Source organism: Phyllostomus discolor, chromosome 2, assembly GCF_004126475.2.
Source record: "Phyllostomus discolor isolate MPI-MPIP mPhyDis1 chromosome 2, mPhyDis1.pri.v3, whole genome shotgun sequence".
Taxonomy (NCBI): Eukaryota; Metazoa; Chordata; class Mammalia; order Chiroptera; family Phyllostomidae; genus Phyllostomus; species Phyllostomus discolor.
In genome coordinates, this window is record NC_040904.2 from 22405147 (window position 1) to 22530750 (window position 125604).

The 125604-nt window shown below is 40.1% G+C and overlaps 1 protein-coding gene across 6 annotated transcripts; it reads left to right on the forward strand.

Moving 5' to 3' along the window:
- The first annotated feature begins 20486 nt into the window (after window positions 1-20486).
- MME (membrane metalloendopeptidase) lies at window positions 20487-112692 on the forward strand. 6 transcript variants are annotated; one of them, XM_028504614.2, is made up of 23 exons: window positions 20487-20720; window positions 25235-25404; window positions 26157-26192; window positions 54094-54255; window positions 55212-55292; window positions 55379-55474; window positions 55599-55717; window positions 57787-57852; window positions 68551-68685; window positions 70635-70736; window positions 72023-72159; window positions 72269-72362; window positions 73531-73659; window positions 74462-74560; window positions 77097-77177; window positions 78547-78650; window positions 90285-90343; window positions 97359-97478; window positions 99701-99834; window positions 99945-100010; window positions 103006-103101; window positions 103446-103522; window positions 111455-112692. In XM_028504614.2, exons 2-23 carry the CDS (start codon window positions 25245-25247, stop codon window positions 111552-111554), a joined length of 2253 nt encoding a protein of 750 aa, XP_028360415.1. In that variant the 5' UTR covers window positions 20487-20720; window positions 25235-25244; the 3' UTR covers window positions 111555-112692. The 6 variants fall into 6 exon arrangements, with proteins under 6 accessions (XP_028360415.1, XP_035873477.1, XP_035873474.1 ...); XM_036017584.1 differs by having other exon boundaries at window positions 20582-20720; window positions 55379-55477; window positions 55605-55717; window positions 111455-112691; XM_036017581.1 differs by lacking the exon at window positions 20487-20720 and adding an exon at window positions 21181-21314 and having other exon boundaries at window positions 111455-112691.
- Window positions 112693-125604: the final 12912 nt, after the last annotated feature.

Here is a 125604-nt window from a genome sequence, read left to right on the forward strand (position 1 = left end):
AGGCACAAGCTGTAGTGCAGGGACAGTCCTGATGTCCTGATGGCATTAAGAAGGAGCAAAATGGGGGTGGGATGGGAGGGGACTTGATGCAGTGAGACAGGGGGCTAAAAGCAACCTCCAAATCTTTCAGGACTGGGTCTAGGATATGCCTTATAAACAATATTTTGGTGTGTAAATATGTAAAACAGGTGTCCTAAGTTAAAAACATCTGTACAAATAAAAGTACCAGGCATTCTTCATTCAGCTTTGTTCTGGGGTATGAAGCCATGAAGGGGAGTCACTTACTATAACAACCATTTATTGCTAAGATTCTGACACCAATTCTGATGTGTGGGTTTTCCCCCCACACCAAACAATTCTATACTTCGACTCAATTCTGACACTACCTATCTGGAGGTTGCATCAGATTCCACAAGCTAAGGGCTCAGGCCCGTAAGTCCACCCTCAGTGCAGATGCCAATAACAAGCCCAGGTTATGTGTGCTTATAACTAACTGACTATACATCTGAGGACTGGGATAAAGAAAAGATGATATAGTGTTTTTGTAAAGATAGTCATTAAAATGTTAGTATAATGATCCAGGAAAAATAGGAAAATAAGGCTCATTCTGGCTAATGTTTGCTTTGGGAATGTGGGGGAAGGATTCTGGAGATCCTGTGGTGATAAAACCTTTAGGACTTGGAAACTTACTGCTGTATGGGAAGCAAGAAAGAAATCATTAAAGACCACTTCACCAGGTAACTCAGTTGGTTAGAGCGTCATCCCCAATACTCCAAGGTTGTGGGTTCAACCCCCCAGTCAGGACACACACCAGAATCAACCAATGAATGTATCAGTGAGTGGGACGGCAGATCAATTTCTCTCTCTCTCTCTTTTCCTCTCTCTAAAATCAATAAATACTAATTTAAAAATAAACAAATAAAGAGGACTTGGATGTGTCCATCCTAGATGAACTAAGACAGTGCTGATTTCATAAAGTTTATGGGTTTACAGGAGCACAAGTATGTGAAGTGTCCTGCAAATGGGAGGAAAAGTAGATCTATTGTCCAGAAAATCCATTGGACTCAATACAGGTCTGGTAGCTGTCAGCCCTGAGACCATAGCTGAAATAATGAGATTGGATAAAAACAATCAAGGAAGAAATGGTAGATGAAAGAAGAAAGGATGCTTTATTTATATTGACATAAGAAGGTCCAAACCTGTAGAGAATTTTTATAAAATTTTATTTGAGTCAAACAGAGGGTATGTCTGGAAGCAAAATCTCAACAAACTGAAAAAAATGCTTTAAAGAATATCAGTTTGCAGTTTCTTTTATGTATTTGATATTAAAGAGGGAAGGTAAGGGGGATTACACGAAAGTGGGAGAAAGCAAGGCAGGAAGGGGATTACAGGATAGTTAAGATTATGTGCTCCCTAGAGGGTGGTCACACTTGAGAAGGAGGGGTCTGAGAGGAGCATTCCTTAGGTATGTTAACCCAGATGCACAGAAACAACAGACAAGGCTTGCTTAAGGCAAAGATAAGCCTTTCGTTTAAAAAAAAAAGTATACGCCTGGGGCATGACTAGGCACAATTCTGAGCTGCCCAGTAAGTTATTTTTATCAGATCACCCTGTGAGGTTACTTTTCATGGAAACGCTTTTTGCCTACATTTAGTAGGCATGTGATGGAAACAGAGGACAACAGAGGCCAGTGTTAGCACAGTGATAACAGTGTTCTGCAGCTGAGAACTGAAAGTGCAAGAAATATATATATTAAAACTTTTAAAAGATCACAGGGCTAGAAATGAAACGAGATGTTGGCGTTCATGCTGTCTGTAACTACCAGAACCAATGAGTAGAGACAAGGATTGAATCTTTGTGGAAGCTTTATTCAGATGCTGGCAATATAAGAAGACAGCAGGTTATGTATCCCCCCAAACTGTCTTAACATTTCATCTCAAGCCAGCCTTTTTATGAGGAGGAGGAAGAATAGATAACAGGTTTGGAAAAAAGGTTTATTTGGGTAAGAATTGCAGTCTGGGGGTGATTTTTCTAGTACTTCTTTATCTGTTGATCGGCAACTCAGATACCACCTCCATTGCTTGCAGACCCCCTGGGATACAAAGATTGAATTGCTTGTCAACCTTCTGGAGTCAGATAGGTCATGCACTCCAGTTGTTGGAATAGCTGCTTTCTGCCTGCATTAATCACTTAAGCCTATCAAATAGGGCTTAAAATCTTTAATTCTAGAGTTTCCCTATTAGAAATAATAGAAAAAGTTAAAAAACATTTTGAGTAAGAGGGGTGAAAGGATTAGACAGAGTGGGACCACTCACAGTTAAGAGAGGTTTGTCCAGGGTCAAGATAATCTGAGCCCAAAAGTGGCTAATATGGAGGGAAGATGAGCATCTTTATAATTGAAGAATACTAACCTGACACTTTTTCTTTTGAGATACCTTCAAATGATAGTAATCATTCTCTGCCTTAGTGACTTATTGAGGATATTAGAGGAGGAGGAGAATTATACTTTGTAGAAGAATCTTCTTTATACCTGCTTCAAAGAGTTACTGAAGAAATTAATCTGACCCTAAATTTCTTAGCAGAAAGAAACTCAGTGAGTTTTATATGAGCAAAATCTCAGGGTGCCAAACTAGATGAGCTCAAAGAATCCTACACCAAAACACATCATAATTAAAATGGCAAAATTTAAAGACAAAGAATCTTAAAAACAGCAAAAGAATTACAATTATCCAAAAGGGAGTTCCCATAAGACTGTCAACACATTTCTCAAAAGAAAGTTTTCAGGCCAGAAGGGACTGGCATGCAATATTCAAAGTGATGAAAAGCAAGGGCCTACTACCAAAATGACTGTACCCAGAAAAGCAATTATTTAAAAGTGAAGAAGAAATAAAGAGTTTCACAGACAAGAAAAAGCTAAAGGAGTCCATTACCAACAAACCACTATTATAAGAAATGTTATAGGGATATTTAAAGAGGAAGAGAGAAGTAAAAAGAAGAGGAACATAATTACAAAGAAAAATTGCAAGAACTGATATATACATTCAGTAAAGTAGTAAAAGTCAAAATTAATATTCAGAAATTGCTTGCATTTTTATACATGAATAAAAACTATCAGAAAGAGAAGCTAAGAAAAGAACTCCATGTATAATTGCATGAAAAAAATACCAGGGAATAAATCTAACCCAAGAGGTAAAAGACCTGTCCTTGAAAAATAATAAGACTTTGGAGAAAGAAATACAAAAAGATACAAATAAACAGAAGTATACACTATGCTCATAGACTGGAAGAATTAACATTATTAACATGTTCACATTACACAAAGCAATCAACAGATTCAATGCAATTCCCACAAAATGTCAATAGCGTTTTTCACAGAACTAGAACAAATAATCCCAAAGTTTGTATGAAATCACAAAAGACCATGAATTGCTATAGCAACCTTGAGAAAAACAGAACAAAGTTAAAGATATTATGCTAACTGGTATCAAACAACACTGCAAAGCTAGTTATCAATACAGCAGGACAGTGGCACAAAAGCAGACACATAGATCAATAGAACGGACTAGAGAGCCCAGAAATAAGACCATGTTTATATGGTTAATTAATATATGACAAAAGTGTCAAGAATATACAATGGGGTAAAGACAGTATATTCAATAAATAGTGTTGGAAAATTGAGTAGATACATGCAAAAAATAAACCTAGAACACCGTCTTACACTAGATATAATACATACTATACTTAAGTCAAAATGTATTAAAGAACTAAAGATAAGACTTTACCATAAAACTCCTAGAAAAAAAACATAGGCAGTACACTCTCTGACATTTCCCTTAGCAATATTTTTTTTCTGATATATCTCCTTGAACAAGGGAAACAAAAGAAAAAATGAACATATGGGACTACCTCAAACTAAAATGATTTTGCACAGCAAAGAAAATCAGCAACAAAACAAAAAGAAAACCTACTGAATGGAAAAATATTTTCACCAACGATACCTCTGATAAGAGGTTAATATTAAAAATTTATGAAGAACTCCTAGAAGCCAACACCCCCGCCCCAAGAAAAAACACAGTCCAATTAAAAAATAGGCAGAGAACCTGAATAGACATTTCTCCAAAGAAGACATATAGGTGGCCAAAAGACATATGAAAAAATGTACAGCCTCACGAATCATCAGAGAAAAGCAAATTAAAACCATAATAAGATATCACCTCACACTGGTCAAGATGGCCGTCATCAGTAAATCAACAAAGAACAAGTGCTGGCGAGGATGTGGAGAAAGGGAGCGCGTGTACACTGTCAGTGGGAGTGCAGACTGGTGCTGCCACCATGGAAAACTGTGGACGTTCCTCAGAAAATTAAAAATGGAATGGCCTTATAACCCAGCAATTCCACTTCTGAGTGTATATTCAAAGAAACTCAAGACACTAATTCAGAAAAATATATACATCCCTGTGTTTATTGTAGTGTTATTTACTACACCCAAGATTTGGAAGCAATCCAAGTGCCCTTCAATAAACAAGTGGATAAAAAATTGGTGGTTCAAATAGACAATGAAATATTACTTGGGTATAAAAAAGAGAAAAAAAATCTTACCATTTGCCACAGAATGAATGGACCTAGAGGGAATTATACTAAGAGAAATAAGTTATACAGAGAAAGACAAATATCATATGATTTCGTTTATATGTGGAATATAAAGAACAAAATGAATGAAGAGACAGAACAGAAACAGACTTCAAGATACAAAAAAAAAAACCTGATGGATGCCAGAGGGGAGGGAGGTTGGAAAGCTGGGTAAAAAGCATGAAGGCTTTAATAAGTACTAATGGGTAGCTGTAAAATAGTCAGGGGATTGTAAAGTAAAGCATAGGACATATAGCTAACAATATTGCAATAGTTATGTATGCTGCCAGCTAGGATTTAAAATATCAGGGGAAACACCATCTAAAGAACATGCTTGTCTAACTGCTATGCTGTACACCTGGAACTAATACAAACTAATGTTGAATGTGTACTGTAATTGAAAAATAAAATTAAAAGAAGAATGATAGGTTAATGATAAGCTTTATCATTGTAAGTTAATTACAGTATAAAACAAAAAAAAGAGTCTCAAGTCAAAATACTTCTATTTACTTGGCACTTTTCCTGGATATACTCTAAGAGGAGCTAGGAATCAATTACACCTAGATTATGGTTAATATCAAGGTAAGATGCAAACTTTCTTACTCAGAGGTTGCTTAGAAGCCACATTTCTTTATCTTGCTTTGCTAGTTTTGGTTATTTGTAAGGAGCACCCCCCTCAAGGTCAGAGTCAGAAAAAAAAAGAAATTTAAAGGCAAATTGTGCCAAGGCTGAGCAGCTGTCCCCGGTCTAGAGTCCCCTGTGGCTGCTGTTGTGTAGTGCTCAAAGCCCTACTCTTCCCCAGAGTCAGGGTCACAGATGTACACAGGAAATGCATCAGGAAGACGTGATGGAAGTGAATCAGAGGCACATGTTCCTTGGTATGTAGTGATGGGCATCTTCAAAGTACCTGCCGCTGGCAGCTCTCCCTCCAGGCCAGAATTGGTTCCAGGCTTGTGAATGCTACGTGTCCTAAAGTCATGCTGTAAAACCACGTCTCCTTCCCCTTTCTCTGTATATTGCCAATAAAGGAATCTGAGTACTGCTGGGATGAAACATGCAGTGTTCTTGGGGGTGGGAGAGGATGTGCTCTTCTCTGTAACTGATGCCTGTCTTCATGGGGTGGGGGGAATGCAGCCGGTCTCCCAGGGACTTGCCTGCCCTGCACCACCAGAGCACATGGCACAGTTTAAGCAGAGAATAGGCTCCATTCCATGTGCTGAAATTTAATTTTCAGTCAGTCCATCAGTTATAATCAATTAAAAAACTCCTTGGTGAGTGAAACTTGAACTCACATTTCTGAGTCTCATTTGTCCCATCATCACAGGTAATTATTGCACTTGGCACATAACAAATATTTAGATGTTTTGCCAGGTTGTCAGAAGCAACAAGCCCCTCATTGTTGTGTTTTATTATAGACAGAAATGTTACAATTTCAACAAGATGTCCAACATCCTGTCCACAACTTACCACCACCACCACCACCACCACCATTAAGTATTTCCTACCTCAGAGAAGAGACACACACCTTGCTGCCCTGAACTAGAGGAGTCATTCTCAAGTCCTTCTTTTCCTTTAGCTTCAAAATTTTAAAACAATCACTAAGTCCTGAAGATTGTACCTCAAAAAATTTTACTTTAATGGCCTTAGATTATTTATTTATTTTGAAAATATCTTTTTGTAACAGTTTATAATTTTTTTAATTACCCCAAAAAAAGCCAAAACAAAAATATTTGGTTGGCCAAAGATTCATTTGTTTTTTAAGTAAAAATAAAAGACACACGTTTCATAGTTTGCTCATGTGCTAAACACATGGTAGACAAATGGTCCTTTTTAGGTCAGCTATTTAATTTGTTATAAAATTAAACTGAATATAAATTATTGCTGACAATTGTTAAAGGGGAAAGAAAAATTCAGTGGGTAATTTATTTTCAAATTGTTCTGATCATTAGAAAATTCTTCCTCTTAGCCATAAAAAGTAATCACAATAGAGAAGAGTGATGGGTAGCGTGTCACAGCTTAAAACACCCATTTCATATTTTTAAGATCATCCCCCTTTTAATATCGGACAGGTTGGCAGCGTTTATCATTGGCCCCAGCCCTTGTTGACTGTCACCATCAAGAGCACTGTGATGAGAGGATTCTGATGCCACCTTAAGACTCAAACAATAGTTTGATTTTTTTAACAGATTTCTGCATCTGCATTTTTGCCTTCTCTGTACAAGCTTCCCATTACCATCAAGGCAGCACAGGCATCCTCAGGTAAACCTCTGACTTTCTTGTTCCCTCGCCCAAGTTCCAGCATGACCTTCTGTTGCGTGCAACAAAATGTGATCATATAAATTTCTTTATCACCTGGTCCCTATCTTTTCTGTCTCAAGAAACAACCCCTCATTGCTTCTCTGTCCCCATGCTATTTGCACTTCAGCAATTCCAAACTACTTGAAGTCATAAAAATATTGCAATGTATCTCACACAAAATTTAACGTTCTGTATGTTTTTGCTTTCTTGAATGCTTTTAGCCTCTCTTTTATTTTCTAAATTTTTGAAATCAAATAAAAAATGAATTAGAAATGAAGTTAGCAGATACACCCAATTATAAAGTTTTGCCTTGTCATGCAGATCATATGATACTACAGAAAGAACCCTGAAGAGTTCACCAAAAAAACTAGTAGAACCAATAATTAAATTCAGTAAAGTGGCAAGGAAGAAAATTAGTATTCAGAAATTGGTAGCATTTTTATATAGCAACAGTGAACTAATGGAAAGAGAAACTAAGAAAACAATCCCATTTACAATTGTATTAAAATATTCCTATAAATAAGCATAACTAAGGAGGTAAAAGACCTGTATTTGGAAAATTATAAGACCCTGAAGAAAGAAATTGAAGAAGATACAAACAAATGGAAGTGTATACTGTACTCATGGACAGGAAGAATTAAGATATGTTAAATATCCATACTACCCAAAGCTATCTATAGGTTCAAGGCAGTCCTCCCTTCAATCAAAATACCAGTGGCATTTCTCACAGAATAAGAACAAATAATCCTAAAATATATGTAGAACCACACAAGACTCTGAACAGCCACAGCAATCTTCAAAGAGAAGAACAAATTCAGAGGAATCATGCTACTGGATATCGAACTATACTACAGCTCTATAGTAATCAGAACAGCATGGTACTGGCTTAAAAGCAGACACAGAGATGAATGAAACAATAAAGAGACAGAAATAAACCCATACTTATACGGTCAATTAATCTACAAAAAAAGCAAGAATATATATAATGAGATACAGTTTCTTCCATAAATGGTGTGGGGAAAACAGGACAGATATATCTGAAAAATAAAAACAGACCACCTTCTTACACTATAAAAAGAATAAACTCAAAATCCATTGAAAACCTAAATGTGAGACTTTAGACCATAAAACTCCTAGAAAAAAAAACATAGGCAGTAAACACTTTGACATTACTCTCAGTAATATTTTTTGACATATCTTCTTGGGCAAGAGAAACAAAAGAAAAATTAATAAATAGGACCACATCAAACTAAAATGTTTTTGCACACAAAAGGAAACCATCAACAAAACAAAGAAAACCTGTAGACTGGGAGGAGATATCCACCAATGATGCATCCAACAAGTGGTTACTATCCAAAATTTATAAAGAACTCATGCAACTAAACACCAAAAATAAATAAAATCTAGTTAAAAGCAGAGAACCTGAATAAACATTTCTCCAGAGGACATACAGGTAGCCAATAGACATATGAAAAAATGTGCAACATCACAAATCATCAGAGAAAAGCAAATTAAAACCATAACAAGATACCAATGCACACTTGCCAGAATGGCTCTCATCAATAAATCAACAAACAAGTGTTAGTTGGAATATGGAGTAAAGAGATCACTCGTGCATTGTTGGTGGGAATGCAAACTGGCGCAGCCACTATGGAAAACAGTGTGGAGGTTCCTCAAAAAATTAAAAATGAAATAACCTTATGATCCAGCTAATCATTTATGGAGGAAACCCAAGTGCCCATCTATAGATGAATGGATAAAAAAGTGGTGGTACATATATAAAAAGGAATACTACTCACCACAAAAAAAGAATGAAATCTTACCATTTGTGACAACATGCATGGACCTAGAGGTTATTATGCAAAATGAAGTAACTTGGACAAGAAAAATAATTATTATATGATTTCACTTATTATGGCAATCTAAAGAACAAAATAAATGAATAAATAGAAACTCATTCACAGATACAGAAAACAAATTGACGGTTGCCAGTTGGAAGGGTGATGGTGTCTGAATGAAAAAGGTGAAAGGAGTAAGTACAATTAGTAGTTACAAAATAGTCATGAGGATGGAAAGTACAACAGAGGGGAATATAGTCAATAGTTGTGATAACCATATACAGTGCCAGGTGCGTACTAGACTCACAAGGGGTGCGATCGCTTTGTAAATTACATAAACGTCTAAGCACTATAGTTCATGCCTGAAACTAATATAAAGTACTATTAAATGACCCTAACCAGTGTGGGTCTGCTGGTTGGGCATCATTCCATAAACCAAAAGGTTGCAGGTTTGATTCTGGGTCAGAGAGCATGCTTGGGTTGTGAGCTCAGTTCCCAGTTGGGGCACAAACAAGAGGCAACTGATAATGTTTCTCCCTCACATTGATGTTTCTCTCCCTCTCTTCCTCTCTCCCTTACCCTCTCTCTAAAGTCAATAAGTATGTCCTCAGGTGTGGATAAAAATAATAATAATTAAAAAATTGCCCTAGTGGGTATGGCTTAGTGGATTGAGTGCTGGCCTGTGAACCAAAGGGCTACTGGTTCTATTCCCAATCAGGGCACATGCCTGGGTTGCCAGCCAGATCCCCAGTGGGGGGAGCATGAGAGGCAACCACACATTGATGTTTCTTTCCTCTCTTTCTCCCTCCCTTCCCCTCTGTCTAAAAAAAATAAATAAATTTTAAAAAATAGAATAATATTAAATGTCAACTGTAATTGAAAAAAAAAGAGTTGCCCTGTCACTTTTCAGATGAACTTTGGATATAACTCTATGAAAATTACCATGTTCTATTGTAAATGCTCATTTGCCTTTCCATTACCCACTAAACTAAATCTTCCCTGAATCCATAATCATTTTATCTTTTGTTTTCTTTGTGTCTATTCAGTTCTGCACAGGATTTGCTTGCTTTTTCATTCAACATTATTTTTGAATGACCCATACTGATTTGTTAAGCTGCAGTTATTTATTTTATGTTATGTGTAGTATTCTAATATTCCATTCTATAAATGTGTGACAATATTTTATCCATTGTTTTATCAATGAACTTTTTGTGTTGTTTACAGCTTTTTAATTATTATTAGAGACAACGCTGCCATGAAGTCTTGCACGTATCTCCTGGTATGCATATGTGGGCTTTTTTCTAGAGTACTTACCTGAAGGTCGAATTGCTGGGTTGCATTTTATGTGCTTCTTCAACTTTCCTAGATAATTCAAATGTTTTGCAAAACCTTTGACTCAAGGATAGCCGGCCTGTCAAAACTGGTATTGGCCTAGAACAATAAAATATAATGTATGGGCTTATCTTTTCAATGGTATTACTGCCAGCAAAATTTCTGCCTTTCAGTTTAAAACAGCACAGGCAATAGAAAGTCAGCCCAAGATGAACACCCTAGCAAATGACTGCCGGCTGGCCAAACCCAATAGTGGTCTGTAGCCTGTTTCGGTAGAGCCCTTAAGCCAAGGTGTTCTCCCTCCCTCTCTCTCTCTCTCTCTCTCTCTCTCTCTCTCTCCATTTTTTCGGGGGTGGTTGTAAAAAAGAAAAAAAATCAACAGAAACATGTGGATAAATACTAAAACATTAAATACCTGACCCTTTACTGAGCAAGTTTTTCTACCTTTGTGCTAGCAAATGCCCAAAATTTCATTGAACAGATAGCCAATAATCTCTTTTGCCTCATATAAGGACATTTTTTTCCACCTGACAGATTGTACAATTTAATACTCTTACCAATAATGCATAAGAAGTCTAGTGACTAAAACTTGATTATATCTTGGAGTTTTAATTGGCACTTACCTATTAATTAATGAGATTGTGTATCTTCTCATATGCTATGGTCATTCCTATTCAGTCTTCATTGTAATGTCTGTTTATGTGTTTTCCATTTGGGGGAATTGTTTGGCTTTTATTTGCAGGTTTTTATATAGTCATTTTCCACTTTTATGTGTTGGCAGTATCTTTCCCTAGTGAACTGATTGTCTTCTTTTCTTTTTTTTTAGACAAATAGAAATACAATTGAATTTGTAATTAAATTTATCAATCTCTTTATGTTTTAACTTTTGGGGTTTTGAAATCATTCCTTATCACAAAGTCATAAAACTATTCACTTCTATATACTTCTAACATTTTTAACACTGTAAAAACTGTTCTGCCTATTACATTTAAATCCTTAATTCATGTAGAACTAAATTTCTTGGTATCGTGTAGTTATGCCTGTTTTTCATCTCACATTCTCATCATTATTTTAAAAATTGTTCATTCTTTCCCTATCTACCTGCAATGTCAATTCTGCATATACCAAGTTTTCTTTTATGCATGAGTCTGTTTTTCGTATTCTTATTATATTCCATTGATCTATTTTCTTTGAATCAATAAAAAATTACTAATTAGTAAATTACTATTAAAATTACTTTATGTCTTCTTATCTAGTAGGTTAAATCCATACTACTTTTTTTTAGGATTATTCTGCTCATAATTTTCCCTTTGCTCTTCCATAAACATGTCATAATCAACTTATCATATTTCTAAAAAAGTATTTGGGGCATTGGATTGACATTAAACTTAATTTATAGATTAAAAAGAACTGATATTTTTATTATGTTGAATATTCAGCCTCAGTTACCTGATTTAATCCTCATTTTACCTGGTCTTCCTCAGTAACCTTCAGTTAAGATTTACAACTTCTACATTTCTTACATGATTTCTTTCTAAGGAATATCTTTCTACATGTATATTTTTATTTATACCATTATCAATACATATATATATTTGTAATTATATACAGGTCTTATTAAGATTACGTCTTCTAACTTTTTGTTTGCACTCTATAAATATGCAATTAACTTTTTAAAATTATCTTATATCCAATGAATAGTACTCTCTTATAAATACTAGTAAGTTGTTAATAGATTGCTTGGGTTTTCCAGTATTGGTGTTCACACTGTTTTGAAGCGATGATAGTTTTTCCATTATTTTCTTAGTTCTTCACTTTGCTTTGCTTTGCTTTCCCCTGACTATCTCCCTGTTGTCCCTCCTCCCTTTCTCTATTTCTTTCTTTCTTTGTTTCTTTTCTAAACGTATCATCTAGGCCTTCCAAATATAATACTTAATGTTTAACCAAACTTGTATTCCTAGTTTTTTTGAGCATTTTTTGTACATTGCCTGCATTCAGTTAGCAAACACATTGTTTTAGCATTTTTACTTCAAAATTCATGAGTGAGTTTGATCTTAATTTTCCATTCATATATGATTCTGTTATTAGTGTGGTTATATTAACCTCATAAAATGAATTAGGAAATATTCCTCCTTATTTTATAGAAAGTTATATGAGAATAAAATTGTCCATTCCTTTGATTTAAGGTAGAATGAATTAAAAAATGTCTAGCCCTGTTTCTTTTTTCTCCCTTTATGAGAAGATTTGTATTGTTAGCTAGATTTATTTAATGATTATAAGATTATTTAGGGTCTCTGTTTCTTCTTGAGCCAGTTTTTGTGATTTATATGGTTCTAGGAATCCATTTCATCTCATTTTTAATATACATTGGATCCAGCAGCCTATAACATTCTCATCATCTAATTTCTGTTTTATCTGTGGTTTCTTCTTTTACAAATGCCTCATTGCATGTGATTGCAACCTCCTACTCACCCATCTTAATTAGTCTTACTACTTTTATTCATCTCTTCAAAAATCCAACTTTGGATTTATCGATCTTTCTTATTAGGTAGTTCTTCATGTTACTGTTTTGAGGTAATTATTTCTTTCCTGTTACTTTCTTAGGATTTATTGTATTGTTCTTTTGTATTTTAACTTCATAGCTTAAATGAAGCTATGCACCCCTCCATCCAGCACCCCTCACTCCCTCAAGCAATCCCCACACTAATGTTCATGTCCATGTGTCATGCTTATAAGTTCTTTGGCTTCTCCATTTCCTATACTGTACTTTACATCCCCATGGCTACTCTGTAACTACCTATTTGTACTTCTTAATCCTCTTACCTCTTCACCCGTTCCCCCACAACCCCTCTCCCATTTGGCAATCATGAAAACACTATGAGTATCCATGATTCTGTCTCTGTTTGCTTAGTTTGTTTTTTAGATTCAATTGTTGATAGATACATATATTTTTACATTTTATTGTTCATAGTTCTGATCTTCTTATTTTTCTTAAGTAAACCCCTTTAACATCTCATATAATAACGGTTTGATGATGATGAATTTCTTTAGATCTTTCTTGTCTGGGAAGCTCTTTATCTGCCCTTCAATTCTAAATGATAGCTTTACTAGGTAGAGCAATCTTGGCTGTAAGTTCCTGCTTTTCATGACTTTGAACATTTCTTGCCAATCCCTTTTAGTACGCAAAGTTTCTTTTCAAGAAACAGCTGACAGTTTTATGGCAACTCCCCTTTAGGTAACTAACTGCTTTTCTCTTGCTGCTTTACCTTTAAACTTTGGCATTTTAATTATGATGTGTCTTGGAGTGGGTCACTGTGCATCAACCTTGTTTGGGACTCTCTGTGCTTCCTGGATTTGCATGTCTATTTCCTTCACCAAATTAGGGAAGTTTTCTTTCATTATTATTTTGAGTAGATTTTCAATCCCTTGCTCTTTCTCTTCTCCTTCTGGCACCCCTATGATGCAAATGTTGGACCTCTTGAAGTTGTCCCAAAGACTGGTTATACTATCCTCATTCTTTTTTTTTTGGATTCTTTATTCTTCTGGTTGCTCTGATTGTTTGTTTTTTGTTTTCTTATGTCCCAACTCATTGATTTGATTCTCAGCTTCATCCATTCTACTGTTGTTTCCTGTATATTGTCTTTATTTCAATTAATGTATCCTTCATTTCCAACTGGATCTTTTTTATGCTGTTGAGATACTCGCTATAGTTCTTGGAGCACCCTTATAACCAGTGTTTTGTTCTGCATCTGACAGATTGCTTATCTACATTTTGTTTAGCTCTTTTCCTGGAGTTTCCTGTTCACTCATTTCGACCATATTTCTTTGTCTTCTCATTTTGGCAGCCTCCTTGTTTGTTTCTACATATTAGGTAGAGCTACTTTGAATCTGTGTCTTGGTAGTATGGCATAATACAGTAGGTGTCCTATAAGTTCCAGGAACACAGCCTCTCCTATCATCCAAGCTTAGTGCTTGAAGTGTACCCTTCATGTGAGCTCAGTACACCCTCCTCTTGTAGTTGAGGCTTGGTTGCTATTTGCAGATCAATGGGAGGGATTTACCAAGACTAGTCAGCTGCAAGGATTGACTATGACCACTGACCACCAACCTCTGCCCTCTGTGGAAGATCAGCTGTGCAGGGGCAGGATGGTGGTGCTCTAATGTGGTCTGTAGCTGTCCACTTGGTGCACTGGCCCTGGGATTCCCCAGGTGGCACCCCGGAAGGTAGGCCAAAGTCAGCCCCCACCTATGTTTAGCCTATGGCCACCCTTCCTGAGCTATACAGCAATCTGAGATGGCTGCCACTTGTGCTAGTCTTGGAGCTTCCCAGGCAAAACCATGTTGTGAATCTAGGCTGGCTGCTGTTAGTGCTAGGGCTGGGGCTCACTGGCCAGCTGTTGCTTGTTTGAGAGGATTTAGGAACTTGTGAAGCATGAGCCAAGACCAGCCAGTCATATGGAAAACAGTTTGGATAAGCCTGTAAGTTGGGTGGGGCAAAGCCTCTGGGGATCTCAAAGGCAGGTCAAACAGTGCTAGCAAGGTTGATGGAGTCTCAGGTATGGCCCCAGCTTGTCAGCTCAGTCTAGATGGATGTGGTTCCTTTAACTCTGTAATTGTCAGACTTCCATTCAACTTGATTTCCGATAGTTCTGAATGATGGTTCTTCTATATTTTAATTGTAATTTTGATGTGATTTTGCAGAGGTGAACCATGTTTACTTATGCTGCCATCTTGATCAGAAGTCCTCTCAACTTTTTATTCTAAAGAAAGGATATAAAGTTTTAAATTTCCCTCTAGACACTTCAATTGATATTGGTATGCATATTTTTATTGCTATTCAGTTATTAAGTTCTTTTTTAACTTTTATTATGGTTTCATGTCTGATTCATGGGTTATTTGTTGAAAAACAAAATTCAAGTAGTAAATTTTAAAGATCTTATCTGAGATTTTGCTTTTCATGGTTTCAGTTGCCCACAGTCAACTTGGGTCTGATAAAATTAAATGGAAAACTCCATAAAAAATTTCACTTTTAATTTAAATCATGCTGCTGAATGGATTATTCTCTCCATAGGTAAAATTTAAGTCAATTTTGTCCAAATCCAATATTTTTGCACCAGTTCTCTATTGGTTAATATTTGTTTGATATATCTTTTTCTATCATTTTGCTTTTAACTAGTTTATAGTCTTATCCTTTAGATATGTCTCTTAAACAGAAGACAATAGCTGAATTTTACTTATGCATTGTATTACAAATCTTTATTTCCTAACTGGAGAATTAGGTTCAATTATATTTATTATAATTAATATACTTGGGTTTATTTCTACCACCTTACTTTGTACTTTATATCCTTTTCCAGTATTTTACTTTTTCTCTTTCCTTATCTTTCATTAGATTACCTTTTATTTTTTTAAGATTTTATTTATTTATTTTTAGAGAGGGAAGGGAGGGAGAGAGAGAGAGAGAGAGAAACATCAATGTGCTATTGCTGGGGGTCATGGCCTGCAACCCAGGTATGTGGCCTGGCTGGGAATCGAGCCTGCAACACTTTGGTTCTTAGCCTGCGCTCAATCCACTGAGCTATGCCAGCCAGGGCTAGATTACCTTTTATTTAATTTAGTTTTTTTCCGTCCGCAATGTTTGACCTTATGCACTCTGCTTCTATTCTTTAAGTGAGCACACTAGTAAGTTTTGCATGGATAAGTAACAAAGTCTAAAATTGATCAGTATCATTATCCTCCTTTCCAATGTAGAGGACAAAGAAACTTGCCTCTACCCTCCTATGTTCTTCCAACTGGTTTAATAGTCATATCAACATGAGTCCTATTCACAAAAAAATAAGCCAAATTTACTTATATACAAATGTATGGGATCCCCACATATATGACAGAGTAAGAAGCCCCACATACATGAGACAGCAAGGGAAAGTGAGGTATTGATAAGGAAACAAACATATGAACTGCCTCTTCGAGCTGCAGGCATTAAAGAATTATAAGAAGCAGGGCAGGGTGGTTAGTGGTTCTGAAGGATGACCTGTCCCGGATAAGGGAAAAATGCCTTACATACCTGCCTGGGACAGGACAACTGCCTTTTCCAAGAACTGGAACGTCATGAGCTATAGGTGAAGGGTTGATCAGATAACCTTAAGGGGATTTATGGGAAGCAATCTCTGGGGTCTGGCTCCAATTTAGCTGGAGGGTATGGCAGCAGTTACGTCACAGAATAGTTTCTCCTGCACAGGTATACATGACATTCTGAGTTAAGGATGAAGCAAGACACCTTGGGGCTTCAGAGGGAAGGAAGGTCATTGCTGGGGCAAAAGGAAGAACAGATGTTCAGTAATTAGATGTTTGCCCTGCCCTATAAATAGGTCATAAAAAGTTATCTCTGGTAATAAGTCTTATTATGAGCAAGGCCCCAAAGTTAAATTCTTTAAGGGAGATGTATGAGCCTGCAGGGTTTCAATTGCCTTCAGCTCAAACTAATTTGCATGCCAAAGTGGCACATCTTGGGGAGGCCTGTTCAGAATCCCTTTACCCACAAAACAGAAGTAAGTATGTCAGAGTGTCTTAAATCTAACTAATACTATCTTAAGTTACACACTACCATTATCCAGTATTTGTTACCTTCATATATTTTTTAGTCAATGTTTATTTAGCTTTACCTGTGTTGTTACCATATTCTTGGCTTATCATTTATTCTTTTATACCAGATATTCTATCTACTATCAATTTGGTTTATAAATTCATTCTCAAGAAGTTCCTTTACTGAGAATTAGGTGGTAATAACTCTCTCAGTTTTTGTTTGGCGTGGTCCAGCTAGGACTGCTTAACTATAAATCTTTAAATTGGGGATTTTCAGGCCACACAATTAGTATAAATTCTAACTTTACATCCTACCACAAATGATCTGATTTCTGGCTTGACCATGAATTTGTACCTTTTGGACGTAAATTTAACCTCCTAAATCAGTAGAAAAGCAAATATGTTTATGGCTGGGGAAGGAGGGAGGAGTGGGAATGGGGTTTCAGTTTTATTCTTTTTTCTAGTTCACCTTTTCACTGCAGATGTTTCTTTTCAGTGGTCTCTCAGCTTTAGGCAGAAATCTCTGATCTGACTTTTCTTCTCTGTCTGTGCTAGGCTTTGAGTGAAGTCCCGGGCCTTTACAAAGCCTGTGAAAGCTGAAGGTCTAGGTTTGGTGAGGCGTCCTCAGACAGATGCCCACCGGCAGCACCGTTCTCAGCATTAGATTTCTGTTTTGGATTCCTGGCTCCCCAGACTTTTGGCTTCTGAAGTTTTCCTTCGCTTTCTCGTTGGCTCAATGGTGCATTTAGAGAACCTTTAAAAAATGCTTTATCAAGTGTTTGTAAGTGTTGCAGACAAAGACAGCTTTTAAGAACCTACTCTACATCTTGCCAGAACCAATGCATTCCATACTCAATAACTTATGCACGACAGCCAAGAGGACTATTTTCTCCTCCGTTCCTGTAACTCAAAAAACTGCATGGCCTTGGACAGCTCTGTAAATCTCAGCTTTCTGAGTTTCCTTACTGGAGACTCTCTACTTGATACCTTTAAAAAAATATTTTCAAACTTCCATTAGCATTCTTGATAAAAACCTGAAATTTCTGGTAAATGTTAGTGAGATTAAGACTTCAGCTGAAAACCAGAGTTGGAAAATAACTTTATGCATTTTTTTGCTATATACTCTATTTGTTTCTCTCTAAAATACCGCTACCAAGAGTGAATCTTTAAATTGACTTCCTGCAGGGGTTTTTTTTTCCCCCCTCTTGCAACAAGTTAAAACTGTAAACTAAAATTAATTTTAGGCTGCAGTAAGGAAGGAAAGCATTTATTGGAACAAAAGAAAAAAAAAGCTGCAGACTGGGAGTCACAGATTCATGCAGTAACCTAAATTGTGCTCCCAAGACAATGTAACCTTTTAGAGGGAGTTTTCCTGCTCACAGTTCCCATTTTAGTGAGTTTCGGGTAAATGAGGTTTCCAATTGTACAATTCTAATTGGTCTCAATTGTGCAGGTCTGATTGGTCAATCGATTGGTCTAGATGCAAATGAGGCTATAATTTGTGTAATCTGATTGGACGGAGCAGGTATCAGTCCATTGGTCAAAAGACAAACCAGGGCTTCTTTGCAGAAGTTGACTTGGGATAACCAAGCAGGACATAGTAGGGGAAAGTTCAGTCCCGGGTTCTTCCTGGTATACAGAGTATGTGAGGAGCCTCTCTCAGCAAATAGCCACTAGGCTCTTATTTTTCATAAAATGGGCCCTCAATTGACCATGAGGAATCCATGTCAACAAATAACTTCTCTTTCAGGGTTTACATCAAATGATTATTTTCTTCTCTGAGATCCACAGAACTCATAGCTACATAGTCCACAAAGTTTTCATTAGCAAATCTTTAGTTTAAAACAACTGAATTATCTTTGTTTTCCATTTTCAGCTCTAAGTTTAGAGGTACTATAAACAAATCAAACCATCTCATTTTCTACCGGTAATAAGGTATTCCAGAACCACAAGGATATATTATTATGTTCCAAAGGAACTTTTCTTGTTTAAAACTTTTGTGCAAATTATAAAACAGAAACTAGATTGAAAAGTTTAAATTGAAGTGTTAAGACTAGGCACATGAGTTTATGGAATTTCCTGTTCATATGCAAATTTAGGGGTTATTCCCAAGACATTTCTCTCTCCACCAACATTCATTATTATGTTAATTTGAAGAAATATATTTAATTTTTAATGCACATGGCTCCTTATGAAGAAACTGAGGACTCGATACATGAAAAAAAAGACTTTTGTAACTCATTCTAATTCCTTCTTGATTATATACGGTTGAAATAACATTTTGGTAATTTAGTTGAAGTGTAATAAAAATTAAGCACTGGAGTGTTAGAAGATCTAGCTTTCTCACAGAATATATTTTATTTAGTAAATCACCTTTCTATGCTTCAAACATTTCTGTAAAATGAGGATAACAGTAACTAAACATTTGAGTGAAAATGAATTTGGTTCAAATTCCTGTTGAGACACTTCTCAATGGTTTCAACTTAGCCAAGCTCCTTATCATAATCATTCATGGGGTAATTACACCCATATTTTCAGATTGCTGTGAGGAGTAAGTATTGTCTGGAAACATACACCAAGACAAAGTGAAACATAGAAAATACTTTTGACATCTATACATTATCTCTCTATATTAATCTAATTTAATGACTGTTACAACTCCTTTAATGCCTGTTCACCATCTTCCATTTACTATATCATGAGCAAGTATCCCTTTTTCTTCTTGCTTTTCAGCTTTCTCTACTATGAAAAGTATGTAAAATTTATCAGTGCAGAGAGTCTCTCAAGCAGTGTTATTTTGATGTTAAAAACAGATATGGCTGCTGCTTTGGGGTGAAATGTTCTGAAAATATCAATAAAAAAACAGATATCGCCAAGTTTAGGAAAATCCACTTGTATTTCAGTACAAATTTCCCAAGAGGTGTGTGGGTGAGTGTGTGTGTTTGCAATTATATGTGATTCAAACGAGGAAACGAATCAATGTTCAAGTTGCTTATACACATGAATAATTGAATAATTGAACTAAAAATTAAGGAAGCAAAAAATAAAAAAAAATTAGAGGATGTTCAGTTTTTCTTGTTCCTTGATATTTATAGCTGACAGAGGCAGCTTTTATAAAGAAACAGCTCTCTTGGAAAAAGTATTTTGTTAGTTTATTTTTTACCCCCTAGAGAAGGAACCACAGGTCTTAAATGATGTGCTGTTTGGCTGCATTTAACTGACAAGGGTCCCCAGACACATTACATTTAATTTTAGAACATAGTACAGACACACTTCAGCTTATTTTTCTCTGACTCTCTCACTCTCCATCTCCCAGCCCTCAGGTACACTCATTACAAGATTCCTGAGTCAGGAAGCAGGCGCGGAGTTTCAGTGCAGAATGCAGTTCGTAACATCATGTTGGTCTGACCAAGAAAAAGAAAGAGGGGGAAGAAAGACGAAAAACAAAGGGGGGAAAAAAAGAAGGAGAGAAGGAAAACGGGAGACTGAGGCAAAGAAAAGAAAGAAACAAGAAGGAAGGAGGGAGAGAAACAAAGGAAAACGAGAAAGGAAGTAAACCTGGATGAAGAGAGGAAAAGGATCAATAAGAATGTGAGAAAGGATCTAATGAGAATGTGAGAAAAGGAGAAGAGCTCCAGGAGGGAGGAAGATAGAATCTTTATCAGCACTTAACAGAATCTCAAAAAGGCAATGCATTGTTTTCTAGAAAGCCCCAAGCTAAGCAATTCCAAGAATGTTTGACATAGCCCTTTTGGGAAGGGTGAGGTGGGGCATGGGTTGGGGGTGGGGGTTTCTTACACGCACACACAGACAGGCACACCCGGCCCCCACGCATGATGTGACAGGATTGGGGAGACCTAGCGGAAACCTTCAGGTCACCCAGGGAACTGCTCCTCTCGCTGGTCCTGCAGCGGCGAGGAGGGGGGGTGGTGAGAGCGCCGAGACGTGCGGGGCGCAGAGATGAGCAAGTGGCGAAGCTGGACCGAGCGCAGGCGGGAGCAGCCGCCCAACTCCCGGTGCGGGATCTGCTGAGAGGCCACGGTGAGTCCTTCCGGGTGCGGGTCCGAGGGATGCCCGGGGTCCCCGTCGCCTCGGGCCCGGGCCGAGGCGGGCTGGTAACCTCCCCGGAGTCCGGCCTCGGCCCGGCGCAGCCCCGCGCCGCTCGAGTCGCTCCTGGGCAGACTTGTGGTCCGACCGGCGCTCCGCGGGGCGCCTGGCCCCGTGCGCTCATTGGTCGGGATGTGTCTGCTCAGCAGCCTTCAACTTCTCCCGAATCCCACTGGCGAGTCCCGGGAGAGCGAGCTGGCACCTGGGAGCGGGAGAAGAGTCCGAAGGGCGCGAGAGCCCGGGGTGGTGGGAGCTGGTGGGATGGGCGCCGGGAGGTCAGAGCCCGCAGGAGGGAGCGGCTGCCCTCGAGGCGCGCGGAGCGGGGTCCACGGGTCAGGTCCGGCGCGATCTCAGCGCCTGGGACCCCGCGGACGCGGACCAGGGAGGCGTGTCCGGGGAAGGAGCCACACTGGGACCTGAAGAGTGAGGGCATGGGGCCCGAGGTGACCTGGAGGAGGGCTCTGAAGTGCAGTCAGGTCGACTCTTCGGGTTCATTTCCACAGCTCCCTGCAGCCGCTGACACCAGGAGTTAAGTGCGGTTACCGAGATCACGCTGCCTGTTTGCAGCGGGGCTGGTTTGGGGGCTGGGAATTTGCCGTTCCGCTGTACAGACACTGGTTTTATTATTATTTTTTTTAAGCAAGGTTTGTTTTCATTTTGATTTCTGTCGGATTTTCTCCTCCTTTGCAACTCACTTTTCTATTCTTACTTTTCCTAACATGAAGATCTTTTCATTTTCTTCTCCTCTTCGTTTTGCTTAGAACCTTAGTTTCCTATTATGTAATTTGTGCAGTATAGCGTACTTAAATCACACAAAGGTTGGTTGGCAGGGGTGGGGGCCAGTTCTTTTGTAGACGAAAGTTTCCATACTTAATCAGTCTGTCTTTTTGTGATTTGAAAATAAGGATATTGCAACCTAACATTCATCTTTAGCCACGCGGTCAAGTCCATTCCTCTCCCATATATGATGCAAATGGTAATTTAAACTGAAAAGTGGTACCTGGTTTACAGCGTCAGCGTTTGGGAGCTCCTCATCGGCAAATCAGTTACGAAGGCGCGTACATCTCTCTGCTGCATTATTGCTGGGTTCCAGCACTCTACAACTGTCCAACAGTTTCTTGGACTCAGTGCAGTGACTCCCGTTGAACAGCTTATGGGAGTAATGTGGATGGCACTTTGTGTCCAGAGCTCCATACTCCTGGCCCTGCAAACATCTACAGTTTAACGTCCATGGCAAACAAGATGATTTCTCTTGAGTACCTGCCTCCGGTGCTTCTGAAGCTACAGTTAACTCTGGAACTTGTTTCTCCAGCTTCCTGTGCCTCAGTTTCCATAACACAAACTTTAATTGCATAGTGTGCCTTCAGGCGCTTGCTGAAATATTAATGTAGTAATGTGCTGTGAAGATGAAAATTGCTTAGGTTTATAGACTTCCTTTTAACAAACCAATTATGCTGTGAGTTTTTTGATTTGACTATGTGACTATTCGCAACTGGTATAAGCATTTCTGCTTTATATGGCTTTGAAATTCAGCTTTCACTTAAGCAAAATGATCATTTATGTGGATGATGTTGTCAAGTTGGTAAGATTCCTTTGGGTTAGATCTCTTAATTCTCTATTCTTTCCTGTCAAAGCATCTCCTTTTCTGTTTACACTTTCTAGCATATTTCCAGTTAAGGTGAACTATGTTTTGGCATATCTTGTTTTATTCAGGGACTGCAAGTATCAACGTTTATATATGTGTATTTCTTTTGTGTAATTGCTGTCCTTTCCAAGCCCTCTTTCAAGTGGTGTTGGGTGTGACAGAGTTGAGTATGCAAGTACCTGGGACTTCCTGAGGTCCAAGATTCTGACCTCTATTTCTTTAAAAGAAAGTACTGATTCCACTGGAACTACCTGGAAATGAATAACAAAGTTAACTAGGAGGTTAAACTTGGATCATTTCTGCTTTGCTCAGTGCTGTTATCAAACAGTGCTACTCAGGAACAAAAAGACTGAAATTTGCAGAGGATTTCCAAAAAGGGCAGATGGAGAGCTTGCAGGTGATTCAAAGCTGCTGTTCTTTGACGTAGGTAAAAGGGCTCAAGGGCTTCAGTCCCTGCCTTGGGTTCCCTGTAATGATTTCTGCTGCCTTAGGTGCAGAACCACTAGGAGCCCAGAAGTTTTCCTGCAGAAGCCTGGTGGCGCTAAAGAGCACCTTTCATTTAACCCCGTAGCTGCCCTGATTCTTGGCCATAAGTTTTTCTGGGGAAACTGATTGTTGTTTCAGAGAAAAAACTAAAAACAGAAGTGGGTCATATTATGTTTCTTTAGATTGTCTTTTGAGATATTAGAGCAGGGGAGAAATACTCAAGAAAGGGAAATACTTCTGCAAATGTGATGCATATGTTCTTTAGGTCAGTCTCGGTTTATTCTGAGGGAAGTTTTGATTGTTCATCCCTCTGTGTGGTGTAAGTGTTAAATTTGTTTTCATCTTTTCTTTCCCCAACCACCCCTATTAAAACTACAAGGACTACAATCAAAGTAATCCCATATCATAACCCCAGGGGCTGAGACCAAGACAACATGAGTTACATAACCATTAAGAAAGACATTTTAACATTCAGGTACATTACATTCCACTTTTATTGAGCAGACACGGTTTTCATGGTCTAATAAAATATTTTTATTTGAAAGTCTGTCCTTGGTTATAGCCTCATGTAATCAAGGGGAGAGCATGCTTAAGATTCTGTATCCAGAACTTTAAAGTTTAGTTGCTGTGGTTCACTTATTAATAATTCACCAGGGAGATTAAATGTCTATTTATCGGCTGGATCTGCCAAACCACACTTCAAATGTAGACTTTGTCTTTTCTTTATCCTGTGCCTCAGTTTCCACAAAACATACCCTCAGGGAATTGTGAATGTTCAACAAAGATCTTTACCTAAAAGAGCAATTCTGAGCAGTTGCTTCATCTGGGAACTAAATTATATGCTTAATTTTTATCAAGCCATAAAAAGCTAATCTGTTAGTTTGCAATGCTCTTTTCTACATTACAGCTCTACAGAAAAACTAAAGTTATCGGGGCATTCGTAGATGGCCCAGAGAGAATCAATAGGCCTCTAAAAGAAACATAATGAAATCTGATATTTAAGTTTAATATCCCTTAAATTTCCCCCTGAAACTAAGACAGTATGATCTACGGCAGGTTTTATTATATGATGACACAATTTTATGTCCAACAGTGACCAAATGTGTTCTTTATGGAGAACATGTACTAATTGTGTCGCCTTGGGCAAATTACCTGACCTTTCTGCGCCTCCGCTTCCTGCTGTGCAGGGTTAGAATATCAATATCCCCCTTGCAAAGATCAGATGCACTAGTACATGGAAAGCCTGAAGAGCTATGACTGACACATGGGGAGTGCTCAATAAGTGTCCACTGTTACTAGAAGTATTAATATCGAAATACATATGAGTTAAGCAAACAGTTTGACCATTGTTACCCTTACCTACAAGGTAGGATTTTTTAAGTCATATTTTTTTTCTTCTTCAGTTGCACAAAGAAATTATGGTTAACATCTTTCATCCCTGGAGGTAAACCACTGACTTTTGGTCCAGTGAGTGACCATTTTCAGAATGCTGTCTAACCAGTTCATAGCTACCCTTATCGGCAGTTGTCATAATTTTGAGCTGTACAATCAAAAGTTGTTTTTAAGACTAAAAAGAAACTATCATGTATTTGTTTTTAATCTGCACTCCTATTTCAAATTATTGCCTAGTCAAAACCGCAAAGTGTTAGTTATTGATTTCCAAGCGTCTAAAGGGAACCCCTGGAACATGATATGAAAGTCACCTTTGACATCGTCCAAAGTTCAGAACGGTGGTTTAAAAGTTTCCTTAATGATAGTACAGCAATTATTTGCTTAGGAACTGCTGAAGGAATCCTGTGTGAGTATTTAACCGAATCTTTTGTCTAGTTTTGCTTGGATCTCCTGTGAGCATATATAAAAGAAAAAACAAAAACGAAAGGTTGGGACAGTGACCTGTCAAATTCACTGGGCTCTGTATTCTTCTCTGTTGGAATCAAATTCTTGACTTTTTAATTTTAATTTACTTATTTTTAGAGAGAAGGGAAGGGAGGGAGAGAGAAAAGGAGAGAAACATCAGTGTGTGGTTGCTTCCCACGCACCCCCCTACTGGGGACCCAGCCAACCCAGGCATGTGCCCTGACTGGGAATCCAACTGGTGACCCCTGGCCCTCAATCCACTGAGCCACACCAGCCAGGGCAAAAAGGAAATTTTCACTTTCAACTAAAAACTTTTACTTCTTTCTTAAAATAAGTTAACCTTTACTTTATTCATCTACATTACGCATTTGGAATATTGTATACATATATGTCCTCTTGTTTTTATCTGTTTATTAGTTTATTAGAAACATTGTTTAAAAAAATTTTAAACTTTTTGCAGATTTTAGGTGATGGGCAGATCAGAAAGTCAGATGGATATAACTGATAACAACACTCCAAAGCCAAAGAAGAAACAGCGATGGACCCCACTGGAGATCAGTCTCTCAGTCCTGGTCCTGCTCCTCGCGGTCGTCGCTGTGACGATGATAGCGCTCTACGCCAACTACGACGGTGAGTGCTCCGGCGCCTCTGCACGTGTGAATGCCGAAGAGAGTGGCGTCTGCAGCTGACGCTTTTCCCATCTGTTGATGCGTTAAGGAGAAAGACAATTAAATTAAAGGTAGTTCTATAAAGGTGCATTTGTAAAATGTAACATCAATATGTCAAGACAATTAACTTTGACTAAAGTACAATGTCTTGAACGTTTGAGCTAAATGATTCCTTGCCAAGTATATTTAATGCACTCCTGCTGATTTTATGAGGATTCTAATGTATAATTTCATTTGATTAAAATATACACAATTTTGCAGCCAACTTCAATTAGTCAGTTTTGTTGTGTCGTTGAAATTCGAAAGGGCTGCACAGGAATGTGAGAGGTCGAAATCGAGTCTTAGAAGTGTTTCACAATAAGGATTAGAAAAGATTGGTTCCCTAATGACCAAAAAACAAACAAACCATGATTACCAGACTAAAACAACTGATTATTTCAATTTAAAAGACCTAGAGCAGAGTGGGTAGAGATGATGTAATAACCACATTTTTCTTCATAATGAAAATTTTAAATTTAGGATTTTCCCACTTTATTCCTCCATATATTTAAACTAGTTCTCTATTTACTACTAACAATGATATGTGATATTCAGGTTTAGTTCTTGCTTTACAGAATTGGTTATATAATTGGTGGTTTTTAGAAGAACAAAAGATAGGGTGGAATTAGAAAACTTGTATTGCAAATATTTATGTGTATACCCTTCTTTTTCTAGATGGTATTTGCAAGTCAGCAGAATGCATAAAATCAGGTAAGAAGATGGCTTTTAAATATAGTAGTTATAGTAGTTATAATTAATGTATAACATTTAAAAATCAAATGCTAATAGATATATCTCTAAATTTGCTTTGTTTACTATTTTATTCATTATGGATCATTTATAGGCAAGAAAAATTAAAATGTATTTAAATAGTAGATTACTTGACATGTTTATTCCAAAAAAAGAACTTAAGAAGGGAGTGACACGTAGTCATTTAAGTTACATGGAGAGGTTGAGATTTGGGAGGAGCCCTGAAGCAGGGCTAGGATTGGAAGCGGAGATACAGTAGAGGGAATTCCCAACAAGGAGAAAGAATGGCAGGAATAAATCACGTTGCTGAGAAGCAGTGAAAACGTAGACATAATAGGTAGGGGCACATTATTGAGAGCTTTGAAAATCTGTGTTTAGCCTTGATGTTGTAATAACTGAGAAATGGATATTTTCCTGAACAGGTCACTTGATAAGGCAAAAACTGAAAGGTGATTCTGGGAATGCTAGTCTAGATGGATTACGTGAGAAGTAATAAGCCAGGATGGGTGGGCAGATAGGGGTTGTTGCTCTAAGTCAGGTGTGAGTTGGAGAGGTCGGCCTGTGATGGGATGAGACAGCTTTGGGGCAAAGTGAAGGGAAAATGGGATGGCTGGATAGAACTGACTTGCTCAATGAAGGATTTGAATAATTTGGAAATGATGCCCAGTTTTAAAATCTAAAGGACTCGGGAGAATGGTATGAGTGCACATAGAAGTAGAAAAGTTAGGAGGTAAGTCTGTTTTAGGGAGGGGTGTGATTAATATGAATTCGTGTGTGTTGAGTCTAAGCCAGGGGTAATATCCCAGTGGGGACAGACAGCAGGCAGGTAGAGATGGGGGGTTAGAGAATCTCCCGTGGGGTAGATGCAGGGTCTGACAGCCCAGGGGTGACAGCTGGGCCTTGGGAGTATTGTAGTTCCCAAAAGGAGAAGAGAAGAGGTATAACAGTAGAACTTAAGAGGACATCAAACATTAGAGTAGAAGGAAAGGTCAGAGAGGTGTAAGGGACTGCAGAAGTCACATCCATCAGAGTGGTGAAAAAGAAGAACATTTTGACAAGGAGAAGAAAGGTGTAGCTGGACACAGCACCCTGGATATAAACACAATATTAATGCCCTTTGACAAGAGATTCTAAACTTCCTTCCAAGAAATAATCTGCCTCAAAAGATTGGTAACCATTTGCTCTTGCATATTCTTAATCCAGGTTTTTGTTATTCACTGACCTTTGCAAAATAATGATGGGAAGATATTTTAGGATTAAAGGTTATAGTCTAATATTTTGAATATGTGCTCCTTTGCATTTCTTTGATTTATCGTTATTATTATTGTTGTTGTTGTTATTATTTCTTTTGCTCTGGATCTTAACTGCACTTGCTGTATACTCACTTGAGACAGGATGTGGGTAGCTTGAGAAAGACTTGACTGGGGTAACAGCCATTTGCTGCTCAACATAACAGGCACTTTCCCATCCAACCATTCTGGTTTCCCAGAGACCAGAGAAGTTCCTTTTATCCCCAGGGAAATGGCTGTACAGGTGCCTTGGCTGGGAGATAGCCAGGGTCCCTGTGCCAGAGTTAATAATGTGCCCAAGTTGTCAAAGTTACCATTTGCTCTCTCCCCACTCCTCCTCCTCCCTTCCCTCCACCAGCTGCCCTATTATATGTTCATGCCATCCTGCTTTGAGAAACTGCCACTTGTGTGTTGCCCTCTAATTATCTCTAAATTTCTCAGTCCTTAGAACACTTCATGTGTCTCTTAAGTCTCTTTCACACAGTCTCTTCTCTTCTCCCTCACACTTTTATTTCCCTCTTTCTTTTTTCTTACATTTTGTTTTTGAAGAAACTGGATCCCTTTACTAGTAGTAGGCCAGGAGATCTCGGCCATTTTCTCTCTCGGTACCCACCCCGAGAGAAATGCGATTTTTGAAATCTGGAATCTTAGATGGGACTTATTGTTTAGATGTATGGATTTGGCTTTTTAAATAGTATTTGACAAGCCTCAACTCATTAAAAGGTGTTTAACCTGTATCCTTTATTGTAGCTTAGAAATCACACCAAATGTAGAGTACCTCGTAGAACCGTATCTTGGCAGAGAAATGTATACAATAGAAATAGCTTCAGTGGTAAACAAGGTTACTGAATAGCATCGTGTTTTTCTTCATTCTGCTCTGTTGGTTCACAATCTGTTAGAATACTTTCATATCCATAGTTATTACTCTTCCTGGGTGAAAAAAAATGAAATTCAAATTAACCCTTATGGATACAATTTCACACCCATGCACACACACAGTCCTCTGCTAGTTAAGAAATCTGTTCTGCCATAGATAATATAACTATTGCTTTTAGAAGTTGCTGCAAGTGAAGAAAATTCTAAAGGAAACTTTGAATAGGAAAAAAAGTACTAAAGGAAGGGAGAGAATGAGAAGAGTGGAGTGGATGGAAAGGAAAATGAAGGTGGAGAAAAAATGTTGAAAAACATACAAAGTCTCCTACTAGCAATTCTATAACTTACTTTTTAAAAGGCTAGGAAAATCCAAACCAGAGTACAGAAATTCTTGAGAAATGAAAAATTAAGTATTGATAGCCAAGGTGCTTACTTTGAGTGGAAGTTGATTCTAACTTAGATCTTCCTGCCAGTGGATGGGAAGTGCGCTTCTCTCTGTGACCCTGCAAGGTCAAGGGGCCGTCTCAAGGCAAAAAAAAAAAAATATATATATATATATATTGCAGAAGGCTGTGGGTCACCTTGAAATCTGCTGCTTGTTAGATACTTAAATCTGAGCATCTATGAATTGAAATATTCATAATATACATAAAATGATGTTTATGGTAAACACTTTAAATTAACGTGTCTATGTATGAAATGCAGCAGTGTGAAAGATGACACCAGACCTAAAATAAAACAAACTACGTAACAAATAACCAGGTAAGGCCGTGCTTACAACCCTGCTGTTAAAGTATGAGTAATATTCTTCATCTCTTATTTACTGTATAAGATTGTCAAAGATATGGAGTTATAGGGTTTGTATGTGATATCTCAAACTTCTCTATATAAATCTAAATCCTGTAACTGCTTCCCACTACAGGGCAACCTTGCTAACTTAGAAGATTTCACAGAATCATGTGCTTTCAGTCAGGTGTTCTTAGCTTTCTCACTGATGACGTTTGGGGCTGGACAATTCTTTGTTGGGGGGAGGAGGCTGTCCTGTACATTATAGGATATTTCGCAGTGTCCCTGGATTCTACCCATGAGGTGCCTAGTAACACTCCACCCCCCAGTCGTGACAGCCAAAAACATCTCCAGACGTTGCTGAATGTCGCTGGAGGCAGCACAGTCACCTCTGGTTGGATTCCACTGGCTTAAGTGGTCTGAAGGGATCATCCAGTGCTTTTCCTTCGGTGGTAGGCAGAATGATGCCTCCCTCCCTAAAGGTGCCTGCATCCCAGCCCTGGATCCTGTGAACATGTTACTTTATATAGCAAAGGAGACTTCGCAGGTATGATTGAGTTAAGGATCTTGAAATGGGGAGATTATCCAGAATTAATTGGATGGTGTTATGTATCACGGGGTTCTTACAAGCGGTGAGGGAGCAGGAGGGTCAGAATCAGAGGTGCTGTGGCGCCAGAAGCAGAGTCTGCAGTGATGTGGCCACAAGCCAAGAAATGTATGCAGCCTCTAGAAGCTGGAAAGGGGAAGGAATGTTTCTTCCCCAGAGCATTCCGAAAGAATGTGGCCCTGCCAACCCTTTTCAGAATTCTGACCTTCAGAGCTATAAAATAATAAACTCGTGCTGTCTGAGGCCACTCAGTTTATGCTAATAAACTTTATAGCAGCCATAGAGAACTAATACTGCACCTTCCGTAGTTCCTTTATTTTAAAACTCTCTTTGAGGAATTAAAACACACACGTGTGTGTTTGTTTGTTTGTTTGTTTGTTCGCTTGTTTGTTTTACCAAACTGCTGTTTTATTTCTACATTGAGTAATGTAATATACATGTATAAGGAAGGAATGTTAAATAGATTGATAGAGGACTAGAACAACAGAATGCAGGAGAATAATAACAGAAAATAGAGTATAACAAAATAAAAATAGAAGATAATGAAACAGATTAATAAGAGCTAACACTTACTGGAGGTCTATGCATCTGGCACTGTTGTAAGCAGGTAACATGTATTAACACATTCGATCCTCATAATGACCCTGCGAGACAGGTACCATTATCTTTTCTTTTTGCGGATGACAAAACTTGCATTAGGATTCCAACCCGGGAGGTGGCCTGGCTCCAGAGGCTGTATTTACAGCCACTTCCAGGTTACCTCAAGAGAGACCCCTGGGAGTCGGTCACACTTGCAGTACCCTAGGCCCGTGCACACAGTACATGAGAGGCGCTGCCCGTCCTGCTGAAAGACATCAGGTGACGCTCAGAGGCTCACAATAGTTAAATCCAGACTGAGAAGGAGAATATCTCTTAGACCCAGAGGCCAACTACTTCACTGAAAACAGGGAGCAGCTTCGTCATCAAATTCAACATGGAGTAGGGGAGGTCTGAAGAGGCAAATGTTGGCAGTGCAGCCCTAAAACCTCTGGGGGATAGAGCAGGCCACAGGACGTGGGCAATACAGTCACGAGGGGGGCTGTACCCTGCACGGCCGTGGCAGCTGAGAGACAGGCTCCTGGGGCGTCAAGGCCTGGATGCCGCCGCTCAGAACCATCCGTTCCCTTTTGTTCTCTACTAACCGAGCAAACTTTCCATGACTACTCAGTTATTAATACAGAAAAAGAGGCATTGTGTTCACCTGAAAGATGCATTCAGCCTGATGAATATATGCACATTCTGATTTGTTATCGCTTTTGTGCGGCTGGAGCTATTATCTTTAAAGTAAATGGAACTTCCAATATCTGGTCATTTCTGCAAGGGCTGGATCCTGGTAATCCCCTAGGCGAAGTGTCCTAGCACCAGCTGGCCTTTTCTTGACAGCAGCAGGGTCTCTCTGCCTCTCTGTGGACCATGGTCTCCCCTTTCTTGCCTATTAACACGCAAAAAACCTTCGTAAAGAAAAATGGCACCAGATAAGTATGGCAGACTGATTCCTGAGGCCTGCGAGTTACAACCTTTCACAGTAGGAGATGAGGTTATTTTATTATGCAATTCACAATTAAGTTGGAAAAAACTTTTTTTCAGGCGATAGGAACTCAGCAGGTATCTTAGTGGAAAGACTGCTGAAGCACACCTCTGTTAATTCAAATGTGACATGTGGCAATTTGCTGTGGTTGGCTACCCGGGCACCATTCTCCTGGCAATTGCACAGCAGTATTTGCTTTAAAAATTCTCCAGTCAAAATTTACATTTGTCAATCAAATTCTTTCCAAGAAAGAGAGCCAGTTGTATGATAAATACACACATATATAACATGTAGTTGTTTTTACCTTCTGGGTAATTTTCAAGCAGTAGTACCCTATCATTTTTTTTCAAATTCGTGGTCAAGATGTTGAAAACAGAGATAAATTGAAATAATCAGTTAAAGGGAAAGAACATTAGCAATGCCGTAAGCTTATTTTGAATGCAAAGGTTTGTTTTACAAATGCAGAAATTACCTATATTTAAAAGGGAGTGGGTGTAAGATGGAGTGTGGGCCAGGATGAGGACCCCAACCAGTTAGTGTGAGAGAGATGGGAGGGCCCCTCTGTGGCCGGAGGACCCTTCTGTGGTGGAAGGGCCTTGCTTTGTCCTGGTGACCGCCAACTCCAAGGTGCTTTTCGGTAAGCCTTTGATACAACAGGAAACTCAAATGGATAGCATTTTTTAGATTATTTAAGGGAAATTGAAAATCATGAAATTAAAAAGATAATAGTGGGTAAGTTGAATAGCTTTAAAATCCTTTAAAAAATTATTTTCTGAGACTATTCAGAGGAGGAAGTACAGAGAGTATGGAGTGAATGGGGTGAAAGGAATTTTGATCCTATTTCTGACTAAAAATTGGAATAACTTGTTTCTATTTAAAATCCCCTAAACCCATACTAACTAAAAGGGCTACCCAGAAAAGATAGGCAACACTAAGTGCTAGTGAGGATGTGGGAAAACCAAAGCCCCTGCAAATTGTTAGTGGACTGTAGCAGACTTCACTGTATCTCAGCGGAAAGTGTAAAAACCACTTTGGGAAAGTTTGACAATGTTTATGAAAATTAAACATATGCTTTTCAGACAGCCCAGCAATTCCACTCACAAGTATGTACCTAAGGGAAATGAAAACGCATGTTCTTACAAGGACATGTATGTGGTTGTCCACCACAGCATTATTCATAATAGCCAAAACACAGGAACAGCTCTGGTGTCAGCCCGCAGCAGGTGAGTGAAGGAAGCGTGCGACAGCTGGAAAGAGGAGTACTACGCAACAATAAAAAAATCACTGCTGTGATCCACGCAACAATGTGGATGAACCGCCAAAATATGACGCTAAGTAAAATAAGCGAAATACAAAAGACTGCATATTATTTAATTCTGTTTATCTGAAATTTCCAGAAAAGGCAAACTTGGAGAGGCAGAAAGCAGAATGGCTATTGCTTGGGGCTGGGAGTGGAGACGGGATTGCCGTAAATGGGCACAAGCGAACTTTCTGGGATGATGGGAGTATTCTAAAATTGGGTTATGGTGATGATGGCACAACTGTATACGTTTATTTAAAATAATTTATGATATGCAAATTATAACTCAGTAAGAGTTAAAAAACCTCTCTCATCCTCTTTTTCCATCTCTAATATCCATTTACAAGTAATTATCTTATATTTTGATCGTATGCTTGCTATTAAATGTTGAGGGCATTGATTTCTATTTTGACAGATCAAAATGAGTGTGTGTAGTTTTCCATATGTACCAAATCTTTGCTAAATAACTTAACTCAAGCTTTGTGATTTGAGTACTTATTCATTGATTATATTCGGGTTATATTGATGAAAACTCTATGGAAAATAGCAAATCAACTAGCAAGTTAAAGTAGTTTTGAATTAGACACTGGGAGCATTGTTTGCATGCCCTGGGGTTTCCCGTTCAGAAGAAGTCAGAGTTGTGTGTAGGGTGGAAGGGCCCGATGGACCAGCCATCCCTGAGTCAAAGTCAGGCTGCTGGCTCTGCCAGAGAGCCATCCAGGGATAATCCTGCTCCTGGAAAAGTGTGTTTGTTTTTTTTCATACAAGTTCTGTGACATGTTTCCCTTTTCACCTTGACTGCTTAGTAAGTAAAGGGTCAAACTTGTTTGTAACTTGTCATTGCAGGACCTCTGCATACATGTGATTCACTAGCATTACTCCCCTTTACTTTCTTGTCCAACGCATATGAATTAACTTATTTTACGTTTTCCTGGAAGGCCACTTTGAGTTCTTTCCCAAGCAATGTAAGTTAATAATTAGATGACTAGAATATAAATAAATTCCAGCGATAGATATGTTCAGGAGAAAGGCTGTTAAATAGTAAACTTTGTTTCAAAGAGTTGCAAGCGTTATGAACGATTACAGCACAGTCTTTTGAAAGATGACTGTTTCTTTTTCCTCTAAGCCAGCTTGGCCTGGGAAAGCTAAGATGCCAGTTCTGGCCATATCCTGTGTTTGTTAGTATGTGATCTTAATTAGGTCAGTTTAGCTTTCTGCGTTTCGTTTTCCTAATCTGCAAAACTGGAATTAAAAGTGTCTCATTTTACAGAGGAACAGCAAAGACTAATGACAGCCCATTTCACGTTGCAAATCCTTCAGGGAGATGCGCCGTCAGTATAAGCACAGATGTATTCCATTTAATGTGCTCTTTCATGAATGTTACAAATGCTCTGTTTAAAACTATTCATTGAGAATCAAAAAACAATCAGGATATTTTTAAAGAGAATGATGTAGCTAAAAGAGTGACAGAGGAAGAGGAGGAGAGAGGGAGAGTAGTACATTTTAGATACTCTCAGGTAACATTTTCTTTGACCATCGTACTCCGACTGAGCAGAGGGGGTGACAAGTTAGCCTGTGATTCAGCCGAAAGGAGCGCAGTCAGAAATGGACACTTCAATCCATGTTTCCTGCAACGCAAAACCGACCAGCGGACACACCTGGATTTGAACATGTAGCTATCCTGTGTGCCCTTGCAGACCCTCTCTGTTAACCCTTTCCTCACCATGGATTAACCCCTTAAAAACAAAAAAAGCCAGAGGCCTGTAGCAAGAGGAGAGTAACTAGATCTTTGCTGTTCAAAGTGTGACCCGAGGCCAGCAGCATCAGCAAATACAGATTTCCAGGCCTCACCGGAGCCACACTGAGTCGGTAGCTGTCCTTTCTAAAGTGCCCGGGAGAGTCGTGTGCATTAGAAAGTTCGGGAAGCGCTGAAGAACAGTGATTCTCACCTATGGCTGCTTTCAGGGTAATTTGGGAGGCTTGGAAAATATACCCACGCCGGACCTTCCCTCCTCCCTGAGATACAAAGTTCCTGTTCATTCAGTGGGGTGGGCTTTGTTAGGTGTCAGGACAGAAAGCAATTCAGGTAAACAAATTGGCATTCATGTATGTAGGCATTACCCGGACACTTGCATTTTCCAAAGAAGGTATATGTTAGCCAACTGATTGCTTCAGTAGATGCAATTTCAGACTGCGCTGCTCAGGGAAAACTAACTCGGAAGGAGATACGGGGCCTGCCTTTCTGCTCACAATGAAACAGCCGGACCTGGAATGTCCTCCTGAGATGCTTCCCAGGACAAGGCGGGCATGAGTGTTTTCAAAGGGACTTCAGAACAATGTCTCTCCTCATCCACTCATTAATTTATTTATTCACCTATTTATTTATTCATTTATTTTGTTTTTACCAATAAATTGATTGGGCACCTTCTAAATGTTGAAGACTTTTCTAGAAACTGCGAATAAGGTACTCTTTCCCCTCAGGAAAGTGACAGTCTGGTCAGCATAACAGACCAATAAACAAATTGCCTTACGTTTTTGATACGTGCTATGACGGATACTCAGAGGGTGCTGCCGGCACTCTGGGAGGGGGACCCCTGAATTAGATCAGTCACAGGAGTGGGCGGGTAGTGGTGGTAAGGGGACTGGGTGGGTAGGGTGGGGTTCTCAAGAGCAAACGTTGCCCACTAGGTTCTGAAGGACAGTCAGAGATTGCCAGAGCAGGGGAGCAGAGGGCAGCCCAGGCATGCAGGCTGGCTGCTAGACGCAGGCAAAGGCGTGGCGAGCTCAGGACCTGCAGGTGGTTCCTGATGGCCGGAATGCACTGTGGAGCTGTGGAGTGTCCCAGGCTAGTGAGGCATGATGCCGGAAAAGAAAACGGAAGCTAGGTCATATGTCACCCGGGTTGTGAGAATTCTTCCTAACGTCTGTAGAAAATGAATAAATATGTTACAGGGATCATCTAAGGATTTTAAGCAGAGGCATAGCATTCTCACGCTCTCCTGCTATCTAGCTCAGACCTGGTGAAGTGGAGGCAAAGATTTACCCAGACAAATAGAACACTTCTGCATCCTGGGTGCCAGGAGAGCTCGGCAAGACTGAGGAACTGAAAGAACAGCGACAGGGCTAAGTCGTAGAGCATGTGTATGAGGATGTGAGCGTGGCAGTGAGAAGGGGAAGTGTGGAGCATTTGCACAGGTATGAGCAAGAGCCGGATCTGTTAGTCCCTGTGAGAGTGCATGGACCTTCTGGTAACAGAAGTGGAAGTTACAGAAGGAAAGGTTTTATTGTTTTACATTTTTAGATTGTTTATTTATTTTTAGAGAGAAGGGAAAGGAAGGAGAAAGAGAGACATTGATTGGTTGTCCCCTCAAATGAGCCACAGCTGGGGAGAGAACTGGCAGCCCAGGCATGTGCCGTGACCAGGAATCAAACCAGCGAACTTGCACCTTGCAGGACGACACCCAACCAATTGAGCCACACCAGTCAGGGCCAGAAGGAAGGGTTTTAAAGGAAGCATGACTTGCTCAGAATGACTGAGAAGGACCAGTGACTATAATGGAAAAAATGGCCGCAGGCAGGAAATTAGGCTGCTACCCATGGCAGCTCATGGTTGCCTGTATTTGAATGGTAACAAAACAAAGGCAAAGATGGATTTGAGAATATTCAGCAGGTATAATTCACAAGACATGACATTTATACAAATGTGTGAGGTAGTGAGAAGGGAGTCAAGTATAACTCCAAGTTTCTGGCTTGGGAAACTGGGTGATGTGTGGCCTTTCACTGAGCCAGGGAACACAGAGGAAGAGCTGTGTGGGTAATAGGCTGGGGCCAGTGCACGAAAAGGTCCCTTTGAGACAGTGTAGGTCTGAGATACCGGCAGGTCTTCCATGCGTTGAAGTTCAGGGGAGTCAGGGTTGGAGATAAGGACTCAGGAGTCACCAGCAAATGGATGATGTGGTTGGCATTCCCCAAAAAGAAAAAGGAGATCTCCAAAAGAGACTGAGAGGAGGGGTCGGGAAGGTGGAAGGAAAATCAGGAGAGTGCAGTAAAATGCAGCTGAGAGGTTAAGAAGTGAGAGCAGAGAGAGAGAGAGAGAAGTGGAAGACCGGACAATGCATACGTAGATCTTGTTCTTGGGGATGCAGGAGAGGATGTGTCCAGAGAAAAGATGACAGGACCGGGGAAAGAGGCAGTGGCACATTGGAGGCTGGGGAGGGTAGGAATCCACGTGACTCATCATTCAGTTGCTTCCGTTTTTTTCTGGAAGGTAAAAGGCAAAATCTGCCCCTGGGAAAGAGCGGACAGAGAGAGCAGGCAAGTGTTGAAGGCTAACGCGGGGCAGTGCGAGGCGTGGAAGGGAAGGGAGGGCTGTGTAGACAGGCTGTGCCCAGAACTGATAACCGTGTTGAAGTTGAAGGCCATCATCAGAAATGGCATTACACCACACAGTGAGGGGATTTTCCTGGCCCGGTGAGTAATACCTTCAACAGGTGTTCATCCAGCTCCGCTCTAGTTCCTGCAAGTGCAGAAATGAGGAGCACGGTGTCCCCATTCACATGGAGCTTCCAGTCAAAAATGAGAAAGACACTACACAAATTAATCACTACATATTTAAAATGCATGATTAAATGTCTTAGCCTGGAGTTGGGAAGGGAAAGGAAGGCAGACGGATAGGTTTGGGAGAGGGTCATTTTCAGGGGGCAGGGGAATGAAATACTTAAGTGAGATGATGACCTAAATGATGGCATCACAGGACATAGGGTAGAAGGTGCAAGAAAGGCAAAGGAAAAGCAGAGTGGGCACGGGGTGAGCATTCTCAGTGAAGTTGAAGCACAAGTGTAGAATAACTTCACTTGGATTAAAAGAAAAAACTTCTGCCCTGGCTGGTGTAGCTCAGTGGACTGAGCGCGGCCTGCAAACCAAAGTGTTGCAGGTTCCATTCCCAGGCAGGGTACATGCCTGGGTTGCAGGCCATGACCCCCAGCAACCGCACATTGATGTTTCTCTCTCTCTCTCTCTCTCTCTCCCTTCCTTCCCTCTCTAAAATTAAATAAATAAAATCTTTAAAAAAAAGAGAAAAATCTTCTAAGGATTGTGTAGGATCGGAGCATACGTTCCTCAAGTTGAAGATTTCAAGGGTAGAACTGCTCTGGGTGTTAACATCAGGAATTCCCGTGAAAATGCGCGTAAGGATGTGAAATGGAGGCAAAGGTCATGAGAGTTTAGAAAGTAAGAAGTTCTTCAGTGGGAGGGTAACAGATGTTTGGTGTGTGTGCCCACCTAGCCCCTGCTGTTCGCTGAGAAGATGGTAGAACTTTCAGGAAGGGTAGACCATGAGCGACATATCAGTCTTTAGCAAACAGAGATGAGTGTCTGGGCAGTTAGCAGATGGCAGAGAAGCGAGTTGAGGCTGAGATGGTCAGCTGGTGGAAGCCTCAAACCCACGTAGTGGAGAGTGATGGTCTGGATGCTGCAGAGGGATGAGAGCCGGCCAGTGTGGCCTCGCAGTGCTGCAGAGCAGAGCGCCAGAGGCAGAGAGAGCTGCAGGGGGAGGAGTTTCGGCTAAACCAGGGAGCGGGAAGGAGCCTTCTTTGAGTAGACTTAGAGCTAATTGCAGTCCTCTCCTCTTGCCCAAGGGAATTCCAGAAATGCTCTTCTAATTCTATTTCCTCTCACAACCCAAACGTTTTTCTTTCCTTCTCTAGAGAGGTGTTTGCAGGACATACTCTTCTGGGTGAAGGTCAATGTGTTCTGACAAAAGTAAGATTCTAGAGTCATACAGTGTGCCACCTGATCTAGAAATGAGCTCAGGCGGGTTAGGGGGTTTGCCCCGTGTGTTGTCCTGTGTAGTTATATCACTCAAGTGGGTAAAAGCAATCAGCAAGAGGAGACATTGGCCTTACATGTTACATAAGTGTCTAACCACTATGCTGTGCACCTGAAACTAATATAATACTGAATGTCAACTAACATTGAAAAATTTTTTAATTTTTCTTTAGAAAAAGGAGGTGTTAGAAGGCCACCTGTCTGGCATATTATTGTAGACCTCCATTTGGTAGAATTTGAATTACGAATGAATTCATTTTTTTTAATCTTTTCACTAGCCTAGATAAAAAACTCAAAAGTGGATCGGTGAGTTCTTTCCTTGAAACAAAATGTTTGTTAAGCATTTCTTAGAGGCAAGATCTTCCTTAAAAATTAAAAAATAAAAACCAGAGTTGTTACATTTCAGATATCAAAATGTCTTTACAAAGAACTCTTCAACCCAGAGGAATCGGACAGTAGCAGTGAAGCTCATAAAAACAGAGGGCTGGTTCGCAGCCCAGACTAGATGACTGGGGAGTGGAACTGAAATCAATTAGGAGCTAGCCAGTAGCAAGCAGCGGGTCATGAGGCTTCAGGCAAAAACAAGCAAACCAACTACAACATCGTTGATATGGCCCAGCCATAACTTTAATATAGTTTCTTTTGTTAATCGAGGTTTTCTGAACTGCAAAGAAATTCTTTTTTTTTAAGATTTATTTATTTATTTTTTAGAGAGGGAAGGTAGGGAGAGAGAGAGAGAGAGAGAAACATCAATGTGCAGTTGCTAGGGGTCATGGTCTGCAACCCAGGCATGTACCCTGCCTGGGAATCGAACCTGCGACACTTTGGTTCACAGTCCGTGCTCAATCCAGGGCAAGCCAGCCTTGGGCTACGCCAGCCAGGGCAAGAAATTCTTATTTAAAGAACTTCCAAGTCATTAAAGACTTGTGCTTTAAAATATGCTTCAGGATCCTGTACTGACTTGTAAACACTTCGAGAGAGACAGCTTTTGTTTAATCCATTGGCTTAATTTCCTGGCATAACTAAATTAGCTGAATAAAATTAGGATGGTTTTTGACACCTCTGCCAGGCTTAAACCAAAATGAATCCATTGTCCTGAAATACATGTACGTAGCAGGTAATGATGTCACTAACTTAGAGGCCAAGAAGCAAAATCTTAATAATAGTATTTATTCAGAGAAATGAGTTAATTATATTTGAGTGAGTTAAATAAAGGAAACTGTATAAAAAGGTCATTAACTGAACAGAAAATGTCTCAAAGCGCTGTGTATAATGTTCCGTAGCCCGGGTATGACGGTATGTTGAGAAGAAACGGCACAAGTGAGACCGCAAGTCCTCTCAAGCACACATCCATGCAAATAGGCGCCTTTTAAAAGAAACCATAAGACAGTAGCAATAAGTGTTACAAAGCTTTCCATGTTATATTTCAACTACAGTAATAAATTAAAACAAAGAAAAGAAGTGGGATGATTGGAGAAGCTGACCAAGTGGTTGAGTTCCATGCAAGGCCCCTTCTGTGGGATCAGCCCACCGCAGGCCCTGGCACTGGTGAAGGCCAAGGTCAGCGTCTCTGGCTCCACATCCCGTCAGTCACTTGCCTCTGACCTCAGCTCTAGTCAATGGTTTCTACCTTGCATCTTGGCATCTCACGTCTCACTCATGCCCCAGTTCTAGACACTGAGCTTCTGCTCTTCTTCCATATTCTGGGGTTGGAATTGAACTTAGTTCTTAACCTCATCACGTTTTGCCAGACCCTTGGACCCTGAAATTTCTTGGGTCACCATACATTGTTGGTTGGTTGCAGCTTCTTTATCACAGCTGCCTGCTGGTCCTCACCCTGTGCAGCTTCTTTCCGTGGCTCTTGATGGAAGTTTCCTCTCTTTCTGGTCCCTTGTAGTCTACCTAAATAAGATTCACTCTCATTGAACTGGCTCAGACTGCTTCTACCTGAGCCCAGTTTATGCGAATGACAAACATTTTGTATGGGAAAAATATGTGTCTTTATTTACGAAGGAAGGAACAGTATACTAATTTTGTACGCCAACAAAAAAGCCAAGGATCCTGCTTTTTCCTCAGCCATCAACCACCACACCTATTAATTTTAAAAACTTAGGAGGCAGGAATCAATTATCCTGTTTTATTTAATACAATAAAATTTAATTATGTGAGAAAATTCCAAACTTTTCAGATATTTCCTATCTAACTTTAAGGGAGCAATACAAGTCATTTTAAAATTCAAGTGTAGCAACAGGAAAAAGAAACCAGTATCAAAATATTTTAAGTCTGATATAGAACATGTGTGGTTTTTAAAGCTTTTAAGTAACAGATGGTGATCATTTACTATAAGAATACTTTTCTTGACTGAGAATAAAGGATTCTTTTGGAACGTCTATTATGGACTTGTCATTGTGCAAAGTGCTGGAATTAGAATCCTTGCTTTCGGTGAAGGGTTACAATTATCATTGCTTTTATAGTCTGTGGGTTACCTGGAAATATACTTGGAGTTATTTCTCAGAAATTGCACACCTCATACTGATCAGTCGTTGCATTTTGATGGTCTGAGGCTCCATCCCTCACCGAACCATATGGTCATACAAGTGATGCCGTGATGCATGACCCTTACAGAAAAGGTCGGCAGCAGCGTCCCATGTGCAATCCATAAGAACTCTGTCTGGGTTCATGGGAAGAATTAGTTCACGCTAGGGCTCGTGAAAACTCAAGTTGACTTGACGGGGCGTGTGTTAAAGGGGTGATTTACAACTTCGTGACCAGCCATAAAGATAGACTGGCAGCAAAGGAGACCTGTTCTCATGAAATGGCCATGATGAGGACTTCTAGGACATGCTGGCTGTTTCCTTCACCCTCAGCAAGAGTAAGTCCTCTTTCCCATGATCAGATCCCTCTACTTCAGTGGCTGGGGAGACAAAGCCAAACCCGGCTTGTTAGTTCCCACATACCTGCTGTCACCAATCAAAAACAGGCAGTGCTTGTCCTGGGGTGCGGAAGCCTGGAGAACATAGTTCTTCATCCTTTATCCACCCTGCATCCTTCCTTTAGAGGACGGCCTACTTCTCCACACCCAGCCATTCCACACTCTAGTCTTCTTTCGGTTGCGTCTCTTGTCAAGGCCATCACCCACCTTCTTGGCCTGGATCACAGCTTGGTATCTGACTCAAATTTTGTTGAATGAATGAGTGACTGAATGAATGAATGAGATGCTCTCTGTCTTCTCCACCTTTGCCTAGCTAATTTCCTCTTTGCTTCCAGCACACCCCGCCCACCATACACAGCACTCACATCTTACTCATTAGTTTCCAGTATCTAGGTTTGCCCACCATAATGTAAGTGCTGACCGTATCTTATTCACCATCCTGTTTCCAGCAACTAGCAAGGTGCATGGCACATAGCAAGTTGTCAGTGAATATTGGTTGAATGAATGAATATTTTATTCATTTTTTATATTTATTCCCAGGTTCCTTATCTTGAGGTCACAAAACCACTGTTATCAAAATGAATTTTGGTCAGGCCAGGTGCCCTGATTTGTCAGGGCACCTGGCCCACAAAGACAGCAGCAAAGAAGTGTTTTCAGTCTGGTTTCGTTCCATTTATGTAAGTCAGGTTTCTCAGTTCTGTATTTCTCTGTCAGGCTCCTAAGTTTAGCCCTTTTCCGTCTGATCTATCTATCTATCGCCTTTGCTAGAAGTCAATTGTTCCCTTCTCAGTTTAATTACCTCGAGAATTCTACCTTCTTAAGCTAGAAGTAGGTCAGCAAGGTAACAGTTTCTATACGTGTTTTCCTTTCCCACTATTTTCCTGTTTCAGGGATCATTTTCAACTGATCTCCTACTTAGGTGAGCATTTCCAGCTCTCTAGCGCTAATATGCCCACCAGTCTGACCTTTCTTTTCCACCCAGTTCTTTCAGAGCTTCTCCCTTCTCAGTGAGTCATTTCTGCTCTCCTTTAATGAAGCCCCCATGCTCTCCTTCTCTTGGGTGCGAGAAGGAGAGGCAACACTATTTAGTGAAGTGTTGCCGCCTTTCAACCATCAATGTCTAAGGCTCCTCCATCCCTGGTTGTTTCACGCGTAGCATGCTCATTCAAATTCCCGGTCAGCTCACACATATAAGCATAAGCTAGTTTGTAGAAGCCCGCTGCAAATGGCTCCTTACCGATGGCTCCAGGTGATATACAAGGTAGGAGTTTTACATGTCGGCTGAATACTGGGTGTGTTTGGGAGCTGCAATGTGAACTAACAGCCCCTCACATCTAGATACAGTTGCATTAGAGGAGCTCATGTGCATTATGAAAGGAACAGCCTTCTTTCCGAGGGAAACCTGCAAGCTCTGGGAGGGCAGCTATTACGTCTGTTCATCCGCCATGGTATATTCAGGTCTGAGTAATATTGCACATACAGGGGCACTCAAACACGTTGGTCACCAACATGCTCAGTCTTTTCGTGTTCCAAAGGGAAAAACTCTTTTTGGAGGAGGCAAATGATTTCGCATAATCCTTTGGGCTTTCTATGATAGAAAAGAGCTACTTATTCATTGGAAAACATAAACGTGTGGAGCCAGACATTTGTGTCGACTAAGTGCTTAGTTTATCAATAAGTGCTAGACTTCAAAACGCTCACCAGGAAAGAGCCCATTTCACAATGTGGACTTCATTTCAGGCAGCACGCGAAAAGCACCACGGGCCCAGCTTGTGCTCCTGCTGTGATCGTTTCCCACCACTCCCCAGCCACGCCAGATGCAAAGGCGAAGGAAGTTTTGAGCTACTCTCAATAACTACATATTATTGAAGTTGACATGATTAGTCTTGTTCAATAGCGTCACCCAAAATAACAAAATGTTTTAATGGGAGAAACGTGGACATGTCATCTCATTGCACCCTCTGCAGACGCGTCCCCCAGTATCCAGGGAGCTGGGGGGTCCGCCCGACAGGGTGGCTAAAGACGCAGTTGTAGCCTTTTCATAACCTTCCATATATTTCCTTCAAAAAACTAGATTATTCATTAACACTATAATCAACACCCAGCCTTGATAACTAATTTGAAGTGATACATTGCATTTAAATTGCAGTTTAACTTCTAATAGCTTTTTGCTAGCAAAGAATCTTTTAGGATTCAAAATGCAAATTGGACCTGAAAAAGAGAAATTATTTTTAGACTTATGGCACCTCAACTTAACTGTAACACAGTTTCAGGGCTTTCATTTACTCACAGAATATGTTTTTGGTTGTGAAAGTTGGAGGAACCCCTGCTGGAAAATTGTTGATCATCCTCTCTTAACTGTGAGTCATTCATTTAAATGGACTATGAGATAAGGCTGAAGAATTTCACTAGTTCGGGGAAAACCAACTAAGGATCATTATTGTGAGTCCATTAGACTCAGTATTTCTGTGATTATCTCAAGAAGGTCTAAAATCCAGAGATCAAATGAAGTAGAAAAAATTCAGGTAGCTATATTCATGTTATGGGGCAATTAAAATTTTAATTGGGCATCAAAAAATACAGTGGTTTTTGCATAATTTAATTTGGATTCTCGCCCTCTTGTTGTTCTTTGGACTTATGGCAGAATGACGTTGTAGAAAACACATCATCTTAAAATTAGACCTGGGCACAGTCTAAATTAATATCAGTGACCTGATAATATAAGTGATTATATGGTCAGTGACCTTGGGCATATAAGTACTCTGTGACTATGTATGTTTCCTTCAAGTAGAGGCAATGTGTCCTACATTACAGAGCAGTTACAAGGAGAAAACAGAATTAAAACCAACATCATAGTTAAGAGCTCAGATTCTGGCCACCAGGCTGCTTACGGTTAGACCTCAGCTTTGTTACTTAATAACTATGTGACCGTGGGTACAGATTCCTTACCTTCAATTTCTACATCTGTAAAACAGCCACAAAAATGTAGTTACCAGAAAGAGTTAAATGTTATAGAATTTAGAAAAGTGCCTCTCATTACTGACATATGTCAAACATTGACTTCATCATTATTACCATTATTACATAAGTTTCTGTGGCTGAACCCAAATGAAAAATTATCTAGTTAACATTCTATATGTAAATCTGATCGTTCATCTGTAAATCTGATAGTGAATGGATTCTTAATGAACTATTTATAGGCTTGTGTCTGTGTGTGTGTGTGTGCATATGCATTTAAGGTAAATTGGTCCCATGCATATAAGAAATTTAATTATAAACTGATTATTTCTCAAACTAGAGCGTACAAAAAAAAGCTCTCCTTTGTTGAGATTTGAAGCTCCGCAGAATAAATTCACTGTGTGCTTCAAAACTTCCCTCAGACTTACTTGTGTAAATCCACAGACAGTTTTTGAATGCTTGTATAGTGATGGCTTTTCTTGGTGCTGACAAATGAGAGAGGTCTAAGACTTGACCTTGCTCTAGCTGGAACTTAACCGGAGGTTGACAGAGAATGAATTACATCAACTCACTGTCCATTACAGTCAGTATCAGGTATTGCCCCACCCCGCCTCCAACCTTTCCTTCCACGAGATACCGCAGAAACAATCAGGGGAGGGAGATGTCATTTAAAAGTGAGGAGTGGCTTGTGGAAGAATCCAGAATGCTTGTAAGAAAACCATTTGGTTTTTATTAGCATTGGTCTGTGTGCTTGCTAATTTTCAGTCATTTTCTCTTTAGGAATGGTCCCCCAGATTCCAGTTCCCCACATCACTGCCTTTTGAATGCATTCCTTTGTGACCCGTTGTGATTACATTGCATTTTCTTTGTGTTCTTTCAGAATGTTCTGACTTTACCTTAATTTTGGTTGGGGGATGGAGGGAGGAGGGTGCAGCAGGGATATGAGGTCAGCGATATTTTCAGAATGTTGTCAAAGGAGGTTTTTGAATTATAAAAAATTGCCTAGTAAGAAATATCAGGCTTAGTGTCTACTAATAAAGCAAACATTTAGGACAGAAGATTGGATTGGAAATGGGTGTCCTAAGGTCCTCCCAAGAAGATTTGCTCCTAGCGCTTCAACATTTATCTGACCTCTCCTAGACACTTCCAGAACAGCCATAAGCCAGACTGATTAGAGCGATTTTAAGAGAGTGGAATGAAAATGTTGTGTGGTTGAGGTCAAAAAGCCAAGTGCTTCAGTCGAGTTGGAGAGAACAAGTTGAAAACAGTTTTGCTCCTACACCGTTCCCCAAAGCTTCCTCCTTCAACGCAGGATGAGAACAGTCCGTGAAGAAATTTTGCTGTGGATCCAGATACTGGGTGCAAGTGTTGTAAACAGAAGCCTACTCTGTGTAACGTGCTTGACACTAAAATACATCGTGGCCAGGAGTTTTTAAAACACAGCAGAAATTGAGAAATAAATTATTTGCATCCCATTTCCATTTAACTTCGTTGCCTGAATTGTACATTGTCTTGGATATTTCAAAAAGCCTCAAACCAAACATGGACAAAAGCATAAAAGATCCTGATGATTGGTGAATTTGCTAATTTGCCTCCTGGCTAAGAAGCTATGGGATCCCAAGTTCTGTCTTCGCGGTGCAGACACGATCAGATCGGTCAGAGACCTGAGTTGCCTTGCACACGTGTGAACCCGGCCAAGGTCCAGCATGAAGACTATAAACATGAGTCCTTCGCTGGGTCTATGTCGGGTCACATACCCGACATAGACCCAGCTTTCTTATGCTTTTCTTATGCTTTTTTGTTGTTGTTTCCCTGCTTAACATGTCCTCCAAGCATAGTGTTGAGTGATGTCCAGTGTTCTGAAGCACAGGAAGGCTGTGATGTGCCTTACGGAGAAAAGACAAGGGTTAGATGTAGATAAGTTTGCTTAGGTATCACGTGTGGTGCTATGTGTTGTAAGTTCAATGTCGATTAATTAGTGGCATGTATTAAATAAGATGTCTTTAAATTAAACAGAAACACATGAAACATAGTTGTGTTTTGATCGACTGATAAACGTGTGTGATCAGACGCTCATAGGAATCTAACCTTGTATTTCCCCAAAGATTCAGTATTTGCTAATTTAGTGTTAGTGGTGACTTTAGAACAAAATTCCAGCGAATAATGAGAATTGGCTGTCTGTGTTTCGTAATGCCCATGAATTACATTGCCTTCTCACTAGAAAACATCAGTGACCTATTAAGGAGGAACCAACATTAAAGCAAGTTAAACCCACAGGAAAAAAAAGTGCTACAGCACAAAGCTTTATGCTATCCAGGTGCTTTACCGACAATTTCCCCAGAAGCGCTGCGCACGTGCAGAACTTTCTTTAGAACATACATACACATGCAGGACCAGAGAACCAGCCTCCAGGGAACAAACACATATACAAACATTGAAATATTTGTTATATACCTGTGTGTGCACACAGGCCCTGGGAGAGGCCCTGAGACTGAAAAACTACCTCTGTAAGGAGAGGGCAGGAAAACACCTAAGAAAGAGGCTGACGACTCCAACATTCCATCAAGAGTGTAGTGCGGGGCCCAGGCTGGTGTGGCTCAGTGGATTCAGTGCTGGCTTGTAAACCAAAAGGGTCGTCAGTTCGATTCCCAATCAGGGCACCTGCCTAGGTTGTGGGGCCAGGTCCCCAGTTGGGGGTACATGGGAGGCAACCACACATTGCTGTTTCTCTCCCTCTCTTTCTCTCTTCCTTTCCCTCCAAAAAAGTAAAATCTTTTTTAAAAAAGTGTAGTAAGGGAACTTGCATATGAAGTGCACTTGGAGGTGGCAAGGCAAAGTGGATATCCTCTGTGCTCTGAGGTAGGCGCTAAAGAATTATACAGAACGGCAGAATGGATGGGGCACCAGTGTATGGTCTGCCTCCGATAAGGAGAAACTGCCTTATGTGCTTGCCCAGTACAGGGCAAGGGCCTGACCCGGGAACCAGCACACCGTGGGGCATAGGGAAAGGGTCCGTCAGACCATCTCCAAGGAGATTTATGGAAAGCAGTCTCTGTTCTGGACTGAATCTAGCTTTGGAGTTCAGCAGTGGTCATGTCATGGAACAGTCTCTCCTTCATGGTATAGTGCCTCGAATGCCATTTTCAGCTAGCATGCTATTGATGTGATGGGAAAGCCGTGCATGTAGATAGGAAAGGGGAGGAGCTTGCAGTATGAGAGCCATCGATCGGCAGGCTAAGGACTGTCTCCCCTTGCAGTAGACATGCAGCGGGTTCCGGAGCAGCTGGAATTCCAACCTATCTAATCAAGTTCTGGAAACTTGTAGAGGGGTCGTGTCTCAAGTTTGTTGCTCCTGAGCCTCTTGAGATAGAGCTCATCTTCAAGGAACAGAAAGTCAAGGTCCACAAAAATGTCCCTTGAACCAAGTCTTGACCAAGTCAGAATCCATCAGAGAAGTGATTCTGAATATAGTGCAATGTTGGCTGCAGTAATCTTGCCCCACCCCCAAACCAGATCCATGTTCCTTGTGTATTTGGGGAGAAAAAGGCAAGACCTCTTCACCTTTAGGTGCAAGGAGCCCTCCTCGGAACTCCTCTAAGACAATGGAAGATGGAAAAGAGGCATTCTCCAGGCACCAAACAGCTCCAGCACCCAAGGGAACCGGATGGTGGACGAGGTCTGGGGCGGGAGACTGTGGAGCAGTCAGTGCAGCGGAGTGGAGGCCTGAGGGAAGTGGGCCGGTGGGGGTCACAGGGCGGCTCCCGGTGACGCTGTGCTGGGGGGTCGTGAAGTGCACTTACACCTGAGGGCTGTCGTGACGTGAGCCCATTCACACTTACAGGCTGGAAAGGCAAGAATAAGTACACCTGATTCATCTAACTGGGACCATCTTTACTTTCTGATATTGGGTTTATTGTCCTTATTTTCCATGTTCCTGTCTTATCTCGGCTGATTGTTCTCCCCTAACTGCTCACTAGAGCCTGCTCAGGAGGCCTTAAAAAAATGCCGGGACCACTTCTAAGATTGTGATTTAATTGATCAGGGGTGGATCCTGGGTATCTGTTTATGTAAAAGACTTCTAAAATGATTCACAAGGTTAACTAGGGTTGAAGAAGCAGGCCTAATAACATCACTGAGATTTCTCACTCTCCCTAGTCTGGTGTATGCTACGCAAGGAGAGGGTAGGCAGAAACTGCTCACGTGTCCACCCCAGGAAGATGCACTTCTGCATGTGCCTTGGAGTCGGAACGGCTTCCCTACCACTTTCCTGTCTGCTTACCCGATGTGAAGAATGCATTGGCTCTTTTCCCTCTCCTTCCTCCTGGTCACTACAGCCCCTCCAGGTCCTGAAGCTTTCTCCTGCCTTCAACCCAGCCCTAGTGGCTGGTGGCAAGGTTGACATTGTGAAGGATGGGAGCCGTGGCTATGAGAGTGTGCAGGGAGAAGAGGGGGTAAAGAAGAGGGCAAGGCAGGGAGAGGAGGGACAATTGGGAAGGGGTGGAAAAGAAGAAAGCACCAGTTACTGCCTCTCATGTGTTCTCATCTGCTGTGTCCACAGTATGATGGGAAGAGGGTGAGCTCAGAGCCACCGATGCCCAAGTGCAAGTCCTGGTGCACCATCATTTACTAGCTGCTTAACTTTAGGGAAGTTACTGAATCTTGAATAGTTGTCCCCCACCCTGTACCTCCTTATCTGTGGGGAAGACATCCCAAGAACCCCAGTGAATACCTGAAACTGCAGATGACTGTCAGACCCTATAGATACCATGTTTTCCATTGTATATGTATATGTGTATGTGTATGTATACGTATATGTATACATACACACACAAACCTTTTTACCTAAAGGAAGAACTTGACGGCTTCTCTTTGGCATATCTGAATTGCCAGCATCACAATTCCTGCTTTGGGGCCATCGTTCCGTTAAATCAGGGTGACCTGAACGCAGCACTGCGATACCTGGGCGGTCGGTCTGATAACCGACGTGGCCACTGAGCGACTCACGGGTGGGGAGCGTATGCAGCATGGATACGGTGGACTAAGGGATGATCTGGGAGAGACGGAGCAGGATGATGCAAGACTTCATCGTGCTACTCAGAACAGTGTACAACTCCAAACTTACAATCTGTTTATTTCTGGAATTTTCCATTTAATATCTATGGACTATGGTTCACAGCAGACAACCTTAAGGAAAGCAAAACCGCAGGTGAGGGAGACCACTGTAGAGCTGAAAAGTGCTGATCCTCAGAGATTCAAAACAGGTCTGCCTGGTTGAAGCATCCCACACATTCCCCAGCTTATGCCGCATCCCCTAATCCATGCCCACACACGGACCCCTGGTAATGAATACAGTAATTAATAACTTCCCAGATGCAGGTTGAGCTTGTTTTTAAATCCTCATAGACAAATAAGTTGGGAGAATGTTACAAGAAGATTAGTTGGGAAAATAATGGTGTGTCATTTATTATCAGCCTAGAACATTCAGAATTGTCAATCACAAGAAATAAGCTCATTATTAATAGATTACTTGTCTTGTCTTTATGTGACTATTTTCCTAAGTTAAAAATAAACTGTTTCCTCAGTGCAAAAGCAGGACATGTTCATCTAATACAAATTGGAAAATAAAGATAAGCAAATAATACAAAATTGAACACACTCATAATCCCTCCACTCAGATATAACTGCTGCAAATGCCCTTTCAACTTTCTGGGCTTTCATACATACTTTTAAAAATCATGATATACTCTCTCTTTCACCCTACAAACATCTGGTCAACAGCACTCTTTTTTTTTTTTTTACCTTTACTACATCCATTTTTATATCTACTTATTGAGGTGAGTAATTTTGTTTTTAAACCACATTTATTTACTCAGAACCCACAGACTCACAGATAAGGAAACATCTGAAGAGCCAGGTGTGGCTAGTAGAGAGGTTGAGCAATTCAAAACAAAGTGCAAAATATAAAAACAATTACAACCAGTTTGACAGTTGTGCGTCTGTTTCCTACGGGCCCTTCTACCCACAAGTCTACCGCTGACTTCAAAGAAAAGTCAGCACAGAGGAGGTCCGGAGGATAAGGTGCAAAACCAGAATCAGACCCACGATAAGAGATTAAAGGAAGGTTGATCAAAGACCCGGCATAAAAGTGCTAGCCCATGACTCGCCTTGGCCCATGGCCCCAAAATATTCATCAGAACTGAGAACTCTCTTTGAAGTGATTGGAAGCGCCCCTGCCCAGATGAGCATGCTGGCCAAAGGGAAATTTAAAAAGGGGGCACAGGAAGGAGTTTGCAAAGTTGCTTCTTCCTATCTCTCGTCTGCATATCCCTCACAAATTGTTTGAATGCTGCCTCTTTGATTTGCTGTCCAGATGTAAGTAGTTTAACTGTGCTGGGTGTAGAGTGAGGGATTCAGCCTCAAAAGAGAAGGATCATCTTTTTTCCCTGTGGGAGACGCACGAATAACAGAAGATCTGCACCCACCACTCCTCCTTTGTGTTCAGAGTGTTCAAAAGGGCATGTGGTTTTTCCAAAGAGGCAGTAAGACCTGCTCATTCTACTAATTCATTGCTTGTTCACTGCTCTCCCAACTGGGAATTTATTGCTCTTTGAGGTGTTGGGACATAAACCATTCATTTCCCCAGAGAAGGGAAGAAAATAGAAGCACTTCCCAAGTGGCGGGAGCCTTTACAACAGATTCAGGTTAAATCTGTAAAAGTGTTTTGAAAGACAAAGTTACATAAAATTGCCTGAAATGTATGCTTAGAATATCTTCAGTTAGCACTTCTTTTGGGCTCCGATTTTCTGGGTTTTCACTTTACATGATCATCTGTGTATTCAGGATCTTTATTTTCACTTCCCCTGTTATCGTATCTTCATTTGCATACAAGTTCGAGGGAATTACTTTTTCTCTCCACTTTTTTTAGATCAATTTCCTAATCTTTTTTTAAAGATTTTATTTATTTATTTTTTTAGAGAGGGAAGGGAGGGAGAAAGAGAGACAGAGAGAAACATCAATGTGTAGTTGCTGGGGTCATGGCCTGCAACCCAGGCATGTATCCTGATTGGGAATCGAACCTGCGACACTTTGGTTTGCAGCCCGAGCTCAATCCACTGAGCTACACCAGCCAGGCAATTTCCTAATCTTTACCTGAGGTTTTGGGTTCGAGTTTTCACCGGTAGGGCTGAGTGGAGCACCGAGTTAGGCCCAGTGACACAGAACTGGGATGTGTGTTTCCTTCTTTACCAGAACCACAGTCCGGGGGAGGAGACGATGGATTTTCCAGCAGCAAATGGTGGACATGAAATTTCTAAATGTGAAAAACACAAAGAAAGGATATTGTAGTAGGAGTGGAGATGACATGGTCCAAGGTGCAGAAGTAGAAAACGAGAAGGTGTTTCACAGCAGAATCTCAGTACGTTCATTTAATTGGGGCAGTGGCCTCCCGTGAGAAAGGAATGATAGAGAAGCTTCACTAGATACATTAGGGTTAGAATATGTGGAATCTGGATTTTATTACGGGTGGAAACAGATTATATTAAAAACCTGGGAGTGGAAAATTGCATGCTGAATTGTTATGACAGTTCATCTGGCAGGTCACAGGATGGACCTGTGGGGTGGAGAGAGGCTGGGGGCTTCTCTGAACTGGAAGGAGGGAAGACCCTGGAGAGCCTGCAGTGAGCGCTGGTCTGATGTGCAGGAGTGGGGGAGGGCAGGGTGGGCGAGGAAGGAGTTACAGGACTCACAGATGACTGAGGAACGTCATCACACAAACATACTTGCCCACCTTCTACTGAGATGCTGGGTGATGGGAATACAACGAGGTCAGGTTAAGGTCACCATCAGAGTGGCTGTGAAGACAGAGTAGGTATCCACAACGAGAAACCCGAAGTAGCTTTGCCTGAGCATTAAAGACTGAGCGAGGCCATGGGGTCTCAGAGAAAGAAAAGTTCCCTGAAGTCTGGAGGAGTGGAAGCTTCAAGGAAGAGGCGAGACAGAACTGAACCTTGGATAATGAGTAGAATCTGGGGAGAGTGGGAGGAGGAGTTAAAAAGGTCAGGTGGGTGGGGGCGGGGGAGAAGCAAAGGCACAGGAGAGGGAAACACAGGTGTCTGAGGCACTTGGAGCAAGTCCATTGGGTTGGAACAGGAGTTTGTGTAGAATGCAGAGAGGGAAGAGAGGAAAGTGGAGACTTTTGATTGGTCTAGTACAGATTTAGAGGCCGAGCTAAGGAGCTGTAATTTAATGTAGGCCATGACAAGCCGCTGACATTTGAACAAGGGAGTGGCCAGTGCAAAAGGGTAGTTCGGGAAGTCTAACCTGTGAAGGATGTGTGGAACGTATAAATGCAGGGAGGTAGGACTAGCAAGGTGACTAGCTGGATGACTCTAGACAGAAGGGAATGAAAATGTAAACTAGCTTGGCGTTGATCATGGGAAAATTATAGAAGAGAGACAAAGTTGCTACCGGTAAACCCAAAGGCAAGGGAGTAATAGAGTTTCACCCAAGGTTTCTAACCTGGGAGGCCGTGAAAACAATTGTCCTGTACACCAACACAGAAAAGTCCAGGGAGAACTGGTCTGGAGGCAACCCGGCGAGATGGAGCCTGAGACAGCAGCCAAGCAAATGGATCCAGAAGGTGGTTGGAAGTGGGGGCTTGAGGCTCAGCTGGAAAACAGACTTACCACTCCAAGGGCAGCAATTCCACACAGCGCAGCGATTGTGTGAGGTTTTAATTAAATAATGTATTTAGTCAGGGAAGTATTCTCAAAATCTCATTTGAGAACCTACACGCTCTTGACACAGATGAATTCTCAATTGCTGTTTTGTTTTCCTTGCACAACAGTTCACCTTGTTGGGAGGAAGAACGTGGGGAGAGGAGGGGAAAGGTTTCTCTCACTGTTCCAGGTGTAGAAATTATGGGCATCGGGCCTCCTGTATGTCATATTCTTCCCTTCAGTGGCAATAATTCACATTTTATGTGTCTCTCCATCAATCGCAGCACCGAGCACAGTCAGTGTTTTGTATATTGTAAGCCCTCGGTGTTGGTTGATTTGCATTTTCACCGCAGTTCTCCAAGATAAAAGAGTGGACATAAGAAAAACTAACAAGAGTATAGCCAATTTCATAATGACAGAGTCTACATAAACATGCAAATTTGATGTCAAATTTAAATTGCAAAAACTTCGGAAGCAAGGTTCAAGAAGTAATAAAGGTAGCTTCAGATCTGTACTAAAATGACAAAACCCCATTAACGATCTTTCATCCCTTGGAGTTTGAAAGACATTCGAAAGTCACAACACCTTGAAGGGCAGAGTGGGCAGCTAAAATTGTCAGAGTGAAGAGTGACCCTGTGTTAATCCCAAGCCCAGCACATCCAAAACAGATGTGTGTGTGTGTGTGTGTGTGTGTGTGTGTGTGTGTAAAATCTGAAATGGGAACTACCAGGAACCTGAGTTACTTGGGGGAGAGAGGGAGACGGAGAATTCCAGCCCAGACCTTTCAGGAATAAAACCGATCCGCTGTAGTAAAGGGGGACTATACTTAGATAATATCCATCATCCTACCCTGAATTGACAGTTACAGGTAAGAAAAAGAAGCATCAGGCCAGATAACCTGCTCTTAAAGGGGAACTCAAGGGGAAGCAGCATGCTTTCCTCCCCCGCCTTCCAAACTACTCAAGAAATATACTTTGTTTCATCTCGTCCTTCGTCTGGTCTTGCAGCTGCTCGACTCATCCAGAACATGGACACCACCGTTGAGCCGTGTTCAAACTTTTTCAAATACGCCTGTGGGGGCTGGCTGAAACGCAACATCATTCCCGAGACCAGCTCCCGTTACAGTAACTTTGACATCTTAAGAGATGAACTAGAAGTCATTTTGAAAGGTTAGTGAAATTCGTGCCTGTGCATCAAAGATTTCTTTCTTAATCTATCCATTTTTTTGAGATGCAACCCTTGGCTATTGTGGGTAATGCTGTACAGGATTAGAGTCAGTAATCCCTCCAGATTTTGTGGACCACTATCTAGTCCCATCGAGCCTGGTAGGCACTGAATTGGAGATGTTGGCATCTCTTGGCATGCCTGCTTTCATGTGTGGGAACACAAACCATAAGCCCTATTATCCCTAAAGATGGCATTTTTATGCTGTTATACAGAAAAAAATGAAATGATTTTTACTAACCACTACCTCCCTGGTCTTTCCGCCGTGGCCCTGTGTTGAAGCCACTTGAAGACATTCCCAAGACTTGCCTCCCCAGAGGGGTGTGTTTGTTCTGGCCCCGCTAAGGCACTGTCCTGGGAAACTGAGACAGTCATGTCTAGTCCCCTCCTGTCCATCCTTTGTTCTTCTCCTCTGGCAGTTACTTTGAGAAAACAAGTGTTGCTATTTTCTAACATCCAAACAAGTAAAATAATTCATTTAATTTGGGGGCATGAACGGTACAATCACACAAAGAGAATTATTTTTCAGCCATCAAGAGGAGTATCATATTAAATTCCAAATTCCTCTGTATTCTTATTTGTTCTCTTTTTAATCTCAATTTGAAACCAAAGTAACTTATCTGTGGCAGGGCAGTACACCTCACTGTTCAAAAAAAAAAAAAAAAGATAATCTAGTCAAAAACACTTTCATGTAAGGTAGCTGATGAAAGTAACTCTCAGTTCCGCACTAGGAATGGTGATTAGGTGAGGGGTTTGGTTTCTCCTGTAGGGTTTTGGCAAGGGGAGGGAGTGAACATACATACAAAGAAGCAAGTTTGTTACTGAAGCTCTGTTGAAAATGTTAATTACTGCTGCGAATGAGCCATTATATTAATGCATTTTCTTAAATGCCCCATTTCAGATGTCCTTCAGGAACCCAAACCTGAAGATATCGTGGCCGTGCAGAAAGCAAAAACGTTGTACAGGTCTTGTATAAATGAATGTAAGTGTTCCTCATTGTGTTTCACTAAGAGTGTGCTAAAATATGCATAGACTTCTTAATACGTTTATTTTCGTTGCTTTCAAAAGCGGCTATCGATAACCGAGGTGGAGTGCCTCTACTCCAATTGTTACCGGACATATACGATTGGCCCGTAGCCACAGAAAACTGGGAGCAAACAAATGGTAAGGCAGTTTTCCTTCTTTTTTCAAAAAATAGTAATTTCCAGTAAGATCTATGTTATTATATTATGGTAGCATATTATGCACTAAAGCTTCTAAAGATGTACTTTACCTTTCATTGTTTTAGGTACTTCTTGGACAGCTGAGAGAGCTATTGCACAGCTGAATTCTAAATATGGGAAAAAAGTCATTATTAATTTTTTTGTTGGCACTGATGATAAGAACTCTGTGAACCATATAATTCATGTAAGTTTCTGTGGCTGTCAGCCAAAGTTACCTTTAAATTGTAATAAAACTTCCACACACATTGTTGTTATTGATATTGAGAAATAATGCACATGTTCATTTGAATTACGTGGGCAAGGTGGCAATAAATTAATGCTCTGTCCCTGACATCTAGATTCTCAATTTTGAAAATATGTTCTTAATGCTGTATTTTAGACATTCATCTCTCCTTTATGGTTCGTTTGTTTTAGATACTGCTCCTTTCATGAAACAAATATGAAATGAAAGACTTCAGGCCCCTCCTACTTAGAAAAAGTGCCTGATTTCTCTTTCTGTTCCTGAAAGGACAGTGGAGAGTAAAGCAGTCTGGAAACCAGAAATTCCTAATTGCTTCCAAAGAGAACATAGACGAGGGATTTTTGAACACAGTTTTGGTTCTTGCTAAAGAATGTCTGTACTTTTTTCTCACTTAGGGTAAATAAGATGCCATTCTTTTCAAATGGCTTTGTCAGATTTTTTTTTAATGTAAGCCATTCATTTAGGTTTATCTAAGGTGTCACCTAAAACACGATTTATTCTTAAGGAGCGTGTTTGGAACAGACTAAAAAATGTATAAAGCTTTTATTCACTCTCCTGTAAAAGAAACTAAACCAAAAGTTGCAGGTCACAGAATCACATTTACGTCACTGTGGCATAAATCTTCATGGTCAGTTATTTAAAATTATGGAAAACATTGAACCCGGCTCTCTTTCACAGTGGACCCTTTCCTCCCTTCCTAAGTCCTCTCCCTGGACTCTCGAATGCCAGCATCCTGCGTGAGCATCACGAGGGGACTGTGTTTTGTAAAGAAGGAGCAGAGCTCTCCTGGCGGAGATGTCTTCTGGCTTCTCCCACGCCAGTCCTCTGCATGATGTTTCTTTTGTCCTGACCTGGTCCTTCCTGCTAGGATTCTCTCTTTAACCCATAAATGCTCAGGTTTGGCCCCGTGCCCATCTTCTTGTTTTCTTGAAGGGCTCAAAATATGTTATTATTAAATAATAAACCAAGACATATTTATCCATGATTGACTATATCAAACTGTTCAGTTGAACATCAAAGACAAGTTTCCCCTATAGCCCTGACCGGTGTGGCTCAGTGGTTTGGACATCGTCCAGCAACACGAAAGGTCACCTGATTGATCCCCAGTCTGACCACATGTCTGGGTTGAGGGATCAGCCCCTGGTCAGCGCATGTACAAGAGGCAACCAATCCATGTTTCTCTTTCACATCGATGTGTCTCTCCCTGTCTTTCTCCCTCCCTACCCCTCTTTCTAAAAATAAATGAATAAAATCTTTTAAAAACATTTCCCCTGTACCCACCTTCTTACCATGCAGTGCATAAAAAGCAACCTCACGGGGCTGCACGCATGTCCAGATAGCTCCCTCTGGGTATGGAGTGACCAAGAACCACAGAGCAGACCTGGGGTTCGTCTTTCACACGCCCAGCTGGCAGCTGACATCCAGGGCACAGCAGCTTTGGAGAGAGCCAATGAGGCATCTTCCTCATCCCCCTGGGTTAGGGGATCTCAAAACAATCTCTGACAAGATTCCACTAGCTAAAAATCCTACACTTCCCACAGAGGTTTTCCACCTTTTATTTTTATTGTGTCCCAGTGAGGGGTGTGAGTAGAAGAGAATGTCGCCCAGGGATACATACGATAAACTCTCAGGAAGCGGGGTGTCTTGTAAATGTGTAATGTGGAACCTCCTTGGTCCTAGATTCTCATGTGTTTTTGTTCACCTGCACCTTCTGTTCCGCATTAAAATCCTCCCCAGTATATTTCCTGTTCAAGTTTTCCTTGGTTTGTCTCAAATATCTGTGGCACAGTCTCCCAGGTTATCTAACTACCCCTCCGTTCAATACTTTGAAGTAGTGTGAAAACCATGTCCTAATTATATGTCCACTCAGTGTGTGATCGTTACCCTTATAAACAGCAAGAGAGCACTTGCTGTTTAGAAGATCTTGGCTCACACGTAGATAGGCATGCTCGTGTTTTGTAAACTGTTCTGTGTCAACTGGCTTATTTTCTGCTTTTGTATATTTTTCATAGATTGACCAGCCTCGACTTGGCCTCCCCTCCAGAGACTATTATGTATGCACTGGAATATATAAAGAGGTAAAAAAACTCGACAAAATAAAACTACAGAATCATCTGGTGTAAACTTATAATTAATGAAAAAGACTAAGGCCAAATATGTGTTCTTTATGTTCTTTACTTCGGACAGATATTTAAAATCACACACAATAGTGAGCTCCCTTTGATAGAATGAATATTCTCAACAGAATGAATGAAAGTATTTTTAAGGAAATTTGCAATTTCTTTATTTGTATCTTGGTTTTTAGTATCTGTCTATGACCCATTTTGAAAAGTCAATTTTAAATGCTTTATTCCCCTACAAATTGGATCATTCAAAAAATGAACAGATTAATCATGGTCTAGGGCAGTACCAGTGAGGACTAAGGAACGGTCCAGTAGGAGACACATCATACCCTGTAGCACCAGAGCCTTCTGATTTGACTTTCAGAGGACTGCCCAGAGCATCAAAAACAGACAAACTTTTGCAGACCCTCTGACTTTTCCATCGGTCAGCTAGCCAAGGGCTGTCATGCCCCACAGAACTGCTGGACGGTTGGCAGGGGGTGCTTCTTTCCATCCGCCCGGCTTCCTTTCCTCAGGCTGATGTTCACATGCTCTTGCTTGTCGACGTAAAGGAACAACAGAAGACAATTTGGCCATATGATACATTATTAGATATTTGGGGAAGGTGTTGGTTCTATGACTATTGTCTTCATGGGCCAGTTAAGTTTACCTTCGATGATCCTCATGGGTCACAGGATAGTGGTGTGGCTGAAGTCAGCCCCTAGTTAAAGTTATTAGCTAAATATGTTTATGCTGAGTATGTAGTTTGTGTAATTAAATTTAAATAACACGGAATAAATTCACCGCAAACTAACTTTTTTGAGTGGCTGCACAATAGTGAAATGGACATAAATATATATATTATAAAAGGTCGCAACAGCACAGTCACGTGGGCGTGGGATTTGAGTTCACTGCAGTCCAGTTAGTGTGTGGGTCGCAGCTATTGGCTTTCGCAGCTGGCCAGCTGCTTCCTATTGCAGAGTTGAGGGTGATTGAGGAATTTTGGCTCATTATACTACACTTTCATCATCATCTCCTGGAATGCTTTTCGTATATTTAGAATTATGTCCTAAAACCAAATCAAACTTTTTCAATCCTAAAAATATACATGTATTTTTTTTTATTTTCACATTTCTGATACCTGGCAGTTGGTGTACACATTTGACACACTCAGTTTTCTTATTTGTTGCTGTTCTTCCAGAACACTTTTGTTAAGATGATGGTGTGTTTGTGCATTTTACATTCAGTGCTGTCTCATAATTGAGAACAGGTTACGAATCGGTAATCATAAGCTTGATTCTGACATAAAGGCATTTTTGCTCAACTTGCAGCTTTTTGTTTGTTAGGGTTTTTTTAAATTTGGATTGGTTTCCGATATTTTAAAATGTTGGGAGATTCCACTTGGGAATCCAGATTTCTTGAAAATTTGTTGGAATGGGGCCCCCCAGGCCTGCATTGCCACATGGCAGCAGTGAGACCGAGCTGCCTCGTGTCACCCTCTTTAGGTGGGTCACTTGTTCCCTAGGTTTGAGCGGTTTTTGTCTGCATGATTCATTGGTTTATGTTTACTTCCTGGTCCCTCAGGCATTTGAGTTCGTAAATTAGTTGGGTCCTGGCTAAGCTTCAGCAGCAAAGAGACCTGAAAACACTGTAGCTCAAACAAGAGAGAAGTTTATTTCTATTTCCTGTTATAGTCCAAAGGTAGGCAGGAAGTTCAGATGAGGTAGGGAGCTCCGTTCCATGAGAATGACCAGGACCACAGCTTTCTTTGATGTTTGACCTTAATAGTGTTTCATATGAGTCTAACTGGTCAAAGTTGGTTCACTGGTGCCTTATTCACATTTCAGACTACCCGGGGGCGGGGGGGAGGAAAGTTGGCAGACAAACCGTTTCTTTTTATGCAAGTGATGAAGAAGTTGTGTACATTTCATTGGTTAAAACATTCTCATGTGGCCACAACTAAATTTTAAGGAGGCTGAGAAATGTAGTCTTAAGCTGGGTAGTCATGTATATGCTTTGTTAAAATTCAGTTTGGGGGTGGAAGGTTCTATTAGCAAAAAAAGAAGGGGAGCTTGAATGTCAACAGCGTGTAGCAGTCTCTGCCTCAGTCGGCATCCACTGGCCAGGGAAATACCACACTTGTTGTCAAGTAACAAAGTAGGGTCAGTGATATATTGTGTTTACACAGCTTATTGTCCCAGAACACTCAGCACAACAGTAATAGAACCCCAGGTAGAACTTGTCTATTGCTCCTTCCATTACATCTTTCCACCTTCACCAGAGTAGCACTTCATATGAGGAGAGTTTTTTAGATGAGAAAATGATTTAGAGAACTCAGGAGCACTTACAACCTTGGAAGTTATTATCAGTCAGATTACGTGCCATCCAATGATCTGGATTAGACTAGCAAGCACACAGCACCTGCTGCCGTGCCGGCATCCCGTAACCATGGCTCTTTGGTCATCACACTGTTTCCCGCTGACCTCAGACCACAGAACACTTCTCAACCCCGTGCTCCAAAATACAAGCAACCTCCTTCCGGTTGAAGGCAGTTAGTTAGCATATGAGAAAAAGTCTAATTGTCATCTTGATAATGAGTAATTACTAGAATATTTCTGTACCCTTTCCCTCTTTTAAAACCCACTCTCTTGGGGAGTGTTAGGGGTAAGAGGAATTAATTTGTTTAGGCATGCATGGAAAAAAATACAGTTTTCCTTATTTCCCTCATGATATTCACTACTCTTCCCCAGTCATTACCACCTGAAGTTCCTCACATAGTTTCCTCTGCATCCCCAGCCAGCTTTCAAATAAAAGCTACTTCTAGTTTGCCAGCTACCTTACTACCTTAAGTATTTTTTTCTGTTTTATTGCTTCACAGAAAAAACTGGTGAAAAGTTTAGGATGACAAGATAATATCTAGTGAAGAAGTTATGTGGTAGAGAAGTTAAAAAGCAGGAAGAAATCTTAGTATCAGTGTATCAACGTATTGCTGGTCTTCACTGTGATTGTCTCACTTATTAGCTTTTACGTCTACTATTCCCTCTGCCTGGAACTCTTCACACACACACACGCCACCTGTCCAGCTCTCTTCCCTTCTGCTTACCCTTTAAATCTAATTTCAAATTTTGCTTCTTCCTGAAGGCCTTTCTTGGAACTTTTGACTAGATACCTCTATGTTCCTATAGTATATGGGTTTCTATATATTTTTTAAGTTAATGTGGTTTTTTTTCCTAGAACACTATCAACTTGGTGGGAGCAGTGCTGTATCTCACTTATCCTTTGCTTTGCTCCCAGTACCCAGCTTAGTTTCTGGCCCTTAGTAACTATCACATAAATATTGTAGAATCAGTGGATGAATGGCTGAGGGGGAAGATGGCAGGGAAGAAAGAAAAAAGAAGAGAAGAACCCAGTTTTGTTAGGGGTCCCTCCTAGTTCTCACCTGGATTCTTGAGCCAGTGTGAGCTCCAGTGCATCCATAACTAAGGGAATACACTCCCTGAGCATCTTATAAACCATGTATTCTTTTTCTTCTTTTCCATCCCTGATACAGTCAATTTGCCTGAAATATTTACATTCAGTGAGTCTCATACTTTTGCAGTCCACTTTATCTTATTGAAGATAACCAAGAGATGTTTTGAAAACTGATGTGAGGTCACCAACTTTATTTTTTCCAAGAAAAGTGCTGTCTCTGATGAGAGAAATCTTGCTTCTCTGCCTTCTAGGCAATGATTTTCAAACTGGTGTGGAGTCTGGCTCTGTATGTATGCCTCAGGAGCTGAAAATAAGGGAGGTCACACCCCCTCTTTGATCAAAAGCACCTTAATCTGTCCTGACTGAGGTGGCTCAGTTGGTTGGGTCTCATTCCACAAATCGAAAGGTCACTAGTTCGATTCCTGGTCAGGGCACATGCCTGGGTTGCCCAGTTGGGGCACGTGCAAGAGGCAACTGATTGATGTTTCTCTCTATCTCTTTCTCCCTCTCTAAAAATGAATAAATAAAATCTTTTTTAAAGCACCCTAACAAGAGATCTCTTTGATAAAATCATTCCCTAAACTCATTCCCCCAGGTTCTTTCTGATCCCTCTTTATGGGCTATATAGCTCCTCCAGGGAATGAATCATCTTCCATAATTCTGAAACCTCCTGTGAACAAGAAAGCTCATGCCATTTCACAGGAGTATTTTTTCACTTCTGCTACCTTAGGAATGGAATTTTTGTGTTGTGATGTGGCAATAACCTGGCAAAATACCTTGTTTCATGATACTACCACTAAAGAATGAAAATAGAGAATGCATTTTTTTCCAAGAACTATATTGCACCTTGATCCTTTAAGACAAAACCTACTTTACTCTTGTTAAAAGCCCTTTCAGATTTATTATGTGCTTTTATTCTGGTCATTTTAAATGTTATATTTTGAGAATTGCATGTTGTATTCCTCTGGTTTTTGTTCTAAAGTTAAATAGCTCAGTTCCTTTTTGTTCTCAGTTTTGTTCTCTTTTACTTCTCACTTAAAGAGATGGAACACGTCCTAAGGAAACAGAAACCCAAAGATTTATATTCTTCTATTTTTTACATGACAGAGTTGTATGTTTGCTTTAATAATTAAGTTTACTTGTGCACAGACTTTAAAAGTTAAATGTGACATTAGAGGATTTAGTCCAGCCTCTGATTTTACGATGCAGGAACAAAGACCCAAAGAAGTAAAACAACTTGCTTAAAAGTCATTGATTAGAAGATCTATGTGCTAGCTAGAAACGTTCATTGTAAGTAGTAGAAATCTACTCTGATTAGCTCAAATTTTGTAAAAACAAATGCTTTTGTTTGTCTCACTTTACTGTGAAGTTCTAGGGACAGACCAGGCCTGGGTGGTCCCCGGGGTTCAGTCAAGTCATCTCGCCCTTTCTCCTTCTCTAGGTTCTATGTGTTTTTGTGTTGGCTTCCTTCTTTAGCACTCTGTCTTCGTGTGGCATCAAAGATGGCCATTTGTAGCTTCACAATCCAGAAAAAAGACACTCCATCTGTCCTGACATGTATCAGTTCCTAAGAAGGACCCTGATTAGCCTATTTGAAACATCTGCTCTTCCTTCAAACCACCACTGTGTCCAGGAAACTGTGTCCTCTGATGAATGAGTCACTAGTGCCAACTCATCTTTATGACCCAGGAAGGGAGAACCCTTGATTGACAGTTCTACCAACAGGAACCAAAATAGAGGTTCCTGCTATAAGATAAGAGAAAAAATAGCGACTATAGCCCACTTTGCTATTTTTCTGTCTCTTGGTTTTCAGTCTAGCTTTCCTTCCAGATGGTGCTGTTTCTACAAAACACCTGAGAGCAAATCTCATTTAAAAGTATTAATTAAACCAGCTCGTGTGCATGACACAAGTTGCCAAACAAGACTAGATAAACACCATCTTATTCCAGGGACTTATAATGTAATATTGGTAACTCGGTGTTGTGCAGGCCAAATATGTGTATTAGGCAGAAGGCCATAAAGACATCTGTGTGAACATCTTAGACAAGTGCATACACTAAAAAATTGACATGTCTTACCTGTTTGGATTTACCTGTGTGGTTCTTGTGGTGTGAAGCTTCCTTTCCCAGGAAATAAGCAGAACTTCCTAAATGTCGTGGTAGAGGAGCTGATCTCAAAAATGGGTTCGTTGATGAGTTTCTCACGCTGGGTTGCTCTTGTTAAAGAGATAAAACCTGATTTCTGAGGTACTCTGATTATCTGGAGATGACTTAATGACACACTGCTACCTTAAAACATGTACGTAGTGAGATTTAAAACAGTTCTATCCCTTACAAGGGTATAAATTTCCATGCTAGGAAAATAATATTAAAGATACACATTGCCCATAAAAAATAATCATCCCATTTATGAAATTTTAAAGTGAAACTACACAACTACCTCCTGTGAGGCAGTACTTGTATACTGATTCACTGAAAGGAATAGTGACAATGAGATTCCTTGAAAAATCACCCACCTTTAGAAGAGTCTCTGAACTCAGTATTGGGGTGACTTGGAATTGGTCTCAAAGCTTCCCTTTTTTTAACCTCTTCGGCTCATCAGGCCCGTTATCTTGTCCTCCTTCAAGGGAAACCTGTAGGTTGGGAACCCAAAATGTTTGACTCTAATTGAGTTATAGATCTCTTGTTCTTATGCTCCGTGTTTGTCTGAGGAGGTAGAACCAGGATAGTGGGTTTCCAACCTGAAGACCACCTTGTGTGGGCCAGTGACTGGCTCTGTGTAGCCATACCTAATGTACACATCCATACTCCAAGGAAGTTCATCACGATTTGTTTTACTTGTGTACACATCAACAAAATATCTGTTTGAGCAGATCATTTCTGGGCTAAAAGAAACACGAGAAGACCAGTGATCCAACAGATGAGAGCCTGAGGAGGTGAGGTCAGAGTCCAAGTGTAGAAGCGATGGGATATAATGCCGGGGAGACTGGCAGGCAAGAAGGATGCAGAGTCGTGAGGAAATGTAGAGCTCTTAGAAAAACTGGGGGCTCACGAAAAGTGAAGATGTTTTAGGAGTGAGTATAAAAGGCTTGCAACATGGCCAGGATGATCAGAGGCCAGAACAAGATGCCCAGGCGTATTCTCTAAGCCGGACCTGCTCAGGGACGTGCATGAGCCAAGGTCGCAGCCCTGTAGGTGAGCAGGTACAAGCTGAGACTCAGTTAGACCCAGGAAGGGTTTGGTCTGCCCACTGATCCAAAAGATAAGCTGAAAGAAACTGCTCTGGGCTAGGGCTGAAAGTAATTGTCTGATGCCGTAGGAAGTGAGTGAAGCTTACTTAACACACCTAAAAATTAACTTCATTTTTTAAACATTTAACAGATATCCACTGAGCTTCTACTGTGTGACAGTTACTTTTCTACGCAACAGGGAAAGCAGAGAAATAAGAAAGAAAATGTCCTTGTGCCTATGGGACTCGTGTTCTACTGGGAAATGACAGGCAATAAAGAAACAAGTAAATTTAAGGAAATGAGATAAGTGGAGATAGTAGTTTTATGAAGGAAATAAAACAAGGTACTATAATACAAGGTGAATGGCTGGAGTAGGAGTAGGTAGATAATTTAGATATCATTTTATTTGGTTTAAAAAAAAACACTCAGACTGCTTGGTTGGCTTCAGAAAACAGACCCTACAGGGGAAACTTCTGACCTCATTCTGCCCTTCCTGGGAACTGGGTGACTAATCGTCAGGAGGTTCACCCAGGCCAGGTATCTGTGTGAACAAAGCATAAAGGAGCTTTTTTAACTTGGGGCTTAGTGACTATGACAAGAGAATTTTTTGAGAGTGACTCAACCAAGTTTGTAAAGAAGAACTACATGCAGCTTTCGAAGCACAGGCAACCAACCTTAGAAGTGAAACAATAATTTCTCATGAATCTGCAGGTTCTTCAGACAGTCCCCATGGCAGTCCCCAGTGGATACTTTTCACTCCTGTTTCTCTATCTGTGTGTCCTCTGTGTGTTCCTCCAGAAAACTTCTTGTGTAACACTATTAAATATCCCCCAGAATCAGTGGCTAGAAATAGTAGAGTTCTGGAACTTCTCAGTCACGTCATGCTTCACATTATGTCAGTTTTCTCCCTGAAAAGGGGAAGGCAGAAAATTGGTAAGAGCCGGGTGTGCTGGAGTAGAATCTTTGGTTGTTGGCACACCAGGATACCCAAATATCAGCCAATCTGATGGGGAGGCTATCTGTTCTTCCCTTGGCCTTGCTGTTATGTTAACAAAGAATCTGAAGTTTGAGGGCCAACAGTCAAATGGCATTGCTTCCTTCCTCTGTGGCAACTCCAACAAATATCAGCTTTTGTATACAAGCTGGAGGAGGCAACTTCTCAACAGAACTAGTGAATACATATCATTGCTTGGTCCTGCAAAATAAAGATAGCTCTAATTAGAGTAATAATTCATGGTGTTGGATGTTGCTAAAGATCACCTCCCTGATACTGTGTAATTTAAAAACTCACAAAACTGCTATTACAGATTTTACCCAACTATTGTCATCTCTGAACCTGCTAGTATAAGCACTGGGATTTACCATGCTTTATTGTTAAATGAAGGGCTACATAGATACTCAGGTGGGTGTCTTTTTCACAGGATTCTCTATATCAAGGCTTGAACTAGTTGTCTTATGATTCAAAGATGGCTGACTCTGGCACTTGTCCTAATAACTAATTGCCGTCTTACTCACACACACACACAAACGCAACACTGAATTTCAATTTAAAAAATATTCTGCCAGTGTACTATTTGCATGTTAAAATATATGTAGATTAGTTTTTTCCAAAATTATGACAATTACAGTCATTTGGCATTTTATACATTTAGAAGTGGCTCGAGGATGGAAGTTAAAACCTTCAAGTCGAATCACATCTTGTAGAAAAGATTTAAAAGCAGCAGTAAGCCTGTGTGTTCTGACAGCTGCTATATAAATTTGGAAGCTGGGGAAGATAATCAAGATATTAAGACATGATTTAATCAGTCACATTGGAATACTTGCCAGGTAATGAAGCTCATTAAAGGAAGCAGTGTATTCCAAGTAGCTGTATTAGATATCCAGGCATCCCAGAAGCTAGTGCTTCATTTTCTGGGAAACTTGACCAATGCAGCAGACTAGAAGCCTCGTGCGTCATCTGCGCCTACCTTATGCCAGGTTCCATAGTCTTGAGATACATCTATAAGGATGAAGATACTGGAGTAGAATCAGTCTGCAGAATCAGCAAAGTGCAAGAGAGCATTCTTGTTATTGTTTAAGAAAACAATGTGATACACAAAAAGCATCCCTTATAGAGTAAGAAAAATCTTGTAGGTTGATACTGAAAAATTCAAATGACCATTTTCTTCATAGTCAGTCACAATCCCCTGATGAATGTAGATGAATTTATAAGATTTGAAGTAGTTAATTCAAAAACACTGCATGCTTATGTTTTAGAATAATTGGTCCCGTGAAGTATGAACTCAGACATATTTGTTTACTTCAAAGTGAAACAAGAATTCTGATTACCTTTGAGTAGGAAAAGGTTAATTCAAAAACACTGCATGCTTATATTTTGGAATAGTTGGTCCCATGAGGTATAAACTCAGACATAATTGTTTACTTCAAAGTGAACAAGAATTCTGATTACCTTTGAGTAGAAAAAGAATAGAGTTGACATGAATACACATAAATATATTCTATTATCCTGTACCTTAGTAATTAAGTTTCAGTATAGACTCACGGCTGAAAAACAGTTTGTTTTATTGAGCATCAAACCCGTAGATAGAGATGCTAGCTACACAGCCCCTGCATCACAGAGCATCCATGGGAGAGGGAGCCCTCTCCCCAAGGAACTGTTTACTTAGTATTTAGTAAAGGTTGGGGAATACCAGTATCTAAACCTTATATAAAGGTGTCCTCTGGACTTTCAAATTGGTAATAACTCTGTACATTTTGCCGTTCTTGCTTGATAAAACATTTTCATTTCCTTATGAGTTTTATGTTTGTTTAATCCCTTTAATGAGTCGCTGTAAATTCAGATGTGATTTTGTACTCACAGTGAATGTAGCATACCCCTATTGCTGGTAATCAATTGGAAGAGCTATAAAACTCTCTCGCAGCTGTGAAAGCGTTAAGCACCGAATAGCCTTCCTTTGCATTTACCCTGCAACCAGATCCTAGAAGCACAGACAAGCCCATGGATCCCAGACTTGCGTGGCGTAGCTCTTGTAATCATGTTGTCTGTCATCAAGCTGGTGCTGGGAACTTGAGTTTTGAGTAAATTTTAATGAGGTGGGATCATGATTTATCATAATTGTTGATAGATAATAATGGCTAAATGACAATGGGTTTAGATTTATGAAAGTGGCATTCAATTTCCTGGAGTTGATGCCACTCTGAACTTAAATAAGGCATTTATGTATTCTGTAAAAGTGTGATAACATAACTTGTTTACAGCTTACCTTCACAAAGTTAAAATGTATTTGAAGATAAAATGGAAAAAAAATGGGAGTCTTAGAAGAAAGCTGATGTCCAAATCTATGGTATCTTAGAAATTTTATAGTAGTGGGAGCCAACTATGGAATTAACTAAAGGCCACAGGTTTGTCTTGGAGAAGCTCATAAGAATGCAGTCTCACTTTAAAAAAAGAATACTGGTTGGCCAGAGGAGACGAATATAAAGGGGTCCTGATAATATTAATATGAGCTTGTGGCCATCTCATCATGAATGTGTGTGTACACACACACACACACACACACACACATATGCAGAGAAAAGCTGAGAAAAGGAAAGTTGGTAAAGGAATAAGTTACTATTTAAGAAAAATACTAGGTTAATATTTATCAAGTAGTTTATAACTGAAGTCTTATTAAGACATTGTAAAATAACTTGACTAAAGGTTGAAAATTACAAAATAGTCATAACCAAACCATTATGAATCACTTAGCACTTTCAAAGTGATGCCTTATTGTTCTGTTCTAATTCAGACACATTGACTTTCTAAGAATCCATGTAGGTCATTTCTTTTAGGATTTAAGAAAGGATATCTGTTTTATTGTGCTTTACCTGTTAGCAGAAATTAATATGGAATTTAAAATAAAATTTTGAGTTAAAGCACTGTGATGAATATTTAGAAGTTTTGCCAGCAATTTACTGTTACTTATTTCTTACAGGCTTGTACAGCATATGTGGATTTTATGATTTCTGTGGCCAAATTGATTCGTCAGGAGAGAGGACTGCCCGTAGATGAAAACCAGCTTTCCCTGGAAATGAATAAAGTTATGGAATTGGAAAAAGAAATTGCCAATGTAAAACACATTATCTCTGATACACTGAATAATGTCAACCACTGCTTTTTTCTTTCTATCCTATTTTAAGTAAAAGGTGCAATTCCTGAGCCAAGTGATAAAAACGCCTAGCTTAGTAAAGGACCATTAACGTTAAGAGAACCTTTGGAGCTGTAGCATTTTATAATAAATTGGGTCCCTGACATCTGCGAGACATATTAAACTTAATAAATGTTAAACTAGATACACTTGTTTAATAGGTAATAATTACCTATCATAAATGGATTACATCATAATTCTAACTACAACCTGTTGGTTTCGATGTCCTTGAAACTCAGTATATATTTAATTGCTAAACTTCAGCAAAGCTGTTTTTGTCTTAATAGGTGCAATTTTACTTTTTTAAAAAAAAGTTTATAGTAATTGCATAGATTACCTCTATCCCTTGGCTGAGAAGTATTAGCTCCTGAACGTGGTCATGTGGCTGTGTGATGTCACTGAGTTCAGCCTGCCTGTGGCACAGGGGAGGTCTTACAGGAAGAGTCTATCAGCAGAGTCCAAAGGGGATATTCAGGAATTGCCTGTAGCTCCATGTGAACTCTTGGAGTCTGAGTCAGCTTTCTCTTGTCTGAATGGGTCTGCCGCCTCAAGTGAGAAACTCTGTTGAAGCAACCTCCAGGTTACTGATTGAGCCCACGTTCGGTTTCGATCTAGCCCCACAGAGTTCTCTCTGACATCACAAATAACAGCCTGTGCTCCTAAACTCCATCTACTTGCCACTGCCACCAGAATCTTGAAGACTGAACATTTTTAAAGACACTTTTAGCTTTCCTAGGACTAATGAAACCAAAAACCTCCAATCAGAACCAGGCTTTGCCTGCAGTTGCAGTGGGATGAATGGAAGTGTGATGGGTTACATTGTGGCTCTGTGTGGAAAACAGAACTATTAGAGGAGAGTTCTCTATCAGCTTATTACCACTTGCACCTTCCCAGACCATGTTCTCTTCCAATTATCCTCAGCTTTCCAGTAGCTATATCTCAGAATTATTTGTGCCATTATCTCCTCTGTTTTAGACTCTGAGATTGGGCTGCTACCTTAGTCATCTTTGAATCACCTATGCATCTCTAACAGTATCCAGCTTATCGTTGCATGGAGGAGATGTTCCATAAATAATTTTTAAAGTAAAAGCAAAAATAAGCGACGTAAAGGGGAAATTGGAGCAATTGTCACTGAAAAACAATTCCCATTTTAAAGGTTGACCCTTTGTCTCTTCTCACTGAAAATTGCTTTTACTCATTTTGGCCACTAGTTGGGAAGTTGTCACTGGTATTTTTTTCTTTTTATTCAATAAAAAAAATAAAATAAAACTGGATACAGTTGAGCATAGAGCACTCAACTGGTTAGGCAGGACATAAGGACAGTCACAAAAGTACACATACTAGCACTCTCCTCCGATAACTTGCAACCTAACCAGGAGTTTTCTCTGATTCATTTGCTTTAAATTCTTGCAGAAGCATTGTGGGGGTTTTTTTCTGTCTGAATTTTAAATGGGACACTGAATGGTAGTAGTAGATGGTGGGAAACAAGATTTGAGCAATACATTGGAGGTGACTGTATTCAAAAAAGTTATTACAATATGAAACAGACAGACACAACTGGGCTGTCCCTCAACCATCGAAGGAAGCAGGCCTACAAATATGGCTTGTGTGGTTTGGCCGTTTTCAAAAATATAAAAGGATTTTGAGAATTTTTACATATAACACTGCAGCCAAATCTTGATCACTGTTACTTGATATACTTAAAATACCTTAAATTTCACTTCTTTTTTGATATGACAAAATAAATTGCAAAACAAGCACAGAACTTAAAGTATATTTACCTATCTCATATTTCTTTTTTCCTCAAATATAGTTGTATTTTCCTAAAGAATTCTTAGTTCTAAACTAATTAACAAAAATTAAATCCACAGGCTACAGATCAACCTGAAAATCGAAATGACCCAATGCTTCTTTATAACAAAATGACCTTAGCCCAGATCCAAAATAACTTTTCACTAGAGATCAATGGGAAGGTAAGTAGCAAGTTTTATGTACTCTCTTATTGTGCCATTTCTAAAACATAACATCGAAATGTTAAAATGGTTTCCTATTTATAGCAAAAATTGAATATCAAATGAATTTAGATCACACCAACCATTTGACTTCACTACAGGACCTGGAAAAAAATGATTTGAAACTATTAATATTTATATGTAGCTAGAGGGAATTTTAAAGGTAAAAGTCCTTTAAAACGAACTCTGCAATAATGGTGAGAGGGATCATAAAAAAGGGTTTGGGAAATATTAAAACTGAAAATCCTTTTGAAAGACCATTATATGGCCATCAGAATTGGATAGGCAGATAATAAATGCACTCAAGTCCCTTTCAACTCCTAAAAATATTAACTTATTCCTAGAACTTGCTCTGTTCTCATCAAGGCATCTGGAGGTGTTCAGAGCCATAATGGAGAAACAGAATGCAGGAAATAAGAGAACTGTCTTACAGATTCCGTTTATGAACAGAAATTGACATCTTTTTTCTTAGCTGAAATTTCGTTAGCTAGTATGTAATTATCTCTTTTGGGGACTGCACATGTGTATTTGTGTATTAGTTGGGGCACACAATCGAGAGAGAAAGCAGCAACGGTGGGAAAATCTACAAACTCCATTTACAAAGGCAAGATCCCAGCTTTTGGCTACTCCAAACCTAGCCTCTGAGCTGTGAAAGTTGCACGCATACACACCCGGTGTTGGCAGGGTTTTGTCTGGCGTCCCGGGACCCTTGCTGATGGCTCCAGCCTCGGTGATGGCTCTGTTGAGTCTGACTCACTGCGCCTCTGTTGGGGCTGTAACGTGCTTTCCTTCCCGGCAGGGTAGCCACTGAGATACATCACTGTTTGAGTGGCTGTTTATTAACATCCACTTCTAAAAGATAAACGCTTTATACCCACTTAAATTTTTGCATAAACCAAGGGAGATTTATTTTTAAAGCTACGTTTTTCTTCTTCTTTTTAAAATACTGATTAGACCAAGAAGATGACATCGAGCCTAATTTCCAGCTTAGAGGCTTTGCTTTTGTTCTTAAATGGTTGGCTTAATTCTGTTATGAAAATAATCATGTTGCAGAACTAATTTCTATTCAAAAACCAATTGAAACAAGTGAGGGAGAATCCCAAACAAGTATGCGACCGACAATTATGATAATGATACTGTGCTGCAGCTGACACCCTAACCGTGTCTGACCCCTAACCATAATTGAGTGTTGGAATCAAGAAGAGAAATTCATAATTACTGAATGTTTTGTGCCTGCTTTTTTCCAGCCATTCAGCTGGTCAAATTTCACAAATGAAATTATGTCAACTGTGAATATTAATATTGCAAATGAGGAAGAAGTGGTTGTTTATGCTCCAGACTATTTAAACAAACTTAAACTCATTCTTACCAAATATTCTGCCAGGTAGGTATATCACAGTGCCCATGTCCTCAGAGTTTACATTTAATATCACTCTTTAGAAGCTTTGCAGCCTCATCTTTTCTGTTGCTGGGTGGTGGGTTTTTTTATACAGAGATCTTCAAAATTTAATGTCCTGGCGGTTCATAATGGATCTTGTAAGCAGCCTCAGCAGAACCTACAAGGAGTCCAGAAATGCTTTCCGCAAGGTGAAGAAACAATCTCTCTTTTCTTAAGACTTAAAACGTAAAGAGGCACATGGTTATGAAGGTGCCATGTACACTGCTAGAATGTGGAGACTTTGCCAAAAGACAAAATGCCAAACGTTGATTGTTTTGCTCATATTTAGGCTATGATGTCTAGAAAAGCCAGTTTTTACGGGTTTTGCCATCCTATGTTTGTCTCCTGTGGCACCATGATTGAAATTCTCTGAAAGGGTATGCATTTCGTTATGTGAGCATTTCATGAAACACACTGGCTTGGTTTCTTTCACGTGTTACAAAGTAATCACAAGGATATCTCAGTTAACTCTAATCTTTTAGGTGTTTGTAGCCCACTAGATACACACACAGATGGACTCCATTGACGTGGACAATCCCCTGAGAACACACCTACCTGGAGACAACCTCAACGCCTTTCACTAGGCTGTACCTACATTTAAACAGTCATCACTCCAGTCCTGTTGTGCAGGGCGAGGGCAGAAGGGATTGAGCGAGGAGAAATTCTAGCGAACAGTTGGTGTCCGGTGCTGGACGGTGTCACGGAAAGGAAATAGCTCTCAGATTAATTGAAATTTTCTTGTTTTTACCCTTTAAAAAATGTAGACACATTTTTAAAATTAAAGAATGTAAAAATGGTGTTTTGCTAAATCTCCCTTCCCTAAGTTAGTCCCCTTAGTGGTACTTAAATTTACACACATTAAGTTCTTCTAAGTACTGGAAGTTCAGCTGAAACATTAAGAAAACAAGAACGGATTTTTTTGTATAACAGATTTCTCCCCTGGTGTGTTTGTCGAACATCATCTCCCATTTATGATTATGCAGTGGTAGCAGTGTTATTTTTTGTTTGTTTTGAAGGACTATTTTTGTTGTTGTTGTTGCTTTTTTCTAAACCTGTCTAGAAGGATATTAACGTGTAGTAACCAAAAGTTCTACGGGGACAGGCACTGAAAATATGCTTTATTTTCAGATCATATGTAAGTAAACAGTCCAATCAGATTGCATTCTGTCATAAGCAAGAACCTGCCTTGGGAGGAGAAGCAATGAATTTTGCAAGAACTTAGGAGACGTAAAGAATAGAGTCCTGAGAAATCTGTGCTCTCGCCGTGCTCCAGCCGTCTTACTCCTGACCAGACCATCTCCCTTCTCTCTCCCACAGGCCCTTTACGGCACCACATCAGAAACAGCGACTTGGAGACGCTGTGCAAACTACGTCAACGGGAACATGGAAAATGCTGTGGGAAGGCTTTATGTAAATGCAGCATTTGCTGGAGAGAGTAAACATGTGGTAATGTTTTCAGCGCGGTACATTATCAGTTATTCGTTTGCATTGATGGGCAGTTACACTTGTCCATAAGTTGGCCAACATTTTATTAATTGCCGGGGAGCTTCTGAATCATAATTTGCCATTATTTCATAGTAAATCTCATTCTGGTTTTGTTTCTGACCCTAATGTTGTTTAGTCCACAACCAGCTGTCCTTTCTCCAGAAGCAGTAGATTGTAGAAATAGTCACATGTTCTAGTGGAATAGTCATTTATAAACTCTTCAGTCAGCAAAATTACATGAGAATTAGTGTTTTCTTTTTTTTATTGTTGTTCAGTTACAGTTGTCCCCATTTTTGCCCCTGTTGAGTTAGAGTTTTCTTAAAAACCTAAAAAGTAAGCCCACATTTCCTGGAAGTGTAAGAAATGTACTCCATTTTTCATTGTTATTGAAATGAAAACAATGGAACTTGAAGGGCTGGTGAAATGCTACTTCATGTTTTACCAAACTACACACGGTAATGACAGCTAATATTTTGTGCTCTTCTTTTATGATAATGCAAATGATTACCTTCTAAATACGATTTTTTATTAATGTATAAAGACCTATTTAATCATAAGTATTGACAATAGCAATGTTGCTTTGCAAACATAATTATCTATCCACACATATCCATTTGTTCAGGTCATAGTTTGTCTATATATTTACATTTATTAATATATTATTGAGTCACATAAAGACAGATTATAGCTCTATTTTTTTTACATTTGTGCTAGAAAAGATTGACGAATGGCCTAAATTTGCCTTCCGTTCTTTCGGTTTGAGGTTGAAGATTTGATCGCACAGATCCGGCAAGTTTTCGTTCAGACGTTAGATGACCTCACCTGGATGGATGCTGAGACCAAAAAAAAAGCTGAAGAAAAGGTAAAAAGCACAGCAGGGCTAACCAGCAAAGAAAAAAATTCCTTTATAGAAAAATGTCAACTTTAAGAAAATTCAAGAAAAATATAATCAAGAATTACATAAAATTTTAATAAAAATCTGATCAAGGGCAGTGATGAAGAAAAGAATTGCACAAAATCAAAGCAAGTTCCTTCAGGATACAATGTCACCAAGAACAGTTTTCATGGATAGAGATTTTTTTCTATGATTTTTATTTTTTATTTTTTATTTGCAACCAAGCTCCTACTCTCCATGTCCAGCTCAAAACTTTGAAAGACCTGCAACTTTTCCTTTTTTTAAAGAGAGTCTTCAGAAAACAAGAGGAAAGTCTTCTGTGAACAAGTGAAGGATGAGATGATACTATCAGTGGTTCATAGTTGTCCTGCTTTTATGTAAGATAACTAAAAGGCCTCTAACAATGTCAAAAATATGTGCTTAATTTTTAATGCAAATTTCTAGATAAATTTTTAAAAACATACCTCATCTAGCTTTCTATATGATATAGGGATACAAAGAATACTATATTTTTGTTCAAGCAAATGTAAGGTGGTGCAATATTTGAGTTTTATAAGGTGATCTGGAGTCCCTTTTGTTGGGACTTGTATTATCTTGCCTAAGGAGAAAGGTGAGATTTCTAAGGAAATTTTAGGTTTAAATTTACTATGATCATTTGTCTTGATAATAATGGAAAACTAGAAGGAACAACATGTCCATTGAAAACTGTACGTGCTTTATGAGCTGTATTCACATGCAACCTGATTATTTCTCATAGTTAAGGTGACAGGAAGAACAGACCATTTTTTGAACTGATAACAGGAGCTCAGAAACCTATTATAATAAGAAAATCAAAGCTGTAGTCTAGTTCTCTTTCAGGCATAAATCACGTGGAAGGACTGTCATGTTTAGCTTCGGAGCCCTGGGTGCATTAGGTCTAGAATTGAAGCCCCACTGTATTTTCATCATTCTGACAAAGCCCTCGGAAACTTAGTCTGTATTTGCTGTATTCATGGTCTAGCTATCTGTGACATGGTTTCTGTTTGATGGAGCCAGTTGCATTGCTCTACGTCATCATTTCCCAAGGTGCTGTCGCAAAACACGGGACCTGCCAAATTGTTCCACAAAAGGGAGTTCCACGGTCAAAAAATTTAGGAAACCCTTCCTGCAGGAAGGCCTCCCGGATCCCACCCTAGTCTAGGTTATGTGCTCCTTGGGTGTGATTTTATGACACCGTACCTCACACTTGAGAGTTAATTTTATTGCCTATCCCTGGTCTTTACAGTAAGCTCTCTAGGGTGGGGGGGTTGGATTTTTGCCTGCCATTGAAGCCTCAACCCCTTACAAAGTACCTGGTTCATCATAAACCCTGGAGCATGTCTTGAATGAATAAATGGATGAATTAATTCCTCCTCTTGGACACTTAGAATAACCTAATTTTGGCTCCAAGAAGTCCTGCTTAATGTTATCATCACAGTATTTACCCAAAGTATTTGACAATAGATCCTTTTTATGTAGTAACTTCTATTTCAGTCAAGTTTGTGTCTCTCGGAACACTCTTTGGGGAAATGCCTTCCAGAAAATGAAGTGCTAATGAGAAGGGGCTGATGTGTAAGGAGCTGATGGTGTGGAAACCTGTGAGAAAGTGGGGTTGGCCTAACTGACCTAGTGACACATATCCTGTCCCAGCCACAGAGGAAGTCCTGGGCCACTGAAACAGATCTGTAACAACCCCCCATCTATTTGATGGCCTGATTTTCCAGAAACAAATTTAATTCATTAAGTTATTTAAGAGCAACATGAAATGATAGAATCAAAAGTCAAGTATCTTTGAGAAAATAAAAAAAAAATAGAGCGGTTAGTAAACAAGTGGTAATCATAAAAAAATAAGTAAACAATTGTAAAACAATAAACATAAAATCATAAACTGCAGTTAGCAAGTGGTAAATATGAGCTGGCATAACAAGGAAATCTCTTGCTCTTCACTTGTGTAATTAATGTCATTCTTTTAACTTTGAGAAGATAGGTGTACAACTTTGGAAACCAAAGGAGAACAGAAAAACTCCATGAATCAATATTCAGAAAGAATATTAACACAGAATGGATAGAAACCCATATCCATTTTCTCAGCCAAATCAGTAAAGTGGAAAGATAATTATAAGCTGTTAGAATGGAAGCTCTAAATATTAACCCTCCTGTAAACTGAAGAAAAATCCTTTCAGAGCAAAATTTCATGAAAGTACAATACCTGTGGCACATTGGATTGTCAAATTTCACTTTGGTTTTCTGGGGAAAGCTGTAGCCTATGAGGATGGGGCATGAGAAGCTAAATTTCAGACCAAATTTTTGTTTCTTTTGAGCCCCAGAAAGAAGCCACTTCAAAGATCTCTTTGTGTTGTCAGATACTCTTTTTTTGTAAACAATATGAGATCAAGTCATTCATTTGATATTCATGGGCAAATGACAATGTTTGCATTTAAGAGTTATGCAATCTTCCTCACATTCAGTACTATAATTTTCATAGGCTTTAGCCATTAGAGAAAGAATCGGCTATCCTGATGACATTATCTCTGATGATAACAAGCTGAATAAAGAGTACCAGGAGGTAAGTCTCTGGGAAGACTCTGGGTTCATGTCACCTGGGGCTGGGGCGGGGGGTGGGCAGTGTCATTTCTAGCTTTGGAGTGACAGCAATTATGTGAAGTAGCCAAAAACCATAGGTTTTAAATGTTATATAAAACCTTGAACACTGAAGACAGATATATGTTTCCGTTTTAGCCTTTTGTTTCATTGGCCCGGTTTATATCTGTTCTTTGGTTTCCATATATCCCACTTTAAGAAGTAAGAAAAATCTGGGGTCCTTTAAAGAGTATCAAGGGCAGACATCAAAGTGCTGAACCACAGGCAGAGCTCCGACTCCTCATCTCATCCTCTACAGGCCTGAAAACTCAGATCTTCAGGTTTCTGTCCACTTCCTAATTTTTCCTCCACTGGAAAAGCTGTGTCGTGCATTCTCTATTTAAAAAGAAAACAAAAAATAATAATACTTGAGAACCGGAGAGTATTGTATTCTCCTTTGGTAATATAACAAGGGTAAGAGAAGAGAGATGACTCAAGTCACTGCAGAACTGATTTCAGACTTAGCTGAGGATCTTGTTGCTAACCTGTGGTCACCACAACGCCTTGACACTTGGGTGACGACAAGGTAATTGTTGTGCAAATCAGAGATGACAGTGATTCCTAAGGCACTGACTGCTAGCCTCACATGGGGGCTTGCAAGCCACAGTGTACTCTCCTCCTTTTCTATTTGCAGAAAGGCTTGGCTGTTTTCTTTTAAATGAGCTGAGCTGGCTGCAGCATGTGAGTGCTGGCGGGCCCTCACAGCAGGGGCCCAGTGACTAAGCCCATAATACTCAAAGCTAAGCTGTGCTGGTTCAAATCCTGGCTCCACCGCTCAGTAACTTGCTAAGAGCATAGAATCAAAGCTGAACTCGGTTCAAATACCCACTCCTACACTCAGTAACTTGGGCAAGTGCACTTGTCCATGCCTCAGTTTCTGCAACTTTTAAGTGGTGGATAGCAGCCTATTTTTATAAGATTATTAAGAGGATTAAAAGAGCGTTACCTATATTTAAAATTCTTAGAATATTGCTTGGCATATACTAAGTACTACTAAGAATATGCTATTATCCCATCTGGTATGTAAAGATTAGTATCAACATAGTAAGGCTTGCCTGACCCTTGGTTTTATCTGATTAATTGCAAAAGAATAGACTGACGTGGTCATTCGCTAGAGCAGCCATGACCTATAATAGAGAACTAGTCTGATTAGAACTAAATTCTTCTCTGGTAAATTGTAATGCTCTCTGTTAACTTTATTAACAGAATTTGGAAAAAAAAATCCTCCCTTTTTTTAGCAAAAGTTTTGCAGATACTGGTATTAACATTTTTCCCAAATCTTTTATGTACTATAGTTGAACTACAAGGAAGATGAATACTTTGAGAATATAATTCAAAATTTGAAGTTAATCCAAAACAAACAGCTGAAGAAGCTTCGAGAAAAGGTGGACAAGGACGAGTATGTATATCCCAGTCTCTAATGTGTTTATTCGGAAGCAGTCCTTTCCTGCCCTTTTGGTTGGATTGAGAGAAAGAATCTGACTTAGAATACTGTTAAAAAGTACAATTGTCCTCCTCCTATGAAGTATGAATACTTTTAGGATCATCTAAGAATGTTATACTAAAGATGGGTCAGGGGTGTAACCAAATTTAAATTTGTGATTAAGGTGTGTTCCCAGGCAACCCAATTTCTTTGGTTTCTTTTCATTTTATTGCCTTTCCCTCTGCGTTTTGGGGGGAACCTGGTCCTCCAGAACACCTAATCCAAGTAGCCCATAGCTTCTTTAAGCCTTCTCTGAGGCTTTGCTTCTATACTCAGAATTTTCTTCTCACCACAGCCCCACCTTTTACTTCATTGGTAGGTCTGTACGTGTTATTTTGGTTTCCATATATTCCATTTTAAGAAGTCAGAAAACTATGGTGTCCTCTAAAGGGTATCAAGGGCAGACATCCAAGTGCGGAAGCACAGGCCGAGCTCAGACTCCTGTCTCCTCCTCTACGGGCCTGAAAAGTCAGATCTTCAGTTTCTGTCCACTTTCTAACTTTTCCTCGATTGGATAAGCTAGGTCGTGCATTCTCTACTTAAAAAACAAAACGATCTACTATTTGAGAACCAGAGACGGTTGTATTCTCCTTTGGTAGTGTAACAAGGGTAAGAGAAGAGAGATGGCTAAAGTCCCTGCAGAACTGATTTCAGACTTAGCTGGGAGTCTGGTTGCTAACCTTTGGGTCCGTGAGTCATTGGCATTACACAAGTCCACCCCTCCCTGGACTGTGACGTGTAAACACTTCTCTCACCCTAGTGGTGGCCAAACATGAGACATAAGCATCGCTGTCATGCATAGCCTTCACATGCTCTTTATCTCTGTTTATTAGTGGTTCATGTTAACATTAGTGGTTAACATTAGTAGTTCATGTTAACTATTGGTTTAGTGTTTATTTGTCAACTAAAGGGATGTTTCTAACATATTTATCGACTTACGTGTTTGTGCACTTAAATCCCTAGAACTGCTTGTGTTGACATCTCACTATGTTCTTAGCTGCTAGGAACAGGGGCTGTTCCTTTTGACCACTCAGCATAGGGCTGAATACATCAAAGATTTTCAGTTAAAACAATTATTGAATGATGAACGAGTGAAAACTAAATATACTGACTTGATTTCTGTGTAACTGACACAATAACAAACCAGTGAGGTGCATGGTTCCTGTATGCATTCATTTATTCTTCCATGTATTTATTTATTAAACCAATATTTTGGAATACTAAGTCTAGCTGTTATGGGTTCTGGGAGAATCAAAGGTAAACTTTGACTATATTACGTTCCAGTACAAAAACACAAAGTAGTGTTGAGGAGGCAGAATTCTCCCCTTTGCCCCTCTGGAGTTCTTATGGCTGGACTAATCATAAAATTGACCTAAAACCAGATTAACAGAAGAAAAATCCATTTAATACTTTTTAGTATGGGAGATCAGAAATGACACTCTGAGAAATGATGACCCAGCCAGCTTTTTATGCCTTTGAGACAAAGAAACAGTACATTTGTGAAGAATTGACAGGACAAAGAAACTTCAGTTTTTGTATTCATTAGTGGAAAATCTAAACAAAGTTTGGGCTGGGCCAGTAAATTAGTAAAGAAATAACAAGTTTTGTTGATACCGCTTTTTGGCCCTGAATTCCTTAACTCACAGGATAAGGATGTCTCTCTCACCTCCCTGGAGCAAGGAGGACACCTGTCACACGGAAGATTTATTTCCTGCATTCGGGGAGAGAAGGGAGGGTCAGTGTGCCCTTCTTGCATTGGCTGCTTGTCAAATAACTTTAATTCAAAGTAATAGATATGCCATCGTGGGATATTTTTAGGGTGGCCTGCTCTGGGCCCCAGCAGCAGGGAAGACAAGATGTAATAAGCTGATCCACCAAGAGGGAGATGTTGTGTCAGGAAAGGGACAGAGTGCAGTGGTCTCGATGACAGGAGCGTCCTCTCCTTGGTAAACCAATACAGTTCAGTCCTTCCACAACAATTCGAGCCATTCGGTTATCCTGAAAGGGAGCCTGGTTTCCTTTGCTGACCTCTGCGTTCACACTGGAGCAAACGTTGTGTTGCCTGGGGCTAAACACAGGGCCGCAGAGGTCGGGAGCGTTCAGCGTCCCAGCTGACAAAGCAGGAAGGAAAATGGTTACATATGGTTGGTGTTGTAATAGATTAACAAACATGTTCTCTAGAAACCCAGATAAAGTCACCAGAAAGAATACTCTGTGGGTTAAATGTATGCTCTGAGAAATTTCTCACAAGTCTGAATATTTTTATTTCTTTAAAATATATATATTTGCATTTAATCCTTGTTAACCCTGTAAATTATCTACTGACAAATAGTGTCAAAATATTCTTTATGAGAATAGCTAATACAACCTGCATCCCCATGACACAAGAAGATTTATTTATGTTTTAAAGGGGAAGATTGTTTTAATTTCTTTCCTTTTTATTGGATTTATGGGGGTGACACTGGTTAACAAAATTCTACAGGCTTCCCATGCACAGTTCTACAGCACATGATCTGTTCACTGTGTTGTGTGTTCGTCACCCCACGTGGAGTCTCCGTCCATCACTGTTTACCCCCCCCCCCCCCCACCACCCAATGCCCTCCTCCCTCTGGGAACCACAACACTGTATCGAGGTTCAGGAGTTTTCTCTCTTTCCTCTTTTTTTCTTTTTGCTCAGTCCCTCCAGCCACCCTCTTCCCCAGACAGCTGTCAGCCTGCTCTCTGTCTATGAGCCTGTCTCTATTTTCCTTGTTAGTTCATTTTGTTCATTAGATTCCATATATGAGTGAAATCATATGGTACTTGTCTTTCTCTAACTTTAAAAATAGTTGTTGAAATATTGCTTGATGTTTTCTTTTGAAGTTGATGTCGTCTCTTCTCCAAAATCATTTTGTGGTATAGTTTGCTCTTTTTACACCCTGTCATCACATGCATTGATTTCCTGAGTCCTTTTCTCTTTACAATAGATAATCAAAAACCAAACTTGTATATAATATGTTAATGAATGTTTGTTCAGCAGCATGCAGAGCTCAGTAGTACTTTTTGAATATTTCCCATGAGCTTGTGAGAGTCAATCGCAAGTGAAGTATGGCTTCTAAGGACACCAGGCTGGTCCTTCCCTCTCCTTCCTGTCTAATGCCTGTATGCGGAACACAAGGTTTCCGAACTCTGACTGCACAGTGGAGCCATCTGGGGAGCATTCGAAATGGCACTGATTACCCAACTCCACCACCCTAGATTTCGATGTACTTGCCTGTGGGCAGGGACCCAGATACAGCGAGTTCCAGAATAATGTCGTTTTGTTCAATGTTACTTTATTATAATGTTGGTGAGATGCTTAAGTAGGAACTTTTAACTCTTGTTTATAGTAACAACAAGCTTATGGTGAAATTGGTTACATTACGCATCATCTCACCATAGTTCTAAGAACTAATGGATGTTGTTAAATGAGGGCTTACTGCACTGGTATTCTTTTTAAGAACAGCAGATGACTGTACAAAACAGCACAAGATAAAATCAATCACAAAAGGAAATGATGCAATCGAGAGACATAGTAAACATGAAATGTAGGAGGTCATTGTGGGTGTGATAGAGCATATTGTTACAGCAAACTTTTTCTTTTTATGAAGTAGAAAGAATGTACTCTAGAATAACAATAAAAAGTAAAGATATAAATCAGCAACATAATCCATTATTATTATCAAGTATTATGTACTGTACATAATTGTACATGCTACATTTTTATAGTACTGGCAACATAGAAGGGTTTTTTGGACGAGTATCACCACAAACACATGAGTAATGTGTTCTGCTGTGACATTGCCAGGCTAAGATGTCACTAGGCAATAGGAAATTTTCAGCTCTATGATAAACTCATGGGACCATCATATATACGGTGGCATTGACCAAAAAGTTATGCACGGCATGACTGTATATAAAATGATTTACTTTCTGTAGCATGATTATTTTCTTATTGTCCATGAAGAAAACATAAACCTGCAAAAAGAAAAAGATGTACCAGAACAAAACAAAATGAAATTTTTTCTCTTGTTTTTAAACTTGATGTTGTTTTGTTTGTTTCTTGGGACAAAACTTTCTATGATATAATTGGGACAGGTAGTGCCAGGGTTTATAAGTCATGGCTGTTGAGCTGTGGAGTTACTTTTTACAACCTGAAGAGACTTCTTGCACTGCCGAATCTTTCCCGCTGTTGTCCATCCACATAAAAGCACTGAGTAGCTGCAGTGTGTGCGGCGCACGGCGCTCATCGCTGTACAGGACAGAGGCACAAGAGAGATGTGTCCCTTGCCTGCGGAACTCTCGGTCCAGTGCAAACAGGCAGGTGAGGAAGAACTGCTTCTGATGAAGGCGGGATGGGTGGGTGGCAGCCCTTTTTTTAAAGGCCACAATGAAATCTTTGCTTATTAATGAAACATTCCCTGGAAACATGTCAGCATTTCCATCAACATTGTGGTGAACAGAGGCTTCACTAAAAACAAAACAAAACAAAACAAAACAAAACAAAATGCTTGGCTCCTTTCTGCCTTCCCCTTCAGAGCATCGAGCCTGCTGTTTTTCTGACGGGACGGTGGGACGCCCCTGAACTAAGTGGCACCCCTGGGGCAGACAGCCCACCATCCGTGGCTCAGGGTGGTCCTTCCTGAAAGGCCAACCCCACCAGCAATGGCAGGGAGGTCGGCACCCTGTGAAGTGACATAGTTTTGCTCCTTCTTTGAGTCAATACCACCCTTTTTTTGTCCCAGCTCTGCTTGTTACTGCTTGTGGCCTTTGAAAAACCATGCAGTGTCCTTATTTACAAAATGAACAGGTTGATTTAGACTATATGGCGTCTCTAAGGTCCTTTCCAGCATTAAAATTCTATGGCCCTGACTGTGGAGCTCTGATAGGAGCTGAGCTGTTCTCCTCCGTGGCTTCTGCACACTAAGTGAGCTGAGAAGGAAAGACCATGTTCTTGAGAGGGAGGGAAGTGCCCCACCTCTTTCTAAAATACCCCTCCTGATGTGCCCCTTTGCTGATGTTGCTAGAATCACTTTTCTTTCCAAGTAAGCCCTGTGCCAGTGAACTTGATTATCAAAAATATATATAGTTGTGTGGGACTTACGTGGTGAATGAGACGGCACAGAGGGGGGCACTTAAAAGGGCCTGTCCAGGGTGGGCGTGCGGAGTGCTGGAGACTCGGGGTGCACATGGCTGTCCGTGACTGTAGATGTGTGGGGAAGATTTGAGAAAAAAATGACTTGTCTCATCGAGTACTACTCGGTGAGAAGGACAGAATAGCAGGTAGACTAAACTCGGACAAATCACGAACTCCACGTGGCAGGACCTGCCGTGTTGTGCCCGTGTTCTGCCTGTGTGTAATAGAGAACAACGGTCATCTTTTATACACTCTTTAAGCCATCCAGCTTTGCAACTTCCTAATGTGTTTTGGAGTTATAAACAAAACCGATTTTATCAGCAAAAATATTTCTGTTTTTTAATTAGCACCCGGAGAGGGTTTTGTTTTGTTTTCTTCTCAGTTAGGGAAGGAGAAGTAGGGAGGGAAGATAAATAATTTATAGGATGAAATATTAAACTGGGAGAACTTTACAGAAGGATCCTGGAACTTGTCTCGCAGCGCGCCTTCCCGAGAGGGAGCTATCCAGATGGCCCACGGCTTCCTCCCAGATGCCGCCACTCCCCCCAGCCTGCAGAAAGCGCGGCCTCTCTCAGGCCTAGGCCCTTCACCCGGCCCTGGTCCCACTTACCTAACACTTACAGGTGTTAAGAAGATACTTCTTATGTAGGTGTTCTTAAAATAGTTTTTAAAAAGAACAAAACCTGAAACATTCTTGCCTTCGTGGAGTCACAATCTAATGAGCCGGACAGGCAATAGACTGAAAATGTTCTGTCCCTGCTAAGTATTATACAAGATGGAGAAGGTTTCAATTCTTTTCTAAAAGATTCCAAGATTATTCTACATCAGGAGAAAAGTCACCAAAAGGACATTCCGACAGAAATGATCCACCTACCCCTACGTCCCGAATTAGAATCTCTCTGGGTTTGGTGCATAGGGGTGCACACACTTGTGCCTGTACACACACACAAAGCCACTGAAGACTAAAAAGAGTGCACTTGTTGCCAAACTCAGACCCACACACGACCAACGGATGACTTCTAGGAAGAAAATCAGAGTGGCGATTTCCGTTGCTTTTTGTTGAACAAAAGAGAAGTGGAGATAAGTGGATTCTCTCCACTCAATGTCAGAATGGGAGCTCCGGCTCTCAGCGCTCAGACAGTGAGATGACTCACGCAGAGCACTTCAGTTATGTTAACAACTCTCCTGTGACAATGACCAGTTTAATGAGGCTCTTTGGTCCTACCACGCTTTTGCCTTTGGAGAAAAAATGGTGCCTTACAGAACAGTGGAAAGACTGCGCTGTGGAGCCCGGGAGCTGTGGTGGTGGAGATGGTGAGGGCTCAGAGGTGGAGGGAGTAGGCAGCCCTGAGTTAAGGTTTCTGCTCTGAAACTTATTCGCTGTGTGGATTTAGACAACCTACAGAAGACCACTATGCCCCAATGATTCCTTTATAAACTAGGATAAAAACATCTACTTTTGCCCGGTGGGGTTGTTGTGTTGTGTATTGTGTGATGTGCCTGCTACATGACATAGGTGCTTGTTAAATAGTAGCTGTTTTTGTCATTGTCTGCTCATGGCAGGACTTCAGGGTGGTGTGGCGACCAGCTTTCTCAAGTCTGTTAGGCTAACAGGGAGCCCTGTGGAGGCCTGTTCTGACTCCTGAACAGGCCTCCACAAAATGAAACACAGCAGCACTCCTGCCAGGATGTGCCACTTTGATGCAGATTATTTTGAGCTGAAGACAAGGCCTGAAAGACTCAGAGACATCTTTTTCCATCCCCCTTAAGTGCATAAAAAAAAACCTTTGATGAAGGCTACTACTAGAGATAACTACAGAGTGTGAGCTCGCTGTGGGGAACTAGGCAGGGATTGTTTCAATTTCTCTGGGTCTCATTGTCTGTGGGGGGCTTGGCAAACATTTGTTTGCCAGGCATTTGCTCTTCCCATCTTCCTGTGAATTGACTTCCTTCTCTTTGGGGCCCTCCTGCTTAGCTTGGGGTGCCATGTGAGTCTCATTGCCTGGTTAGCTTTGGCCTTCTCATGCCTATGTGAGGCTCCTGTACATATGTGATTAAATTTGTCTTTGTTGTCCTGTTGATCTGCTTTATGTTAATTATTAGATCAGACAAAAGTACCTGGAAAGGTAGAGGAAAAAAATTTCCCCCCTGCAAAAGCAATGTGAAAACGAAGACTTCCTCTTTTAAAGAGGTTGGTAAGAAAATGGCATTCATCGTTGTAATGAAGTTTTGTGTATGATTTAGAGGAACAGCTTAGAGAAGGGGATTTCACTGGACGGTGATAGGGTCCTCTTTCTCCTTAGTTTACATGTTTTTTTTTCCAGTTGTATCATTTAGTTTATAAGTATCAGAAAAAAGGGTTCGATAACCATACTGTGCCTCAGTTTCTACACCCGAACATTGGATGTTTCATTTCTCTTAGATGGATGGTTTGAAAGATAAATGAAGGTATGTAGAAAGCTTGGACATCTGGAAGAGTTAATATTAGTCAGTGTAAAGAATTATAGTGGCTACTGCGATTACAAAATGAGAATTCTCCTTTTCAGCCGCACTTGAGAAGGGCAGAGAAAACCGCCGTATTGCACTGATGATTTCAAAGGAGTTCCTTTAAGACCACGAGATGCTGAAAAATTGAACACTTTCTGTTCAGTTAACAGTTCTGTGGTTTTAAGTTTTTAAAGTTACACATGAGTGGTTGAAAGAGAAGTTTTATCCTAGGTGTTTCTGCAACCCAGTGGGGTTTATTATGTCCAAAAGCTGCAGAATCACGCTGCCGACGTCTGCTTTTCTTCCCTGCTATAAAAACCATGTCTGTGTGCTCTCAGTTTATCACCACTTAGGTTCTTCAGGGTAATGAGCGCTGGAAGAGAAACACCTGGTCCCCCTCTCCAGCGTGTTGCAGTTATATTTCCCATCCACGTTGTTAGCTCAGCTTCGAGGTGTGTGCTGCCTATAGCAGCCCTTCCTTGTTCCACCATTGAAAGCCCCAAAGGACAAGTTTACCTGGCAAAATTGTGTCTCAGAAATTAAAAATAAAGTTTTCTTCCTTCTTGCTTTCCCACTCTTTGCCTTATACCATACCACACACATTTCCACTCCTACATATGGACCACCGGAGGCAGGAAGAGAAATCAAAGAACACGGTGGGACTTGACTCACGTCACAGGTTCGATGCCTGCTCGAGAGGCTGCCAGTTCTGACCTTCACACTCGAACGGTGCCCTCAGGTAGCCTGCACTCCCCATTATTTTAGGGGAAGAACCACCGCCTTTTGGTTTTCCCTTCTGCTGTGCATTTCCTCTTTTCTGTACTGCTCTTCAGGGTCCATTTGTCTGTGTCACACAAATGGAAGCTTCTCCTGAAACTTGGAGGCTACATCCAAACCAACCATACTGTTTTGTCACATCACCGTTTAATTTGAAAATACTGGCTGGTTGGGTTTTTTTTTTTTTTTGCACTTTTTGAAATCTTTTAATTACAGTTTACATTCAATATTATTTTGTATTAGTTTCAAGTGTGTAACATAGTGGTTAGATAATCATACACTTCATAGAGTGCCCCCCCCCCCCCGATTTTTCCAGGACCCACCTGGCACTATGTATGTGTCAAGTTATTACAACACTATTGATTATATTCCCTGTGCTGTACTTCGCCTCCCCGTGACTGTTTTGTAACTACCAATTTGTACTTCGCAATCCCTTCACTGTTAACGTAGCTTCTTGACCACACGTTTTTGACATTGAGCCTCTAGGTGTTATCTTCACTTTATTTACGATGTAACGATCGTATCACAGTACTTCATGTCCCGATCATTCCCAGGGACGGTTTGTCTCGGACAAACGAATCTGGGTAAATTCCTCAGAGGTGATCTGAGGGCACGTGGTGAGATGCCTGGGGGAAGAAAAGGCAGACACTAACCACTAGTCCTCTGTGAACCTAACCACCATAATTCTTATTATGTAAGTGTTCTGTGGTCATATATAGCCATCTATTGAAGGGACAATTCACAGTGGACATGTTAATACGTAAAACCCTCCATGCTGCAAAGGTGCAAATATTAATCAAAATGCAGCCTTAAGCCCTTGGAAGTGATGTAACAGAAGAGCAGAAAAGCACCAGAGCAAAAGGTATGGCATTTGTTTTTACGAAAGCAATAAACATGAGATGGGTTATATTCATTCATCTATGTCCTCCTTTTGAGATCTGCTGCTGTCTAAAACGTTAGTCTTAGATGTCTAGTTCCTTTCCTCTGTAATGTACCTATCTTTTTTAAAATGTTTGAGTGGGCACCTTTCATATTTCAATATTAGCATTGTGCCCGAATCCACACCCAACAATTTGCATATTATTTGTGATTACCCACAAAAGCCCATGCAGAGTACACAATCACTACCTTAGAAGTTCATAAGTGAACAACTGAAACTTAGAACAACTTGAGACCTGGAAGCATGTTGAATTAACTTTTATAACAATCAAAATAATTACAAGCTGTTTATGCATAAAATGTACTGCCAGGTTTTTGGTCACACAAACAAAGTCAACTTGTGTTGTATTGTTTCTGATCTCTGCATTTCAGGCTAGCACTCCTGCATTTACAAATACATGGTGTTGCTGTGAGTCACCAGAAATCATGTGGGAAGCAAGTGGGGTTTAATTAAAATAAATAAAATTATGTGCTTGTAATCATCAGCCTTCAAGAAATTAAAATATTGATGACTCAGCTGTAATTAAGCTAGGGAGGACTGATATACCAGTCACCCCATCCTGTCTGAAATGTTTTTCTCCATTTAAAACAACCTCAAACTAAACAAGAAACACATTGATCAACCATCCTCCCTCCCACACCCTCTCTCTTCAAACTCATTTTCTTCCTAAAGAAGAATTCACAGAAATGTTATCTGGATTTTTTTTAAAGTCCCACATTCTTTAAATAAATGTCCTAGTCCTGTTATTGGAGATAAAACCCATACTTAATTAGAATTTATCAGACATATTATATACAACTCTTCCTCAGCTACTTTTAAGAGAGAAGAGTAGAACTCACATCCAGCCTCCCACAGTGGTTTACTGAAATTGTAGCTCATCGGTGTTTCGGGCAGCTGACTTTGTAGTGCTTACCTCACAAAGCAGGGTCTGGAAACAGTTCTGTCTTAACCTCATTGTACTAATTACTGTAAGCTCCTTCTGTGAGTAGCATAATAATTGCCACACTAATCGTTGCTCTGAAAGTGGAATAGCCACAATGAAGTGGTCTTTAAGTGTATGTGTATGTGCTGACATTTAAGAGATTAATCTGAAGTTAAAGTGTCCATTTTTCAATTAGTGTATAAGGATGCATATTATTCTATTATTAGACTAATTATGTCAAACAAATATACATTCGTCTGTTAAGATGGGAATAATACTTCTGGTGCAGAAAAGTGCTTAATTATGATTATTGGTATGTAGTCTTTGTAACGTCTGAGCAGAAAGACAAGAGAACATTGGCATCTATCCTTTTACTTAACACTACCCTTGAATTACTGTCTTGGAGCTCTTTTTCTATTTTGTATTTCAGTCTTATAGCTACTCTTGTTTCCTGAACTAAACTACAGTCTTCTGAATTCAGAAGCTGTGTTTGATAAAAGCTATAGATTCTATACAGAGCCTAAGTCATGCTTACACATACAGACAAATCTATTTAAGAACCAACTGGTTTTCATTTTACAGTCATCAAACAAAAGTAAACCTTTGCTCTATTAGCTGGGATGCCTCTTTTTAAAAAAGATTTTAAAACAGCAATAATCAGAGGTACGTTACCTTTTTAATACATTGTCAACTGATCCAGAATTGTTGGCCATACATAGTTACCTAGGGTCAGGAACACAAAGTTAAACACCTTTCAATATAATGATAATCCACCAGAGGGGAGAGAAGAGGGAATTTCAGGGGAGAATGGGAAGGGTTTACAGGAACAAATTTAAAGGACACATGGACAAAAACTAGGGGGAGGGTGGTAATGGGAGGGAAGTGGGGAGGGTTGGGCGGGTGGGCTGGAATGGAAGTAAAAGGGAGAAAACTGTACTTGAACAATGATTAAAATAAAATAAAAAAATGATAATCCATTGTAATTTCTAAAGGGATACATTTCCATGGGTTTTGTACTATCAGATGCCTCCATAAAAATTCATGCAAATCAAATAACAGATGACTGACCTGGATATGTTCTGATTTTTCAAGAAGTAGAAATACTTTTAAATGCACTTCCTTATCTAGTGAGCTGATTTTAACTTTTTAATCACATTTCAAACAGAAAGTTAACATTCATCTAGGAATAGTAACAGTGCTTCCATTGTGTTGAGTAGATTGAATCGAATAATGCGGTACCATTAATAGTGGTTTCTATGTTTTCTACAGGTGGATAAGTGGAGCCGCTGTGGTCAACGCATTTTATTCTTCAGGCAGAAATCAGATAGGTAAGGTCTGTTCCTAAATAATTCTTTATTATGCCTTTACTGTTTTCAACCTGTAGTGAATTGCATGACCAATTTATAGTGCTCCCCATAAAGGCATAGCTGTTACTGATTTATTGAATACACTCTTTGAAAGTGAATTTATTTCTGTATCTCTTTTTACTGTAATTGCAAATTTTAAATTAGTACAAATCACGTTACATAGTTTTTTTAAAACATTCTCATTTTTAGCTAAATGGTTTGTTTCTAAGTACTTTTTTAATTTCTAAATTTTTTTAAAGTCCCTTATATTGCTAAAAAGTTATATGGACTGTGAGACTTCCTAAGTATCAACATCTTCAAGTAGTTGAAGGTTCCAGGAACCAGCTTTTCAGAGATCTGATTTTCCTGGCAATTCTGTATTCTGGCTTTGGTGGAAATGGTCCTGTTCCATCTCATCTTTTTTTCTAGAAGATGGCATGGGGCTCAGAAAGTTGAAGTCAGTTATATTAGGTTGAACCATAGGAAATTATATTTACTTAACCAATTTTGACCCAAAGAGAAAAAATCTCATGTGTTCACTAATAATATAGCAGAAATCTGCATAGAAAGTAATACATAAGGGAACGATATATATAATAATTAAACACCTTACAGAATGTATTTTTTCCCTTGGGAGACCTTGATATAGGAGACCATTCTGCATGGCGTGGGCCCAGCTCCCACTCAGAGATGCACAGGACCCACACCCACGGATAGGTTCTCCCGTGGGGAATCAGTCCTGCAATGTACCTAGACTGCTATGAGACTTGCTTTTGCTAAAACTCCCTCACCCTGAATTGAGGCAGCAAATGTTTACTGTAACTTCCTAAAATCCATGCTAAACCTTCCAAGGATGAGTGTAACTGCTTCAACCACTTGTCCCTTTGCATTTGCAAATATCCTTCTTCTGTGATGTGATTAGTGGCATCATCTCCTTTGTTTTCTGTAAAAAGTAACCACCTAAAGCGAACCTGTGCATAGTAAATGAGGACCAACATGTAATGTGCCCAGAAAAGAAATAAAGGCTGGTCAAGGCAAGGGCCGAGGCTCTTTCCTCCCCTTGAGAGAAAAGCCATGCTGTTCCTTATCCTCCACAGGACTCGGTAGTAGGTGTGAATTTCTCGTGCCTCATCCACAATGTGGCGTACCCCACAAACTGGTGTCTGCATCACCTTGACATCTTTAACTTTCTCTTAAGTATCACATAAATAGGTTTGTTATTGGTGGAAAGTGAGTTCTTGCAGTATCATGAGGAATATTTCCTGAGACCCACACAGGAGGATGTGGCTCTGTGGTATGGCTTATTGATGATGCAAAATTAAGGGGGTTCCTCTCCTGACTTCCCAGTGCCCCATTTCCATCAGTCTCTTCGTGGAAGAAACCCAATCTTGTCTTCAGTAGGCCACTGCTGAGAGTTTTTGCTCCATATTAAAGTACAGCCCAGCCCAGTCCAGCACCTGACTGTGTGCTACCACTGCAGTCTGTGACTGTGCTGTGGTGTTCGGGCTCCTCCTGGGGCCTGTGTGGAGAGGCCAAACAGCCAGAGGCCATGTGGCTGCTAAGACCCCACAGATGAGTGCACTCTGTGAGTGTGGGTCACTGGGGGAGAAAGAGAGAGAGAGAGGGAGGTGGTGTTTGTTCCCCTGGGATTATATTAGTTCAGATTTGGGATGGACCAGGTATCTTTTCAAAAGAACCTATCAATTTTCCAAGCTGACATGGGCTTTGGATGGGTTTATACCCTCTGTTTAGACTGACAGGCCTCTCTGATCCAGCACCTCACCCTACGTGCCCCCCCCCACCCCAGCAGTCCGGTACTGGAGGGGGAAGGGAGGAGTGTTAACCCCCTTGGCAAGCAATGCTGGGTGGGATCCCTGAGGTGTAGCTTCCTGGCTCATCAAGTAGGCTTATTCTCCCCCAGTTTATTAAGTTCAATGTCTGAATGCCTCTGCTCCCCTTTCTTAATAATTAATAACTACGTAAGTGCCAATGGCATTTCCCTAATGCCCCTATTTCCCTAAGGGTAATAGCTCCATATTTCCCTAAGGGTTTTGAGTCTATAGAAAGGCACCTAACTGATTCAACACTAGCAGAGGTGTTCTAAACAGTACCGTTCTTTATTTCTAAGTGCGGTCCAGAATCAGGGAGGAGATAATTTCAGCATTATTCTAAACTACTCTTTTTGTATCTCAGAGTCTGCCCTAAGCATCGTTTTTCTTGAATTTCGTTACTAATTAGATTAAAAATGATGAAAAATCCTGCAAGATTTTTACCATTGGTTGCAAAACAAACTTTAAAAGAAGTTGAAAATCTTATTTTATTTGAACCTTAGATTATACCTTTCCTTGTTGCTTTTAAACCTACAAAGAGTTAAACTAAGAAGTTACCTATGTCCTGGTTAGTGTGGCTCTGTGGACTGGGCACCTTGGCCTGTGGGCTTGTGAACCAAAGGGAACCAAAGGTCGCTGGTTTGATTACCCTCCAGGGTACATGCCTGGGTTGCGGGCCAGGTTGTGGGAAAGGCAACTAATCCATGCTTCTTTCGCACATGGATGTTTCTCTCCCTCTTTCTCCCTCCCTACCCTACCCCTCTCTCTAAAAGTAAAAAAAATAATAAAATCTTTTCTAAAAAGGTATTTTAAAAAAGATATTAACTACATTTTCTTTTGTGGTTTTATGGTGTTTATTTTTTTGAGTAAATCTGTAATTCAGCTGGAATTTATTTTGGTATGTGATGTGAAAATGTATTATAATCAGAAAAGTAGATAATAAGTAAGGCAGGTCCCCTGGGTTAAAATCAATTAGCTCAAAAATCAAAGCTCAAAGTTTCTAGTCTAAAACATTTCCCAGCTAGCGAAATGGTTACCTGAACTCAGACCAGAGTCTGTTTAATGATCAACTCAGGACCCTACAGTCTGTCCCTGGAAATGTAGTCCTATAAACCATTCAAACCTTTTCTTAGAAGTGCCGTTATCCCTAGAGAGAGGCTGTACTTTGAAGACCTCTTCTTGATATTCAATAATTCCATCAGTGTAACATCTAGTTCATTCTAGACTTGGACTAAAATGAGATCATTAACCTTTCATGGAATCCCAAGGCAAAGAGGGCAAGGCAGCCTGGATTGGGCTTGTTCATTAGGGCAGACCAAGGGATAGAACATCATTTTAATCCCTCTCAGGGAGGGCCCTGGATCCTATCAGACCTGGTGCTGAGTCGTCCCAACAAGCAGAGCCAGACAGAGGCTCCGTAAGACCATCTGTTTATCCCTTAAGTTATTCTCTAGAGCGGGTCCGCAAAGTTCAGGTCCAGACAGAACCTTGTTTGGCTCTGAGTCACCCTCTATTCCTGGAGCTAGCTCAGAAGTGGTCCATACCAGAGATTCCCTTATCAGAGGAGATCTGGGAATATTCCCATTTTGTGTTCAATGCCCCCAAACCAAAGAAGCACACAGCAAAAAGAAAAGGAAGGTGCAAATGGCCCAACGGTTCACAAAGTAGACCGTTACCCCGGAATTCTTAATCAAGAATTGGCTGTAACAAGCGTTCATAATATACAAGAAAGATCTTTTGGAGATTCTTAAGATAAGAATCTCCAAATCTCCTTCATCTGAAGGAAATATGAAATTTAAAAAATTGTTAACCTCTCTTCACATGCTTGCCTGCTAATAATAGCAGTTCAGAGAAAGGGAAAGTGTCACGGGAGAGGAAAAATCTTTGACGTGTGATGTTTTCTCTTTGACAATTCATTTAACTCTTCAAAGTGGGGGTTGTCTTACCTAAAAAATTGAAGATTCTGATCTCCCTCTTACTTCTTGCTAAAAGTGTGTGTATTTGTGTGTATGTGTACATACATAAAGATATAACTTGTGACATCATTTTAACATTGTCTTAATGGCATGGGTATCACGTGCATCACAGAATTAGAATTGGTATAAAATAGCATGTGTCTCATAAAAGACCCTCCCACCCTCACACAAACACCCTAAATAAAATTGCATAAAATTTCTCATGGGATTGGTTTCGTTATGTTATGGTAAAAAAAAAAATAACTTGTTTCATTATCACATAGAAAGCTATATTAATAATGTCTACTTTCCAATTCAATTGCCACCTTTTGTCATAACTCACACATGTAAGCTATATTCCAATTTTTATGCACTTCCACCACTTCACATTGATTAAACATTAGTCACCTTTTGGAACAGTTTCAAAGTACACCAAAAGTGTGTGATGCACACACTGGTTCCCAGACCTCCCTTGCACATTTGCTCTGTGAAGCTCTAGAGATCTTCCATGCCTTTAGGAAAGCTGCACACGGATGTTGTGTCAACTGTTTCTCTGTGAGTTCCAGGCACTATTCAATAATCTTAAACCTTAAATTCTTATCCAAGGAATCAAGTTAGAAGGGAAGACACTACTGCTTTATTTATTGTCCTTTTCCATTAACAATCAAAAACTTTTTCAATTTTAGGAGATCTGTGGATTATTTATATTTTGTTTATACACCTTGGGTGGTCTGTGACTGTCTTTAGATAATAAAATATTCTAAAATTGTCTTATTCATTCCCAAGAGTCTTATTTTCAGACTTGAAAATTAAGAGTAACTATTTCCAAACATTTCATATAAAAAGAATGCTTAATTTTTCCTACCAAAAATTGATTGTACCTAATTGTGCTCTTGAGCTTTATATCAAAGATTCTAGAATCATACTTCTTATAACCGTAAAAATATAAACCAGAAAATGAGGGGGAGGGAACAGAGAGAAACAGCCTTTGTTTCATGGACTAATGACTTATTTAATTAACTAACTTGTTGACATCAAGGAACATAAAAAATGCACAACTAAGCAGTTGGTTATTATGAAGAGTTGTGAAGCCTACTAGTAACAGCAATAAAGCTAATGGGGAAAATCCTCATCACAAAGATTTAGCTGACAGAGTGAAAGGAGAAATCATAATTTGCAAAGTTGAACTTGAAGACTAGTATTTAATAGGAGCCATAAAAATCTTATCACTTGCCTGAAGAATGGCATATCAGGGTATAATTAAAGCAGCAGGATCTTTACAGTTAATGTTTAGTCTTGCTAGCACGTTTTACAAGAACATTTATATAATGGGTGGATTTTAATCAGAGTACATAGTGTGGGAGATAATGTTCACTTTAAGTTAATAAAGTACTGCACGTAATTTTTATATTTTAAGCTAAAAATTAGTTCTTGTCACTGTTGATAGCTCAGGCAGCCACATGTGAACTTCCGTCAAGATTCACCAAGGACAAAACTATTTATTGTTTTATTATTCCATCATTTTGAATCTGAAAGCAATGTTGCAGGGGTTTTTTTAAGGTCTGAAGAGCACTTAAATTGCCCAGTGTATTTCTAGAGTCTTCTGTGTAAATAACTAATATTCCCCTCTGAAACACATGCAAGGCTGTGTCATATGCACCTGACCTGAAAGACAAAGAAACAACATCAGTATCTAGTGTTAACTAGATACTGAAATTTCCAAGGTCAGGGCCCTCCTCTTTCATTCCTGGTATCCCACAGAGCAATGGCCCAGGGCTTCCCAAGTAATAGATGTCACACTAATGATATTTTTTGTTACAGAGTGTACTGTCTCAGGTACTCAGTGGATACTAGCGTTTTAAAGCATGAAAGATAAAATTACTAAATTATGAGCATTACGGACGAAAGGGAGGGCATGAGGGAAGCGTACGAGTAGGAGAGAACCGTGGAACCAGGCCAGGCAGAAGATTCTGCCTTTAGTTAGAGAGCAAGGTTTTTTAGCAGGGAAGGGGTAATGACTTGCAGGATATCTGGCTGCAGGATAGATTCGATTTAGGATGCATTATACTGAATACAATAGGTGGTGAGACAGGAAGTGGGAAGACCAATTAGGAAATTAATTCTGAGGCAAGGAGTGAGAGTGTGAATGAGGATGGCGGCAGTCAGACTGATGGGAGGAGAAAAGCGATGGTCCTGGAAGGGAAGTACCTGATCTGGTCTTTTCCTAAGCAGACTGTCTAAGACTTTGTTACAGAAAGGGGGCATCTGAGACATGTGGAAAATGTTCACGTTGGGTGAACTGAGACCCTTTGCACGCTGTTAACAGAAATAATAAAGTCAGGAGAGGGATGGCTTAGAGGGGGAAATGAGGAATTCGATGCTTGAAACATGAAGTTTAAAGAGTCCATTAAGACATCTAAGTGTAGAAAGTTAGCAAGTTAATGTAGATATCAGGGTAGACATAAAAATTGTTATTTGCTAACGTCTTTAGGACACCAGAGTAAATTCATTCATTCATTCATTTATCATTGGTTAGTTATTTATTCAACCCACCCACTTTCTAAACACCTAGAATGTTCCAGGCACAATGCTAGTTTTAAGTGCTGGAGATAAACTGAAAAAAAAATTAAAAAACAAACAAACATAGGTACGGACATACAAACCTCTGCTCCCCATGGGGAAGTAGTAGGGGTGCGGAGGGTGGGACAGTCAACAAAAAGAACAATTATATATAAGGAAATAATAAGCCACAGGGTTCTTGATGAAAATAAAATAAGATTATGCGATTGGGGATACCTTTGATTGAGTGGCTCTACTTAATAAACTATGGTACATGGATAAAATGTTAGAGATAACATTAAAATCAATACTTGTGTTATTAAGTAACTATTTCTCCTAAATACATACAATGGGGAAAAAACCTTCTGCATGAGAATGATAATTTCTCTAAACTCCTTAGAGCAAAAACAATCTTACAAGAGATTGTCCAGAGAATTGTGTTTATAAATTACAGATGAATGGTGTTGCTCCGGGATAAACTCTTTGTTGTTACCAGTAATAAAAGGCTTGCATTTGTTTCTATCACAAAAGATTTTTGTGTGTAAACAAGCGAAGTGAATATACAGGAAAACAGCCTAGCAGGCAAGAAGCCAACCCCAGGCCTGCTGTCCCAAAATAATGCCACGTATAACCCTCAGTCACCTTTTCTTGTAGTCTTCCCGGCTGGCATTCTGCAGCCCCCCTTCTTCAGCGCCAAGCAGTCTAAATCCCTGAACTACGGCGGCATCGGCATGGTCATAGGACACGAAATTACCCACGGCTTCGATGACAATGGTAAGGCGCACTTGGCATTCCTTCGACTAAGACATAGCCTAATAAACCTGACTAAGAGTTATTATAACTTATCAATACAAAAATACATGGTTCATCCATGTATCATTGGCCTAATAACCACCACACGTTTAGTGTGTCTGGTGTAAATTGTTGCTTAAAGAGATCGGAGCTTTCTAGTACTGAGTTGAGCAGTGTGCACTTCACTCTCTGATGAAATAAAGCAAATATGCACAATGAGAAAACACTAACCATAATATTTGGACTTATTTCATGATTTTTTTACGTCATAGTTCCCTAGCCTTTTAGAGGGCAGGGTCCATGTCTTAAAATCAGATATAAAAAATGAAACAGTAAGATGCCCATAAGCCATAAGAGTCTTAAACTGCTGGTGGTGTGTGACTTCTTCCTTTCCCCTCTTCCTAGTTTAAGGCCTTGCTAACAGTGGGCACTTAAAATCTATCAATTTATATACTGAAAAATAGATTTTTGATTGGTAAAATAGAGTTCAAGTTTCAATGAAATTGAGAGGAAAAGAAATAAAGGCAGGAGATAGTAAAGAGCTGATAGTTGAAGCTGTGACAAAGACGGGTTTCCAGGGGGAAGAAAATAGAAAGAGAAGAAAGAGAGGAAATAATCCAGCCTTAACCTGACCTTCAGAGATCCAGAGAAAGAAAGGGAAGCAGGAAGGGTCCAACTTTGGAAAGGACTTACTAAGTGTCTGTTAACCCAATTTAACTATACAGTGCTCTTCACAGGTGGGTACTAATACTATTTCCATTTTTTTAATGAAAAAAAAAGTAGGGACACATAAAAGATGCAAATTACAAAGCTTGGAATTGGTGGAACCAGAATGTGCATTCAGGTAGTTTGTCTTCATAGCCCTTTTCATACTCACTGCATCATAGATGACTATTAAAAAGATGATAAAATTCAGTGTCAAAACACATGACATATATAAATATGACTATAACTCAAAAAAGGAAAGGTCAATGTGTTGGGTTGGCCAAAAAGTCCATCATGTTTTTCCTCTATGACAGCTCTAGAAGTGCTTAATTGTCTTTAACTTTATTTGAAACAATTTTTTTTAGATTTTATTGTGACAGCTGTCATATCAGCATGCATTTAAAAAATTGATGAATTTTTGTACCGCCATTTTAATATTGAAATGGAAGAGAACATGCATTATTTTTGGTGTATTATGCTTTATTACCATATTTTTCAGACTGTAAGACTCACCCCCCTGCCCATAATTTGGGAGGAATAATGGTTGTTAACACTGCTGTCTAGCTCTGTTTGCATTTACATTGGTGAAATATTATGTTATTTATGTTATTTAATATTTAACCATATTTTTTGCTTCAAAATTGTTTTTCCTATCTCCCTCCTCTAAAACCTAGGTGCGTCTTATGATTTGAAAAATACAGTATTTCAAGAAAGGTAAAAATGTAACTGAAACACAAAAGATTTGTGCAGTGTATGGAGAAGGTGCTGTGACTAAACCAATGTGTCACAAGTGGCTTGTGAAGTTTCTTGGTACTACTGACATTTTGGCCAAATAATTCTTTGCTGTGGGGCTGTCATATGCACTGGGAGATGTTTAGTAGCACCCCTGATCTCTACCCGCTAGAAGCCAGCAGCAAGAGATAGCAGACGTACTCAAAATCTCTAAATCAATAAAGTTATTGGTGAAAATGAAAAACGTGTCTTTTATATGACAGAAAAAATGTAATGAACTTTTGGGTGAACCCAATATTTAGGGTCAGCAGGAAAGCTCCAGGAGGAAAGGTCACTTTTTCTTTGTGCTTAAAGCAGAGGGACACTGGTCCCCAACCTGTCACGAAGGTTCAAGATATGAAACAAACACCAAAACAAAAATAGTGACCTTTTAAAATCTCAAAATGTCAAGTTAGACTTGGTTCAGGTGAAAACCAACAGAATGAGGCCTTATTTCAGGAGTGTTTATCTGGAGGCCGCAGGTGAGATCTTGGGAGCTAAGTAGGTGAACTGCCCGAGTGACACTAAGGCCCATCAGCAAAGAGGACCCTGGCAGCCCAGGTCCCAGCAGCTCTGCGTGAGAAAGGATGCCAGTTCCTCTCGTTTTCTGTTCTACTTCATGTTCTCTCACACTGTGGTATTTCAGTTCCTGCACTTTGAGTTAAAAATATCTTACTGTAATTCTTGATGTAATGAGTTCTCATTTTACTGGAATAAATGTTTTACAGGCAGAAATTTTAACAAAGATGGAGATCTCGTCGACTGGTGGTCACAGCAGTCGGCAAACAATTTCAAAGAGCAGTCCCAGTGCATGGTGCACCAGTACGGAAACTTCTCCTGGGACCTAGCCGGCGGGCAGCACGTACGTCATCAGCATTCTCTGAAATGTTTCCGATATGTCCAATCCAGAGTGAATTATTGAGGCTTTCTTAACCATCAGAATACAGTTCAGGGTCTGTTTCTTCTTAACAGCTCAATGGAATTAACACACTAGGAGAAAACATTGCTGATAACGGAGGTATTGGCCAAGCATACAGAGTGAGTAATACTATTTTCTCCCCGTTTTCGTGGTTGGAGTGTTGAACTTTATCATATCTCATCATTCATTTAAAGCCATTTGCAAAACACACAAAGAAACGTGTAAACAACAAAAGATGAAAATGGGAAATGCCAGGAGAAAGGGAATTGCACGTACGCTCGCCGACAGGGGCAATCCAGTTGTGATCGAGCTGAACGCGGGAAGCTGAGGAGAAGAAACACAAGACATTATATAATCAGCAGAAATAAGCAGATATATGCAAGTCTATAGAGGAGGCAACCTTTTTCTAAGAAATAATTTCTGAAGTAGATTTATTACAGAGGAGGCCTCATAAAAAGAATTATTTCAGCATCATTGATCAATGTACTGAACAAGGCCTCCAGTTTCCCAGCAGGTGAAGTAGTATTTGGGAACCATAATCAGCATAAACCACAAGTAAACTATTAAACTGCACAGTGATCCGGTGATCTGGTTTCAGCATGTGGCCTGTTAGTCACCCGAACTGTTATAACCAGAAGAGTTTACCATGTAGCATTCCCTAGATTCTCAGTTAGCCTGCCGTTGGTTTGTGCATTCAACAAATGCTTGTTGAGGACTTCACTCTGTGTTTGGCGCCATTCTCAGAGATGCCATGCGCACAAGAAAGGTATGGCTTTTCACAGGGAGTGGACGAATACCCGTCTTGGAAGTAATAGTGAGGAGTGAGGATAATGTTGAGGCTTCTTCCAGCCCTGAATTAGCCAGGTGTGGGAGAATGAGCAGGGTCTACTTGAGAGGATACAGGAGGTAAGGTGTCCCCATAGTGAGATGAACTGAATATTCCAGAGTGGACGAGGGTTATCAGAGGAATCTTTGGGTTAAAGGGGAGGAGAGAGGCCCAGAAGTTGGATCAGGAAAAAGGAAGCATCGGAGCCATGTGGGAGAGATGGCCAGTGAGGCCTGAGACTTGGCAGTGAACGTGGACAGATGAATAGAGTGTGAGTGAGACTTGGGAGATTAAGCTGACTTCAAAGTTTCCAAAAGAATGAATCCCCGCCAAGTCCGGTGAGACAGTAAATTGCTGCTTCTTGGAGAGCTTTGTAACTTTTTTTTTACTGGATGCCAGACATTGTGCCTTTTACCTCTTTGGGTGTTGGGTATTTTTGTTTTCCTATAAATATGTTTGAGCTTTACTGTAAGACACAGTGAAATTCCTCGGCAATGGTTTGGTCCTTTTGGGTCTTGCTTTTGCCGCTTGATGGGTGGGACTAGGAAAGTGCTCAGGGTGAAGACAGTCATTCGCCACAGCTGATTCAAGACGCTACTGCGGGAACCTTGAGGTCTTTCTTGCATTGTTGTTGGGGTACATACCAGGTGTTTTTCTCTCTGATCCTTGGCTGAGGTTCCTTCATGGGTCCTGGGTAGCTTGCTCCTATGCATATCACACACTCAGCTGGAGCATGCCATCTGATCTTTTGAGATCCTCTATCTGTGCAGCTTTCTTTTCTTTAGTGCCCTGACCTCGGTGTCCCTGAACTTTTTGTCCTCAACTCTAGGAGTCCCTTGGACTCTGATTGAGTTTCCCTTCTCTACAGTGTGGCCCACAAAGGCCCAAGGCAATAAACTGGGACATTCACAGGGCTCATCTTTTTTCTTGACCACCTCCCAGAGATCACTCTCCTTTTTCCCAGTGTCAGGCAAGCTGTTTTTGCATATATGTTGTCAGTCATTTGGTTATTTTAGCAGGATGGCTATTTAACCAGTCCCTGTCACTTTATCTTGCCTGGAAGAGGAAGACATTGGCACTCTTAAAACTCCCTTGGTAATTCTAACATATTGCCCTATTAAGAATCACTGCCTATAGCTCAGTGGATTGAGTGCGGGCTGCCAACCAAAATGTCGCAGGTTTGATTCCTAGCCAGGGTACATGCCTGGGTTGCAGGCCATAACCCCCAGCAACCGCACATGGATGTTTCTCTCTCTCTGTCTCCCTCCCTTCCCTCTCTAAAAATAAATAAATAAAATCTTAAAAAAAAGAATCACTGCCTTAAAAATCCAGCCAAAATCTGGGATGATGGTACATCCTTGGAGATCCTCATCTAGAATAAGTATAGAATTATAATGAAGCAAATTATATTTGTGCAAATCTTTTATTATATATGAAATCATAACATCTAATGCCCTGTCTCCTACTAGATTGTGAACTCCCTAAGAGGGAACAGACTCAAATATCACCCGTTTCCCCAGAACCTTTATAGAGAATAAATTTATGGTCATGGCAAGCAGAAAGAAATGAAATATAACTTCAGCTTATCTAATTGATCACTTTCCTTTGTATTAAATTGGAAGTGACATCTCAGAATATTTGTCGTCAGTCCTTTTCTTAAGTATATTTAAGTAGAGAAAACCTGTATTTTTCAACAGTGCCCATGAATCCTTAAGACTCGAAAACATTTTTCTGACATTCAAGTAATCTAAATTTCTTTTTCCTAATGTAACTACAGCTTGCTTTATTTTGCCCTGTCTTCAGGGGGCCAAAATAATTGCTCATCCTTATTTTCAGAATCATGGGATATTAGGCCTCTAAGGGATTTTAAGAGATGTTTGGCAAAAGTCACTCAAAGTCTGGTATGAGCGTATTTTGCTGAGAGTAGTAACTAAGCTAAATACAGCAATTACAGACTCCCTTGGCAATCCATTCTTCCAACTAGCTGGACTTGTCCATCTGTCAATAGAAAACCATTTACGTAAGTTTTTCATTACTTATTTAAGTCATTCATTCATTTAACTGGCATTTATTGTTCATTTGACATGTGCTGGGTTCTTGTCATTTTTAATCAGTATGCTATTCTTTCCAAAGCACTTGTAAGTAAATTCTAGGTTGCCATATCAAAGTATATTATTATGGCGATTCTGATGCAAAAAGTTAATTACTTGGTTCAGTGGTCTTTTGTATAATTTATACATAAATTTGAAAGTTATAAGCATCATATTTCTGTTTCATTAAATGCCTAGGCCTATCAAAATTATGTTAAAAAGAATGGTGAAGAAAAGCTACTTCCTGGACTTGACCTAAATCACAAACAACTATTCTTCTTGAATTTTGCTCAGGTATGGTATCTTTCTTGACTGATAGATGTGAAAATCATTTTGATTTATAATTTTATAGTAAGTTAGAGAATCCATGCTGAGGTTCCTTATTTTAATTAATTGTGGCAGATCATTTGACTTGACTAAATTTCATTGTGTATAATAGACTGTCACATTATATTAATGGTATTTATGCTCCTGGTTGCCGATCATTGAACATTATTCGAAGAGTACATGGTTGAAGAATTCAGAACGCCAATTTCATTCTTAGACTAGGAAGTTTGCTTTTCCCTCAGCCTACCCAATAAGTAATATCCTTGATTAAACCTAAGCACGAGGTTTCCTTATTCTGCTTCTATTCCTAGGTGTGGTGTGGGACCTACAGGCCAGAGTATGCAGTCAACTCCATCAAAACAGATGTCCACAGCCCGGGCAATTTCAGGTGCGTGGGTCTGAACAGCAGCCAAGGTGCTGCATCCAGTATTGGTTCCAGTACTTCCAATTTTGGAAATTGGCCTTTTCTAACTGATTTTATAACATCTGGAAATCCAGTGTTTAGTTTTCTTTTGCGGGTTGTACATCGGATCAACAGAACACATCAGAGTAAGTGTCGTGTTTACATAGGCATAGCCTTCACTGCCCTCATCCTCAGAATAGGTGTGAGCTAGGCTCAGTGCTTGGTGGAGTCCAACAAGTGTGCCAGCTCCAAACAGTGGCTCTGTTTAAAGGTGGCACAAGGACATTTCTAAGGGGCTGTGAAAGGTGTAGGCCTAGGACCAATGAGTAGCTGTCCAAAAGAAAGGTTTCCATTTGACATGAAGGGAAACTTTCTAGCAATTAGAGGTTGTCTGATGTGGAATAAAGTCATGCCCAAAGCTCCAGGAGAGAGTACCTTGAAGCAGAGGTCCACGCACAACCCATCAAGGACGAATGCTCTGCATGGTGGAAGGTCGAGTTAGAAGATTTCTAAAGCCCTTTCCAAATCAGAAAATCTAAGAAAACATTGGATTGGAAGAGAATCACTCTGTCCAGGATTTGAATGTTAAATCTTAGATCTCTATGTATCTATTTTAGGACTAATTTCCTAATGCGACCTCTTCTCTGGGTACTATAACACTTCTTTTCAAAAACAACTTTTCTCAAGCAAGACTGTCTGAAAAAGAAATTGAAAATTTTGTAAGGTAGTTGGAAAACAGAATCTGAAACAAGAGAGAATTAATGGGCTGGGTTTTAAAAGCGCTTTCCAAATAAGCATGAAGCCCGTGTCATTCGCTCCTAGGGGACAACCACATTCAATTATGAAACAATAAAATAGCACATTTAAAAACTAAAGAATTTACTCAACTTGTTCTAGTACCATCATTATCATCACCATCATTTAGTAATTGCCTTAACATTTCTTTCAGAATTCATTCACTCAACAACTGTTTATTGTATGTCTGCTTTGTATATCATCCAAGCTAAATTTAGTCTTGCTAAGATTATCCAAATTAATTGCTTTTTAAGTGATAAGCAACAAAAGTCACTGAATCAATTGACATTATGGTTTATCCAAGTAACTTTTAGTTTCAGGTTTTTTTTAATATTTATTTATCTTTAGAGAGGGGGAAAGGAGGGAGAAAGAGAGGAAGAGAAACATCAACATGTGGTTGCTTCTCTTGCACCCCCCTACTGGGGACCTGGCCAGCAACCCAGGCATGTACCCTGACTGGGAACTGAACTGGCGACCCTTTGGTTCACAGGTCGGCACTCAGTCCACTGAGCCACACTAGCCAGGGCAAGTTTCAGTTTTTTTAAAGATTCTATTTATTTATTTTTAAAGAGAGCATATAGGAGGGAGAAAGAAAGTGAGAGAAACTTCCATGTGTGAGAGAAACACCAATCAATTTGCATGCCCCCAACCTGGGACCTGGCTGGCAACCCAGGCATGAGCCCTGACTGGGAATTGAACCGACAAACTTTAGGTTTGTAGGACGACGCCCAACCCATTGAGCCACACCAGTAAGGCCTAGTTTCAATTTTTAAAAGTTGTCTTTTTTTCTTACTGAAGTGTATGGAAGGTATAAGAATCCAGTTCTGCCCTGGCTGGCGTAGCTCAGTGGATGGAGCGCGGGCTGGGAACCAGGTTCGATTCCCAGCCAGGGTACATTCCTGGGTTGCAGGCCATAACCCCCAGCAACCACACATTGATCTCTCTCTCTCTCTCTCTCTCTCTCTCTCCCCCTCCCTCCCTTCCCTCTCTAAAAATAAATAAATAAAATCTTAAAAAAAAAAAAAAAAGAATCCAGTTCTGAGGATAATAGAGAGCAATTATAAGCTCACACATACTACCAACCACCATAACGATTGAATTTGTCAAAGCTCTGCCCTGCATATCCCCATGAACTAGAGCAAGTGTGTGTTAAAAACCTGAGTGAATGTAAGTAATATTATTGTAATACCTGGTACATCTGGTGTCCCCAGAGAATGGGGGTTGCAAATTAATTTCTTAATAATTTAAATTTGTTTCTTTAGTATTAACATTTTTATCTTAACCACTGGATTAAAATTTATCTATTTGAAACACATTTTCTACCTTTCTACCTTATTAATACGATATCCTGAACAAAACCTAAGGTTTTTTTTTGGACTATTGTTATGACTAATAGTTACGGTGTTACTGTTTATTAGTTTCGTGAAATCCTCAAAAGCTAGAGTGTGGGGAGCTATTTATTTCTACACTAAAAATAAAGTGTCACTAATGGTGATGCTTCTTGACTTTTTATTCTGGCTTTTTGTTAGAGTTTTTCTGTTTGTTTGTGTCTCCCCTAACTCTCTTTCCTGTTACTCAATTGCCTGCTTTTGGCTGTCCCCTTCTTCCCTTCTGATTGGCTCAGAAAACATATCCTTACACTTGTATGGTGAGAAATGACTGCAAGCTTTCAAGTAAAAAACACTTGAATTCAATAAAAAGGGGGGAAAAGCAAACAAAAAAGAAAAAGAAATAAATAAACCCAAAATTCCTTTCCCCCAAAAGAAACACTTGGACACCAACCGTGGCCTGCCATTTACAGATTGTTGCTTGGCCTCTGCATCTCAATTTCTTGATGTATAAAATGAGGATTCAGTTATCATGAGAGTTGCTAGAAGGATTAATGTTAGTGTTTCTGAAGTGCCTATTCCATATTTGTGTTTTGAAATTCGTACTAGGATTGGTTCTAAATAAGGAAGGCATAAACAGAATACAGATTTCTGTGAGTAAGGTATATGGACTTTGCGACACTCCACGTTAGCTGACAGTCAGGGGCTGTTTGATGTTCATTTCATAAGTATGGGCAGTTCCGAATGTTAATAACCGGTGACTGGTTAAATTACATGTAGGTGAATATACAACTGTTTTCTACCACAAATTTATAAACCAAAAATAATTTTATTATAATTAGTTGTAGCATTTTGTATTTGTAAAAATGTGCATTTACTATAAATATGTAAAAGTATTTGCAACTTTTATTTTCTTTGTTCTGACCCAAAAAAGGTCTCTCTGACTAATTTTCATTCATAATAAGAGAAGTATGTGTTGTTGATGTTTTTTAAAGGGTAAGTGGAATGCCAACCTTTTGTTAAGGAAATTATTTTCTCTGGAGGTAAAGGGATTTCCTTGGCAAAAGGTTGAGGTTGGGTTTAGTTTTGGAAACAGGCTATTTCCTGGCTGTACAAAGTAAAACATATTTTTTAAAGAACCTTGAAAACTAAGAGGCATTGAGTTGCTATTGAAAAATTGTGTACAGTGGTTTATGTAGAAATTTCTGAAATAGAAGCAGTGTTTGTATTTTTATGCTTACACAGCCACAGTATGAAAAACAAAAGGCAAATTATACTTGATAGAAAGCTGAATATATAAAACCATTTGTTAGATCTAAGCTATAATTTTTTAATTTTTTCTAACTAAAGTCTTATATACTTTAAAATGAGCTTCTAAAATATTAGTATTTAAAACAAAAACATTTCCCCTTGATAGTCTAGAAATTGAATTTGCAATTTAATGACTTCTTTCAGTCACTTCAGGGACTGGTTGTTATGATAATATTTACTATATAATCCATAAATGTGTTTAAGAAGTTATTTAGATATAATATTTCTACATAACATAGAAGGGTCTGGTAACTTTTTAAAGCAAACACAAATAGACAAAATGATACTGTGTGTACACTACCTAAATAGTAATGGTGCTAATTTAGATGCTGAGATTGTTTGATATTATTTTTCCAGTCAGAAAAAAAAGGGCACTTTCCAAGGCTTAATTTCTAATACTTTTGAAAGAATATCCTTTCTAGTGTTTTATGCAGACATTTTCAAGTAACACAGCTTTTTTTTCCATACAATTCCATGATTTAGCATGCTTAAGTTAAATCCTCTTTGAAATACTGATGTTTTCTCCATTATAAATCTTCGCATTGGCTTCTTATATTTTGTAAATATCAGTGTGGACTTTGGTGAGCCTGGTAGAATTCCCATTAGTACTTACTAAATCTTTAGCCCTTACCTAGAACTCTATTTAGGCATTTGTTTGTTTATCAATTTATAGTAAAACATATGCTGGTCAATGCAACCTTACTTTAAAAGAATCATGAACATTAGTTAATGGTAAAGACTAGATAGTTTACTCATTAGTTAATCTTGTAGCCAAGTTATTCATTTTAAAGAACTAACCAAAGGTTGTCAGAGGACCCATTCATTGCAAAAAGCTCATTCAGTTACTTGTAGACAAGAGTAGTCAGATAAATTATATGATTAAAAAGTCCATTATTGGTCACATGATGTTCAACCTCAGAACTCTTAGATTTTTTTTTGGTTTAATGTTTTCCAGTTTTATTGGAAAATAACTAACATACTTCACTATATAAGTTTAAGGCATATGACATGATTTTTCGGTTTGCATATATTATGAAATGATTACCACAATAGGTTCACCTAACATCCATAACTGTTTGTACCTTTTTGACTGCTTTCTTCCAATCCCACCTCCTCTTCCTCCACCGATAAATGTTTTTAACATAAGTGATTATTTGTCATGGGAATAAATAGCAGCAGTTCAATAAAATTTATGTAATGAAGTAAACATTTCAAGTAAACCACTTTAAGAAATAATATTAATGAAATATGATTCCACTTGTCCCACTCTTAAAGAAAGGATTCATTTTTTTTATTAATAATGTATCCACTTTTTGAAATAGAATACTTATGTCATCCATCCATCCAAAGATTTAATGTGATAAGCAGCTGAGCAATAACTAGACTCCTGGGAAAGTAAATAAAGCCCCGGTATGTTGACCTAATGATTCAGAATTAAAGTAAGTGAGGCCTTTGGCTGCAAAGAGAGGAGGTGGACGGGAGATGAAGAGCGGAGTGTGTGTTAGGCTGAGTGCGGTTGCATGGCTAACTCCTTGTGATGTTTTGTGAAGGCTTTCTTGTGTTGAGGGGTGGCTTTTTTCTTTTTAATTTCCTTACAGTCTTTAAGAGAATGGTAGACTAAGTCATGGGTTGGGACATTTTTGCTGAAGTCCTTGCCTGTATGATTTTATCTAATATACAATCCTTTGATGCCTCCACTCTAAATCACTTTTCCATCAGTCCTTCCAGGAACTTGCCTCCTCAGTTTGAGAGGCACTCAGGCCACTGTGGCCAGGGTACAGGGCTTTCTAGAGCGGGGAAGGGATTGCATTAAATGAATCAAAGCTCTCTGGACAGAGTCCCTGAGCCTAGAACCCAGAACACTGACGATCTATACAAATCCCTCATGTCCAAATCTTTTTATTCCTACTACATAAGTCATCTTAAACCATATATCGAGTGAATTTGTTCTGAGCTTCCAGATGTAAGAAATGACACACTTTCATTATTTCTTTTACATCAAATGAACTCAAGCTCTAAGCTCCCACCCTAAGCAGGAAGGGAGAAATGTAATTTCAGTAGTTTTCAGTGTGCTCCTTGCCAGGGTCCTTCAGGAGTCGGAAGGCATCACGTGAGCTGAGAAGTTAGGGAACAGGCTCTGCACGTGCACCCCGCAGTGGTCACCGCAGACATCCCTGCCATCCCAGGGCTCCCTCTGACGTCAGGTGGCTCCACCTCCTCCCAGTGGTCACAGGCAAGGGCCACAGGAGCCACTGCTGTCGATGCTCGGCCCCTGACAGCCGCAGCCCACCCTGTCAGAGGTCCCCTCAGGCCCTGGCTCAGAGTGGAGTTGTGCCCTGGCACTCACACGCCTGCCCTTTCTGGGCCCCCCTCAGGCTCTGGGGGGCGAGCCAAGCTTCTGCCTCTCAAGCACATTGATAGATGTAAGTGCTTCAGCTCTGGCTTCCCCCCCTTCTCACCCTCCAACCCCAGGCCCATACCGGAAAGATTCCTGTTCCTTTTAATCTTTGGGACTCCTAGAGGTGACCCAAGACCCCAAAAGTTTGCTTCCTCCCTGAAGCATAGGGGAGCTGTGGTGGGGGGTTGAGAGATAGCTGATGTGGTACTGGGAAGTCAGACTTTGAGAAACGCAATGTGGAGAATGGGGACACGGAACTGCTTTCTCTCCATCCTACTTGGTCCACAGTAGCCAAAAAATAAACAACGAAAATCCTAAACAGTGCTTTTCTTCATAATGCATTATTAATCCTAGATGTGTAAGCACCAGGATTGGGCGACAGGCTCACTCGCCTGGTGTGCGTGGAGTCCTGCAGTTTGCAAAGCACTTCCCCAGGCTTTGGGGTGCAGCAGGAGCAAGGGAGACATAGTACTTGGCCTCCTAGAGACCATGGTGCAGTGGGGACATCAGTGGGGACGCCAGGAAACAAAGCAGAACAAAGCACTGTAAACTGTGACGAGAGCTGTGACAGGGCTGGCACAGGTGGGGGGAACTGATTGGGACAGCATTTGAAGAAAGCCTCTGAGGTGTTCAAGCACAGGCTGGAAGGCTGAGAGGGAGTGGGCCATGGACCCGCTGGGGGTCGCAACAGGCGCAGGAACGGCAGGCCCTGGACAGGGAAGGAGCTTGGCCATTCTGAGCTCCTTGGAATGGAAAGTAGGTCAGTATCCTTTGAGCCGAAGGAGGAACGGGAAAAGAAATGCACCAGGAAGACGCCGGGAGGGTAGGCTGGAGCCATCAGGACGTTGGAGAACATAGCAAAGAGGTTGAATTTCAGGCTCCTGGAAGATTTTAAGTAAGGGAATGATGGAGTTTGATCTAAATTTCCAAGGTCACTCTGTCTGCTGAGTGCAGGATGAGCTCCAGCGGGGAGACGTGTTCAGATTTGTAGGAGTTAACGCATCTGCTGTGTGTGGACGTCTCAGTACTCCACTCGCCTCCTCCCAGCCCAGGGCGGGCCTGGCGATGTGGGGAGAGAAGGGCAGGAGCCGGGTCAGGGCTGGTGGGGAAACGTCACCTCTGCATCGTTGTGACACTGACCCGCCTCTCCCCGCAGATGCTACTCCGTGCCAACAGTGGGTTGGACACTGTTGTTCTTGCCCCGTGGGGTCAAAATAAGAAGATAGTGGCATTTTTTTGCCAGCCCTTTCCAGTTATTCAGGCTGGATCCAGCTTCTGATATTTATAGAATTTTTAGAAAAAAAAATATTTGTTGTCTTCCCTATTAAATCAAATCAACAAATATCTATTTAAAGTCTGTTATATTTCAGTTACTATGTGAGCTCTTTCAGGATATCATGAAATTTCGTAATTTTATTCTTTGACCAAACTCTACTGATATTAACTGCAATTCTAAATATGAGTTATGCATTTATTTTACAAATGTGTACAGAATGTTTATAAATTAACTACCTGTAATAACCTTAAGATGCAGGTGCTATTATTATATGCATTTTACAGAAAAGGAAACTAAGCCACAGAGAGGCTAAATAAATACAATGCATAACCAGGATTTAAACCACACCAATGGCCTTTAAAATCTGTTGTGTTAAGTTTTATACTTTTTTACCTTTTCATTTTAAAAATCTATTAATTAACCCTGGCTGGTGCGGCTCAGTGGATTGAGTGTCGGATTGCAAACCTAAGGGTTACTGGTTCAATTCCCAGTGAGGGCACGTGCCTGGGTTGCAGACCAGGTCCCTAGTAGGGGGCATGCAAGAGGCAACCACACATTGATGTTTCTCTCCCTGTCTTTCTCCCTCCCTTCCCTTCTCTCTAAAAATAAATAAAATCTTTAAAAAATAAATGAATAAAAATTAAAAATCTGTCAATGAGAAGAATGGACTCATTCTACCAGTTCTATTTATTTTTTAACTGTAAACTCCAAATTCACTCACTTGGCCTACATAGAGAAATGCTACAGCACTCCCTCATGCTGTGGACATGAGTATCAAATGCTGATGGGGACTTCTGTTTGTTTCACAGGATTATCGGGACTTTGCAGAACTCCCCTGAGTTTTCAGAAGCTTTCCATTGCCCCAAGAATGCGTACATGAATCCCGAAAAGAAATGCCGAGTTTGGTGATCTTCAGATGAGGTGGTGCAGCCTTTGGCCAGACTTGTCAACACCACAGCACTGGGGACCCTCTGTCCATCCAAGAGAGGGGGCCACAGAGGTCCCTGTTATTACATGGGGGTAATTAACAGAGACAAGAGCATCACAACAAAAATGAGTTAGGTTATTTTGGAAAAGGAGTGGAGGGAGGAGGGTGTCTAATGTCTATCAAGTCAGTCATTTCTCACTGTACAAATAAGGCTTAATCTCTCAAGATAGAATTACCGTTCGCTTCTGTTTCTCATATCTTCTGCCAGTTTGACGTTGTCTCTTGAAAACAGTGTTAACCATCATACAGAGCAGGGTTTCCAGTCCGAGGGAGAAGGGAGAGGCCGAAGAGGACAGTTGGCAGCAAAAGCACGTCAACAACATGAGTTAAAAACACCTTGTCGAAGTACTTATTTGCACTTTTATTTGCAACATTTATGCTCCTTCAGATCTCTTCCAAAGAATTCTTACACATATCGGGGCCTTGGGGCTTACATAGTTTCAAGCTACCATTTCCAGCCACCAGCTTATTCATTCTGCGGTCATTTTAATTTGAGCCCGTAAGGCTCAAATCAATGTCTAAAACTCTTTTTTGTTGTACCTGTTTGGACTGATACTGAGATTCTTAAGGTTCCCTGCAGTTTTTTAAGCGATTTCTTGTTCTCTCCCTCTCTCAAAACTTGGTCTTTTTAAGAGATTTGTAGTAATGTATAAATAATAATTTTTATATTTAATTGTTAACTACATTTATGACTAAGTAATTGTTATTATTATTAATCCTTGAGTATTGAAGTTTCAGACTGAGATAAATAGTCAATGAACCACGGTCTGTAAAGTGATGTACAGATGAACATTCGAGACTTTTTAAACTTATAAATCATATTGATGACAAGCTTTATGTACAAACTTTGGGTTAAAATTGCCATTGCACAGTCGTCTAAAGATACATAAGACTTGTGGTTTACAAGCAGGATTTCCAGAATTAACTCTGTCCCTAAGGTGGCTATAATAAAAGGGCGAAACTGCATCTATGTAGCTCTGCATCTCCTTTTCTTTTCAGATTTGTCATATGATGGAAATATTTTGATAATAAATTACAATTGTGAGCCCATTACTCACTCGGGTTGTTGTGCCGGCCTTCTAGCTTTGGAAAGTGCATTTTTGAATAGACGTTTGCGCCTCCGTCTCCAACAGACCTGCTCCTAAAATTCTAACTTGCATCGAGTTCTGGAAGGGGACCCTTCAGTCCCTGATAGGAACTCAGCTTTTGAGGCTTTAACGTTCTTCTCTTTTCCTGTCCTGTTCACTACTTCAGTTCATTTCATTACTTGATTAATAATTTACAAAAGAGATGCACTTCCCAAATCTTTATTTTTCCTAACAAAACGTGAAAGTGAGGATGTCATGTTTTTTCTGTTTGCTGGTTTTCCTGCTTCTTGAAAAATGACCATTTACCTTTTTAAACACATGTTATTGAAATACAACATATATACGAACATTTCATGAAGCGGAAGTGTACAGTTCAGTTCCTCCAACTAGAAACCCCTTCTCCCAACCACCACGTAACTCCTCCGGGACAACAACTGCCCTCACTCCTAGTGTCACAGACAAGCTTTACCTGTCTTTGTCCTTTATGTAAGTAGAATCAATCAGCATCTGTTCTTTTGCGGCTGGCTTCTCACGCAGCATTATGTTTGTGAGATTGATCTGTACTTTTGCATTTGATTGTGGATCCTACATTCTCTTTGCTGAATGATATTCTAGTGTGTAACCACCCTGCAATTCATCCATGCCATTCTTGATAGCACTTGTGAAGTTTCCAATTTGGGATTGTTATGAACATGAATGCATATTACTTGAGATTTTGATGGGCTCATTTCCACAAGTCCTTCCTAAAGTTATTATGAATATTGAACACATAATTTCAAACTTCAAAAGCGGATATGCTTATCCTTTTTCCTTGACACTACCACCATTACCATGGATAATTTAAAACACACTTATGCAGATATTTTCTTTAACTGAAAACATTTCTAAATAATATTAGTAGCTGGAGGAACGGGAGCACCCAGCTCTGAAAAGAATAACTATCTTTGAATCATTTCATGTCTATCTTGTCCAAACGACTAAATAACCAGAAATGAAGAGTAACTATTGCAAATAATGATAAGACTTAAGCCCTGGCTGGTGTAGCTCAATGGATTGAGCCCCAGCCTGCAAACCAAAGGGTCACCAGTTCGATTCCCAGTGAAGGCACATGCCTGGGTTGCAAGCCAGGTCCCAAGTAGGGGAGCACATGAGAGGCAACCACACATGGATATTTCTCTCCCTCTCTTTCTCCTTTTCCCATCCCCGCTCTCTAAAAATAAATAAATAAAATCTTTAAAGAAAAGACACTACACTTGCCAATGCTAGCTCATTAAAATGTAAGCCTGCTATCAGTGGGGGACGGGCACCTCTCCAGTTCCTGGATCTCCTTTCTCTAGAAATATCAGATTTTCCGAGGCGAAGGGACAGACCAAAGTCAGAAGACCAATGCCTCCTGATCCCCCATCACTAACCATTGTTGGGTTGTGTGGGGACTTACGGTTTCTCTCGGCCTCCCCCAATCAGCTGGAGTTGTCCCGTCAGATAAAATCCATCTGTAATCTCACACATAAGTCCAATTGCACCACGGCTGACTCCTGGTCAAAGACAGACTCTAAAAACTGAGACACGGGTCAGGGGCCTGGGTAATTCAGGGATGAGGATGGGAAGCTCTCCGGCACCATGCTAAGGAGTCTGCCTCCATGCTGCCATGCCCGTGTGGATTCTAGGTGCAAGGCGGAAAAAAGGCTATCCTGGGAGATTTCTTTCTTATTCTAATCCTATTTTGCCACTAATAGCAAGGGGACCATGGGCATTAGATCTGTTTGCTTGGGCCTTTGCTTTTCCTACCTGAAATAAAAGAGAATTACATTCTATCAGTAGTTCCCAGCAAGAGATAGAGAATGTCCCCAATGCTGCCTTACTCGTAATCTCTCCCTCAGTTAAGAACCACTGGGTAAGATAATCCCAAAACTCCTATGCAAACACCTGGATCTCAATAGACCACATGACTGTCCAAAGAAAAGGATCAAAGCTTTATTGAGTTAGGGTCTGTGCAGTTCTTACAGTTTTCCCAAAAGCCTTAATTCTTCCTGTCGTCACAGGTGGAGTTCTCAAAGTAGAAGATAATTTAGAAATAAGACTCCACCCCATCAAAGATGGAAAATCAGAAAGTTTTATCAGGTTTCATCCAATCTCAAAAATACAAATATGAAAACAAATTTTTTTTCATACTATGCTTCTAGGCCTAGTCAGTCCTGTTCTGGCTGCTCCCTCACCCCCGTGTAAACTTCCGTAGCAGTTATGTCTTCGAAACTGTTGAGGCCAAATGGGGTCTTTGTCTAAGAAATATTACGTATCCTGCTAGCTTGGAATCAAATCTTTTTAAATTGAATGATATTAACTATTTTACCAGTATTTTCTCATTTTTACCAACCCAATGCTTCCAAAGATAACATAGTTCTCTGATCTGATTTCTTTTCAAAAGTTCAGTGAAAAGGTTGCCAAATGCTGTGGGGAGTCGCAGGCATAATCAGATAACCTGAGCAGGCACCAAAAGTGATTTTGTGCACTGTCCCTGGACAGAGGAACTTGACTTTCGGTTGATCAGGTGAAGAGAGAGAGGGGCCACCTGTGACTGGTGTCAGAGTGGCCCATGTTTATTGCATTGTAATCTCTTCTTCAGTAATGTCTTAATTTCAGCGCCTTTGTATTTCACCTTTCCCCCAAAACAGTGAGAGATACTACTGTCGTTTTCAATCTCGTAGCCAAACTATTAGGCTTCCGTTTTTCATTTGACAAAGCAGACCCTCCAGGCGTGCAGGGGAAGCCTGGCAGGAAAACGAGCGGTGGCTCCACAGGAAACGATGGGCCCTCGGCCTGGGCCCTGTAGAGAGACTAGGCAGTCTAGCCATTATGACTCTTTTACATTTCTGGATCCTCTTTCTACCCAGAAGCCAACAATAATTTTTTCAGGTATCCTCCATTTTAACATCTGATTCTACTTCTTTAAATGTACTTGCTGTCGTCATTGATCTCATCATCTCAGTTATAATGCATCTTAAAAATTCACTCTACGTCCAGGAAAACAAAAATGGGGCCCAGCACCTGGATTAGCATTACCTTGGTGTAAATCCCTCAGCGCACCTGCTGTCAATGTCCTGTCCCCCGAAATACAGCATCAAGTATGGAATGCTAAAATGTTTGCTGTGGTTTAAACTATAATATCAAAGAAATGGGGAGGGAAAACTAAATAGCAAAAGACACATTTGTTCAAAGAAAATAAGAAAGGAATGCAATGTTGGATATGCATTATGATTTAAATTAAGTTACAATGTTGTCACATAGAAAAAGAGTTGGAAAATATATGCCAAAAATTAATAGGGAATATCTTCGACTGGTGGTATAGAGATGATTCTTATTCCCTTCTTGCCCCTGCATTTCAAATATTTCTATAAGCTGAAACATTACATTTTAAAAGTCATCTGAAGGTGTTATTTTGAAGAAAGGAGGAAGTAAGGGAGAAAAGATGGAAGGGAAATGAAGGGGAAACTTAACAAAAAAATGAAACATAATCCCGTTGAATTTAGGATGTGTTCACTTATTTGAGAAGCTATTCAGCTTGATACCCTAAGGCACCCAGTCTGTGGAGTGCGGTCGGTGGCTCTCCCCCACCCCCAATGGGCCAGACCTCAGTTTTATGAGGCGGCTTCGATACACACCACCTCCCACAGAGCAGGGGAATTTAAGCACATCCTGCTGGCTGTGCTTAAATGGTTCTGTGAGAACAAAGCATGTATTTCTGGAGGGGTTTTGGGTTTTCTGAAAATGCTGAAGGAGGGACTGATCTAGGCACACTGGTCTACCTGGTGCTCCTCCATACAAAACCCATGTACATGCCGAACCCTGACGAAGGTTAATGATACAGCCCGTAACTGTGAAACAGAAGCCAGCAAATTACAGTGAGCAGACCTAAACGTTCCACCTGGTAGGCACTGCCATTTCCGAGGGCTCAGATGCTAAAAGTTAGAGGTTGAGCATGGAGGAGGCAGCAGGACACAGCTAATCCCCAGCTAATCCCTGCTTATATGCGCTGAGTTTTCACTGTGGTTGCAAACGTGAAAGTCAAACTTATTCTGGGTTAGCAGAACTGGGGGTTTTGTTGCGCCACCCTACCAAACATGGGCACAGGTGAGTAAGGACCCTCTCCAAGTGTCGTCTGGACTATGCAGGCTGCCTTTCTCCAAAACAGAGCCAAGATGGCCAACCACATCTAGGCTCAGAGATTCTCTGCTTCCTTCCCAGGGGAAGGACAGGCTCGAACTGCAGTCTCTGAAATCCTGGAAAAACCCAATAGGCCTTTTGAGGAAACATGCCTACCCCTGTGGACAGGGAAGGAGGAAGTGGTAAGGTTGTGGACGTTATGATTGTTGATTCCCTATGGAGTCAGAGAGGGGTAGTTTTCCAAAAGAAGGAAAGCACCATTCCTAGAAGAGAGAGGTTAAAAAAAAAAAAAAAAACAGATGGCTTAGCATCAGTAATACTAGATACTTCTTAAATGCTTTGCAAAACATCTCAGTTTGGATTACATTGTGCTTATTAAAATTTTAATGCAATTTTAATTTTGGGCAACTAAGAGGAAGACATTATACATGTTAGTTAAATTTAATATTTAAGAAACTTAAAAATTATTAATAAAAAAGTGTGGAAAGGAAAAGAAATAATGCTTATTTTTATTGTGAGTGAGGCACATAATTTAGGTCGTTTGTATAGTTTCTATTTGATATAACTAAACTATGAGTTAATATCAATAACCCTGATTTTACAGATGCTGAATTTGCATTTCACAGAGGTTAGCTGATTTGTCCAAATTCACACAGTAAATGACAAGGCCAGGGACCAAACAAAAATATGTTGAAGTTCAAAACCTACATAAATTTACCATCAAAGCTCTCTGTATAAAATGCATGTAGGTCAACTTATTTGTAGGTAGTCATTTCTAAAACATATATCTTTTAAGAAAAATGAATGAAAAACAACACATTTTCCAACTTTTATTCCTTTACACAAGCCTTTATTATTTGTAAAAGAACATTAAATATTTCAAATGATTATACTAGTAAACATTTATGTTCAAGGTACTTTATTAGAAGCAAAAAATAATAATAGCTGAAAAAGAAAAAGAAGAGAAAAACAAAGTAACGTAATATTCTTTGGTTTGTCACTACACTTATCCAGTATATCCATTCACTTATTCACTCATGAAAACATCAGTTACTTCTTGTATAATAACAGTAATATGCAATATCACACATTAAAGGGCCTATTAGAAGATTAACTTCTATTGGAACCACTAGAAGATAAAAACAAATGAAAATCACCGGCCTTTAAATATAGTAGAGACATTAAAAATACACACAAATAAATATAGCTGAATGTGTGATGTGCCAGGAGATGAAAGAAAAATATTGAGAATAAAGGGGAATTCTGGTTCTGTTTCCTAGCAGGCCAAAGACATTCTACAGGAAGTAACACTTAAGTAGCATTTGACAGTATGGATGGGATCTTGACAATCAGAGAAGGAAATGAGGAAATATTTTTGGCTAAGTATCTCCTATTCAAAATTAGGCAACAGAGTAAGAACTCCACAGTTACTCTGTGGAGCAATGCTAGCTCTGGATAAACAGCAAAGGGAGCATACACTCCAATCGAGACTGCTGACGGTTATCCACACTTGACTCTTGGACATGTCTTGGACCAAGAAGAGTGTTCCTTATCTCTTTAAGTATTTTATGCTGTTCCCAAAGTTGATTCATTATCATTCTACTTTGAAAGAAGTCCCCTGCATTTCTTGCATTTGTTAGGAGTTGTGTGATGAGGATAACATTCATCTTTTTCTGGGAATTGAAAATTCTACTCTTATTCCAGTCTTGGTACTAAATCACTGCAGAGTGAGAAACTCATTTTCTTCATTTCTATTGTCACATAATTAAAATCAGAGTTAGGATCAAAGCCTCCTCAAAATCAGAAGGCAGGCAGATGAAATGTTTTGCAAATCAAACTCCTTGGAGATGATGAGAGATCCCTTCACTCAGAGGAAGGAGGGCACAGTGTCATGGAAAAATGTGAATCCAGACAGAGCCAGATAGACTCGGGAACACCCAAGGTCAAAGCTCGCCTACATGGCAAGTATTTGGCTCCTCTAAGCCTCAATTTCCTCCTCTTTGAAATGGTCTTAATCACATACACCTCTCTGGGAAGGATGCTGTATCAGTTGCCAAAAAATTATATTTTCTACTGTGTTGAAACTTAGTACCTTGATCGTTACCTCTGACTTTTCCTTGACACTAATTAAGTCTGTGGTATGTAAAAAAACACAAGAGGTTTTGGCCAAAACACTAGATCTTTTTTTTTACAATATTGACTTTTATGTTGCTCTAGGTGAGTCACATACTTGATCCCTTTTGAATCATTTTTTTCTCACTAGATACTCTTGAAACAGAAAAGGCACAGAACATGCAATCCTTTAAATAGCAGAGGATTTCTTCAAAAGTAAAAAGAGCAAAAGCTAGAACACACTCAAAACAAAATGGAAATTTTGAGGAAGATGATAGTTTGGGGGGGAAATGGCTTATGCAAGTATTTCCACTGTGCTCCAAAAATGTCATTGGCTCAGAGACCTTCAGAAAGTTATTTAACTCCTTGGAAACTTAGCTAGCTCAGAAGTGAAGTATAAAAATGTCATTTGCTCTTTTAGATAAGTGATAGGTAGAGTACTCCCTCCCCCAAAGAGGTCCGTGTCCTAATTTCCAGAACCCATGGATACGTTAAGGTACAATTCAAAGGGGAAATTAAAGATTGCCCATGAAACTAAGGTTGCTAACCAGATGACCTTACGAAGGGGAGGTTACCCTGGTTATCCACTGGGGTTCTCAGCAATGAAGAGCAAGGCCGAAGGGGTTAGAGCCATGCACTGTAGAACCAGCTGTTGCCCACTGGGAAGGTGAAGAGCATCACAAGGGGTGCAGACAGCCTCTAGAAGCTGGAGGAGACCAGGGAACAGATCCTGCCCTTGAGCTTCTAGGAGGAACGCACCCCTGCCTACAGCCCTGCCTACAGCGCCTGGAGACGCCGGTCAGATTTCTGGCCTACGGAACTGTCAGATAATAAATTTGTATTTGAAGCCACTAAGTTTGTTGTAATTTATTACAGCAGCTATAGAAAACATAAAATATAAGTAAATATTCCTTATATTTCTTAATTACTTAAACTTTCTGAAAATTATGCTAAGCTTAGATATCATCTTCTGATGCATAAATATACATGTAACTATAAAATTTGGTCCAAAATATTTATTCTTCACTTATCTATTGTTAAATAATGAAGCATATGGATACAGCATCAATTTGAGATAATTAGACATGAGTTGTCATTATCCTAAACAAATATGAGCAGTCATAATTGATGCATTCACACAAAGACTAAAACATTGGCCTTTATAAAATAAACATAATTCATCTTACAGACATTGGATATTTGACACTTCACAAGTCTTGCCTCTCACCCACCTTTTATCTCAGCATGCAAACTAATTAACCACCGAGAGGACCTTCCTTGCATAAGCACTAATATGTCAGGAAAGCATTATGACTTTCTCCACTAAAGTAGATAAAATATAAATTGTTTAGGCAACACTGAGAAAATAGAAACCCGGGACCGTGGAAATGCTAATCATACAGCAGCCTTGAGATTTTGCTGCACTTGGCAAAATGCATTTTCCTGAAAGTTTATTTAAATGCATTGTTTTTACTTTAGACGAACTAATGAGTTGCTATGTCTCAGGAATTCTGTATTCAGCCTCAGGAATCTGTCATTAAAAAAAACAAAAAAGACCTATTGCCCCAATGCTCAAACATTAAAAATAAAGAGATAATCACACTGGCAAGCGCATGCTGTCCTTGGTAGCAACATCAAGAATATTTCTGATTTTTAAAAAATATATACAGCACCTGTAAGTTTCGTATTTGCATGACTCAGGACTTAGCCCATATCTAATGAGTTCCATAGAGAGCAAAATGAGTGAACGAACCCCCCCCCCCCACACACCGTGCTGTGTGGAGCCAGCTCTTCCCTGCTCATGAGAGCTGATTTTTAAATTTTCAAGAATTTTACAACCTAGTTGACATCATGTTATCTTCATAGCTTGAAATCATCCAACACTGCAAATTAGGGTGGGTTGGTTGGTTGGTTGGTTGGTTGGTTGATTTGTCCCAGAGAGAGAGCTGTTCGACATTTACCAGAATATCACTGGCCCTGACCAAAGGCAACTCACACTCTAGTAAGTAAAACCAGGGTGGCCATCCAACATATCATACAATCCAGGGGAGTTCTAACATGTCCTAGAGATAGTAGATGCGTGTGTGTTTGTAACTCCCCCCCATGTGGCTGTAGTTTTCTCATTCTAACATGTTATCGTTTTCCAATAAATGGAAGTAAAGCACCTTGAGGAAGGTGCTTTCCAAGTCACACAGTGGCAGCATGTGAGCTAACTCTGCAGGGGTTGAGTCTGAATAACTGTGATAGAGGATTTAGGCATCATGGAAAAGATGAAGGAGTTCAGATGAGGAGACTCCATCCATTTGCAAATATTTGCCATTGCTTTAGGAAGATGCATCATCGAGCTAGGTTTTACACACAGGCAGATATTTCTGAGAGTAAATGGTGAAATGAGAATTCCAAAAGACAAGAACAAGTTCAGTCAAGGTAGGTTGCTGGGACAGTTTTTCACACAGACAATTGTGTTGTCTAAAACACACCGGAAGAAAAGCACTTCTCAAGGTAGTTTGGGGCCAAACTGGATGGGGATCTTCAATGCAAAACTAGGAAGTTTACATTCTTCAAGTGCACTGGAAATTTTTTTTAAGATTTTATTTATTTATTTTTAGAGAGGGAAAGGGGGGAGAAAGAGAGAGAGATAGAAACATCAATGTGCGGTTGCTGGGGGCCATGGCCTGCAACCCAGGCACGATTCCCTGACTGGGAATCGAACCTGCAGTGCTTTGGTTCTCAGCCTGCACTCAATCCACTGAGCTACGCCACCTCATTTTGTGCCAAAATGAGGGCTATGCTAGCATGAAACTGGAGACCTCGTCAATGACACAAGAATTTGTACCTGTGTTCTTTACCATCGTGCCTTCAGGGCTTGGTTAAGCACACAGTACGTTGTAGCACTAAAATTTTGTTCTGTTTGGGGACTATCCGCTGGGTTTAAGCCATTGCCATTAACCCTTCTACCACAAAACAGATCTGTTAAAATATGTTCAATACATCCCAGCTAAGCTGACCCCAAACCATTTTCTGAGTCATTTCATAAGTGGCTTTTATATTCTTTTCTGGTAAAATATTTTGCCAGACTAAAATGAAGAAGTAAAAGTTAAGAAGCTAATGATAAGCAGACGTAATTTGAATAGAAATTGTGACAAAAGACTAGAACGAGGGAGACTTGGTTAATAGAGTTGTCCTCATCCTGCCGTAGAGACTTGAATCAGAACCAGCAAGTGGTACTCAGTGTGAGGTCAAGGCTACACAAAAGGAACCGGAGCTGAATGCAATGGGGTGATAGTGACTGAAGAGGTCCATTCATTTCAGCTTCAGGATTCCCTGCATAGAAAGTGTGCCGTGCTGGAGTCCTTCCAGCTCTTGCCACTTGTGACACCCTTTGCCTTTGTCATCTGCTGGGATTCCCAGAAGAGGGAAGCACTACTGCGTAGCACTAGAATTAGTGTGGTGATGACATTGTAAAGTATAAAAATGTCAACCCACTGTACTGTACACCTGAAACTTATATAACCAATATAAGATTGTATACCAACCATTCTTAACTTTTTTTCAAAAGAGCCAAGGTTTGGAGGACAGCAAGATTTGGAGGGTTACCAGATGAAGATAAATAGATAAAATAGATAAAGAACATTAGCTGTGAGGTCCTCATTTATAAAGCAGGAGGAGGTGTAGAGAAAGTATCACAGTGCATGTCACCACTTTGTCTTATGACCCATCCATCACGCAGGAACCAACTCCCTATCGTCTCAACTTTCTCCTAAATATCTGTTCGAGTCCTGTGGGGGCCACGCATGTTCCACATAAAACCAAGTCCAGCGCTCTTGACCACTCAAGCATTTCCTCCTCTCTGGTTTCAGTTTTCTGCAAAGCCTTCTCCTATTAGTGCCAATTCCTAACACAGCAGCTATGCCCCAATGCTTACAAAGGGGACTTTAGCTGCTAATCCCTGGCAAAGGGACAGCCAGCCACAGCTACCTGTCTCCAGTGATACAGCTCTCACAGTGCTGATGCCAGGCACCACCAAGGGCACTGTCATCTGACCTGAGGGCTCTGTCTCTTGTTACTGCCAAAGATTTCCTAGCATAGGATTTTTCCATTGTGGCAACTACCATATTATTGACATCTTGTGTTCTCCCATCCCACAGAGATTTTTATTTTTATGGGGGGGAATATATACATAATCTATGGTACATATAATATGTGCTATATATAATAGAATATATGATACTATATAGTGTAGAACATACAAACACTATCCATATAAATATATGTGTGTGTGTATGTGTATGTATGTATGTATATATGTATATATGTATGTGTGTATATATACTATAACATCAATGACATATATAGTATTCATTTGTCTTATTATCATAGACCCCTTAACCCAGAACTCCAATTTGAACTCATGGCAACATTCTGAGTGACAGACAATGCAGGAAGCTCAGAATCTCCCTTCTCCCAAACTTTTGAATCTCATCTCTCACTTCCCTCAAGACACGCCATTTCCTGTGAGGCTCCTCCCTTCACCCTAAACAAACCCTTGTTGTGCACGCCCCCCAGCCCCGCCCCACCAGGCAGGGCTGATATTCTGTCAGCAGAAGCCTATGTGCGTATGTTATGTGTTCACAGCTGGCGCCCATTCTGATCAGTCAGTAGGAAATATTTTGCCTAGTCTCCTGTCTCCAGACCTTCCTAAATCCTGGGGTGAGTACAGTGAAGACTCACAGAACAGTGTAGATTTCCTAAAAGAGATCTCAGGAAACTGCATTTTCCATGCCTTGGTTCCTTAATAGGAAGAATATAAGATATGAATATTATCATACTCATGTGATAATAAAAGTATTAATTTTTATTTCAGGGGGTTTCAATGCATTTCATTTGCAAGGATATTTACTATAGAATAGAACAAACTGTGACAAACAGATTCCTTCTGACACTGAAAATTGGCCCAAGGTCCCAGTGGGGTCAGCCAAGTAAAAACTACTGTGACCATGCTCCTCTCCCTCTTCATAACAGAATTCCTGAGTTTTGTCTGATCACGTGGCCACTCAGCTAGAGACTACATTTTCAGCCAGGGGTAGACACGTGGTTATGTTTCAACAAATAGAATGTGCACAGAAGCACCGTGTACAACCTCTGGGTCATATTACTTAGGAAGGACATTGTTCGCGCTCCACGGTGAAGACAGGAACACACAAATGTGCTGATGAGCTAGTTTCAACCAGGATGGAAAAGTAACCGGACAGATGAAACCTGGGTCCTTGCACAAGCTCACTCTGGGCCTATTCTGAACTGTCAAATGCAAAAGAAATAGAGTCCTATCTTATTTGAGTCTGAGTGTCTTATTGAGAGGAGGGGTCTCTTTGTCACAGCGGCTTAATTTCTGTGGTAACAAATACAAGGAGTTATCATAAAGCCATTAGCCTCCGGATGGAAGAGACAAATGTTTAAAATTTGTATATGAAAGACCAGAAAAACTACACAATACAACTTCAGGGACTGTGTGGTCCCCATGGGAATAACACCTGTTGAGAAGAAACACTGTGGGCTTAAAGTATAGATGTTACACATCACAAATTGCATGACAGTCTGGAAATCAACCCTATTCAGGATTTCATATGACCAAAGAGAATTATGTTAAAATAGAGACTTTTTTTGATGTTTTCTGAAGTAACTTCTCCCATATTAGTTCCCAGGCTATCATAGTAAAATGAATAAATAAATAAATAAAATGTAAAAGACAGTTGGATGTGTCTTGGTCATTAGTGTTAGCTATTATAATGAACACTCCCCAAATTGGGGAGCATAATCAAAACTCTGTTCACCTTCACCTGCTACCCAGTGCAACGGGGCAGTTTTCCCAGGGGCCTCTTCTCTAACGAGAGAAGGCCCCTCTCTAACTGCCACCTGGCTCCTTCTAACATTTGTACTCACCAGCTTGGAATTCTTTGCTTTTACCACGTGGATAGAGGATAGAGAGAGAGGGCCTGGGGAAGATGCACAGAATACATGGTCACCCAGGCCTAGAAGTGAGAGCCAATATTTTCCCTCACATTTCATTGACCAGAACTAGTCACATGCACAACAGGGAATTATAGGGAGTTCATGAATATTCATAAGTATTTATAGTCTCTTTCACAGCAGTCATTTTGACTGCCCAGGAAAACAACAGCCCCAAACATACTGATTATAATCTGTTGTCCCCGTAAACTCCCGGTCCCCTGCAGGTCTGTGAAATACAGGAAGGATTCAGATGTAACCTCCATTCCACAACACTGGCCCTAGTTTTATGGGAGTTGAGAGATTAGAATTTATTTTTGCTGTTTTTTTTCCGTTGGAATTCTTGGTGAAATGCTTAAATTGCATCCTAACTGAGTTCCAAACCGGAATTTAATTGGCCTTTTCAAGGTAGCCATAAACTTCCGTGTGCCCTGCTGAGCCACCTTAAAACAAAACAAAACAAAACAAAACAAAGCTGTGTCAGGAGAGAGAAGACTTGTGCTTTCTTTCAGGCTGTACCCCCAACTGTCCATGTGGATTTGGGAGAATTGCCTTCTCTGGGCTCTGTCTTCTCACCTGTGAGAAAATAAACAAGCAAAACACT

Coding starts and splice junctions, on each gene's coding strand:
- MME (XM_028504614.2), top strand. CDS start 25,245: ATGGGCAGATCAGAAAGTCAGATGGATATAACTGATAACAACACTCCA. Junction 72,363..73,530: donor CCAGAAATGCTTTCCGCAAG/GTGAAGAAACAA, acceptor TCTCTCCCACAG/GCCCTTTACGGCACCACATC. Junction 74,561..77,096: donor AAAAAAAAGCTGAAGAAAAG/GTAAAAAGCACA, acceptor TAATTTTCATAG/GCTTTAGCCATTAGAGAAAG.